Source organism: Lissotriton helveticus, chromosome 4_1, assembly GCF_964261635.1.
Source record: "Lissotriton helveticus chromosome 4_1, aLisHel1.1, whole genome shotgun sequence".
NCBI classification, from domain to species: domain Eukaryota; kingdom Metazoa; phylum Chordata; class Amphibia; order Caudata; family Salamandridae; genus Lissotriton; species Lissotriton helveticus.
This window is the reverse complement of record NC_136063.1, coordinates 2,124,377,837-2,124,522,015: the sequence shown is the minus strand read 5'-3', so window position 1 is coordinate 2,124,522,015 and position 144,179 is coordinate 2,124,377,837. Positions and strand designations below refer to the sequence as shown.

Genomic DNA, 144,179 nt, shown 5'->3' with positions numbered 1-144,179 from the left:
GAGGAACCTGGGGGCATATTATCAAGACAGGAGATCACATTATCGCCGCTTTATCGGCAGAAAACTGCCGCTAAAACGGCGATAATGGGCTTGATAATATGCTCTATGGAGTTCCAATTGAAGCCCATGTTAGATGTGAAGGACATCTAACATGGGCTTCAATTGGAATTCCATAGAGCATATTATTAAGCCCATTATCGCCGTTTTAGCGGCAGTTTTCTGCCACTAAAACTGCGATAATGTTATCGCCTGTCTTGATAATATGCCCCTTGGATCGCCGTTCTACAATGCGCTGACAGGTTTAAAAAAATGCAAATCCAGTTCAGCCTGTACTCCTCTTTGCTTTCTGTCGCAGATTAAAGTGCATTTTTTGTGTTCAGCAGTGCAGAACTAAAAATTAGACTCCATCTAAGAGCTGCCATCAGCCTGGAGAAGGACAACATATTAACAGATACTTTTTTTAGCAACTTTATAAGACTCAGCAGTCCGAACTTGTAATGATCACATGCATATCGTTCCAAAGCTGGTCGCCTCATGACTGTTCGGGATCATGAAACTCAAGCAAAAACAGGCCATTTAAGGGGAGATTCCTAAAGTTAGCTTAGTGGCTTAACCCAAATTGATGCCCCTTCCCCTCAGTACGTAATGAGCGTCACCTGAGTGTCCCATATCCCACAGATATTCATTGGCCTTGTGCTCAATGGTGTACCCCTTGAAGGTCTGGGGAGGGCCTCTGGGGTGTTGCCTCCTTTTGCCCCAGTAACGCAGTGGGGGGAGAGGCTTGCGTTACGCCCCTGAGTTAGCTTGCAAATACTTCCAAACGTGAGGTACAGGATCATTAAGCTCATCTTAAGTAGCCCTAGTAACCAGTGTAACGTTCTGAGAAAGGTAACAACTTTAAGCCCAAGATAAGTTGTCCTGGCGCATTCTGCACGTGTCATAGATGATGTTGGAACTGATGCTGGAGGATGCTAACCTGATGATGTTCCCCCGAAACCGGTCCCAGGATGCTTGTTTCTGGTCCAGGAAGAACCTAGCCTGGCCGTTCGTGCTGGACTGTTTCATGGAGGGGCAAGGTCAAGACTGATTTGCATATGGCTGGTTCTAACCTGGAATGTCATAGGAAGCAAAAAACAATGGATTTAGCCAGATCTGTGACTGGGGGTGAATGTTTGATTAATTCAGCATTCCGTCCATTGTCTGTTCTTTTTTAACCTGATGAGGGTTAGTCCAGAGGGAAGATTATTAGTGCATGACATCTGTTAGAAATGAGGCTTGTGTGGTGGCGGAATGAATATTTCATCATAGTGCTTCGTTGGGAATGGAAACGTCTAGACCAGGACCAAAATCTTATTTTCTATTAGCTTTAGTTCCACAAATTGTTTTTTTTAACTCTCTAATTCAGTAAAGCTCTGGAAACAGGGCAGCATTGGTCCATCTAGGCAGTGATGTGTCAGAGCTCTGATGCAAACATTGGTGCAGAGAAGAGAAAAGGAAGACATTGCCTTCACATACAAATGGAAAATACTCCAAATTGTTATTGGACTTTGTTCATCTCTTGCAGCCCTCCTGCAAATAACTAAACCCTTATTATTGTAAATGTAAATTGTAAATGTAAATTGATACTTGTATAGCACACTACTCACCCGCAAGGGTCTCAAGGCGCTTGTACGAATACCGCTGTGGAACCCATCCTGGCTTTCCCTGTGAGGTGTCCACTCCTGGGCACCCCCAAGGTGGAGGCCAGGCATCCTTAGCATTGTGGGGGCCGTTGTGGAGATTAAGCAAGCTATTGCCCAGAGTTGCAGAGTGGGACTCCATGATTGGAATAGGCACCGAGGCGAGAATTATCAGGTCCGTGGAATTTTGAGCCCAATACCCGCCGAGGCGGGGAATTGAACCCTGGTCCCGGGCTAGACCTCTGCATCAGGGTCTGCCGCTCTAACCATTGAGCCACACTTCACTTTATTGAAAGCATCACAACATTTCAAACAGGGACACAGGATGACATTGCTTCAAGACCACATAGACCATATGACACACTTATTTATGAAAAAAAACAAATTGCAAAAATGTCAAATAATCAACATCATAAATCCAGACTGCTTATTTATTTTTCATTCATTTCATCCACTGCATAAATATTTCTGTGCGTACTACCATAACTGGACATTAACATATGTATTCATATATGTGTTGATACACATTTCCCATATACTTAGGCATTCATCCATTCATGTGTGTGTATTTATGGCTATGTCAATTGTATCTGTGACTGTTTGGATGTCTTGTGTATGCTGTGAATTTATATATCTATATATCTATAGATAAATAAAGCATTGTGTTTCAATAGGAAAAGCATTTTTTTGTGTTGCTAAGAACTTTGGTGCCGTTTGACAAATCTTCACAAAACTTTCCAAAAAAGTGCTCTTTCTTGCCTAGTTTGTGCATGGAAAGTTGCAGGGTGTCTGTCTAGGGGAGACCAAGAGAAAAGGGCGGTCCCAAAACACGTTTTCCCAATTAATTTTCCCATAGAAACTTTAGACACAGCAACTGGCTAAACCACTGAACCATTTACATCAAATTGGCAGAAAGCTAGATCTTGGTAGAAAAACAATGCTTTTTGTGTTTTGGTTTAAATCCATTCAGTAGTTTTTCAGCAATTAATGCTCATAAACATTGTACATCTAGAGACGCGGAGCCTCTGGAGATCCCAACGGATCTCAAGCTGAGATCCGATTGGCTGCCACCACCTCAACCAGGAAGAGGTGGCAGCCATCATAGGACAATTTATTTTTAAAGGGGACAGGGTAGAAATACCCTGACACCCTGATGGTGGGGTCCAAGAAGACCACTTCTCGGGCCAAAAAGTGTTGATTTTTTTTTTACTGCAACTCCTTAGTGGATCAGCTAATCAACGGCAACAACAACAAAAAAAAGCACGGCTCCCGCTCTTGTTTTTGATGGCTCCCCCCCATGTTGGCCAGGGCCCCGGTGTGAGGGCCATCTTTCTTGCATTGGTATGCCCCCACTTTTTGCTGAACTGCTGATGTGCTTTGACTGAGTGTGCCCTGAGCTCCTGCCAACCAGGTGCCCAGGGCCTCTGTTCCTTCCCTAAAACTGTGTGACCCTAAAACCCAATTGGCATCTCTGGCCACCTGTCAGCCCCTAGTAGATGGTACCCTAGGTACCCAGGGCATGGTGACCAGAGAAGAACCCTAAGGGTTGCAGCGCTTATTGTGCCACCCTTAGGAGCCCTGTACACTGACACCCGCACACTGCCTTTGCAGGCTGAGTGTCTAAGTACAGTACTAAACAAAGAGTCGACATGGCACCCATCCCTGTGTTCCATGCCCACAAGACCCACTGCCCTGGCATACCTCAGTCACCCCTCGAGCTGGGTGCCCTAAGCCAGTGATGTGGGCAAAGGTGCACGAGCCCTGTGCCCCTACAGTACCCAGGGCCATTCCTGGGCACTGTAAGTGCAATGATGCCACTAAGAGTATGGTGCTGGGATGTCACCCTTACGTACTCCACAGCACCATAATGGCCACAGTGAAGACTGACAAGTTTGATATCAAACTTCTCAGCACATTAAACCCACACTGATGCCAGTGTGGGATTTAATGTAAAATGCACGAGAGGGCATCTTAGAGATGCCCCCTGAAAACCTACCCTACAATCCACGTCTGGTCTGAGAGGCTGACTAGGCTGCCACACAGCAGACATATTGCTGGACCCCTGGGTGGAGAGCCCCCCGCTTCCTGGGCCAGCAACAATGTACATCCTGGGCGAGGTGCTAGGTCTCCTCCCCCAGGATGGGCAGGGGGAAGCTTCAAAGGCCTGCCGCCTTTGTGAGCTTCTCCAGACCACTTGCTGTACTCAGCAACTGGCCCCCACCAGCTCTGACCCCCACTCTGGCGGGTAGACTGGGAGGAAACCCTACGTCAGGAAGGGGGGTGTGCCAGCCTGTGCTCCCTTAGGTGGGAGAGGCGAGGTGAAGCACGACCCCGGGCTCCAGACATCTTGAAGATGGGGAGCCCTGTCCAATCCCAGATAGGCCCCTGCCCCCCTCCCACAGGAGAGGAGCAGATTAGGGGGTGTACCCACCCCAGGACAGGGACCAATCCTTGCCCTACCTGTAACAGCCCTAAATTCAGTATTTAGGGGCACCCTGAACCTTCCTTCCTCAGATCCCAATAAGAATACAAGAAAGAAGGTCAAGAAGAAGAAGACCCGCCGTGCAGCTGCTAACAACAGGACGACACCAACTGACTTGGCCCCAGCCCTACCGGCCTGTCCACCCTGGAACCTGCCTCTGCTAAATCCCGGTGACTCCTGAAGACAGCAACCTTAGACAACCCGGAGGACCTGCCTGCCTTGACTCTCTCAAAGACTGAGATTCCCCTGAGCAGAGGCTCTGCTCCAACAACCATACCCCTGGTGCCAACCAGGAACCGCAAATCCAGCCCACTCTGCACCCGCCGAGCCCGGCCTGTGCCCGAACGACCCAAGACCACGAGGACGTTCCCACGGCAACTGGGACCCGAAGTCTAGCGCCCAAAGACCCTCCTCGATGACCCAGACGACGCCTGCAACCTCAGAACCATGGACCCCTCCCACAGTGACCAGCCGAGGGTAAGATTTCCTGATATCCAAAGACACCCCTGCACCCAGCGCCCCACGGCCTCCTGTGCCCTCCTTCAGGGTACTCCCCTCTTCTCCGAGAACCCAACTTACCTCTCGAAGTGGTGGTCGCACCTGAAGAATCTCCGTCCCGAGCCTGCAGCCTTTGTTCACCGTGTAACTTTCCCGTTGGTTAACATTGAGCGCCCGACGGCTCAAAAGCACCCTGCACCCAGCTGCCCGAGCACCGCTGGAATTGCAACTACTACCCTACTCTACTTCCCCACTTGCCCTGAGTAAGTGACCAGGAGCTCAGCTCCCACAGCCGCGTGGCCTGCCTCCTTGCAGCCACCAACCAAGGGCCCCCAACCCTCCATTGCATTGCATTGGGCCTCCTCTTTCTGCACCCTGCTGTCCCTGTGCCGCTGAGGATGTAACAACTGTACCTTTCCGACCCTGGGAGACCCCTGAGTCTATGCCCAGAACCTTAACCTCACCAGTCGAGTACTCACCTGAAAGCCAATAACTCACTTTCCTTCCATAGGCTAACACTGACTCGTTTTCACTGAAATTTCTTCTGCCGATTTTAGAAACTTTAAAATATTCTTCTAAAATCAGCCGAATAACGATTTCCAAAATACTCACCTGGGATCAGGAGAGAAACCAGTGCTGCACTTTCTAGTTCAGTATTGAACCGCAAAAGTAATCTTAACTGTACTTACCAGTTACCTGCATTTTCTCCCATAGGAAACCATTGACTGATTTGCTCTGAAATTTCTTGTGTCGATTTTTGCAAATTACAAATATTCCTTAAAAATCTTACCAATTACTGAAACGTAAATACTTACCTGTCTTAGGTAGAGGTCCCAGTGCTGGACCTAGGAGCCCAGTACTGGATTACAAAAGTAACGAGAACCTACTTTACCTGTTACTTGAATTTCTTTCCGTAGGATAACATTGCGGTCAACTTTGAAAATACATTTATATCCTTTAAAAATTACAACTGTAACCGAAACGCTTTTACTTAACTGTTTACAGCTTAGGTCCCGGGACTGAATCCAGGATCCAGTCCTGTGGTTAGCAAAGTAATCCTGAAAGTAATCAATTGTATTTTTTATAGAAAAACTCATTGAGCTCAATGTTAAATTGTGTTTAGAATTGTGTTGCCTATTGCACCCCTTGTAACTATTGTACTTACCAAGTCTATTGCCTCTCTGCAAAGTAATTACCAAAGTCCCTCATATTTAGAAAAGTATATTTTGATACCTGTTGGTTCTAAAATAAATCAACTACATCTTTTTTGTTACACAAACAATTGGCCTAGAGTTCAATTCTTGAGTGTGTACAACAAATGCTTTACACTGTCCTCTGATGCTGCCCTACTGCTCGACCAAGCTACCACTTTAGAGAGTAAGGTCAGATCTGACTTTAACCTCTGTTATACCTCTGGAGATTGGGGACTCTATACACACTGTACTGTACTTTGGTCCGGTATATATAGAGACACTTTCTTACATTGGTGGATCAGCGGTGGGATACAAACTTGCATTTGTTGGACTACTTGGTTACTATCTGATCACACAACAGAACTCATAAATTACCTTTATAATTCTGAAATTGGGTTTTCCAAAATACTAAAAGTCTGGTAGGGCCTTGCTTAAGTCCCATTAGAATTTTAGAAAAATACAACTCACTATAGTTAGGGTTGAGATGACACCATGGACCTGGTTGTTGAGGAGCTCGACCTCGCACGTTACTTACACTTGTCCTTCAAAAAATTGAGGTCCTTATGCAAAATTAAAAAGATAGTCATGGGCCTGCATCCAACCAAACAAGGGCTCCAGGAGCTCCTGGCTGAGTATGCAAAAGGCCACCCCTCTGAACAGGGTGACACCCATCCAGAGGAAGAAGAAGAGGAGGAGGAGGGGGAGGATAGTAATCCTCCCCCCAGCTCTAGGGAAGCGATTGTCCCCATACCCTTAGCTCCAAGAGTCAGCTTCTGGGAGCCTAGGAACCACACAGGTGGTCTAGGCCCTAGAGAACCCATTGGGGAGAGTCCCAATGAAGAGGACAACTTCCTAGCAAAGTTGACCAAGAGATTAGATCTAGAGTCCAGACTCCTGGCTCTGGAAAAAGAAAGGAAAGAGATGGGCTTGGCCCCTATCCCTGGTGGCAGCAATACCAATAACAAGTATAGAGAGCAATCTCATGATCCTAAAATCCCCAAAGGGATTGTCCCTAAATTTGAGGAAGGTGATGATATCACCAAGTGGTGCACAGCCTTTGAGAGGGCCTGTGATATGAGACGATTAAAGAAACCTCTCTGGTGCACTCCTGTGGCAACTGTTCTCTGGTAACTACAGAGACAGGCTTCGGACCCTCTCTGGGCCAGATGCAGGGTCCTATGACCTCATGAAGAAAACTCTGAGGGATTTGGGCTCACTACTGAGGAGTACAGAATTAGATTCAGGGGGGCTCACAAACCCCAGACCCAATCCTGGATAGACTTTGTAGACTACTCAGTAAAGACACTGGATGGTTGGTTAACTGGATACAATGTGCATGATTTTTCTGGACTTTACAATTTGTTTATGAAGGAACACATTTTGAGTAATTGTACAAATGAAAAGTTGCATCAGCATTTGGTAGACCTAGGTCTACTTTCTCCCCAAGAATTGGGAAAGAAGGCAGACCATTGGGTCAAGACTAGGGTGGCAAGGACAACCACCGGGGGTGACCAAAAGAAGGTGGTTACAAAACCTCCCCAGGGGAAAGGTGGTGAGAATCCCCAAGATAAAAAGTCTGAGTCTTCGAAAGGGCCCCAAAAACCTGTACAGGAGGGTGGGTCCCAAACTACTCCCTATGTGCCTCAGCCCTATAGGGGGAAGAACTTTGATCCTAACAAGGCCTATTGTAACAACTGTAAGAAGTTGCGACATTTAACTGTAGACAAAAAGTGCCCCTACAACAAAGCCCTTAAGGCACCCAGTACAGCTAGTCCAGGGACCGCAAGTCTACAGATGGGATCAGAGGAGTGCCCAGAGCAAATCTGGGAATACACTCAAGATAGTCTAGTCTCCTTGGGGGAAGTGGAGTTTGCCAATGTAGATGGGTTACCACCCAACTTGAAAAAGTATCTGCAATACCCCTCTGTTAATGGACCTAGAGTAGAAGCCCTGAGGGATACAGGTGCCAGTGTCACTATGGTGAAAGATATACTGGTTTCCCCAGAGCAATACTTGATTGGGAAAACTTACCCAGTCACCAATGCTGTCAGTGTTACCACTAATCGTCCTATGGCTATGGTGACACTAGGTTGGGGGGAGGTAACTGGCCCGAAACTAGTGGTGGTCTCTCCACAGTTACCAGCTGACTGTCTGCTTGGAAATGACCTGGAAACTTCAGCCTGGGCTGAGGTTGAGCAAGTAACTTATGCAGCCATGATGGGTATCCCTAGACTGGTGTGTGTGCAAACCAGAGCAGAGAGCAAAAAGAAGGGTGCACAAGTAGGTTTGGAGCCTGAAAATATGGCCCAACCCACCAAGAGGAAGAACCAGAAGACTGGGGGACCAGCTTCTACACAGCAAAACCCCCAGTCCCCCTCTCCTTAGGGAAAGGACTTGGAAACCCTAGAGGGAACTGAGCCCATGGAGCTTGAGCCTTACCAGGTTGAACTCTTGGGCCCAGGGGGACCCACCCAGGAAGAGCTGTGCCAGGGTCAGCAAGACAGTCCCACTCTTGAAAGCCTGTTGCAGCAAACTGTTTCAGAAGCACAGGGAGATCTCAGTGGTACCCACAGAGCTTATTGGGAAGAGGGATTACTGTATGCTGAGGCAAGAAACCTTGGAGCCGCCAGGAGAGTGGTAGTGCCACAGAAGTACAGGGAGTTCCTCCTAACATTGGCTAATGACATCCCCCAACTGGACATCTGGGGCAAAACAAAACTTGGGAAAGGCTAGTCAGTCACTGCTACTGGCCCCAGATGCATCAAAAGTTGAAGGAGTTTGTGAGCTCCAGTGTTACCTGTCAGGCCAGTGGCAAGACAGGTGGCCACCCAAAGGCCTCCCTGAAACCACTGCCAGTGGTGGGGGTCCCCTTTGAAAGGGTAGGGGTAGATATTGTGGGTCCACTTGAACCTCCCACAGCCTCTGGGAACAAATTAATTCTAGTAGTAGTGGATCATGCTCCTAGGCACCCTGAAGCAATTCTCCTTAGGGTTACTACAGCTCCTGCGTGTCTTCACCAGGGTAGGGTTTCCTAAGGAGGTGGTTTCAGACAGAGGTTCCAACTTCATGTCTACTTACCTGAAACATATGTGGAAGGAGTGTGGTGTGCAGTACAGGTTTACTACCCCATACCACCCACAAAACAATGGCCTTGTTGAGAGATTCAACAAGACATTGAAAGGTATGACCATGGGACTCCCTGAAAAACTCAAAAGGAGATGGGATGTCCTGTTGCCATGCCTGCTTTTCGCTTGTAGGGAAGTGCCACAGAAGGGAGTATGGTTTTCCCCCTTTGAACGTATGTTTGGCCCTCCTGTAAGGGGACCACTTTGTCTTGTGAAAGAGGATTGGGAGAGGCCTCTCCAATAACCCAAGCAAGACATTGGGGACTATGTGCTTGGCCTAAAGCCCGGAATGGCTGATTATATGGAAAAGGCATCCAAGAATCTTGAGGCCAGCCAGGAGCTTCAGATGCACGTGTATGACCAAAAAGCTGCACTGGTTGAATTTCAACCTGGGCAAAAAGGTGTGGGTTTTGGAGCCAGTGGCACCAAGGGCTCAGGACACCCAAAAGGGTTATCCATGTGAACCGCCTTAAGCTCTACCATGACATGGCTGACACCACCATGCTGATGGTGACTGATGAGGAACAGGAAGCAGAGAGTGAACCTCTCCCTGATATCCTCTCTTGCAGCCCAAAAGATGGGTCAGTGGATGGAGTAGTCTTTTCAGACACCCTCTCTGCCCCAAGCAGACTGACTGCGAGCAAGTTTTGCAACAGTATGCTAGTTTCTTTTCCCTGACCCCTGGTCTGACCAACTGGTGTACCCATGATGTGGACACTGGTGACAGTAAGCCTGTCAAAAACAACATTTATCGACAATCAGACCAAGTCAAGGAAAGCATCAGAGCTGAAGTCAGTAAAATGCTGGAGTTAGGGGTTATTGAACCCTTTGAGAGCCCCTGGGCTAGCCCAGTCATTCTGGTCCCCAAACCTCATCCACAGGGTAAAAAGAGAGAGATGTGGTTGTGTGTGGACTATAGAGGGCTCAACTATGTCACCAAGATAGATGCTCACCCCTTTCCAAAAGCAGATGAGTTGACAGACAAATTGGGGGCAGCCACATTTCTCAGTACTTTTTACTTAACTGCAGGGTACTGGCTGATTGGCATGGCCACAGGAGCAAAAGAGAAAACAGCATTCTCCACCCCTGATGGGCACTATCAGTTTACTGTAATGCCTTTTGGGTTAAAGAATGCCCCTGCCACCTTCCAGAGGTTGGTGAATCAAGTCCTGACTGGGTTGGAGTCATTTAGTGCAGCTTATCTTGATGATATTGCTGTCTTTAGCTCCACCTGGCAGGAGCACCTGATCCACCTTGGGAAGTTCTTACAAGCCCTGCAATCTGCAGGGCTAACTATCAAGGCATCCAAATGCCAGGGCAGGGCACTGTGGTGTACTTGGGCTACCTGGTTGGTGGAAGCCAGGTACAACCCTAACAGCCCAAGATCCAGAGTATCATGAACTGGGCAGCTCCAACAACCCAGACCCAAGTCAGGGCATTCCTTGGCTTGACTGGGTACTACAGGAGGTTTGTGAATGGATATGGGTCCATTGTGACTCCCCTCACAGAACTCACCTCCAAGAAAATGCCCAAGAAAGTAAACTGGACTGTTAGCTGCCAAAAGGCTTTTGACACCCTAAAAGAAACAATGTGTTCAGCACCAATTCTAAAAGCACCAGACCATTCCAAGTAGTTCATAGTGCAGACTGGTGCCTCTGAGCTAGGGATAGGAGCAGTCCTATCCCAGATCAATAAGGAAGGCCAAGAACAACCTGTTGCTTTTATAAGCAGGAGGCTACTCCTCAGAGAGAGGCGTTGGAGTGCCATTGAGAGGGAGGCCTTTGCTGTGGTTTGGTTCCTGAAGAAGTTGAGACCCTACTTGTTTGGGACTCACTTCCTGGTTCAAACTGACCACAGACCTCTCAGATGGCTAATGCAAATGAAAGGGGAAAGTCCAAAACTACTAAGATGGTCCATCTCCCTACAGGGAATGGACTTTGAAGTGGAACACCGACCAGGGACTGCCCATGCCAATGCAGATGGACTTTCCAGGTTCTTCCACTTAGACAATGAAGACTCCCTAGGGGAAGGTTAGTCTCATCCCCTTTTGTTTGGGGGGGTTGTGTGAGAAAGCGCATCTTTCTTGCATTGGTATGCCCTCACTTTCTGCTGAACTGCTGATGTGCTGTGACTGAGTGTGCCCTGAGCTACGCCAACCAGGTGCCCAGGGGCTGTGTTCCTTCCCTAAAACTGTGTTGAACCTAAAACCCAATTGGCATCTCTGGCCACCTGTCAGCCCCTAGTAGATGGTACCCTAGGTACCCAGGGCACGATGACCTGAGAAGACCCTTAAGGTCTGCAGCACTTATTGTGCCACCCTTAGGGGCCCTGTGCCCTGACACCCACAAACTGCCTTTGCAGGATGAGTGTCTAAGTACAGTACTAAAGAAAGAGTCGACATGGCACACATCCCTGTGTGCCATGCCCACAAGACCCACTGCCCTGTCATACCTCAGTCACCCCTCTAGCTGGGTGCCAGTGTTGTGGGCACAGGTGCACGAGCCCTGTGCCCCTACAGTACCCAGGGTCATTCCTGGGCACTGTAAGTGCAGTGATGCCACTAAGAGTATATGGTGCTGGGAGTTCGTCCTTACGAATTCCACAGCACCATAATGGCTACACTGAAGACTGACAAGTTTGATATCAAACTTCTCAGCACATTAAACCCGCACTGATGCCAGTGTGGGATTTAATGTAAAATGCACGAGAGGGCATCTTAGAGCTGCCCTCTGAAAACCTACCCTACAATCCACGTCTAGTCTGAGAGGTTGCCTAGGCTGCCACACAGCAGACATGTTGCTGGACCCCTGGGTGGAGAGCCCCCCGCTCTCCTGGGCCGGCAACAATGCACATTCTGGGCGAGGTGCTAGGTCTCCCTTCCCAGGATGGGCAGGGGGAAACTTCAAAGGCCTGCCACCTTTGTGAGCTTCTCCAGACCACTTGCTGTACTCAGCAACTGACCCCCACCAGCTCTGACCCCCACTCTGGCGGGAAGACTGGTGGGAAATCCTACGTCAGGAAGGGGGGTACTAGCCTGTGCCAACCCCACCCCTCAGGTGGGAGAGGTGAGGTGAAGCACGACCCTGGGCTCCGGCCATCTTGAAGATGGGGAGCCCTGCCCAATCCCAGCTAGGCCCCTGCCTGCCTCCCACAGGAGAGGAGCAGATTAGGGGGTGCACCCACCCCAGGACAGGGACCTATTGGTCCCTTCCCTTGCCCTAGGCTGTAACACCCCTAAATTCAGTATTTAGGGGCACCCTGAACCTTCCTTCCTCAGATCCCGATGAGAGAATAAGAAAGAAGATCAAGAAGAAGAAGACCCGCCATGCAGCGACTATCAACAAGGCGACACCAACCGGCCTGTCGACCCTGGAACCTGCCTCTGCTAAATCCCGGCGACTCCTGCAGACAGCAACCTTGGACAACCTGGACAACCTGGAGGACCTGCCCATCTTGACCCCCTCAAAGACTGGGACTCCCCTGAGCAGAGGATCTGCTCCAACAACCATACCCCTGGTGCCAGCCAGGAAGGTGGAGAAGTGTGGCTCACTGGTTAGAGGAGGCAGACCTGGAAGCAGAGGTCAGCCCGGGACCAGGGTTCAATTCCCGGCTCGGCAGGGTCTTAAGTCCTAAAATGTCCATGGACTCGACAATTCTCGCTCCGGTGCCCACTCGATTCACGGGTTCACACTCTGTGACTCTGGGCAATAGCTTGCTTAATCTCCTCAACGGCCCCTCGCGGCGGGATGCCTGGCTTTCACCTTGCGGATACCCTGCCGGGGTTATCTCACAGGGGAATACCAGGACGGGTTCCCTAAGCAAGCGCTTAGAAACCGCTTGGTGATTTGCGCTATATAAATTCCTGTACATTTACATTTACATTTTACAATCGCAAATCCAGCCCACTCTGCACCCACTGAGTCAGGCCTAAGCCCGAGTGACCCAAGACTACAAGGACGTCCCCCCAGCGACTGGGACCCGAAGTCCAGCGCCAAAGAACCTCCTCGACGACCCAGACGACGCCTGCAGCCTCAGAACCAGAGTCCTCTCTCACCGCGACCAGCCGAGGGTAAGATTTCCCAACACCCAAAGACACCCCTGCACCCGGCACCCCACGGCCCCCTGTGCCCTCCTTTGGGGTACTCACCTCTTCTCCAAGAACCTTACCTCTCGAAGTGATGGTTGCACCTGAAGAATCTCCGTCCCCGAGCCTGCAGCCTTTGTTCACCTTGTAACTTTCCCATTGGATAACATTGAGCGCCCAATGGCTCAAAAGCACCCTGCACCCAGCCGCCAGAGAGCCGCTGGAAGTGCAACTACTACCCTATTCCACTTCCCCACTTGCCCTGAGTAAGTGACCAGGAGCTCAGCTCCCACAGCCGCGTGGCCTGCCTGCTTGCAGCCACCAACCAAGGGCCCCCTACCCTCCATTGGATTGCATTGGGCCTACTATCTCTGCACCCAGCTGCCCCTGTGCCGCTGAGGGTGTAACAACTGTACCTTTCCGACCCTGGGAGACTCCTGAGTCTGTGCCCAGAACCTTAACCTCACCAGTAGAGTAAAAACCACCGCAATGGAGCGCACACCGCTAGCCCCTCCTCCGGATCGCCCCTCGGGATTCTGGTACTTGTAGTTCAGTAGTGGATCACCCAGGTGGGTGCAAGTCGGTACTTGTTGGACTGATGAATCTCTAGACCCGATACATGTCCAACAAGTACCGACTTGCACCCACCTGGGTGATCCACTATTGAACTACAAGTACCAGAGTCCCGAGGGGCGATCCGGAGGAGGGGCTAGCGGTGTGCGCTCCATTGCGGTGGTTTCTACTCACCAGTAGAGTACTCACCTGAAAGCCGATAACTCACTTCCCTTCCATAAGCTAACATTGACTGGTTTTCATTGAAATTTCTTCCAAGTGTTGATTTGTGAAACTTTAAAATATTCTTCTAAAATCAGCCTTATAACGATTTCCGAAATACTCACCTGGGATCAGGAGAGAAGCCAGTGCTGCACTTTCTAGTTCAGTATTGAACCGCAAAAGTAGTCTTAACTATACTTACCAGTTACCTGCATTTTCTCCAGTAGGAAACCATTGACTGATTTTCTCTGACATTTCTTCTAAGTGTTCAGGGTCCAAGTGCCATGCACCTCCCACAATTCTTTCAGTTACTAATGGTGTTATAAAAACAGATTAGCACCGAGAAATCCTTGAGCTGAAAAACTATAAGACTGAGGTCACCACTCCGCCAAATCAGGATAGCTGCATTACAAAAATGGTGTCCTGGGAGCTATCAAGGGCTATATGAATGTTCACCTTTCCTAGTGTGCTGACTATCAAAAAAAGGTGACTTCAGTGGGATCGCCTCTGAGGCCGCCTTACGACTGATACAGTTGGGACATATAAAATATGTAATATTCCAGACCCTGTCAGTGATAGGGCCCTCAGGTTGTCTTTTTATGCTTACCCCTAGTTTGCCATATGCCAAATGCTTTAGAAGACAATGTTTCAGGTTTGGATGTAGTCTCTTACCCTCTGTGACAGCTGCTTCAGGACAGACCTCTCCCACAGATTCAGAGCCTAAAATCAATTGCGGTGTCTGCCCACCTTTGTTGTTACGCAACCCAAATCCGTCCAGGTGGAGTCACCTTCCTTCGGCTGCAATAGAGGGCGAGGTCACAATCCCTTCTCTCTTACTTGCCCAAATGTTGCTCGAGTTCGAATTCCCTCGTAAAAACAGAAGACAAGAGGCTTTTGGTAAAACAGGAAGAGTTTGTTTAATTAAACAGTTCGGCTGGGAGAACAGTTACAGGCACTAAGTCTGAGGACTGCCTCCCTTTACATTGGGTCAGCGCACATCTTTTATACAAAATTAGCAATAAAAGTTTCTGGTGTACCATATATGGTGTGGAAGATTGGATGCTGCCTTAGAGTCATAAATTAATGGTCAAATGATTACTACAGGTGGGGCTTGACCTTGCGTGGCCACAGTGTGGCCACTGGTGTATGTGTCCAGATGTCCAGCATGGGGAGCGCGTTATCACTACGTGAGCTAGGTCCTGCTTGGCTATGTGTTCGTATCTCATATGGCATCTGACTTTATGGTGTTTTCAGAATTGTGCATACCAATTCACAGTGACATACCCCTTCTGGCAATGTAAGCTTTATTGGGAGCAATCTCCCCTGACCATTGTAACGTCGCTGTGCCTATCTGCGGGATCGATCAGGAGTTTCCTGCCTGAGTGTTTCCCTGCCAGCTACGCACCCTTCCACCTGTAACCCATCAATCAGTAATCCCGGGACTAGAGGGCAGGGCCACCATCTCTAGATACTTGTGTGTCGAGGTAGATGTAGAGTTCAGAACGGGTAATTCTATTATTAAGGATGATAGTTCATTTCCATATTAACACTGGAACTGTATGGAAGCGAAATGTATTAGCTTTGTCAATCCTTGATTTTATTTAACAATGGTTTATTTGAGCTTCATATTGCGACTGAGAGAGACGCCGGAGATTGAGCAAACTTTTGTGTCAACTCACAATTCACAGTGACAGAGCAGCACAGATCTATCTGAATGCTTTATGTTATGATCTCTCCTTGAGAATACCATACTCTGAGTCCTGTTATTTGCTGCTATGATGTAATACTAGTTCCTTTTCCACTGCTGCTATGTAAACAACAAAATCATTCATTTCCTTTGTGCTCCTATGCCTCACCCAGGATGAAGACCAAATGAAGGCAGATGATTTTTCATCTCATCCAATGAAGCGCAGGGAAGGCAGGTGACTTTACACCGTTTCCACCTTTTCTCAATTCTCTGAGGCCTCTGCAGGCCCACGAGGGATGGGGGAACATGAGTGTACACCTCATTCAATGGCATGTGGGTGTCTCTCATTTACAATGTGGTGGCAGGTAAATAAGGCAATCATTTTGTATGGATAATAATGTATTTGGGAATATGCTAACTGTGCAGTACCCAGGAAGAAATGAACATTAACCGATGAAGATATTTATTTATCATGCTCCCCTGAGTAACCTTTTAGAAGGGACAGTGAGTGTTCCAGTGACCCTACTGGAAACTCCCCCACAAGGGACTGCAATCACAGTGGGTCACCTTCCAAAATGAGGATGGAACTGAGGTCTGCACATTGACTCACATTGTGGTAAGAACACGTACACTTTTCAGTGCCCTTGATTGCCAACATTGGGCAGCTGGCAAAGCGCTACTCCACTCTTGAGCCTAATGGACTTTGTACCTTTTAAAACCCTATTTAAGGGTAAAGTTGTTTTAAGTCACAATTCTGAAAATGACACTTGTAACAAGTTGAAGAAACACTGTGGGTATGCACTCCATCCCTTGATGAGGAACCATGCTTTAAAAACTACTGTGTAAAGTGCGTGCGAACAGTATATCATGGATCGCCCCAACCACAATAAATACATCTGTATTAAGTAACCGAGCTCTGTCCTTGCGCTCTTTTACTGTTGCACTGCGATAGGTGGGAACAACTCCCTCCACTGTATCAAATCCAACCCTGCTGCTTGAAGCTTGCCTCGTACCCTCAGAGGACTGCCTTGCTCCCTGAGGCCTTCGTTTCTGCTTGATCCCAGGCTACCTGGGTGACTCCAAGGGTCAGTTGGCTGACTTCCTGTTCTGAGCTACAGAGGCCTCTCTGCAACTGCCCAGTTGACCTGCTGCACTAGACCTGCTTGTACCTTCGACTGGACCTGCCTGAGTCGTGCTGGCCTTTGATGGAATTAATTTCTGATCCCCAAGAGGTGCCTCCCCAGGTTCTGGATACTTGGCTAGCACCAGTTGAGCTCGTTCTGGAAAGAAAGGGAGACATTCTCAAGTTTTGGGCTCTTTGCCACCTTAAATGTGTTTGTTTGTGCCGAGACTCTGAAGCCTTTCAACGTAAAGCTCCAGTAAACTGACTGTTTCCCCTACAGTTGGCAATGACCAGCAATGTGAGATGTGCACTTTGTGGTACAGCAGCGACAGCCTGTGGTGGCCGCAAAAGCGAAGCTCCAACAAAGACTGTTCACGGCGCCCAACCTGCTTTTGGTGCTAGAGCGGCACCCATACACAACTCCTCCCGGTCTCCTCCACCGCTAACTGGAAACTTCACGCCGGACTTTCAGAAATTAACTTTTTCAGCAGGGCTAACCTGGTCTCTGTATCTGGACCCTGGTCCATTGTGGTCGGCCTGAACTTGCGACTTTCCCCCTGTCTAGCAGGACCAGATGACCGTTGGTGGCGCTTTGTGGTTTTAGGCGCTATACTTACATGACACTTTGAAATTGGATATCTCCAGTTATACTGATTGGATTTCTTTTTGCTTTGCTCTCATTTTATTTATTACATTTGCTATATTTTTATAAATTGGTGTTGGATTTTTCTTGTGTTTTGATTTCACTTTATTACTGTTTGTTACTCGTACTTTCCTTGCAGTACAGTTTGACTGATTAACAATATTCTTGCCTCTGTAATGAATTTAAGCTATAAGTAAACATTTATGGTTTCTAACTTATTACTCAATCAGGAAGGCTTATTTAGTTGATTAAGTTACTTTATTTATTGTCAATCTTAATTTATTTTTCGGCAAATGTTATCATACCTCTCAACTCCAGCCTTAGTGCATTATCTTAGATTACCTGTAAAATAGTGATAAAATTAGTGCATTGCCTTATTAAGTTTAGTTTTCAAAACAGCTTTCCTAAAGGTCTACAAGCTGCTTCATACTCAAAAATGGTAGCATTAAAAAGCCATACCCCCTTTTTTTTTTTAAATAAATCACGCATCCGTTCCCAACAACTCATCTCAGAGGTTGACAAAAACATCTATAGGAAATAAAAACCCAAATAAACTCATTACATCCCTTCAGCTTATACAGATTACCATGCCACGTCTTATAAGTGACATCTTGAAGTTTGACACCATAACCCCCATGTTGAGGATACTCCATTGACTTCCAAGCCACAATAGAACATTTTCAAAAGATGACATTTCGTTGGCATTTGTTCAAATTAACAACATATCAAGGAGTTTGTTTATTTTAGGGACAACATGTTAGTGGGATTGTATTTACCTCTCTGCATTATAATACAGAGTAGTATTAGAACTATTTAAACTACAGATTGAATGTTTACGGAGTTGATATAGGTGTACATCAACCAATTCTAAGAGGATTAACAAAAAATTATTTGATAATTGACACAAGTGCTGACATTAAAATGAATGCATAAATTCACAAAAACATAAGATAAAGACATAGGGCCTAATTTATTTCCTGGCAGACAGTCGTTGTTCCACCATGGTGATGGAGGAAATTACTCCGTCACTCTGGTGGAAGGGACCACCAACCACCTTGACCTCCAAGCTGACGTTCATTTATGCATCATTGCCAGGAACTTCTGTGTCAGGAGTTCATCTCAGTAAATTTTGCTTTCCTGTTTTGTGCAGGACTCCACCAACATGATGAAACCCTGCACCAAACAGTTTTCTTGGTATATTTTCAAAAAGCATATCCTGAACTGGGAAAAAAGACAATGCTTCTCTCACCATGGGAGTCCTCTTCGATGGCGGGGAGGGCATTTAGCGTTTTCACTGCCCCTTATCGCAAGTGTTTTTCTGGCGATGACAAGCAGTGAAAACTGCCCTCTAATTCTGCGCAGCTAAATCAGGTGGGTGAAATTACAGGTCTGCCTCCGATGGCCCTTACTCCACAGGGTCGTTGGAAGGGTTTAATCACAGTGGAGATGGAGTAGTCTCCGCATTGATTTAACCTATCTCCATCTGAAACCGGCAGGCGGAAAATTATCTTGGTGGTAAACAATATTACAAGGCCTAACTATAACGTCATTTTAAACTTTAAACTTTGTCTTTTTGCAGTGAATTTCTAGAGTTTTTTTAACCTAAAGTTGTATGTTGTGATCATATGATACACACAGTTAAATAGAGGGTCCAAGGGAAAGTTATTTATAGACCAAGTAGTATACTATCCCCAATCTACAGTATACAAAAACCAAAACGACTACTACTGGTCTGGCAAAAGAAGTGATAAACGGCAAGATCAGAAACTATAACTATGACTGCTGAACCTGTGCTAGGTTGGAAAGGAATCCCATCAGCCCACCAAAATGGCGGAACTTCATCATCTGGGATTTGAAAAGACCAGTACTTGATAGCACAGCTCACCTTATGGAATCGAGAGCTGTCCTACAACAAACCACCAGTGATGGATCAAGCCATGATTGTTGGATATGTGGTGCTGAAATTTTTTTTTGCAGTGATACTAAATGTAAAAGGAAAATCAAAAGTGCAATTTAAAATTGGCTACCATGATAACAAAGATAACTCTATTAGGTGCTTATCACAGTGTCAAAACTAAAAACAGAGTGTAGATAGTTTGTCAAAATAACTATCATCAGCTGGTTTAGACAGGTCGACATGTTTTAGCCATTCATGGTGATGGAACCTATGGCTTTCTTCGGGACCGGAGATCACACTACTACAAAAAACAAGAACCAACAAGTGTGGTGAAAAAAATTAAATTGATAATAATGATACATCCTACCATACTTTATGATTCCATTGTGTAGGACGAATATTCATAAAAATCTACGCTCGTGGAGTGTGCGTAGTTTGCGCTACTACGCGCAATGCAAATTGCATGTAGCACATGTAGCACAGTGCATAAGCGTGTAGTGTAGCAGGCATTTTTTGCTTGCTCACGGTCCTCCACGTCAAGTTGGTGACCGCGAGCGAGCAAAATCAACATCCCGGTGAGACTTTTTCCTCGTTCGCGATCAGCAACATCAAGTTGCCGATCGCAAGCGGGGAAAATAAACCTCCCGGCGAGATTCTCAACACGGGAGGTCAGGTTTCTCATTGCTAGTGTTCGCGTATGCTCACGACCGCTCGCGATGAGAAACTAACAGTCCGCGTTGAGAAAGCTGCCGCTCAAGTACAAATCTACTTGAGCGGCAGAAAACGACTGCTTGTACTGTGCAAGATGCCGTTTGCAATGATTGCACAGTGCAGACAGCATCCGGCACTGTGCAATCAGTGCGAACAGCATTTTTCCTACCACCCTATGCAGTTCGCTTGGCTACGCGTAGCTCGCGTAGTGCAAAGTGCACTTCGCGTGGCTACGCGTAGCCCTACTACGCAAACTACGCCCAGGATTAGGCCAGATCCTTTATCTTTCTTCAAATCCTTTCTTCCTAAAATATTGCACCTACCTGAAGGAACTTCGCTTAATATTCAGAGCACTTATAGACTTGGTCGCCAACGCGCAGATACCTCCTCTTCTCAGAGACCAAGAGGGGTCATCATGTATTTCCTCAAATACACGGATCTTCTCATGGTGCTTTCAGTAGCTAAGTCAATTCAACGTATCTCATGGTCCGGTTCTACATTATTTTTTTCTCAAGATTATGCTAAATCTCCGGCAAATAGACGCAAATAATTTTTGAACATGAGACCTGCTCTACGTGCTTTGGGTGCTAGATATGGCCTCTTTCACCCCTGCCTTTTCAAGGTTAACTATAACAACAAAACGACGACTTATGATGAAAAAGTTTCATCAAATCTTGCAAAGCAGACTCTATGCACCTTTTTGGAGCTTCATCTTCTCAAGTTGTTTGATTGGTTCTTTCATTTACTATAACAATGTCTCTTTTTGATTTTATTGTTTTTAGGTTTTAACATCTGGTGCTTCAATTTACACTCTTTGTTTGTTTCTTGCCATTCATTTAGTGTGCTTATTCTGTGTTGTTGTTATTATAGTTTGCATGTCCTGTTTCCTCGTTATGATAAATGTTCTTTTTTTTCCCTCTCCTCTTCTTTACAGGTTCTTTGATGTTCGTATTTACTATGTACCCTCACCTTATTTGAATTGCTATGGTTTGTTCTGGTCTTTGTTCCGTTGAGTCTGGACGTGCCATTTGTTCTACCTGGCTTCACCCCCCCCCACTCCTTTGTGATGTCTTTTGAATTAGGTATGTTGTATCTTTTTCATTGTCATTCTTTTTTTTCTCTTCTTCTTCTTCCATCCATGTTTTCTTTCTTTGTCTTACTTCTTTTTCTTCTACTTCTTTTTTTCTCTTCTTCCCTCTTCTGGTTCACTGCTATGCCCTCACCTGCATACTTATTTTGCTCAGTTTTCCTTTTATATTGTTTTTCTTGCTTTCACGGTTTTCTATATGGTCATTCCTTTCTTTTCTTTTTTCTCTTTCCTTTTTTCTTTATGCTCTATTTCACTTTTCAATTTAAGTCTCTCCTTTTCTTCTCTTCTTTGTTTCTTGCCTCATTCTCATTTTTACATCTATTGTCCTTAATTTCTCTCTATCACTATATCTTATGTTTTTAAGATTGGATTGTTACATATCTTATCCACTGCTCTTCGAAGGTCACTGCAGACCTTCATCTTCTTGTTATTTTATTGTTGTTTTTAGGTCCTTGAAAATTATATCATGGAATTTCAGAGGTATGAATTCTCCCATCAAACGGCAACGTGTTTTAACGCATTTCTCCAAATTGGGAGCAGATATTGCTTTCTTGCGGGAATCCCATTTGAATGCTACAGAATCGTTGAAGTTGAAGAAGGGATGGGTTGGAATTTTTTTTTTCTCTCCAGGTTACGGCAAATGCAATGTAGATATAACTCTATGTCATAAATCATTAAATATTAACTTGCTTTCTCAACAATCTGATGCAGAGGGAAGATGGTTGTATACTGAATTGCAAGTTGGCGGTGTTCCGGTCTCTTTATTTAATGCTTATGCTCCCACTAATGAAGATCCCATGTTTTGGACTTCTTTGTCTCAGCAAATTTCCTCCTGTATTGATGATAATTTTATCCTCGCTGGTGATTGCAACCAAGTGATGGATCCTTTTAAAGATCGAAACTCACTGGTTTCTTTTAAACTACATAAAACCCATAAACTACTAATCAGACCATTCAACAATATAAACTCAAGATGCTTGGAGAATTTGTAATCCCACCACTAGAGAATTTACATTTTTCTCCCCAGCCCACCAAACGCAATCTAGATCAGATTATTTCTTTGTTTTGCATAACATATCCCAAACATTAAAAAGAGCTGATATTGGCTCTATCTTAATTTCTGATCATGCTCCCATTTCCATTCAATTGGATATAGTTTCAAGGTCTAATTTACCTAGAAGATGGTTATTTAATAACTCACTTCTTCTAGATCTGAAATTTCATTCCACTTTTGTCTTCTTCTTTAATGAATATTTTTCTTTAAACCAAACTAATACTCTTCACTTTTCCGTAATCTGGGATGCATTCAAGGCAGCTGCATGAGACTTCATCAATGGTTTTGTCTCCAGATAGCGTAAAAATTCTTGCAAAACAACCAATGATCTTTTGGCTGGATAAAGAGATTGGAACACTCCTATTATTCCTCGGGATGTATGATATTACAACGCATGCATTTACATCGCATGCCTTTACAATGTAAGTATTACAACGCAGTCCATTACAACGCATAGTGCTTTGGGGTGCTGGATAGTGAATAGTTTAATTTACTATTCCAACTCCAGTCCCCGTGGACACTAGGGAAGGTTATTGGATAGTAAATTAACCTATTCCCTATCCTAGAGCGCCCCCCAGAGCAATGCGGTGTAATAGTTTGCGTTGTAATGGTTGCGTTGTAAAGGCTCTGCGATGTAAAAGTTGCGTTGTAAGTGTTGTTCACCTATTCCTCGAAGTCCAAAAATTGTCTCTCACAACTTATTAAGGCAAAGTTTCAATTCAGTATGGAATCAACGGATAACACCTTACTATATTTGTTGAAGTGCGGTACAACGTTTTATGGTGGTCAGAATAAGGCTTACTTACAAATTAAACATAGTAAATTTGATATTGATGCCATTTTAGATGAACACAACACACTGCGAACTAAAGAGTCAGAGATACTTAATGAATTTCTTCTCTTCTATAAATCACAATTTTCTCCTGAAATCACACCTTCAGAATCTGATATTACGCAATTTCTCTCAGGCATTCATTAACGTTTAACACTCAACTTGATTTTACCCCTCTAGAATCTGATACATATTACAACAAGAACTTCTCAATGGAGGAGGAGCCTAACCAGCAACCATGATGGCTGCCTGATCTCTCGGCTCCGCCGACCCTCTTGCTTTTTTCCCGTTTTCCGCCTAATCCTGTGTTTATCCTGCTACTATCAAGTATCGGCGGAAACGGGAAGGGGCCCCGGACCTATCGGTGTGTTTTGTTGCTGGATCCCGGCGGTGCAACGATTGAAGCGTCTCCGTCCCTGCCTCGCACTGCGCGGCTGCCGCCAGGTCTTTGTTCTCGACTGGGATCGGCCTCGCTCGCTACCACAGTCGCCGTGGCCGGTGGACCATCCACGGTGACGCAAGCTTCGTCCTGCTCCCTGTGGCGCGCTTATTTGCTTTAGGGGCTCTCACATCGCCGCTACGGGGAATACATTGTATCGTGTTTCTCCCTTGGCCGCGACTCTATTTGCTACTTTGTCTCCCTGCGAGTCGGCTGGGCGCCATCTTACGGACTGTTCTCCCTTCCTGGTACAGCGGACCCTGGGCTGCCACCACAACTACGGCTGTCCTCCCACGCCAACGCTCATATTCCGTCCCCATGCAGTGTGCCTCTTTTGAGCCTCAAGACTGGCGGCGCCATTACTCGGATCTGTGTGGTGCCCGGCTGGCTGCGGATGGTAATGGTGGATGGCTTGACGGGCAGTGCTGCCCTTGTTTGCCCCGCGTGCGGAGGACGGTTGATTTCTCTCATCACGGTGAACCAGTACTGCTCAGTGACGTGATGTGCGCCTTGGCTACTCTGGGAGAAGCTCTACATTCGGCTGCTCGTGTGCTGGGAGACCGGCTGGCTTTGATTTCCCCTGTGGCACCATTGCTTGAGTGTGGACGCCGCCGGGAGCAGGACACTGTTGACGCTACCCTCTGTTGTCCCTCCATTCCGGCTCTCACTGGCAAATTGAAGGTGCGAGACCCTATCGTGGTCATGATGCCGGCTGTACTATCCTTGGAGCAGGCTGCAGTTTCGGGACGTGTGGTGCGGCTGGAGCAGCGTAGCTGGGCGCCATGTTTTCCTTCTCCTCCCGAGGTCCCTGGCGTGTCTCGATTTCTCATCCTGATGCGACTCCTATTGACTGGGCCTACCGATCCCGGGGGATCGCAGATGTGCGCTATTCTTGTTTGTGCCGCGGACTCCTACATTGCTGGGTCTCTGATGGCCTTGATTGATCCTCCCTCCATTCATGTCGGGTTATTTGGTTCGCCTGTCTCCTTCAAGATGTCTACCGTGAGGCCGGACTGTGTTGCTGCTTCGCATCGCAGGGGGCAGGGCTGAGAGCGCCCCTTATTCTGTCGGGACTGTTTCACTTGCATCGCTGGGACACTAATGGACTGCCGGGGCAATTGAAGATGGGTATTGTACTGGTCGCGGGGTCGGGGGTCGGGCGGCAGGAATGCAACATTATGGTGTTTTGGGGAAATTCGATGGCCCTCCTCCGGCCTTTTGTGGATTAGGTTTTTTCCTTCTTTTCTTCTCTTCTTTCTGTTCTAAATTTCGGGTTCGGTTTCTGGGCGACAGGCGCGCAGCTGGGGGGGGTAGGCCGTAGCCTCCGCATACGTGCAGGGTGGGGGGGTGGGGGTAGGGGTTTGCTTTAGTTTCAGTTTCTATGGCCCTGTTTTCTCTTGTCTTCTCCTTTTCCTTTTCTTTCCCCTCCTTAGGGTTGTTAGGTGCTTTGGGGTAATATCACCTCCTTTCTCCGTGTTCGATTCTGGTTTTTTATGGTTTTGGTGTTCCGAGTACGTGGGGCGGGCGATGGCCAACATGTACTGTGTTATTGTGCTATTATCCTGATGGTCACTATCCTTTGTTGCTTTTTATTTTACTCCTTGTTTTGCTAATGACTCGTTGGTTACCTGCCATAGTTTTCGATGGATTGAATGCACCTGATCCTTCTTTACCACTAAAATTTAAAATTAACCTCATTTCTCCTCGTCCTGGTGGTCCCGCTTTCCTTTAGCCGCGTCTTGGACAATTGCTGTTTATATCTTCTTGGGGACTGCTGCATTGAACTATCCGTACTTTTTGTGCTATTGACTGCTATCGAGGCCGGCCCGTGTGGTTGTGGGCCCGTATCTGTTTGCTGGTTATGCACAATAAAGGTTTAAAAAAAAAAAAAAAAAAAGAACTTCTCAATGCTTTACAAACACTCAAGAAAGACAAAGCCCCAGGACCAGATGGGTTCACAGTTTAATTTTTCACCCACTTCGCTCCCATCCTTCTCCCCAAGTTACTTAGGGCCACATGCATCATTGTAGAATTTTGCATTTCCTAAATTGCGAAAATTAAGGAATCGCAATTTAGGAATTGCAAAATCCTATGCATCAACAAATCCTAAAATGTTTTGGGATTTCTTAATTTTCTGTATTTGCGATTCCTTAATTGAGAATCGCAATTAAGGAATGGCATTACATTGATTCCTATGGGCCTAGAGGCCCATAGGAATCAATGCCGTTTTGCATTTTTTTTTTGCGATTCGCAATTTGTTGATGCATTTCAAGGGTGCTGAGGGGGGTCCGAAGGACCCCCCGTGCACCCTTGAAATGTTTTTTTAAGTGCAAGTTTCACACACACATGTCCAAAGGACATGTGTGTGTGTAACATGACACTTTAAAAAATGCTTTTTGAGCATTTTTGAAAGATTTCGCAAATTAACACGAGGGTCAACCTCGTGTTAATTTTCACCTCCTATTTCAGAATTCGCAATTTTGAAAACATTCATGCATTGCATTTAAGGAATCGCACAAACGCGATTCCTTAAATGCAATCGCATTTTTAGGAAATGCAAAAAATTGCGGTTTTAGAACAATTGTTTCATGCATACCAAAAAGAGATTTTGGAATCGCAAACGACCGAATTTTCCGATTCGCACCTTTTGCGACTCCAAAATCGTTTGATGCATGTGGCCGCATATCTCTTAAACTTTTTCACACAATCAGGAGAATCTTCGAGGTCCTTTTTAGAAGCTGTAATATTTCTAATACCCAAAGAAAAGAAAGATTTGAAATATTGTAAGAATTATAGGCCCATTTCTCTTGTAAATATTAATTATAAAATCTTCTCTAAAGCCCTGGCTATTGTACTTGAATCCTTCCTACCTCAATTATTGGGCGCAGAAAATCTGGTTTTGTTAAAGGCCGCCTCATCTCTGACAATACTCGATTATTTTTTGATAATGTATCAAAAGCCACACACTTACCCTATTCATTAGCTGGGGTGGCATTGGATGCCGAGAAGGCGTTCGATCGAGTTAATTGGTTGTATCTCTTTCACACATTGAAATGGTTCAGATTTGGCTCCAACATTCTCTCCCTGATTTCTATCCTATATTCTAATCCACGAGCAGCCGTTTTTGTTAATTGTACTTCATCTCCCTATTTTGACCTAAAAAGAGGGGTCTGACCGGGCTGCCCCTTGTCTCCGTTCCTTTTTAACTTAGCCCTGGAACCTTTGATGTCCAGAATTTGTTAAAACGATGACATAAAGGGATTTGAAACTAAGGACATACAATTTAAGTTAGCAGCATAAGCTGATGATATATTATTGTTATTTCTCTCTGAACCACAATCTTCTGTCCCCATAGCTGCCAAGGTTTCAGATTGCTATGTGTGACATTTTCATAATTTCGGTGTAATTGTGAGTGACATTTCAACAACTATGAGTGACACTTTCTTATGTGCAAAATCAAGCAATGAGGACGAGGTAAATATATAAATATCACTAGTTAGGCCCATTTGAGCAACAAGAAACTCTAAAAATCTCTATAACGTGCTGTAAAGCAGCAAAAATGGAAGTGTGCTAACATATTTTAGCAGTCATCTTAAGCAGGACTTTAGCTTTACTCCCAAAAGTCACCATATTACGCGGTAAAAGAACTCAGATGCCATAATATAAATCAGTTAGCTAGAGCCACTGTAGCTGACCTCACTTCCCAGCCTGCAGAGGCACAATTAATTTCAGTGTAACCGAGGACACAAACACTGAGCTACAGGTACATGCAGATGCACGCTCAGCTTTAAATTAAATATATTGAGAATGAGTCCTAAGTAAATATGTCCCCTGGCCACCATGAGTCTCTGACAGCCGGTCCTACTGTCATCTCAGCAGAGTGCTGCACAGAGGACTGTACAGAAGTGATTAATCATATCACTAGTGTGAGTTACAGCTGGACTTTTATTACGTGCTTGTCCTTTCAGTGCACCTAAACACAAGCGCAACTCAGAGAGCAGTAAGAGGGCCTTCTTTCAGCATAAGAGCATGAAGCAGCAAGTACACCAACTGACTTCACTTTCCTCTGCGTTTGTTCATCTCTCAAGGGCCCAGGACAACGAGACTCCGTGGCATTGCAGGCTTCAGATATCAGCGGTGGGGGGGGGGGGGGGCACTGGGGCACGGGCCTGAGGGGATCAATTTCTGAAGGTCGGAGTGAGGAAAATCAGAAAAATGGTCAGGCGATTTAGTCGATGTTTCTTAAGTAATTTTGCCCGGCGTTAAACGCCTCTAATACCATACGAAGTTTATCAAATAAAGAGGCAGGCGCTGGAGACAGGAAGACAGGAAACAAGTTTTATTCCGACGGAGCAGAACACATCAGATCGGACAACAAGGGATGCCCCCGGGTAAGCTGAGCGCGCTACAAGTTTCATATAATAATAATAATAATAATAAGGTATCGTCTCGAGGTGCTCTCTAACAGCCTCTCTGAGGCCTGGCCTTTTATACACTGGTTTACGACATGTGACCGCTCTTTATTACAATAAAGACATTGTGAAGTAATGAAAAAGACATCCCCGGTACCCCCCAGTTCCGGCTCATTCCAACACGTGGCTACAGTAGAGGTCCTCACCCCCCATACAATAGGAGGGGGCTATCACGCAGCTCAGTGTTCCGCCGATTCCTTTGGAATGTGTGCGCCTGATCGAATCTCAGGGGGTGGGGAGGTCATGATCAATAGTAGCTCCTTTGAAGAGGGGTGAGTGCATACAGTAGTGGGCAATAAACTGTATCCTCAGGCTAAGGGATGACCAGCGGTCCGTGCAGACAATCGGGCTCAGAGGAAGGGGTCATCAAAGGAGAGATATTCATGAAAGGAAGGATCGGTGTGGACAATCGAGCGTAGAGGAAGGGTTTATCAAAAGAGGGGTATTCATGGAAGGAAAGGAGGTGTTGGTCAGGCGCGGGGTGTGATTCCCAGAGACAGAGTCATGCGGAAGGGGAGGGTTCATGACTTGTGCATGTGAGAGCGGGGGCAGCCAGGGTGCATGGGGGATGCTTGCAGGGTCAGGGAAGTGCGCTGACGAGCGATCGTGAACAGGGAGACCATGGTACCTAAAATGGCTGTCGTGTATGTTCATACGTGAGTCTGAGGAATGGGCAAGATGGCGCAGATGATGTTCAGTTCACGAACTAAAATTCCACAGTCCTCCCTTTTAACATGTCTCGCCAGCTTGTCAATTCGGATCTATCCCCATAAGACAACGTATTTCTATCTCATAGAGGGGACTCATGTGCTCAGTTCTAAAGTCTAAAGTCTTAGGGCACATACAGTTAGAAATGAGTGAACACAAAGGTGGCAAACATTGAATACCTAAGCAACACCCACACAGTACCACGACTGGTATCAGTATAAATGTAAACAACCTCCATCCCCAGTCCTTCAAAGTGTCCCAAAACCAGCTTCCAAGCGACCATCCTTCTTGCTCCTGGTGAACCTCTGAGGATAGTCTGTGGAGGTGTTCGATTGCTTTGTAGACTGAAGGCGAGTTATCTGGCACGTAGGTGCAACAGCTGGAGCCGATGATGCGGCATGCTCCTCCACGGTCGGCCAGAACCACATCTAGAACAAGGCGGTTTTGAAGAGCCACCAGGCGGACTGCCTGAAGCTCAGCCGTGTTGTTAGCGAGGATGCCAGCCGTGATGTTAATGGTTGTTTCTACTGCCTGAGTCAGGTGTCGGATAGCGCGGCTATTTGCCATTGGGCCCCACAGAGGAACAAGTCCCTTCACCGCATCCAGGAACTGTGCTCCGGTGGAGTCGGCTTGTCCAATGTCTCCGGCGCGCTTTTGCCGGTGATGGTAGGCTGGGGCCACATACGTGGGGGGAAGAATGAAGGCGATGTAGCACGTACCCCTCCAACCTTTCGGGAGCCAAGTGTAAGCTTTGGTGCCACAAACAAAGTACATATTCGGAGAAGCAACAAAGGAGGGGGGATCAACTGAGACCAATGTTCTGGTGATGTGGCAGGAACTGTGACCCACCAGCTGTGTTCCCTGGCCTTCGAGGCACACGAGACCTGTGACATTGATGACAGACAGGGCCACAGTCAGAGTGGCAGCCGTTCGCTTCCGCAGGTAGGAGAAGGTGGGTCTAGCTGGATTGTGGAGCACTTGCATTTCAACTCGTTCTTTGGCAGGGATGTTCATATGGAAGGCGGAACCTGAGGTCACAGGACAAAAGGGGGCAGACGTCCTTCCTGTTTTGTTCAGCCAGAACCCATAGTAGAAGTGTGACACTGTTTGACCAGAAGCGGCGTTGTCCTTGTGGCTTTCCTGCAAGAGGATCAACCAGGCGAGGCAGGAGCCGTGAACTGAGAAAGGAGAAGGGATGAAGGGGATGGAGTGTCCAGTGGCATGCGGGAGCAACCCGCAGATCCAGCAGTTCGTGGCATTTGCAGCAAGGTTGTGCTGGTGCAATAGTTGCACGAAGGAATTGTTCCAGAACTCCTTACGCCTTTCTCGGAGCTGAGGCGAAAGGGAGATCAGGTGGTGCTCTTTCATGGTGGTTGGCTGTGCAGTGGTCGGCAATATCTGATGAGCGGGTGTGCTTTCCTCCAAGATCCAGAAGGAAGTCATGAGGAGGAGGCAAAGGAGGAAGACAATGAAGAAGGCGATTGTCTTTGATTTGTGCAAATTGTCAGCCTTTGGGTTCCTGTAGTGGGTATTTCCGGTTGCTTCCATCATCTTCTTATCTGGCGCTTCCATCATCTTCAAGGTGCTCGGTAATGGGCAGAACCACAGACTTTGTTTAGCTTCTCTCCGGGTAACCCTTGGTTGTTTTAGGCCACCGTTCTGAGATTTTAACTTAGTCCGTGGTCTACTTAGCCGAAGCTCCCTCCTTTTTGACGCAGGAAATACCCTTCCCGGGATGGCACAGTGGGATCAGAGAATTTTGCAAGTTCAAGTGCCTCGGTATCAGGATAGCAGTTCAGTGATGGCCGGTCTTTGTTCAGGAGCTCTTCTTGGGTGTCGACGTTTTCTGTCGTGGCCAGGGTCGAGGAGACCTTCTTGCAGTGGTGTGCGTGCAGCCAGTGCCTTTTCCCCTCTACTCGAAGAGCCGTCGGAGTGGTGATCAGTACTTGCCAGGGGCCCGTCCACCGGGGTTCCAGACTCTTTGCCCGTTGAAAATTCCGGACTAAAGCATAGTCTCCCGGTTGGATATCGTGACCGGGACCCCTGGAAGCATCGGGGATGGCCTGCTGCACCTGTTGATGAATGACAGACAACGTTTTAGTTAATTTGTATAAATAATCTGACAGCAGGACGTCGGGGACGTCGTGAATGGAGGTCGGTTTGGGGGCAGTCCAGAGGTTCATTGGTCGCCCAAACACAACCTCGTAGGGGGTCAAGTGGTGCTTAGTGGGAGTGGAGCGCATCGATAGCAATGCCAGTGGGAGGGCATCTGGCCACTTAAGTCCTGTGGTGGCCACTATTTTTGACAGTTTCAGTTTCAGTGTAGCATTGTGTCGCTCAACTAGGCCAGCGGATTGGGGGTGGAAGACCGCATGAAACCTCTGCTTTACCCCCAGCCCCTTCAAGATTAGTTGGATAACTTCAGCTTTGAAGTGGGGGCCATTGTCGCTCCATAAAATTCGACAAAGGCCGTAGCGAGGGAAAAACTCTTTCAGTAGTACTTTGGCAGTAGTCATGGCAGTGTTATCACGGGTTGGATAGGCTTCCACCCATTTGCTGAAGGCGCATACAATGACTAATACGTACTTCAAGCCTTGGCATCTCTCCAGCTGGATGTAATCCATCTGCAGGACCTCAAAGGGGTGGTCGGGGATCCCAAACCCTCCCCGGGGTACCACAGTTCCTTTCCCGGGGTTGTGTTGTAGGCAGATAAGGCACTGCTGGACCAGGCGTTTGGCTGAGTCGGGGATTTTGTTGTTGTGCCAGACTTTGGAAATGAGTTCAATCATGGGGGCAGAACCTATGTGTGCAGGGGAGTGTGCCATAGTCAGTATGGGAATCAAGTATGAGTCAGGCAGCAACCATTTGTTTGTGTCTTTTGTCCGCCAGCAGCCTTCATCGTCCTTTAGACCCACCCGTGCCCACTCAGTCAGTTCGTGAGGTGTGCTGGCCGACTGGATGTCCCTAATCGTTTCCCTAGCGTCAGTCCATTTTTCTGCTTGTGACCTGGTCACATACATGCGTGTCGTCGTCCTATTCTCAGCTGTGGTTCGGGCAGTGATGTCGGCCAGTGCGTTTCCCTGTCCAACTAAGTCCGTCACCTTCTTGTGTGCCTGGCATTTGATCACTGCTAATCGTTTGGGGAGGAGAACTGCTTCAATCAGGGCGGAGACTAGATCTCCGTGAAGGATGGGCGTGCCGTGGGACGTCAGGAATCCCCTTTTCCTCCACAAGAGCCCAAAATGATGAACCACCCCAAAGGCCTACTGGCTGTCCGTGTAAATGTTCGCCGTGGTTCCTGCTGCTATGATACATGCTCGTGTGAGGGCAATTAGCTCTGCCGCCTGTGCGGATCGTTGCGTGATGCAGGCTGTTTCAACTACTGTTCGGGCTGTCGTCACCGCATAGGCAGCTGAAGTGGTGCCGTCTGGGAGTTTGATACAAGAGCCGTCTACCCATAGTTCTCCATCAGGGTCTGTAAAAGCAATGTCTCGGAGGTCAATTCTACTCCTGGTCTGTTCGTCCGTGAGGGTCACACAGTCGTGTATAGGGGGCACATCGGGGTCATTTTCAGGCAAGGGCAACAGTGTAGCAGGATTCAAAGTCGTGCATCTCTTCAGAGTGATGTGGGGTGCAAGTAGAGTCAATTCGTACCCCGTCAGTCGTGCACTAGTCAGGTGTTGAGTCTTGGTCTGGTTCAAAAGGGTGTCCACTGCGTGGGGTACTAACACCGTGAGAGAGTTCGAAAGTACAATTCCCTCACTCTGACGGATAGAGACAGCAGCGGCGGCTACTGCTCGAAGGCAGGCAGGTAAAGCTCTGGCGACTGGGTCAAGAGTGGCAGAGAAGTAGGCACAAGGGCGTTGTTTGGAGCCGATGGGCTGAGTTAGAACAGACAATGCGCATCCCTCCCTTTCGTGAGTGAAGAGGGAGAAGGGCTTGGAGTAATCTGGTGTTCCTAGGACGGGTGCCGAGCAAAGGGCATCCCGCAACTCCTTAAAGGACGCTTGGCATTCGGGGGTCCAAGGGAGGGGGAAGGGAACATCTTTGGCCAACAGGGAAAGTAGGGGTTTTATAATGAGACTGAAATTTGGTAACCATTGTCGGCAAAAAGAGGTAAGGCCCACCAATGAACGGACTTGCTTCTGTGTTTTTGGGATGGGGGTGTCTAGGATGGTTTGGATTCGGTCCGGCGTAAGTTTCCTCCCTTCTTTGGACAGGAGATGGCCTAGGTATGTCACTTGAGGCTGGCAGAACTGCAGTTTCTTTTTGGAGACTTTGTGGCCATTCTCCGCAAGAAAGTGCAAGAGTTGGATAGTGGCCGTGATTGCAAGTGGAGTGGTGTCGGCCGCCAAAAGGATATCATCGACATATTGGATCAACACCACTCCATCTGGTAGCTGGACGGCGTCCAGCTGTCTTTTGAGGGCCTGGCTGTAAATGCTGGGACTTTCAGTGTAGCCCTGGGGAGCTCTACAAAATTGGTACGAACGGTTTTTTAAGGTGAAGCCGAAGAGATAACGGCTGTCTGGATGGATGGGGATAGAGAAAAATGCATTCTTGAGATCAATAACGGTGAAGGTGGTGGCAGTGGACGGGATGAGGGTCAGAATGGTGGTGATGTCTGAGACTACGGGGTACTGTGGCACCACCACTTTGTTGACTTCTCGCAGGTCGATGATGAAGCGGTACGCTTTCTCATCTCCCTCACCTTGCTTCTTAACAATGGGTAGGATAGGGCTGTTGCAGACATTACTAACCACTTCCTCTACCACTCCTGCATCTACCAGGGACTGAATAATCGCTACCAATGCCTTCTCGCCTTCGGCGATATCCGGTACTGTGGGAGTTTCGGGAGTATTGCGTCTGGTTGAACAGTTATGTGCACAGGGTCGATCATCATTCGTCCTACATCCGAGTCGTTTCTGGCCCATAGGTACAGGGGTAGGGTGTCGAGCAAGGATAGGTCAGCATCAGTTATAGAGTACATATGTCGTGCGGGGCGGGATCTGGACATGCTCGGGTTGTCGTACAGGATGACTCGGACTCCATCTGGGGAACACCTAATAGTAGCTCGGAAATGTTTTAGTAAATCAATACCCATAATGGCGTCAGGGGAGTTGGAGGAGAGCAGAAATGTTGTGTCAGTGGGGTTGTTTCCTAGGTCAAAGGAGATAGGTACAGACAGGGGATTAGTGGAGGGCGTTCCATCGAAACCTATCGATGTAATGTGTGAGCCAGACAAGGGTGCCCTTGGAATCAGTCGCTTTGATAATACACTACGTGTCGCTCCAGTGTCTACCAAGAATGGAGACTTTGTACCCAGGACCTTAGCGGTGACGTAAGGACCTTGCTGGTCAACACAGAGCTCGACTGGATCCCTCCCTTGCCCCTGGCAGTCCTATGCGAAGTCGGGAGTGTTCTCACTGTCAGATAGTTGGTACTGGTTCTGTCGGGGACGGTCAAATGTGTTCGATCTTCCTGGTCTGTCGCTGTTGGTGTCGTTTGTGTACCCCCGCCCCTGCCCTCTAGTCCTGGGGCCATTCGTCATGTCCCTCGTTTCTTTATTTTTAATTAGTTCCAGAAGAACCGGACATTGAGACTTCCAATGCCCGAATCCTTTGCAAAATGCACACTGATTATCTTCTATGTCCCTACGTCCAGAGTAGGGAGTGGGTGTGCGGTCCTTTGGGGGTGGATTTCTAGGGGCGATTGATTGGTAGCTCCCCCTGTGTAGTTCTTTCCCGACTGCCACCCCTTGTATCTGGGCTATCATCACCCTTTCTTTCAAATCTTTCTTCTTTCTCTCGGTTGCCCTATCATTCTCATTCTTTTGGTGTTCGTAGTACTAAGCCATTTGGAGGATAGCGGCGGGTTTGGAGGCCCCCCAACTACTCTCGCTCGTTTGTAACTTTTGGGAAACCTCTCGTGACAGACCCTTTACGTAGTTTTGCACAAATAGGTGTTGTCCGGTTGCGGTGGTCATGTCTTGGCCACTGTAGTCGGAGAACACCGTTTCAAAACGGGAGAAGTATTCTGATACGTCTTCCTGGGGTTTCTGACGGCAAGCCGTGACTATTGACCAATCTACCTTTTTCTCTGGGATCAAGGTTTTTAGCTTCTGAACTATTTTGTCCGGAAGTTCCAGTATGTCTTTTATCGGTTTCCTTCCGGGCTCTCGTCGTCTATCTAGCTCACTGAGTTGATTCCAGGTATGTCCGAACAGATCTGTGTGATCGGCTTTCCTGATTTGCTTCCACACGTCAGCCGGCAGACATAACCCAAAAAACAAATCAATGTCTGCTAGAGTCATTATTGTTGAGCCCAAGGCTGTGCCTAATTCGGTGTAAAATGCTGTTGGGTTCTTCCTTAAATCAGGCAGGGTTTGCCTAAAGGTTAAAATATCTTGTCGATCCCATGGTTGGTAAACCCAATTGTACACAACCCTCCCTTTTGCATCTGCGTGGTTGATATCGTCGTTTGTTCCCTGACCTCTTGGGGGAACCCAGTAGGGGGCGGCTTCTCTGATAGGCATCATAGTGTTGGCTACTTCTAATGGGGACTCAGCCGTTTCAGGGACTGTGATCTTAACCTCCGGTTTCTGTTCCGTGAGGTGGCGGAAGACTTCAAGCGTTTGCATGAAGAGGTCCGTCACATCGCGCTCAGTCCCATCTCCAACATCGACCTTTCTTTATAGAGCCGTCAGCTTAGCAGGACCCTTATTTTGATACCTATCCTCATATGCGTTCAGGGTGTGGTAGCTGAACCGTAAAATGAAATGCCGTCTGTGGCTACCGGCATGTGAATTGTGCATATCCATCGTATATTCTTCGTTCTCCTTCCGTTCTACCAGTGTCTTTGCTATCTTGTCAATCCCATCCCGCTCGTCTTTGCTCAACCTATTTGGTCTGGCTGTTGGCTGCTTGCTAGTCTCGAGTTCATCTGATGTTGTTACCAATGTGGCCGGTGCGAAGGCCGTAAGAGCCGGGGCACTAGCGCTAGGGTCACCCTCGCCCGCACTCAGAACTGGTAGGTGCTGTGCTAGAGGCTGGCAGGGGGCATAAGGAGGGGGCATGTAGATAATCGGAGGACCTAGCAGTAACTCGTCGTTTGCCCGTTGTTTGGAGGGCATCTCCTGGTAGAGCGTAGAGGGGGTCCTAACAGGGCATTGGCCTGCCGACCCTGATTCTTGCGTTTGTCTAACTTCCTCTCTCCTTCTTATTTCTTCATCTAGTTCCTTAGCGGCCAGGTGGGCTGCCTTTCGTAACTCTTTCCCTATTTTTGCTTCTTCTCTTTTCCTTCGTTGCTCTGCTTCTTTGCGCCACATGCCGATACTATCGAGCATGGTGGGCGTTGCCTTATTTGTTCTAACAGCTGCTTCTAACGTTTTTATTTTATGATCATCAAAGGAACCTATCAGTGGCCACTGACTTTCGGGGTCCTTTTTTGTATATTTATGCCATAACTTACTATAAGCTATAGCGACTAGTCCTTGCTTAGTGAACATGTCCTTATTAGGGGTGCCTTCGAATGGAGCTGGATGGTTCATCTCTAATAAGCGGTCCGGGTTGTACCAACTACCAATCAGTGGGGAGAAGACAGGCATGAAAGATTACAACGGGGGACAAAGGTCCGCACTACCTATCTTTCACTATTTGCAAAGACTAGACAGAATATTGCTATTCTACGTTATTTGCAAGCAGAGAACCTCAAAAGAACTATACTCCAAACAATCTATGTTCGGACAATCAATCAGTGGGGAGAAAAATAGGTACGGCAGATTACAATGGGGGACAAAAGTCCGCGTTACCTACCCTTCACTATCCGCAAAGGGAGATAGAATATTCCTATTCCTCCCCGTTTGCAGGCAGCGAATATCTCAAAGAGCGACAAAGCAAATACTAGTATTTCAATCAATCAAACAATTAATCAATTTGCAATTCGTCGTGTGTCACGACCTTACCCGGACCGCATGGACAGTTTCTCGTCTTCCGCTTCCAGCGCCCGATCGTCCTCTACTCTCTGTTGCTACCGGGGCACTCCTGATGGTTCCCAGTCAGGACCGTAGATCACTCGGGAGAGGTCTGCTCGGAACCAGTGAAGTTCGGATGATCGGCTGTCAGACGAGGGTCTATCGGACAGGAGCTCTCCCGATCGTTGCAGTCGTTCACTCTGTCGTCGGGACCTCTCCCACTGGATCCACGTGTCGCTGATGGGCCCCACGTTGGGCGCCAATTGAGGAAAATCAGAAAAATGGTCAGGCGATTTAGTCGATGTTTCTTAAGTAATTTTGACTGGCGTTAAACGCCTCTAATACCATACGAAGTTTATCAAATAAAGAGGCAGGCGCTGGAGACAGGAAGACAGGAAACAAGTTTTATTCCGACGGAGCAGAACACATCAGATCGGACAACAAGGTATCGTCTCGAGGTGCTCTCTAACAGCCTCTCTGAGGCCTGGCCTTTTATACACTGGTTTACGACATGTGACCGCTCTTTATTACAATAAAGACTTTGTGAAGTAATGAAAAAGACATCCCCGGTACCCCCTAGTTCCGGCTCATTCCAACACGTGGCTACAGTAGAGGTCCTCACCCCCCATACAATAGGAGGGGGCTATCACGCAGCTGAGTGTTCCGCCGATTCCTTTGGAATGTGTGCGCCTGATCGAATCTCAGGGGGTGGGGAGGTCATGATCAATAGTAGCTCCTTTGAAGAGGGGCGAGTGCATACAGTAGTGGGCAATAAACTGTATCCTCAGGCTAAGGGATGACCAGCGGTCCGTGCAGACAATCGGGCTCAGAGGAAGGGTCGGTGTGGACAATCGAGCGTAGAGGAAGGGTTTATCAAAAGAGGGGTATTCATGGAAGGAAAGGAGGTGTTGGTCAGACGCGGGGTGTGATTCCCAGAGACAGAGTCATGCGGAAGGGGAGGGTTCATAACTTGTGCATGTGAGAGCGGGGGCAGCCAGGGTGCATGGGGGATGCTTGCAGGGTCAGGGAGTGCGCTGACGAGCGATCGTGAACAGGGAGACCATGGTACCTAAAATGGCTGTTGTGTATGTTCATACGTGAGTCTGAGGAATGGGCAAGATGGCGCAGATGATGTTCAGTTCACGAACTAAAATTCCACTGGAGTGCCTAAACTTAAGCGCAACTCAGAGTGTATTCAGCGGAGCTTCTTTCAGGCTAGGGACATAAAGCAGCAAGTACAGCAACTGACAGCAGTGCCGTGTCTCGCTCTCCTTGAGAAATTAATCCCCTCAGCCCCGGGCCCCAGTGCCCCTCCCACCGCTGATATCTGAAGCCTGCAATGCCACGAAGCCTTGGTGGCCTGGGCCCTTGAGATAAACAAATGCAGAGGAAGGCTATATTCTCAGCCTGTTCGTTTGGTCGACGCTTACCACCAGCCGGCAGTAAGTGGTTAACATCGTATCATGATGTGTTAGCTGAGCGCAGTGACGCTCTAAAATTAAATATTTTAAAGTCCGATATTACAGACCTGAGTGTCAGTAAAGGAGAGCCAAGCTACGGCGAGTCTCGGTCGCAGAGAAGCATTTGCATGATGAAAGTGGCAACAGTGCGAGGAACGGTGGGCTGCCTGTGCCACAAGAAAATGTAAGCATAACTGCCGCCCGCTAATCGCGCCATGCCAAAGGAAACAATGTTGCAGTCACGTGACGCAATGTCACGTGACTGCCGGGCTGCGGAGCCGTGCACTGCTGACTAGCCTGTCACACATACACTGAGCTGCCAGATGAGTGCTAATAGCACCGATCACATCTCCTGCTTACGTTGTCACAAACTTCAAGAACCTCTATAAATGAGTGACTTTGCATTCTCGTGCGCTGATGCGGATCACCACCCGAAAATGCGATAGACTAACGCTTCTTGCGTGATGCTTGGCAGGGCTATGTCCCTGCTTTTTTACAAGAAGTGGAACTTTTTGCCTCCGTCTCTGGTTATAAGCTCAATCAAGATAAGTGTGAAATATTGCCTCTAACCAAATATACGTTTAAGGAGGATTTCAGTTCTTCTAACTTTACTTGGAATTGACATCATATTAGATATTTGGGTCTTTACTTTACCCCTTTCATTTCAACAAAACTGTCTCTTTGCATGGAGAAGTGTTTACATAAAATCTCCACTCTAACCACTAAATGACATGGAACCCTTTATATCTCTCATGGTGGGGTCGTCTAGATACCATTAAAATGATGCTGGCACAGTTAGTTTTATACAATATTTCCAATATTCCTCTTCCCATTTCCTTACATTTTTTGCAAAGATTAATTCTATATTATCATCTTTTCTGTGGAATTAAAAAAACATCTTGCATGTCTCTGCTGCGATTAACAAAGCCAAAAGTAGAGGGTGGAGTTAATTATTCTGATTTCCCTACTTACTACAAATCTTTCCTACTTCACCAGGCCTCAAGATGGCTCTCTGACTTCCCACTGGACTGTCCTTTGTGGGAGGTTCTTGAACACTCCTTTCTTTCTCCTTTCTCTTTTAAAGAATTTCTTTCTTTTACCCGTAAACCACCATCTATTTCTACCCTTGTTCTCAAACACACCTGAAAACTTCTGTTTTTTTATCCAAACACCTCCCCTACTGATCCAGCTTCCTTCCTTAACTCTACTTTATTGTACAACAAATCTATTTTGATGTGTGGAAAACTTTTCAGTTGGAAATCTTGGAGAAACAAAGGCTTGATTTGGATGCACCAACTTTTTTCTCAAAAGAAGGTCTTATCTTTCTCTGAAGCTAGTCGACTTTTCCACTCACCCCTTCCTTCCATTCTAAATATAATTTAATCTCACAAGCCCTTTCAAGTGCATATACCCAAGTTATATCTCATCAGAAGCCTCTCACGGTTAACAGCTTATGGGCTTTCTTACTTTCCTGTCCTAAAGCATCCACTATTTACACTCATATACGATACTCACAATCCATTAGCGAGAAGACCAAGGTGAAACTTTTTTGGGAAGAAGATCTTGAGGTTGAGTGGTCCCCTCTCTGTGGAACAAAATATGGTCCAAAATTAGGGAATCTTTTAGGGCGGCTAATGTTACACAAAAGTTATTTTTTACCTATAATAGGCTTTTGCTACACCCAGTCGTATTACATAAACAACATACTGTAATACCAGACACCTGCTGGTCCTGCTCCTTCCCACTCGCTGATTTGAACCATCTACTTTTAACTTGCCTACATGTACATACCTTCTGAACAACTGTCTGGGCTCAAATAATTCAATCTTCAAGTCCTATTTCCCTTTCTCTATCACACATTTATTTCTGGGTAGTCTTATCACCTATCTGAGAGGATCATATTTCCAACACAAAGATTGTGGACTTATTGTTGGCAGTTGCCTTTCAACAGATCACAACAAATTGGAAAGATTTTGCGAACTTATCCTTCCAAGCTTGGTGGTATGCAGTATGTTATCAACATAGATTGGATACAGCATTTGTTCATCCTGTTCATTTAGCCATGAAGAGCTTAAATTTATGGTCACCTGTTACATTGTTCATTGACTCCAGTGCTAAATGCTCTTTTTCTCTAAATCCTGCTCAACAAGAAGTTGATCAGCCTCCATGATATTCCATATCTTAAAGACAATGATATTTTATAATATATTGGTATATTTCTGCTACAGTTACGCTGCTCTATGGTTATTATATGCAATGCACTGTTTTATTGGTTATATTGTTGTTTTATTGCTTTATCATTCCAGCATAGACATATTTGCATGATATTTTTATTTTATAGGTTCTCCTTTTCTTTTTCTTTTCCTGTTTTTCTTTGCATCATTCATAATATATTGTGTTGTATTGCTTGTTTTCCTAAACAAACTTCCTTTTTGAACTTAAAATTGTGATACCAAGACTTGATGACAAAAAACAGATATGAGGAAAAAACCAACTGTGTTTTCTGTTACAGATGTGGTAGCAGTTATCATTTGGCAAACTCCAAAGCTTGTCCTACAGCGGACAAAGTGCGCTCCAGGTGCAACAAGAAGTGGCATTTTGCTAAAGTGTGTAGGTCAGCTTCTAAGAGAGTCAATGCCATACAAGAGTGTGAGGAGTACGAGACCTCTTTGGATGATTATGAACAAACTGTGAACACTATTTTAAGCTTAAGTAGTAGTCAAGAAATTAGAAAATTTCCTTCTTGCGATATTATTGTTGAGGGGGTAACTGTTCATGTCCATGTGGACTCATGCTCTTGGTACACTATTTTGCCTCACAAGTTAGTTAAGACCAATTGGCTTAATACAAACTTTTTCCTCCTGATATCACTCCTGGTGGTTATACTGGGCACAAAACTAGGCACAAAATACAATCACTAGGATACTTTTGGGCCAACAGCGTGTTTCTGGAACGCAATATGTTTAGGGAAGTCTATGTCACCAAGGTAGGCCAATCGCTCCTAGGATGGCCACATCGAGAAAAACTGGGAATCAAGTTAGAGTCCAAGGCTAATCCCCCTGTGTACTCGGTTAACAAAGCTGTAAACTCCAGTGACTTAGGCAAAGTTTCAGACAACTGCACAAATTAAAGAGCAAATTTCCTGTTTTGTTTAGCAACAAGTTAGCGAAAGATCAAGGTTTCAAATATTGCATCAAGTTGCATGATAATGTGATACCAGCATGCCACAAAGTACGGAATATTCATTGTCTTATAGGAACAAGCTGAAGGATATGTAACAAGACTGGTGTGTTAAGAAAATCATTGAACTTGTGGAGTCATCACCTTGGGTTTCTCCAGTTGCTATTTCTAAATCTGGCGGGGATTTGCGTCAATGCATAGAGATACCCAGTCTTAATAACGCTATTTGGGTAGATGCTCATCCCCTCCCAAACATATATGAAATGGTATCAACGTTGGCTGGTGCACGTATTTTCTCATGTCTTGATCTGGCTAGTGCTTATTACCAAGTGGCACTGCATGATGAGCTTAAAGATCTCACAGCATTCATCACTTCAAAAGGGTCATTCAGGTTTTGCAGGATGCCCTTTGGGTTGGCCAGTCCAGCATCTGTGTTTCAAAGGTTAATGAAGGAGACATTGAACAGCCTCAATGGTGCCGTAGATTTTCAAGACGGTATTCTGGTCTTTGGTAAGGATGAGTGTGAACATGATTGCAATTTAGAAGCTGTTCTAAATGCATTAGTAACTAAAGGTTTAACTCTATGCTCAGAAAAGTGTAAATTCAAGAAACATGAAGTAGACTATTTGGGGCATTGCATTAGCGGTGATGGTATTAGGGCTAACCAATCTCATGTTGAAAATATCAGCAAATCTCCCATCCCTAAGTCTAAGGAACAGTTAGTTGTATTTCTGGGTTTTGTCAAATTTTACGCTGAATTTATCCCCAATAATGCGACATTAATAGAACCATTTAGAGGTCTATTAAAGAAAAATGTGAAGTTTGAACGGACAGAAGACACATCTACTACCTTTACCATGATAAAGAGATGATTGTTAACACTCCTTGTCTTAAAACATTCCTGGTGGGCAAGCATTGCATTAATATGGTGCATAAAGTTGCTGTGGTTTAGGTGCAGTTTTCATTAAAATCGAATTTGAGAAAGAATGGATCGTAGCATATGCCTCAAGGACCCTATGGAGCCAGAGGGACATTATTCATTTATTGACAGAGAACGTCTGGCCTGCATTTGGGTGGCAGAACACTTTAGACCATTTTTATGGGGAACACAATTTAGTATTAAAACAAATCATAAACCCTTGGTGCACATGTTAACACCAGGGGGTGGATGTACAATATACTCCAGACCAGCGAGACTGTCTTCCGAACTGCAAAATGTTCAATACACTTTAGAGTATATTCCAGGTAAGACCAATGTCCATGCTGATGGTATCTCTAGAGTATCTCTTCCTTTTCAAGAGTCTGATGAAGTTGATGCTGATGAGTGTAAAGTGGCTTATGTGGTACATGACGTAAATCTTATGAGTGCTGAGTGTGCTATAATTTAAGAGGAGCTGTGGAATAAGGAAATGGAAAAAGATCAAGAACTGCAATGTGTGAAGGGGTTTATTTTGAATGGTTGGCCAGAAGAGAGGAAGCTTATGGGTAACCTGGTGAGTTACTTCAAAGTGCGTGAAGAGTGGCAATAGAAAATTATATCATTGTAAGAGGAGACAGGTTTATACCACCTTTTGGGTTAATGAAATCATTTTTTGATATTGCCTATGAAGGACATTTTGGTATTTCTACCACCAGGAGATGTTTTAAGAATAATTTTTGGTGGCCAGGTATTGATGCATGCGTTGAACATCAGGTGAGAGCATGTGGACTGTGCATTAACAGTGATAAGTATGCGAAAGCTTTGATAGCCTATTCCCATCTAGTTGACTTACCTGGTTCACCTTGGTGTAAGTTGGTAATTGATACTATTGGACCATTTTCTGTATTGCCTAGTCAAGAGTCATATTGGTTTGTATTAATTGATTATTTCTCAAAGTGGCCAGAAATTAAAATGGTCAAGGAGGTCACATTGGTGGTGATTATTCAGTTTTTGGTGACATATTCTTTAGAGAAGGAATTCCCCAAGAATTGGTTACTGATAACAGACCGCAATTGAATAGCATCCTTCACAACACGGTCAAACATCTCAATCTGACAATTGGTTTCAGAGTTTAAAACTGCAATTCTTCTACGAAGAATTCCACATCACTTCAAATAATCATCCATTTGAATACTAACAAATTATCCATTAAAAGAAGTCTTAGTCGGAAGGGAGCATTACAATCCATGTTATTGACTTATAGGACATCTCCTAATGCTATTACTTTGGTAAGTCCGTTTGAATTGTTGAGGGGTCGCAAACCTATTACTACATTAGTTCCATGGTGGTTGAAAAGCAAGAACAAATCACATGGTGAAGTGGCTGAAATAGATTCATCGTAAAATGGACATGTATAAAAATAAGATGAAGGAGAACTTGCAAAGAACAAGATGTGTGGCCAAGAGATGCAGTATTCAAGTAGGCAATTTGGTACAGCTAAAGAAGGGTGTCCCTGTATGGAAAGGGTTGTCCTGTTGGTCTGACCCTGTGCGCGTTATTTGGGTTTTTAGAAATGTAGTACGCGTGGAAGGGGTAATGTATGGAATTTCAACAGAGTGTCAATCTTCAGATGTAAACCACTTATCAATGACAATCTTCTTTGAATGTATTCTTGAATGTAGGTGAAAATCTCTGCAACAAACCCTTATCTAATGAACTTGGCAAGAATGTTCCTGACTGTCTATCCAGAAGTGTGAGAGATCCCAGAATACCTGCCAAATTTCAAGACTTTGTTCATGCATAGTTGAATGTAGGTAAAAAAAAAAGTGTGTGTGTGTTACATACACAAGAGTGTGCCTTTACTTATATTTCTGCATGCTCGTGTTTTTCTTCTGTGTTGTTATTTGAAGTAGACATGAGCATGTTTCCACGCTTGTGTCTGTTTCAAATGGCTCTCTGAGGATTCAAATGGGAGTCGGGTGGGGGCATCTTTTAAATGTGAGGGCTGTGTACATAGGTGTAGAGAGATAGCCGCTGGGTCATTCTGTATTAGACCTGTAACTGATGACATTGGAATAAACTGGCGGATCTTAACTTTTTCCTGCGCCCTCATTTGGATCTGTACTTTTGGAATATTTTACTTATTCCACACATGGGATTCTGTAATCCCTGTGTAAATGAATATCTCTAATTTCTTTATAATTGGCAAGGAGTGACACACTCAGTTGCCAATTATAAAAAAAGTAATCAGAACATGACTATGTTTTTACAGTTTAGTTCTGACATCACAGTGCCTGCTGCCAGAGCCAGCAGCCAATGTGAAAGGCATGTCAGGTCACGAAGCATTATTAAAACTGCTGTTTAAAGCAATGAAAAAGACATGTTGTTTTTCTTTCTTACTCTCTATTTTAATAGCTGACAAGCAGAGAGAATATTTTTTCTGTCCTCAGATAGGGAAAGCTAGAATTGTCTGCATGTTCTACACATTCCAATCTACTGCAGTTTTTTTTTTAAAAGCTGACTTGTATTGAACTGTTTTTGATATCTGTTTGCAATAAATACATAACAGGTTTTTTGATGTGTTTAATTTTGCACTAGTGGTTTTATTTGTATTCTTAATATTTGCAAGCCTGCTTGATCTTCATATGAAAGAGCTACGCACCTAGGTTTTAAGTGGTTTGTGGGAAAGGTGATGGTGTGACCATGTATTATATGGGATAACGTGCCCCCCAGCGTATATGATAAGGATATTGCTTGTCACCTCAGAGTTCCATAACCTTATAAAGGTTAGACATGGTCAGCCATGTAATGGCAGTGTAACATTTCAGTTGATGTTGCAGCCAGCCAATCAGTCTTCTGGGTACTGCAGGACTGGTTTGTACCGAATGCGGCTGATGGTAAAAAAGCCCTATTGACCAATCAGATTGCTCTATTTCTTAGTTTACTGTGCTTTGGGAGTACTGCAGGACTCCTGTGGAACCTTCCGTCCCGATATCACCGACCTTTGAAGCTTAAGGTTTAAAAAATGGCTGAACAGAATTACACCAAATCACAAAAAGCATGCTTTCTGAGTAAAGATAAGGCCTAGACATAATTCATATTAAGAAGGCTGGGTTGCTGACATGGTTTACTGAGTTGGCACGCCCTTACTCTTCCATTGGTTGGATTGGCCTTGAGAGTGAAACTTCATTGGTGCTGTTTTTGTCAACACAAAGCTGACAAGCCAGCTAGTGGACATCTTGAAACTAAGCAATCCTTGTGGGTAGGTTGCCACCCTGCCCAGGGCAGTATTGAAAGCTCTGCCTACTAAAAAGCCATTTTTTCCACAACTATTTAGCCCCCACGAAGTGGGAGCTTACAGAACCAGGGGGCAGACACAAGTCAGAGTTGGCTCCGTCTACCGGCCCACCGGTTATTTGGTCAGCCACTCACCAACTGGTCATCTGGCCGGCCAGCCACCAGCTGGTTATCTGGTTGGCTCAGGCTGACCAGGTGACCAGAGAGACTCAGGGGGAACTCCTTCCTTGACCCACTGGCTGGCTTCTTGCCTCCAGGCAACTCTGCTGGCACCCTCACTGGTCATCTAGTCACCCTGCCCTGCTGGCTACCCGGTGGCACAGGAGGAGGGAAGCACTTGTGCCTCATTGCACATGGTGGAGACAGGCCCCCACGGGCCCACATCTCATATCTCCCACTGAGCTGGCGGCAGAGAATGACCCAGGGGAACAAGGGTGTCCACGAACACAGACAAAAACTTTGCTCAGACGATGACTTTCAATAGATCACAGCAAGGTAGCTGCTCTGCTACTTACAAAACTCTCACCTAGAATCAGGTCATCTACAAATGATTTAGCACCAGGTGCCCTATGAATATGTGTTGCACTAAGGGAGATGGAGGCGGCCCCCTTCTGTCCACACTCCAGTTCCAGAGTCAGCGGCTCTATGACCCGGTCCAAAGGTAGGCTTTCTCAGACTAACCGAGGCTCCATGGCACTGTGGTTTCATTATGGTTTAGTGGGATTCTGACTTGGAGGTGTCCCGTAGATTCACGTCAGGTCCTCAGCTAAGCACATACACCAAATATCTGAATCCGCGGTTCCTCTCATACTGTGCAGGATTACTATTGCATCAACACATCATCAGTAGCGTAAAACTCATCTGTCTCACAACTGTCTAAACCCGGCTCACCTTCCCTGTAACTGGGTGAACAATCCAACGCTTGGTGAATTCTGCTTCACAATGATAGGACTAGCTGACATCAAAAAGCGATGTTGCTATGAACACTTGGCCACCACAAGCTAATTATCCCTGTGGTAACATTTCTAAAACCTACTGCTGAGACCCCGCTTTCACAGTCTGTATTCATACTCAAAATTGAGATCAAGCAAACTTTTGCTTTTCTACTCTGCTGGAGGTTTCTGTCCTTCTTGAGCGTGCCTTAAGACACCTCCGTTTTCGTTTAACATGTGTACTGCCCCAGCCAAATGCCCCACCTGCTACTTTCCCTGAAGAGGGTTGCACACAGCAGACACCAGGCACATGGAGCCAGAAGCAAGAGCCACATCTGGGTCGCCCCACTCCTCACCAGGAAACTTCTTAAACATTGCCCGATATTCCTTATAGCGGAACTTTTCTTTTGCATATCTTTTCATATGTGTTATATTGAGCCTTTCATTTTCCTTATCTTTCTTTGATATGTTACCTTGGGCTAAGACATTTTGCTTCTCATCTTGAACAGTGCTCATAGGCTAATAACCATTTTCAATAGGTGGTTTGTGGTGATTGGCTGGTCTTGAATGTATGCCACTGGGATGTTCTGAGATATCAATCACAATTTCTTCCATAAAGTCCATACCAACTTTGTGTTGTTGCAGATTTTTGTAATATTCTTTCACTTCTGATATTCTGTCGTTCAGATCAATTAGTGATTTTAGGCTCTCGATTTCTGTTAATAAAGTATTTATGGCTTTCTTTTATTGTTTCCTTTGATATTTAAAGTTCATCATTAGAGTCGATTTCAATAAAGATGGATGTTTGCTGCACATTTTGCAAGTTTTTTGCTTTTTTCTCTTGTATCCTTTCATTTCTCAGCAATTTGTTTTATTGTCAAAATTCAGACACATGAGCTCATATTTATTTCTTCTACTTTCATACACTTTTTCCAATTGACTTAGCAACAATATTTCTTCTTTTGACCCTAGTTTTGACGGTTCGCTGTTTACTAGAGCTGCAAGTCTAGCATCATTTTGTACTTTTGGGAGTGCATGTCTTGCATGTGGTGACATTCTAATTTTTGTTCCAAATCTCAGATCACAAAAGCTATAAAGAAATGCTAGATCTCCTTTCTGTACTCTACAATTGCATTATGCATAGTAGCATGCGATGTTATGGAACTCAGGTTCCTTGTCACATATCAAGCAATACTTGTTTTTAGGTAGAATCTTTTGTGTATATTGGAGACATGTTTTTTTTAAATTCTATGAAGGTTCCCATTATATCTCCACTCAAAAAACAGTTGTATTTTTCATTGGGATATTTGCAGTTTGTGACTTTTTTGGTTAAATCACTTCTTTTTTCATTGGGTTTACAATTGACCTCATAAACATCTGGCAGTTTTTCAAGTCTTAATGTGACTGTGTCCCTTTTAGCTAATTAGGCCACATATTCAATGCTTTTACTGAGGTTGAAAGTTTCCTCATAGGTCCATTAGTATGGAGAGTGAACAGGGCAACAAACTGTGATTCAATTTGTTGTTGATCACTGTTTTGTTAGAGGTAGGTGTAGAGTTCACAAAATCAGCAAGGAGGTTAAAGCTTTGTAGAAAAGACGGCACCTCCTTTTACCAGGGTTTTTATTATTCAGGAACTACCCCATCTGGAAGTGGGAATGTTAGCTTTGCCATTTCTCATTAACATACTCACAGCAAGGATAGATACTTAGCTTGCCTATCTCGATAGACTTCTCCTCAAAGAGTATAGTGGTATAGCAATACTTACCAGTGGAGACAAGAGCCACTACGAATGAGAAAAATATAAGAGAGTCATAGTTACTCCCAACAATTACCTGCACTTCATTGAATTTCTTCACTTTAACATTCAAAGCACTGGGCCAAAATAACATTGGTCAACACCTTCCTCTGCACTCACTATGCTTTCTTTTAATTAAACAGTCAGACTCTCCTGGTTCACTCCAGTTCTAAGTCAGCTAGGTTCCAGCAGACGACCCATGCCCCTGCGAGGGCCACAGAGAGAGGCAATCACCACAACTGGGGCGATCCACAGAAAGTGCCTGGCTTACTTCAAGAGTTGCCGCTGCTCCAGAGGGGGTGCTGCTTCATCTAGCCATGGTGCGCCAGAGGCAATTGTCTGTCCCTTCCGAAGGGCCCTTGCTTATCTCTTAGCAATGGCTGATCCATGTTTGACTGCTGTTCCCATGGAACCCTTCTCCCCTTCTGCCGTCAAAGTTCTCCTGCACCGAATATCGGACCCTGCGACAGCTCACTCGGGCCCTCCATATGCACAGCTGTGGCACTCCTACTCAACACAGCGTAGCCTCACAGCTCTCAGCTCTAGCAACTGGCAGATAAGGGCCCTGTGCTCCAGAACCATACATTTTCCAGGCAAGGTGATTTGACAGGCAAGTTGTTACAAACTACTTAGTGTATTCTCACTTCCATGGCCACGGTTCTGATATCTATTTCAAGTAACACCTTTTCTGCGGTCAGATGAGCATCGGCATCAGGCACCTTAGCCTGATCTGGTTCATTCCCCTGCACCAGTTCTACTTACCAAAAGTAGCAAACGAAGCACTTGCATTTGATGCCCAGCTCCACATCAGTAAGCCGGGCTTCTTACTAATTTTAAGTTTGAGAATAGGTTGAGATTGTTTCAACCGCAAGACCTCTAATCATTTGCCTCACCATATAAAACTAGGTTTCCTAAGCAGCAGCTATCCTGAGGGAAACTTTGAAGGGAACTAGCTACTACGTGGAATGATTAGTCTTTCGCCCCTATACCCAAGTCAAATGACCATTGTGCACGTAAGGACCAATATAGACCTCCGCCAAAGTTTCCTCTGGCTTTGCCCTATCCAGGCATAATTCACCATCTTTCTAATCCTATCACACACCCTTTTTCTATACCTTCCCGACAGATCATGGGAGATGGGGTGGTTGTGCTCCCGCCATTGAGGCAACAGCCGGATCCCACCTGAGCTGCTGTTCACCTTCCCTCAACTTCATTGCACCAGAGTGTTTAAATTGGCCTTTTGACTCACACACATGTAAGACTCCTTGGTCAGTGTTTCTAGACGAGCCAGGTGGGCAACCAATATCATTGCAGACCCCTGGTTCCCAGCATAGACCTCCCCAGTCAGTAGTGCAACACAGTAGGGTACATTGATTACAGTCTGCCCCCGTTGACCATGGCACTGCAGGGGGCCCATCCCACTCCTCCTTTCCACATCCAGCACACACTGAGAAACACCAGAGCAGTTGTCAGGGGAGGACATGGACACAGTCAATCTCTCTTAGCCTCGCAGACTCGGCAAAGCTATTGCCATGGGATCTGCAACTCTTCTGCTGGAGTGGAGAGCCACCTGCCTCAATGAAACCTTCCCAGCCAACCTGTGACTGATCACGTAGCACTACCCCTTAGGAAATGCACCTTGTGAGGGGGCCAGGTGCACAAAAGAGATACATACTTGCAGGCAACTGACCTTCCTGCTGTGTGAAAACCTCTGGGCCGACTGTATGGACCCCACCTATTTACCTTCCGCAGTTTTATGCCCCCTAGAACTCTTTCTTCAATTCTCCTTTCAACTTTCCCTCATGTGAGTTGTTGGCTATCGATCTCACACCTGTATTTAGACATAGATGGAGTTTACCACCCACATTTGAGTTCCTCTTCTGTATGTCACATTTCCAGGGCAGGAATACTGCGCAGAACTCTTCACTCTTCACTTGTCGTTAATAAAGGTATTCTGGTTAGGTTGTTTTTCTCTGCTTAATAGTTTACTTAAATTTAGAGGGTCCCCACTACTGATCTGAGGTTATAGTTGGATGCCAAAGCATGGGGAGGAGTCGGATGGTCACACAGCATTGAAGCTCTGATGGATGCTGCCCAAATATACCACTGAGATGAGATCCACCTACATCTGAGCTGTGTGGAACCCAGTGTAGCATTTGCTATCTGGTGGGGGGTGATCCAGTGATATCGGGAGATGTAATGTCGGAGCGGCATTCTGCCTGCCTCCCTCTGGGGCCTCCAATGGCGCTGCAGCGTCTGTGCCTGAAGCGCAGACACCATCCAGATCCGCTGGCTTGCCTAATAACTATCTGAGCACGGGCGGCATCTGTTCTCCTTTGGGCGGACCATTTTGGACTCTGCTGTGCTCCCGCACCGCCGGCCACCAGCTCCTGTTTGACTGCGAGTCATGGCCTGTTCTAATCCCACACCCAGCTGCTGCTGTGCTGGGACGAATTGGACAGATCTCTATTTATAAATGGATGGCGCCTCTATTGCCTACCACGGCGGTGGTCAGGCCCTTGTGGGACCAGATTGGCTGAAAGCGGAGGGGGCACTACTAGAACTGAGTTCCTGCAACATACAAAGTAACAATCAGCCCGGATTCTCCCTGGAGCCCCCATGCCAACAGGGGCTTTGGGTGAGCCTGGGTAGCTGGACGCCAGGTCATGTTGTTGCCTCCCAGCACAACCCACCACCTAAATCTCCTCCATCCTCCTCTCCCGGGGCCCTGTGGTTTGCCTCTTGTCTTCTTGGGTCGTCGAGATGCAGCGCATTGCTTGACACAGCGAACAGCAGGTATTCATTGCCCCCTGTCCTTTTGGCCAGAATTGAACTTCACACAGCACCCGAGTCCTTACTCACTTTAATGGTACAGGACTGGGCCTATATGCTGTGGTCTACTATTCACTCTACCTGAGCTTTATGCACCCTCACCATACATGCTGAGCACACTGATGTGCAGATACAGGCCTTGGTGTTGCACATCTTCCGCTGATGCGTAGCCTCAAGATTCTGAGCCAGGCCTGGCACCCTCACCTGTTCTCCTGCAACACTATACCCTTCTGAATCAAAAGCAACAAATGTCCCTGCCCTTCCATCTGGTGGCATTCCCCTTTTGGGCCTAATAATCAACTTTCTGACACCCCCGCCATCCACCCACAGACCATACAAATCCACATTACCCTCTGCACCATTTGAAGGGTGCTGTTCATTGCTGGTATCTCAATTTTTGTACCCTTCTAGAGGCGGCTGTGGGGAGAGGCTTCTTGGTGGTCTTCAACCGCAGCCTCTGGGAAGGTTCTTGCCAATGCCATGTCGACACTATCATTCATTCCCCCTCCCCTTGTGAGGCCTCCCCATTTACCCTCCTGGCATCTTTTTCAGCTCTGAGGTATATCCACACATAGCCTGTCACTGCAGGCTCTTCTGTGACAATTGCTGTCCTGCACTTCTTCCGAATCGAAAAGCTCTCCTCACCTCCACTTCGCAGGCTATGGTTCGTGGAGCCCCAAAGCAGAGACGTCTCAATTTCGAGAACCTAAAACCCTCAGAAGCCATGTAGTCTACACTTATGGAAGAAGGTGGAATCACGGGTGGCTCTGGCCCAGAGCAACTGACTGCCACTAAAACAATCATGGATTAACTTAAAGTAGGCTTTCGGGCCATTGATGGCCGATTTCATACACCAGCCAGGAGACTGGACACTAAGGCCTTGATTGCCATGAAAATCAGATGGAAGTTGCTGAGGGAACAGTAACGGACCTGAAGGATGGTGCTGCATAATCTATGAAGCGATTGGAGAGAATGGAAAAAGTACTAAAATCTGTGGCCATGAAGAAGCAAGATTTAGAGACGAGGGGCAAGTGCAATAGTCTATGCATACTGGGGGTGGCGGATTCTACCAATACTAGCTGCCTCAATCTGTTTGTCAAAGAGCAACTGGAGGATCTGCATTGCAGGCCACACTTTACTTCCACATTAGTTGTAGAACGGGCGCTGAGGCAGCACCCCCTTTCAATAGGTGGGCAATTATATGCCTTCGGAGTCAGCCAAGCCAAGAAGCAGTGCCAAGATTATACTGGATAGTTCGCCAGTATTTATTACGAGGTAGCCGCAAGCTGTATCCGTTCTACATGGACTGCTTCCTCAGCAACCCCTTTTACCTCCAACCGGGTTAGACCTAATGTCGCACTTCTGGTCTGAATAATTTCTACGTATCTCTACTTCTTCTCTTTTGTCCACTCTTCAGCTCGAGTCTTCTTTCTCCTTGCTGTAAATTTATGTTCATCTCTGGGCCCCCCTTTCCCTTGTTCTTCTTTTTTTCCCTCCTTCACTTATCCTTATCCTTCCTTTTGGTGAAGCGAGTAGTAAAGGGAGTGATATTGGAGTGATCAGAGATGCTGCTATGGTTCAAGAAAAAGAAAAAAAGGAGAAGGGAGGGGGTTGGAAAGTATTGAGGAGTCCAGAGTCCTCTGAGAATCTGAGAGTCAGAGCTAGATGGGAGATAACGGTGCTTAAAAGCGCATCCACAGAAAATAGCACCTGAGTAAAAAACAAGACATTCATAACTGACACGTTGTGGCGCTGTATTGAGCTGAAAGGGGACGTATAGACTTTATGGAACAGCTATAACACAGCTGGAAACTTGGAATAATTGAGGCCACTCAGTTTGAAATCCTGATCTACAGCTTCCGCACGCTCCGCTCAGTTGATCTCTGACAGCCGAGATGCTTGCCACAATCACTGTTCCATATTGCTCCCCTTTGTTGCTGCGGGTGAGAACTCTAGCAGCTGTGTTCTACAATAACTGAAGTTACCTAAGGTGCTGGGCCCCCAGATCAAAGTACAGGCCATTACAATAACCTAATCTGGCCAACATCAACACTGATAAAACCAGTTTTTGAGAATTTGCTGGGATGAAAGGCAAGATCTTTGTAATTTTTCTTAAAATGAAAAAAGTGGAAGATGTCAGAGTGTTGATCTGCTTAGCAAAGATGAGCCTGTTGTCTATTATTATCCCAAGAATTTTAACTTTTTCAAATGGCATGTGCAAATCACCTACATTTGTTGGTCACCACCTAGGAGACCATAAAGAGGGATCGTTACCAAAGAGGACCACCTCAGTTTTATTAGAATTCAGTTTTAGACTGTTAGAGCTCATCCATGTACTTAGGGCTGACATGCAATGATGCAATTGTTTACTAATGGTGTGTGGTTGTTTCATGACTGTTACGACAATTTGCATATCATCAGCATAGGAGGTTATGGCAAAGCCGAAAGATTTTATGACTGGGGCTAAAGTGGCTATCTAAACAATTAAAAGAGTAGGGCTAATTGAGGAGCCTTGTGGCGCTCCACAAGGGAGCTGAAAAGGGTTAGATTTAAACGATTCCATAGCTACCATAGCTACAAATTGCGTCCTATCTTCCAGAAAATATTTAAGCAGATGGAGTGCTGATCCCTGCACACCTTTTGCTGCTAGCCTATCCACCAAAATGGTATGGTGGACAGTATCAAAGTCAGCCGACAAATCTAATAGAATAAGGGCAGCCTTCCCACCATTGTCTAGAGCTAACCTGATTTCCTCTACAGATTTGATCAGGGCCAACTCAGTGCTGTGACCGGTTCTAAAGCCAAGTTGTGTATTGTCAAAGCAGCTATGTAAGTCGATCTAATCCATCAACTGTTTGTTCATGGCCCTCTCTATAAGTTTGGCTGGAAAAGGTAGGCACGATATAGGGCGATAGTTATCAATATCCTCTGGGTCTGAATTTTTTTTTTTTTAGGATAGTCAGAATTGATGCCATTTTCCACAGCTTAGGGAAAACTCCTGTACTAAGGTTAGGGTTGAACATTTGTGCCAGATTATCTGCAATGATATCTTGCGCCACTTTTACCACCGTCACTGGGCAGGGGTTGATCGGCAAGCCTGATTTAGATTTTTCAATTAGATCCACCACTTGTGCCTTATTCATGTCAGCAAATTTGTCAATGCGGGGCTCCCCAGCGAATCTATCTGCTGCAAGCTCCTTGTCAGCAATGGACAATTTCTCCTTAGTTCTACAACTGCCTTCTACATTAAAAATGTTTTCCACTTTAAGCACAAAGTGCCTAGCAATCTGATCACACAGGGAGTGAGTTGGCACTGTTTCAGGAATGCGTAGTGAATGCGGGCTGATGGCTGTGCCTTTTCTTCCCCTTATTTCCATACTGCATCGATGTTGGCGCACCCCCCTCAGACTTAACCCCTTCGCAGCAGGGGTACTTCCCCCGCTGTGCTGGGGGGAGGGTGGGTGCGCACAGCGCCCCGGTGCTCGTGACAAACTCAGCTCGTCACACAGCACGGTGGCCGTGTGCTCATGACGAGCTGACCTCGTCACGGCCACACCCGTTTCTGTGGAACGCTCAGCACAGCCGGGGAATTAGCCCCACGTGCAAGCATTGCGGCCGTTATGACAAGCTCAGCTTGTCATGAGCACACGGTCACCGTGCCTCATGACGAGCTGAGCTCGTCATGAGCACCCATGTGGTTAATGTAGTCCTACTGTTTGCATTCTCAGACTTTACTCATCGAACTGTTAGGATCTCACTCACCAATCTGCATAATGATCCTATCTAGCATGGGTGTCTGTCATAGCGTTGCCACCCCCTAGTGGTACACACAAATATGTTTACTGCTCCGTTGTTTTTTGCAATTAGGGTTATTTTTATAGGTCAGTACTGGGCCTTGCTGTGCCTGGTGTGGGAGGGAGGTGGTGTGGGTTATTGCGAAAGTGAGATTCACTGCTTGTTGTTTTCCTCGTTGCTATTTTGGTCACTGCCCATCCTTACTTCCCAGTTCCTATTGACATATTCCATGGTCCATACACACCCTCTTGAGTCAAACCATCTCCCTATTATGCTCCTGTCCTGGAACATTTGGGTCTCAATGACCGTTGCAAAGGCAAACAAGCTTTGCAATATCTAGCTCGTCATGGCACAAAAATTGCTTTCCTCCAGGAAATGCAACTCCTTCCCGGGAGAATACACATGTACCCATTCACTTGGGGCTTGCATTATTTATTTTCTAACTGTAGTACTTACTCTTCAGGGGTTTGAACTCTTGTTCATAAAAATGTGCCATTTCGCCATATCAACACTGTCATAGATGATGATGGCCATTATGTTGTGGTTGCTGCTTGTCACTCTGTGCTAATGGCCAACATTTAAACCCATAATGTAGATTCTCTGGAGTTATTTCTGTTGCTATCCACTCAAGATTGAACTTATGGACTTCGACCACATTACTGTGGTTGCAAATTTTAACCTCCTAAAGAACCCTACCGTTGATACTATCACACCAGCACCAACCACCAAACCGAGATCACTCCACATACTCAATGATAATTGTGATACACACATTGTGAAACGCTAGCCACCTGAAAGGTACCTTCAACCTCTGGTTCACCCATTATTCTGCCCCTCCTAACACATGATCCTGCATCGACTATTGCCTTCTATCTGCCACTCTGTGTCCATGGTTTCTCTCCACATAACACCTATCTCGCATTATCTGATCATTCTCTTGCTCTGGTCGTGATGAGATTCCCTTTTGGTGGCTGTCAGGACAGACAGTGGCACTTCCCTACCTTGGTGTTGCAAGAGAAACTGTTTCTTTCCAACCTGTGTACAGCGGTTTTGGAATATTTTTGACTTAATGAGGGCTCAGTGGCTTCCCACGCTACCCTTTGGGAGGTGTTCAAGGCCTACATCAGGGGCATTTGCATCTCTAAGTGTTCAGGGGTACTCAGGGACGTCTGTGGAGGACTCCAGCACCTCAAGAAGGAACTGCCTAACCTGGATTTTCAGACAACGGATGTATGTCAGTACAACGCGATCTTTTAGATCGCGGTACATGACAACGCTGACATTACAACGCAAGTCGTTACAACGACTTGCGTTGTAGGGCGTGGATTGTGGAATATTATAATTTTATATTCCAACACCAGTCCACGTAACAGTAGGGAAGGTGTTGGAATATAAAATTGCAATATTCCTTATACAACAGCGCCATCCAGCGCAATTCGTAGTAACGAATTGCGTTGTAATGGCATTGTTGTAAAGGCAACGCGGTGTTTTCGCCGCGTTTTAAACGATGTTCCCCTCAGACAACCCATAGCATTGACAAAGCTTGTCATCAAGCTAGAGCCTCCCTTCTGACTGAGTACCGAGAACTGGATGAGCGCAAGGTCATCTACCTGGGTAAATGTGCTTGAGCGCACAGATATGGTGAGGGCGAATGTCCTGGGCACACTCTAGCCCGACTTCTCCACCCGCAAAGAGGCAATGCCTACATCTGCCTGCTGAGTGTGGACAGGGGCACAAGGGTCACCTCTAACGGGGGTATATAGGCTACAGTGCTCCAATATAATATTCACCAGTACACTACTTGTCTATTAGGGATATCATGGCCCAAACTGTTTACCTTGATGAGATGGCTATGGTTTGGCTTTGGAAGCCACAACGTCAATTCCTTAGTGCACCTTTATCCTGTAAGGAAATTATACAAGCCATCGACTCCTTGGACGACTCCAAGGCCCATGGCCTTGATGGCTATATGGGTGAGTTCTTTAAATATTTTAAACATATAATTGTGCTGCGTCTGCTTGCAGTTTATGAGGAATCCCTCCATGCACTTTGCCACCCTCCATGCGTCAGGCTGTAATAACCCTTCTTCCTAAACCTGGTATGGGCCATTTACTCAGTGGCTCTTATATTACTTTGTTGCCTCTAAATTTGCATAATAAAATACTGGCAAAAGCCCTCTCCAACCATCTTTCATTACTTATGGAACATATCATTTTCCCTGCCCAATCGAGATTTGTTCCCAACCGCTCCACATTGCTGAATCTGCGTGCATGTTTTTCCGTAGTCCATAGAATTCTCCCAGAGGTCCCCCAGCAATAGCTCTATTGGACGCCGAGAAGGTGTTCAACTCCTTGGAGTGGCCTTTTGTCCATGCTGTGCTTTGCAAACTGGGCATTTCCTTGAATTTTCTTCCTTGATAACACTGCCATATGAATGCATGGTGCAAGGCCTAATGCCCAGGGTTTGGAGCAACCATATGCAAGCACTTGAAGGACGGCCATCTGGTCGTGCCGTAACTCCTTTTACGATTTTGCTTAGCCTTGGAGGGGACAGTCACTCTAAGGTGTGGATTCTCGTAGCCCGAGCTGGCACAATCTGTGGGCGGGTTCCTCGCAGAGCTCTGGCCGGGTCAGACTTTTGGAACCCAGACAAGCATTGAAGACCTCGCCGGGCCCGCAGGACCCTGTCCCAGGCACTTTGCATAACTGCGGGCTGGAGTAGGGACCCAATGGCCGGGGGCTTTGACCCCAGGGCCAGCTGGAGTTCTGACTCTGGACCTGGTCAGAACGTCTGAATACAGACAAGCAGGGAAGGCCTCCTTGATCCTGCAGGTCCTCAGCCCATGCTACAAGACACATGGGGGCCATGGAACGGAGTCCAGGTCAGGAGGCTTTTAACCTTGGGTCAGATGGAGCTCTGACCTGGTGCCCAGTCAGAGCTTTGAATACCGGGCAAGAAGGGTAGCCTTCACTGGACTGGTGGACCCTGTGTTGGGCACTTTGTGGCACAGCCTGGGGATTCTGCCCCTAGGCCCACCGGAACTGTGTCCCAGGGCTTGGCCAGAGCTTCTGAACTCGGACTAGCAGGGACCTTTAGGGGCCACGCTTGGGCCTGTTAGGGCTCTAACCAGGTCCCAGTCAAAGCTTTTAAACCTGAAAAATCAGGCAATACCGGCACAAAATGGACCCCAAAGCTAGGGGCTTCCATCCCGTGCCCATTGGGGCTCGGACCGAGGGACCTGTCAGAGTTTCTTGTTCCGATCAAGCAGGGGAGGCCTCCCTGGGCTTTTGGGCTTTGCTATACGGCGCCCAGAATCCAGGTCCCCAGGGTCCTTCCCCAGGCCCCATCAGAGCACTACCCAGTCTTGTAATCCATGCACACTGAGTGACAGAAGAGGGGCATTCAAGAGATTGTATCTGGCCTCCTTGAGCCCTGACTGAGCTTCAGGCTTCAAATGAGCACTCATTGGGACTTTCAGGGCAGCTTGGAATTCTGAATACTGAGGACCCTACTCGGGGTCCTACAAAAGGCCTCCGCACTCGTGGTAGAGGCCCCGCACTTGTGGTGGAGGCTCGCACTCATGGCGGGACCTCCACAATGGGAAACTGCACTGGAGAGGTTGCACCACGAGTGTGGGCGGCTACCACGACTACTGAGTTCCATGAGTGCATAGGCTCTCTGTGAAGCAGGCCCTGAGTAACCCTGGGCGGGTAACTCCGCTCTGCCTGCGGAGTTTGCGGAGATTTGCCTATTCCGCACTCCGTTGCGAACGCGGAGGTAGGCAAAACTCCACTTCTGTGGCAGAGGGAAGTTAGCCGCTCCCTCTTAAATTCTTTAAATGTTAACAAAGAAGCCACTTACCTGTGTGTCTGCCACCTCCCCTGCCTGGCCGATCTCCTTCCTGCTCCTCGCATCCTGTAAATAAAATCAACACTACATTTTACATGTAAGTGGCTTCTTTTTTAATTTTGAAAGAATTTGGGAGGGGGGAGGGAGCGTAGCGTATTTCCCCTGAGTTTTTGTCAAACTCAATAGAAATACACGTAGAGGCACTACGCCTGCTATGCCCAGGGTTAGCCCTGAGTCACGTGAAGGAAAGTACATGTTTTGTTTATTTGTTTTAAGTGCAAAATGTCACCAGTGATGCTGGCATGGCACATTTTGCATCACACATGTAGGCAGGGTAAAGGACCCCTAATTTAAATTACACCCAGATCTAGCTTTTTTTGCAAGATTTGTGCATTTCTGTTTTTTAGAAACCACTTCTTAAAATGTCTACGAGTACCTGCATGGGGATAATGTGTTTTGGGACCTTCATTTTTTCTCAGCTGCGGCTTGACAGATCACTCCGAAACTTGCCAGGAAGGAGATGTGGGGAGGAACTTTTTTACTAACGTTTTGTGAAAATTGCTCAAACTGCACCAAAGTTATGAGCAAAACTAAAACGCTATTCCAATGTCAACTCTAACTTATCTATAACTATATGTTATTTATTATATATTATACATATATGTTTCATGCTACACATTTACTTTTGCTATACAAGAGATTCTAAAAGGAGCAAAAGGAACAATTATTTTTCATTGAATTTTCAAACATGAAATGTTAGCCACCCCAAACTCATACCGTGTGCACTGGCCGCTATATTCTAAACCCATCGCTATGTGTGCACCTAGCTAATACTACTTGATTTCTCCATCCTAACTATATTTCTTACACAATCCTCACCTTTACACTATATCAAGATGTGTGATGTGTGCTTCCTACACGTTGGCAGAGGTGTTTGAAAGAACTGGTAAGGAGAGTTACAAAGAACAGTTGATAGTGTCTTCTTGCCCCTACACCAAAGTCAACCATATATAGAAAGTATATTTTCTTCCTTTTAGTGTTTAGAAAAGGTCTTGAATGCAACTTCTTCTTTTTTGTTACCTTCTGCTGTCTAACACCTTATGGCTAAGTTGAATGCAGTGAGTCAGTATGTTTAAAAACACAGGCTACCCTTACTGCCTTCATTTTCCCTGTGTTTGTGTGTAGGTTAAGCCACTCATTGTTGTAAAATCAATGTTTAAATCTATGGACATGTATAAAGCAATTTTGCGTTACTGGAGTATTCTTCAGCAGTGCTTTACTGCCTCCAGAGTGGTCAGCCTCTTGTTTGGCTTCTCCAAGACAATGGTAAGGTTTGTGGATTGAGATCTATCATTTGGAACAGATTTCAGGGTGTTTGTGGTCCTTAATCTTGGGATAAATGAGTCGTCCATGTCACCATCATCATCCCCTGTGTCCGCCTATAATATTATGATGAGGATGAATATATGATTATACCACGCTTTCAATTACCACGCATGGCTTTACCACGCAAATTTTACATCACAAGTGGCTTTACCACGCTGGAATTTACAACGAAGGATTATTCCACGTGTAGAAACGTCTTACCTGCACGTCTTTCACCAGCAGCCCTTACTTCCATCCACCATGGAAACAAGCGTCAAAACACGTCTACCAAAATAAAAAAAGGACTGCTATTTTGACGTACACGGCACGTCTTTGGGGGAGGCTCTTTCCTTTTACTTCATAAATAATGTGCGTTTTTTTTAATTTAAGTAAACCGCTTGTTATTTTTGGGGGGAGACCCCCCAGCCCCCCCCGAGGCCCCCCAGCCGCCCCCCCAAGCCCACGCAGAAACGCTGGAAAGAATACCACGTCTCTCCCCAACCCACGCAGAACGTACTTGCGTGGTAAAGACGGTCGTGGAAGGCACCTGCGTTGAAAAAACGTTTGCGTGGTAAGTGTACCGTGGTAAACGTTATGCGTGGTGATGCCTTCGTAGTAAATGATGTTTCCCGATGAGGATATACCTATGTTCTAGTTGTTGAATTACATAGCCATTGATCTGAATACATACAGGCACTGAGGGGTGGTAGGTGATGCCCAAATTATGGATGGGGTAGGTGAACCTGGCAACGGTGGTCATGGAGATTCTGGAGGGCCAGAAGACAGTCCCTCCTCTGTGTCTATGCCAGTGACTTCCGCAATAAGTGTGACACCTACAGACGGATGTGGTTGTTTGTTTATTCATTCCCATACCATTCTTTGGCACTTAAATATGGGCTGAGATGCTCCTTCATCCTCACAACTGCTGCAACAAGTCAGGTTTTAAATGACTTCTTATTTTGCTTGTGGTCATCCATGGTGGCAAGACTTCTTCTGTTTCCACACTCTCATGTCAGTTTTCTGGCATGACTTGTTGCACTCAAAGCTTCATGTTTCTGGCTGCTTTGCTCCCTCAGGTTTCCTGTAAATGGCATTGATCACAGCAGCGGTGCTCCCTCAGCCATTGTATGTGCCACTTCTGAAAGTTGTTTTTTTATATTATCCGTGCAGCAATTTTTCTACCATGAAATTATGACACAGAGCAAATACTAGCAAACTTGTATGACACCTGGGAGATCTCACGCTGCTTCTCATCAAGCATAGGCTGTGTAATGGAGGCTAATTTCAATTAACGCACATATGGGATTTTTGGTCATACACTAATATCACATCGTGCAACTGTGTGTTTTTAGTGCATGCAAAAAAGTTTGGTATTTACCTCTGTACAAAGGCCTATGGGCATAGTGTACAAACATCTCAGAATGACGAGGGGGAAAATGTGTGCCATGTAGTAATAATTTTTGTATTGCAGACATTTCTGAGGTAAAAACAATCCCCTAAAAGTAAAATAAACCTGTTGCTGCAGTTCATTTATACCGAAAGACAGTATGTTCATATGGTAACATTAGTAACTTGCTTCTGTAATAAAAGGCTGTGGATGTAGCCATTTTACATCAGCATGGCAGAAAAACCTAATAATGTAATAGGGTTGACCATAACAGTTAAGGTGTATGTTGGACCAAGCTCTTTCTGCAGGGTTATCCCCAAACGTTCGCCTTCCTCCGCCTATATTTCTAGCTTTCTTGATGTTGGCTTTAGGACTCAGGGCACTTTACCACTGCTAATCAGTGCTAAAGTGCATGTGCTCTTTCCTCTAAACAAGGCATGCTTAGTTTACACTTGTTTGACATATTTGATTTACTTATAAGTCCCTTGTACAGTGGTATACCATATACCCAGAGCATGGAAATTAAATGCTGCTAGTGGGCCTGCAGCACTGTTTGTGCCACCCACAGAAGTAGCCTTTCAAATCTCCTTGGAATTTAAAACTACTTGCCAAAACTCCCCTTTTAGGTCCCCCCCAAAGGTAGGCCCTAGGTAGCCCTATGGGCAGGGTGCTGTGAAAGTAAAAGGTAGGACATGTGCCTTAATGTATAGCATGTACTGGTAGTGACAAACAGCCAATTTGTTTTTACTGCCGTGAGGCCTACTTCTCTCATAGGCTAGCATTGGAAATTCCCTTAAATACTTTTAAGTGGTAATTCCTTTTCAGAAAAGAATGACGTTGCCATGTTTGGTATGTTTAGAATAGTGGTGAAAAACATACTTACTGGTGTAGTTGAATTTTACATACCTATTTTAGAAATGCCACTTTTAGAAAGTGGGCCTTTCTCTGTGCTTATGACTCTTCGTGCTTTATAGCCTGACTCCAATACACATCTGGGCTGGGGGACCGCTGCACTGTGTGCATACTTTCCAGACAGAACAACAGAAGAAGGGCTGGGTGTGAAAGGGGATACATCTGCATTCATCTGCATATTGATAGTCTTCCTTGGCTGGGAGAGGTGGTCCACACCTAACATTTATATAGGGTGTGTCCTGCCCTCACACAAGGGGCTGATTACCCCCCACTGATCGCCTGGAGCCAGGGATGGGCTTCAAGGAATTGTTGCACACTTCTAAGGTTTCCTTTAAAGTTACCCTTTCATCAGAGACATTTTTGAGTATAAGTACTGGGGATATGACCCCATGTTTTTAGACACTGCATGGGACTTGTAACTAGACACTGTTGGCAGTACAATCTTCACATTGCCAGGAGGACTGCTGTGATGCCAGGAGGAACTTCCATTTGGACTACTTACGCTGGCCTGCTGGAGGGACTGGCATTCTGAAAATTGACTTTATGTGCTGGCCTGCCTGTTGCTCCCTTTGTGCCCCAAGTGTTCTTCAAGGGCTTGTTTGTTTGTCCTCAGTTTTTCCAGAGTCTCAGGACCAGAAGAAATTCTGCCTTGTCATTTCCTTGCCAATGAACTCTGAGTTGGCAATTTCAAGTGCCTAAATACAGCAAGTGTTGAGCGCTTTCGCTCTCTTTGGCAAGAAGCACGTGTGGCGTGTTTGCTATGCCCCAAATTTGAAGTGTGGACATTTTAGTCACCGCCAACATGTGGTGAGCACCTAATTTTCTCAGACAGCGCGGGGTGAGCACTAACATTTTCTCAGGTGGCGTGTGCTGAGCCCTTGTTACTGCCCAAGTGGCGCCCGGCCTCAGCGCTCCCGGAGCGAGGAGGCCAGCTGGAAACACCAGTTTGACGCCTCTTGCGGAGCTGACCGAAGAGAAGTCCTGTGCAGACTGCCCCCTCAACGCGTTGTTCAGCAACCACAGGAAGGCCATGCATGAGGACTGTCACGAGGCCCACCCCTGGGGCAGCACCTTAAGGGACCAGCCCAGTGAGGCTAGGATTTGAAGAGGTAGGGTTGTCCCTGAGACCTGCTGCTATTTAAGCGGGTGTTTCTAGTTCTGTTCAGGAGGTCTCCTTTGGCCTGAAGAGTCCTGTATTCACCCCGTTCTGAAGCCCACCAAACGCTGAACAGCACAGCAGGAATTCTTAGTGGCGTTCAGTGCTTCTCCCCTACCCTCGAAGAGTTCTGACGGTGAGTGGGGCTGGGAAGCCATAAATCCGTTCATCGCTTCTACGTTCTTTGGCAGAAGGGGCACCCTATCTTATCTGTCTTTTGGGGGCACTGGTGGTGACCTGTGAATCCCTGAGAAAGCCTCAGGCTTATCAGACCTTGGGCCATTGTACTATCTTCATATTATGGGGTCGACCTCTGTGGAGGACCCCAAGAGGAGCAGGAGATTGCCCCCGAGACAGGCATCAATTCAGGTAATTACCTTGTGGGTGATCGCGATGCCCCGATTTGTTTTGCATGGAGTCATTCTTAACATGTCTTGGTGAGACCTCACAGAAATTGCTGTTTAACATTTAGTAGGTGCATAGGGGCTTCTGTGCCCTACGTTTTGTTTCTGATTGTAATCGATGTACAAGGGCTCACTGAAACGACTGCATAACATGTAATAGGAGAACAGGTGCATTGTGCCTATATGTCCACTGCAATTTTATGTGATTTACCCTAAACATTCTGCATTACTTTCCAGTATTTAAGATTCATGCTATTGTGGTCTTGTTGGAGGTAAAATATAATCATCTATTTTTACATAATCCTGTGTGGAGTATCTTTTGTGGTGTATTCATTGTGTTGCTGTGTGAGTATGTTGCACAAATGGTTTACACATTGCCTCTGATGATAAGCCTGCCTCTTCTGCGCCGAGCTACAATCGGGAGAGCACAAGTTATCTTGGTGTGTAACTGACTTGTCCTGACTAGAGTGGTGGGTTCTTCCTGGCTTATGTGCATACCATAATGTGCATACCGTAGCCACCCAGACACCCCATTTCTAACAGTGAGTCAGAAATTAGGTCACTAGTTTTATTTTTTGGGATGGAGAAATCAGCAGCACATCTGCTAGTTCACTAATGCATATACAGAGTCTGTTTTATTTTAAGAATTATTTCTCTGGGGAAGAGCTCCTCTCCAGAGAATGTATGCTAAAAATGAAAATGCCAGGGAGACTAAGGCAATTTAACCAAATCCACCACGGAGAATGCTTGCACTACATACATTTTAAGAAATTGTTCATTGCGATGGATAGATAGACCTTTAAAGAAAATAAACAGAAATGTTATATTGAAATATGAACAGATGATCCTGGAGCCAGAGCACAATTTAGGACTACAGAAACTATGTAGCAGAATCATGTTATGGAAATGTCTCCCAGTTAAGGACTATTTTTATACCGGTGACCTAGCTTTGTCTGCATTATTTTAGTTATTTTGTCTCTGAGTAATCCTAGCACCGAGAAACACGCAAAGAGATAAGGAGCTGGTATATGTATACGTTTATAGCAAATTATGATTATAGAAATAATGATGTCATACTTCTTGTTTTGTTTCCTAACAGGTCTTTGCCCTTATAAAAAACGGTTATGTTGTATTTCCGGTATTGTTCTGAACAAATAGTTAGCCTTACATATTTTGTGATGGTGATGTGATAGGGTTTAATAAACTATGAGTGACTGAATATTTAATAAAAACATTTCAATTATACAGCCACTTTAGGGCAGGTGTTATAAGAAAATGAAAAGTTGTCGAGACTCATTCAACTGTACGTTGAATTTCATTGTGAAAAATATGTTTTACGTGGATCTGCCTTGCATTGTAAATATTGTACTTAACCTTTTAGAATTTTGTCTGGTTGTTTATATGTTGTTCTCTTGAAAAACTGTCTAAATAATTCAAGGAGAAATAGTTTGTTTCACTCAAAGACTGGTGTGAATGGGTTAGTTAAATTTCAATCATTGTGCAGACTTGGAGACAATATTATTTTCAGAGGTTTGGTCGGCTTCTGTAAAAATAATAAACAGTGGTATCTGGAGAAGTTAAATCCATGAAAGTGTTGGTAGCTCCATAGATGGCTAAATTAAAAAAATACAGGGTACCAATTTCAGAACCAAAGCTCTGTTTACAGCGTCATAATTGTAGGTACCAACTCAGAAAGAAAGTTTTCAAATCTGTATATTTCCCCTGACACTTAAGTATTTTGTTTTACTTTTATGGGATTCAGGAAAATCCCAAAATATATACACACACATCTAAATCTATAAATATAGTACTTTTATGGGTAGGCGTAACCATAACCAGTGTATTTTCAATTTGGGAAATTCCACTAATCCAATTAAAAGACTAAAGAAGTAGTATTTGCAAAGCTAAAATGTGAATTCAGCATATCTTAGTAAGAGTTACGTGCATTAAAATGTTTGAGGATAGTGCCTAAAGAGTTTATTCTAACGGTTGACTCTTACAGGTACATTGTCCACGTGTGATTTAGCAGGTCAGAGCACTGGAAAATCAATATACTATAGCCTTATAGCCTGCCATAGCAGGCTATACCGGTTATTAAAGGCCTGCTCTCACGTTAAAGGCCCAAGCTTAAGGCGAGGGACTGTAATAGCCGGTATAGCCCTGCTACAAAGGGCTATAAGGCTATTAGAACATTCTGCCACTAGAGGGCAGAATGTTCTAACAAATAAAACAAAGGGCTCTCGAGTCTCGAAGGGATTTAAATGCCCTCGTGCTCCAAGAGGCCTTTGTAAAACATTGGAATGTTGCTCTGGGGGGCTTTACCGGCCCGTAGAAGCACGGAACATTCCATTGTCTACAATGGGGCTCTCAAAATTCCAATGTTCTAATAATATTTTGAAACCATCTCCAACTTGTATGTCATAATTATAGAAAGAATTGATGCTCAAGCTGTATTTGAGCCGAATACAATGATGCTGGTTTTGAGTTCCTTCATAACAACCGCCTTTCCCTTAAATCATGCACATATCTACTCAAAATCATGTCACTGACTTGATGGACTTCTGTCTGTCAACGTTCTCTTCCACCTAGTTACTCTGGGAATTAAATCCCATTGATCAGAGACAAAATTGATTACGCTGTTAGTATTCCAGGCTGTGGATTTTCAACTATTTACTTGTCCTGATTTATAGACTCTAGTTTTGGCTCTAAATGACACACCATCCCCATTAAAAGTCATTTGTCCTGTATTATTAATTACCCAAAATGCATTATGATTCTTGCCTAAGTGTTTTAGAAAATTCAGAATTCACTGTATGCATGTGAAATTTGTTGGTTTATTGGACCTTTTTTTGATTACAGAGTACTGTTTAACAATGTTTGGGTTACTTATTGGTGACCGCCATTTCACAAGCCTTATGAGTCTGAAGCAACAGCACAGGGGGAGGCTGGGAGGAATGTAAGGATTTTGATGAGAAAGAACAGATCTTGAGTAATCGATGCATTAACTCTCATCCCTCTTCCTTTTTAACATCTTTGCAAAGATGAGATACACCAAATCAGATCTCTGACTGCTAACACGATGGCCAATACAAAGGTTAATGTATTACCCTTTAAACGTACACAAGGGCGGGGCGTGGCTGAGCCGGCGGCAAGATGGCCGCCTGCTAGTGAAGCTCGTCCGATCAGGCCGGCCCAACGGTGATTTCCCCCGCTATATGCGATGTTCCTGATCTCAACTTTAGTGGAATGGACAGCGGAGGTGGCGGTGCCCTAAATGAGACGCCTGATTCTGCCCCATCCAGTGCCGGAACGCTGCCGTGCGGGCCCTTCGAGCGCCCAGGCAGCCCGCCCTGCACCAGACCGGCGTGAGACTGCCGAGGCCATATCTAACCCCAGCGGCGACGTTGGGTGAGTCGATGGTGCCCGGTGAGTGCCCCCCCCCCCCCCTTGCAGAAGGTCCCGCGGGTTGCGCTCGGGCCGGGTGCCCTGCCCTGGGAGGATCGTTGCTTAGCGACCGGCGGCCATGGGGACAGGGCCCGCCGGCCGCTCTGGGCCGGGGCCCCGGTCTGGGTGGTGGTGCGCGGCCCGATGGGGGGTGTGCGCCTGACAGGAGAACGCCGCAGCGTAGTGCCTCCAGCTACTGGAACTACGTACATCTGTGGGCCTCTTCATTGAATTGCGCACGTTCTATTTGTGGACACAGAACAAAGGCCTTGATCACCTCCGCAACATCACGCTGCCAGCTCTGCAGGAGACTCGGGTGGATTGGTGCCCCAGGGCCTCCCAAAGCTCGTGATTGGCCCGTGAGTCTGCCCCCTCCCCCACTGGGCACACATTGACTTCTGGATAATTGGAAGCGTTTTGATGTTGCCCCCCCCCCCCCCCCATGGCCCCTTCCTATCGTCTCCCTGGTGTCCCGTGAGTGTGAGACCCAGCACCCCTGGGAGCCCATAGAACACTAGCCGCTTCGGACAGACCAACATCACGCATTTGCCTCGCCATTCCCATAACAGATGTTCCTTTCCTAAAACATGGGACGCAAGGACCCCAAACAAAGTACCCTCCCCTTTGGCAAAGCGAATGAGGGCGCTGAGCCTCTCCCTCCAACGTCGGTGAACAAGGCACCTATGGCGGAAGCACCGGAACCCTCTGAGAGCTCGGTGGCGTCCATGCTGCTCGAAATGAGGGCTGGCTTCAAAGTACTGGACTCACGATGTGACTCCTTGGACCAGTCTCTCATTTCATAGGGTGCCAAGGTTTAGGCCCATGATCGCCGGCTAGACGTTGCAGAGGCACGTGTGTCAGACCTGGAGGATGGAACGGCCCAGTCACTGAAGGAGCTAGAACAGGCGGAGCGCCTACTAAAATCGGTCCCCATTAGGAATGAGGACTTGGAAGCACGTGGGCGCTGCAACAACGTTCGTATTATGGGGGTCCGGAGACGACGTCCACTGGCCGGATGGACCTTTTTGTCGAAAAGCTCCTCACCGACCTGTTTGGCAGTAAGGCCTTTACTCCCGGCCTTGTGGTGGAGACCACCGGGCTCTTGGGCCCAGACCGAACCCTGGACTACCCCCTAGACTTATCATAGCAAGACTCCTAAATTTTCGGGACCACAGCACAGCGTTGAGGCTGCCAAGAGAACGTGGAGTAATCAAATGGCAGGGATCAAGGCTGTCCTTCTAACCAGACTTTACCCCAATGGTACAGGAGGCACGGCGGAAATTTCAGGGAGTTAAGGCTGCACTGCGTAATCTGGGACTTAGGTATGGGATGCTATACCCAGCGAGACTGAAAGTTGTCTTCGGCGGAAGGTCCAGAATATTCAACAATCCTGCAGAGGCCCAAGAATTTTGCCGCACAAACAAGACCCAGAACACTCAGCCTTCGGCAGGGGGCGCTCTTCCTTCCCCGCCACACAGCGGATCGGATGCTAGTGCAGAGCTATTTTCTACCTCTGGAACTGGATGAAGGTTTACATGTTATAGATTGTTTAGTTGCTTCATTCACGGGAAATCGTACTGTTTAAATATTGTAACTGGATATGTCATTTGTCCGGCCTGATTGCGGGCTGCCATCCCCCCTGGGTGTATCTTTTGTACTTGGTTTTCTGCATTACGGTGGGGCCTCATTTGGTCCTCAATTGAATGCCTGATGGTCCCGTTTGCCCTTCCGGTGAAATAGTTTCTCGGGGAATGGCCACCTTCTGGTCAGAAGGCGGCGGAGTGGGGAGTGCGGGGCGGGGGGGGGTATTTGCACACTGGAAATTTTGCGGTTTTCACTTGTTTAACGCATTGTTGTTGAGCATACATTCCTATCTGACCACGATTCCATGATGTTTACATGTCAAGGCTAGGTAATATGCAGGGACCCTCGGATATCACCCTCATGTCATGGAATGTTAGAGGGCTTAATAACACCTGCAAAAGGAGACAAGTGATCCATTAACTTATTCGACACAAGGTCGACATTGCATTCTTGCAAGAAACGCACCTCCCCACTACAGACTCTGCCCAGTTTGGCACCAGCTGGGACGCACACAAGTTCTTTGCCAACTATAGTACCTATGCTGGGGGCACAGCCGTACTGGTTCACAGAAGACTCCCCTTCACGTTCATAGACACAACTCTTTACCCTGAGAGCAGATACGTGATAATCACGGGCAGCCTTTTTGGCCGCAAAGTCACCCTAGTAAATGTTTACGCACCCAACGTAGATGCCCCAGATTTTTCCCAAGGCCTGAACGCCTGGATCATTCAGCACGAGCCGCACACATTGATCTTGGGAGGGGACTTCAATCTGTTAATGCACCCTACACTAGACAGGAAATCCAAAGCATCAGACACTAAGCCCCGAGCTAGGTGCGCCTTGAAGGTCCTCAGTGACCAGCACACATTGATTGATATTTGGCAACAACGCAATCCCAATCTTACCAAATATACTCATTACTCCGGCCCGCACGGAACCTGGTTGAGACTAGACTATTGGCTGGTCTCTCCTGAAGTGTCAGACTGGTTTGGATCACATACTACACTCCCTTCCACTTACTCAGACCACTTCCCAGTTGTCTTGCACTTGCTGATCCCTCGACCTGAGGGATATGAGAGGCAATGGTGCTTCCCTAGCAGAGCTCTCCTGGATGACCTGTTTAAGTCTGAGGTCCGGGAAGCGATCGAAGACTATTTTGAACTCAAACCAGCTCAGTTGACACCATGGCAGTACTGTGGGAGGGACTTAAGGCTGTTATTAGAGGTGTATGTATCTCCAAACAGGCCGGTGTCCTTAAGGACCTTCGACAGACAATGACCCGCATAGAGCGAGACATAGCCGCATTAGATATCCAACTAGCGACCTTCCCTGACGCAGCGTCACGACTAAGAGGCTAGCTCTACTGAATGAATATAGGGACACAGCGGAGCGCGAAATTCCATACATGGGAAAATACCACACTGCAAGGAGGTATGGGGAGGTCGAGCGGCCTGACCGGGTTCTAGCACAGATGTTGTGACCCCCTTACAGCATTACTGAACTGCACTCTGCCACCGGCACCAATCTCACCTCCACTGTTGCCATTAGAGATGAGTTTTTGGAATATTATACCAGGCTATACACCTCTAGGGCTGACCCCGATGGGTCGGCCCAAACCACCTACCTCGACGAAATTTCCCTGGTGTCTTTGGAGAAATATATGTTAGACTTCATGGCGGAACCCATTTCTGTTGACAATGCCATACTAGCCATCGACACTCTGAGGGGCTCTTCTGCCCCAGGGTTAGATGGCTTCACCGGAGACTTCTATAAGGAGTATAAGGACATCTTGGCCTCCCAGTTAATTGAGGGCTATGCAGAAGCGCTGGAGAAACAATCTCTCCCCCCTACAATGCGTGAGGCCACGATCATCCTGCTTCTGAAGCCAGGTAAAGACCCTAAACAATGCGGTTCTTATCGGCCGCTGTCTCTATTGAATTCGGACTATAAAATTCTGGCTAAAGTGCTTGCAAGCAAGCTCTCACAGCTAATGGAATTTATTATTTCGCCGGTACAGTCAGGCTTTGTCCCTAGGCGCTCGACCTCCCTGAACCTCCGGACGCTTTTAACGGTGTTGCATAGGATAGAGTCTACGATACCAGCGGCGGCGGTATTGCTTGACGCTGAGAAGGCATTTGACTCCTTAGAGTGGCCATTCTTGGTGGAAGTGATGCAGCGTATGGGCCTACCCTTTGGCTTCATTGCCACGGTCTCCATGTTGTACAGCGGCCGTCTGCTCAGCTCCGTCTCAACAGCACATTAGCCACTCCATTCCGACTCCATCACAGGGTTGCCCCCTGTCCCCCCTCTTTTTCATCTTGGCTATGGACCCATTAATCAGACACTTTCAAGAGTGCCACTTACATAGGGGGATACAGTTCCGCATGGGCCCGCTATTAGCCTCACAATACGCGGATGATACCATCCTGTATGCTCGGGAGCCTCAACAGGACCTGGCACCCTGATTCGGGAAATTATCCTCTTCGGCAGATTCTCGGGTCTAGGCATTAATTGGCATAATTCCATCATATTTCCGCTAACGGAAGGCACGACCAGGTGGGATTGAGAATATCCGCTGGAAGGGTGTCAGGACTCGGTGGAATATCTTGGCATTCACATCCACCTGGACACCGCCCACATCATACGCCTCAACTACTGACAGACCTTCCATAAACTGGAAGAGCAGGTTGACAGGTGGCTGCGATTTCCCTTGTCTCTTGCTGGTAGGGTAGCCAAATTAAAAATGGTAGTGCTACCTAAATTTTTGTATTTCTTCAATAATATTCATGTGCCCCTATCCAATGGATTTTTCGTACTCTGCGGTCATTGATGATCCGCCTGATATGGGGCGGTAGGCGGCCTCGCGTTCGTTGGTCCACACTAACTCTGCCGTACGACAGAGGGGGTTTCAACGTACCTGACTTCCAACTGTATTATTTAGTGGCACAATGCCGCTATGCGCATGCTTAGTTCCAACCTGACGCTCGCATCCCCTTTTTAAAACCGGAGGCGGATATAGTTCTCCCAGCGAAACAGGTCAAGGTGCTGCCTGGGTGATTCCCGCGCTTCAGACACGATATCCAGACAGTGTCCATCACCGCTTGGGCGTGGAGCAAGCTGATAAAGCGTACGGGTGCCACACTTTTATATTCCTCCGCTCTGCCGTTGCCAAATGTGATATGGTTCCCGCTTACAGGGGAAGGTCTAATACAGTGCACACTGCTCTCACTAGACATAGTTAAGATTGGAGATCTGTTCCCGGAGGGTCATGTCTTCTCCATGGATGATGATAACAGATTCACCGATTGTGCATTCATGACCCGTTTTTAATGAGTCGTATAAAATCTGCGCTACGTGCAGCGTTTCCCTCGTACCCACTTGAGCCAGACTCGTTTCTCCCCGACTCTGATACTTGAGAGCACTAGCGGCGCGCACCTGATATCTAAAATGTACAAAGCCTGCGCCCAACTGGTCCAGGCAGATGACATAAGATCAGACAAGACTGGGAGGAAGACACGGGTGGGACGATTTCGGACGACCAATGGGAGACATGTTGCAGGGTCACAGGGGACATCTCGCTTAATAGTAGGCATAAGTTGTTACATTTTAAATTCCTCCGTCGCACCTATTTCACACCCGCCATGGCCCATAGGACTGATGCCACTAGACCACATAGCTGCCTTAAATGCGCTTCCCCACATGCCGGCTCCCTGCATCTGGCGTGGTCATGCCCCCGTTTGCAGCCTTTTTGGGCAGCGGTGCACGAGACGCTGGGGAAAATAATTGGGCTTCCACTTACCCCTCTTCCCGAAATTGCTCTCTTAGGGTATACCGTCCAGATTCCCCAAAAAGTAAGGAAGCTCGCATCACTGGGTTTACTATTGGCGAAGAGAGAGGTGTCCATACACTGGGGGAAGAGAACGGCCCCCAAACTGCAAGACTGGCTGAATAGCTTGGTATATTGGAACACCAACACTGAAACGTACGCCAGTCTTATGCCGTCAACGTCACGCCCCAAAGAAATATGGGGACCATTGAGGTCATATTTGCAAACTGCCGCTCAGTCAGCCAATGCACAGGTGAACAGCGGCATAGTGGCGGAGGGTGTGGGCTGAGTAAGGGGCCCTATCGATATCGAAACTCACAACATAGCGTGGGAACCCAAGGTGCTTGTCTGAGGCTCGGAGCGGTTGAAATTATTGGCCAATCCTGTAAGCTTGCATGTTCTCATGGGTACTTGAATGAAAGGGTTTTGGGGATGGTACATATGGGGGTGGGCTGTGGGGTATCTCTGCAATGATGGTTATCATATATAGTGTTATACCGATCAGAGGTCAGGAATGTATGGCTCTCATTGTAATGGAACTGTATGCAATGCAATGCTATGTGTAATTATCTTATATCTGGAAAATAAAGTGTTAAAAAAAAAACGTACACAAGGGCATATTTATTAAAGAGTTGCATTGCCCTTGCATCACACAAGGAGGTGCAAGGGAGTAGCAACTACTAAGTCATATTTACCAAGCCACACAAGGCCACCTTGTATAGCTTGATAAATCAAGAGTAATGCAATGCGGCACAAATCACTGCGTTGCATTACTAAGCCCCAGGTAGGGGTTACATGGGTGGCACGTGGGTGTTCCCACACATCCACCCATGGATTTTGGTGCATTCCCAGAGTTACAATTTCTGGTAGACCTGGGAATGCGTCAAATTGCTACGGCTCCCCATGTGATGCGTAACAAGGAGAAATATATTTATTAACTGTTTTTTCCTCTTTCTATGTGTGCTACATTCTGCAGCACAGATAGAAGGAGGAAAATGCCTCTGAGGAGTGTTTTTGTGCAGGAAGGTGTCATGGGCTGTCTGAGGCGAGGACAAATGTAAGCGACAACAAATGCGCTGTCTCAGGCGATGACTAAAAAGTCCTCTAGCGCACTCGTTTGTAACAAGGTTAGCACTTTCCTAAACTCTCCAAGAGTGAATAGTGAGCGTAACAGTGGTTCAGCAGATTCACCAGCCCTTGTTAAAGTAGCCACCCTGGCAAGTGAACTGTACATCAAGAAAGTTTATGTTTGTCAACAGTTATATAATACTATCTGAACTCTGGGTCAACCTGTGCGTCTTACCATTATCATTAGTAGAGGTCCATCCTGCTCCTGTGCGATCACCTCTGCCGGAGGACCAGTATGGAAGAGGTTCATCTGCCAGAACATTCTTCATCAGCGGAGTAGTCTCAAACTTCCTCCGCAATCACAATAATTCCCTTTACCATCCAATCGCAAAGGAGATCACTTGCATGAGCATAAAGGTTCTAAGCTCCAACAAGACTTGTAGGTGACCGAGGACTATACAAAATACCTTAAAAAGATGCGGTATAACTGGGCTGTATTGCGAGTTGCCTTCAGAGATCGTCATAATTGTCAAACGTATAAGAAAGGAAAAGCTGTTTTATGGAAATACTGTTTTCTTATTTTTAAAAATAAATGTAAGCCTTACAACTTGGGATCCCAATGGACGCCATCATGGTAGCGCCCATTGTGAGTGATTAAGTTAAGAACATGTGTCTTACAGCAGCAATGACTTTTTACTAGAGACCTTAAGCCCACAATGCTCAAAGTTTGCAATGTTTGAGAAATTTGAAAACATACCTCTTTTGCTACATGCAGAAAATGAAGCGACATTTCATCTGATAATGCTGCACTCTTACTCTATAGGATCACTAACTCTTAATACAAACCATGTCAGTGGTTTTTATCTGAGTTAAAAACATTTACAATTATACTTATAGAGAAGTGCATGCATCATATAATGACCTTGATTATAAGTGGGCGATTAAATTGCGATACATGCGCAAACATCTGTTTCTGCAGGGATCACAAGTGTTGCAGTGTTTTTCGCATCGTTTAATTGCCATTTGGGATAGAAATCGCACCCTTTTTTAAATTTTGTAAGGCCAAGCCTGCCAAAATTCAGCAAGGGCAAAAAGCCCAATATTTACTGGGAAATGTGGATTTCATACGAAGGGAAGGGTTTGTAGTGAGTGAAAAGAAATATATACAGTGGTATAGATGAGTCAGTCTAACTCCAACATGAAACATGCTCTGTTAGGTTTCTGTACCATTGGTCTCCAAGAGACCCATTCTTGTAATCAATATTGACATTTCAGATGATTAATGGTTTATGTGTCACTGTCTATTTAGGGTGAGAAGAACGCCTGTCAGTCTATATCCTACAATAATAATCATATAGAAACCAAATTCATTTCCAGCCTGGTGAGGAAAATGAGTCACATCACCAAGAAACAAAACATGTGGGTGGAAATATTTTAGTGTAATCCAAAAACTGAAGGACAAGTACTTCATTAATTGCCCATGAAAATGGAGTTTACATGCCAACTAAGCCATACCTGGCCAGCACCATCCCAGGGTAATCAACTATTGCAGTCAAGTTGCATATTTATTTATTTTATTTTAGCGATTTGTATAGCGCCTGGTGACCCAAGGGCATCCCCGCGCTGTAAGGAGATTGTTTATCCTGTACGGAGAGGCAGGGAGGAGGAACAGTTATTTCGGGGATAGGTGCGTTTTCAGTTTTTTGCGAAAGGTCAGGTAGCTGGCTTCCAGTCTGAGGGTGCGTGGGAGGGAATTCCATCTCACGGCCGCTTGCACTGAGAATCGTCGGCCTCCGGTGCGGGTCCTTTTGAATTTGGGGACGTTGGCCAGGTGCTCACTGTCTGAACGGAGGGATATGGATGCTTTGTAGGGGGTGACCAGGCTGCTGAGGATAGTAGGGCCAGATCCGTTGATAAGTTTGTGTGTTGTACACATGGCTTTGAATTCCACCCTTTGGCGAACAGGGAGCCAGTGCAAGGCCTTGAGGGCTGGTTTTGCTGACACTCTCGAAGGAAGGTTCGTGAGCAGACGGGCCGCAGCGTTCTGTGTCCGCTGTAGTCTAGTCAGGGTGGCCTCTGGAGCGCCCAGGTAGACCATATTGCTGTAGTCAAGACGGGACAATACTAGCCCCTGGATAAGAAGTTTCCTAGAGGCAGGTGGTAGTAATGGGAGGATCTTACGGGTGGTGCGCATGAGCCCAAAACAGGTGCCAGCAGTTTTGGCCGCTTGCGTCTTCATGGTCAGCTCCGGTTCGAGCCATACTCCAAGGGTTTTGATTTCACGCTTCGGGGAGGGGATTTCTCCGAATACGTCGGGCCAGACTGTTGGGGGGATGGTTGCCCATTGTTTTCCCAGGAGCATCACTTCGGTCTTAGACCCATTTAATTTTAGTGATGAATCACTCATCCAGCTGTGTATTTGGGTAAGGCAGTTCGCCAGTTTCTCCGGGTGGTCGACTAGTTGGGATAGAGAGACGACCAGTTGAGTGTCATCAGCGTAGCTTACCATTTTTATGTTAAATGGTGTCACCACGTCTTCCAGGGGAGCCATATATGCGTTAAAAAGCGTCGGGCTCAGGGAAGATCCCTGAGGGACCCCGCTTGTGAGGGGGAGGGTGGCTGAGTGGTAGATGCCGTCCCATACCTGGAACGTGCGTCCGGTGAGGAAGGATTCTGTCCAACTAAGTGCCGTCCCGGTGATCCCTGCTGCCGCGAGCCGATGGAGGAGGACACGGTGGTTGACTGTGTCGAAGGCTGCGCTGAGATCCAGGAGGATCACTGCCACTGACCCTCCTGAATCCAGTATGCGCCTTGCCTCCTCGATCACGGCGAGGAACGATGACGGCGACGGAACGATGACAGGGGCCACGGTTTTGAGGAATCTGATGGGAGCCGCATCAAGTGGTGAACCACTTCTCATTTTGGTCATGGTTCGCTCGACTTCCAGACATGTTACTGGCCTGAATGTCTCAAGTTGAGGACGAGGATGACTTTCGGTTTGACTGGGGGGTGTCGGATTGTCATATATGAGGTAGATGTAATAAATGAAAGAAAAACTGTCTGTCACACAAAACCAGAAGGAGACAAAGTTTTGGAAACGAAAACACTATATTGAAAAACTTATCAACATAGCAGGGCCCAGGGCAGAAAACAGTCACTGTCCACCGTCACTGGTTAAACAAAATCAATGCACAATGTAGAAAGAGATGAAAGGGTGCATAGTTCATAAATGGTTGCGGAGGCACACTAAACTAACAGTCAATCTGTTAGACCACCATTTTGAGTGGACCAGACAAAAAAAGAGAGGTAATGACAGGGACTTGGGTTTGCCAAATGTGCAGATTACTTGGTTTGCCCAGAGAGAATTAAAGTTTCTTCAGTTGCTGGCTTTGGTCAAATCCAATGTGGATTCCCAAGCTCCTCTCCTCATGACTGTCCACTGTGGTGGCAACGACCTAGGCCCATTGACTGGGGTAGGGCTGGAAATGCTAATGAAAGAAACCTTTTCAGAATTTATGTTGATTTTGCATTACACTGTCTTGGTGTACTCTAAACTATGCCAAAGACAGAAATGGAACTGGTCAAATCAATTCTGTCCACAGATTGACAAAGCCAGGAAACATGTTAATGAAACTGTTTCTGCATTCCTCAGAGACCATCGTATGGGCTGTATCTATAACAACAATCTGCATTTTGACACACATAGAATTTATAGAAATTATGGAGTGCACTTTACAGATGAAGGCAACAGGGTGTTTCTAAGTAACCTGAAACTCTGCATCCAGTCTTATGTGTAGCAGCCATATACACACAACCAACACAACAGCTCTTGTCAGAGCCACCCTAGTAGATGAAGTATTGTGAAGTTTTTATCTAAAGGGTTTTTTTTCCTTTAGTTTTTGGGGATCTTCGCGACAACATCGCGATCCCTGTGGCTACATCGCGAAAATGGAAAACAAAAGCAGGCATTCAATGGCCACTAGCACATTCAAAAATAATATGAAAAAAAAATCCATTCTGAACATTGCCTTATACACATTACTATATACATACTTCTTTCAAAGAATATTTAAACTCATATTTTTGTACTAAGTTTCTTTAAAAACCATCTTTCCAACCTATTTTGCATTTTCACGGTTATTTGGGGTATCGCAACGACGTCATTACCCGCAATGATCGCGCCTTTCCCACAAAGTGAAAAAACATATATGCACTCACATTACAGTATTCTACACACTAGAGGTTTATTACTGTACACTTCAAACTCATGTTTATCTACTGTATTTCTAGAACAACAGTCTCTAAAACCTATTTTCGTTTTTCACGGTGGGGCCAGCGATAGCAATGACATTGGTCATCACGATCCCCGCGGGTAAAAGCAGAAATTCAATAGCCACCACCACATAAAAAAAATATCTCTATATAATTAATTCTAACCATCACAGTAGATAACTCACTATATAAATAACTCTGTAAAAACATTTATCAATATTTCGAAACAACGCATACTAATCATTCATTGATATAAGTTTGAAATATTTTCACTAATATTCGTGACGACGCTGATATTCTCGATGTCCCCCAAGGGGGGGCGCGCTGGCAGTCTTGTCCTTGTCGCAAATAACGCATGCAATTAAAAAAATCTATTTTGGACATATTACTTCTGTCACTAACACTTCCATTTCCAAACCATGGGGTCAGAGTATCTCCACTCTGACCCCTTATGTGGGCTTTCTCAAAGGTTTTCAGCCCCCGGAACCATTCCAGAGCAATAAAATGGCGACCGCAACTTTCTGTTGAGGTTCTGTCCAGCCAATCAGAGGATACATGTTGGCACCTGCATTCGCAATGAATCGCAAAACCTTTGCAAAATATCTGCGGCCAGTGATATCACTATAATTTTAAACATACATTTCTTAAAAACTACTGAACAGATTTACACCAAATAAGCAAAGGGTACTTGAACCGACATCTACCTCTCTGCCAAATTTGGTGTAAGTCCATTCAGTGGTTTGGGCTGTAGAGGTGGCTAAAGGTTCCTATAGGAGTTAACATTACAAATGCAATCTTATTTCACGCCCCAAATTCTCAGTCCCCACTGCATGGATCACCCAGAAACTTTCCCAATCAATAGTACCCACCGTGACACGTTTTTGGCAAAATTTCATGCAGATTTGTCAAACAATGCCAAAGTTGTAGCCAAGTCAAAAAATGTTTTTTTTAATGGAAACTAGACATAAAATCGTATTTCTGTGGCACATTTGGGTGTCTGAGTGTTCTTCATTTAAAAGTGAAGGATCGCTTTGTAATATATTTATATAAATGTATGTATATATATATATATATATATATATTTTTTTTTTTTTTGATTGTACTTGATTTCAATATTTATTATTTGTCATCTAATGTGCCATGTAGATGTGAACCATTCGTGATGATCACTGAGGAATTATAAGTGAACGCCACGACTTTAGGGCACAAATAATACAGGCGCCACGAAATTTACACAAACAGCATAGGATGCTGTCACTTGGTAAAAAAATGTAATTGCAGACATGATTGGATTGTATTGTGATTTACACTGAATTAATACTTTGATATATATGAAAGTTCCAAATACATTGTTTTTAAATAATTTGCCATCATGATATTAGCTACTACAAGATGGCCGCCGTAAAAGTAATGAATTAATTACAAGATGTGCCTTTCTTTATGTTGATTTATAATTTTGTTTGAAACACGTGACATATGGTAATCACGACTTCATTTAAATAATGGTGAAAATAAACGCCAGTTTACACTGACGAAGGCGGCAAAAGCCGAAACGCGTTTGTAAACTGAGTTTGCGGAGGTTCTGTTAATAAATTATCTGGCGAACCTACGCCATATTGGCTTTGAGTGCTCTCATTTTTGAAATCCCGAGGATCGGGGGTTTCTTTGCGTTGTTGAAATATTTAACGCACACCACCGTGCGACAGAGGCACCCGTGGACGAGTGGAGCGGCGGTTGGTGGAACCTGCGTGCCATAAAATTGGATTACCGACTGGCCCCGCCGGAGAAGCGTGCAATGTACACGGCTTTGGAAAATTGAGCGATATATTGAGACACAACTCCGGGAAGGACGACCGATCGTGAGGGAACTCGGCGATTGGGAATATCTGGAACGGGTGAGTGGACGGCGCTGATATTTCCTCTTTATAATCCGGCAGACCACGCACAGCCTGAGCGAAAGACAGAGCCACATACAGAACAATTTAACCTCCTGCAATAGGAAATGTTCACAGACAGTGAAAGGGAGAAAGCGGCAGACACACTGTTCATACCCCAAACGGGGGCAAGAAAAAAAGATATTCCTTCGCAGAAAGCGACAGCACCCGATACACTCACAAAACTGTTTTCCACACTTGAAAAAACATATGAGCGAGAGATTCGCAAGTGGTGGGAGGCCACCAGTCTACAAAAATATTTGGAGGTTGGACGTGTCCCAAGGGGACTGAGGATCCTTTTAGTCCCATCATATGAAAAACCTAATAACGATTTATTAAGAGAATGGTCAGAATTTCTGAAAGATGTCATGCAAGGGATGCTGAAACTACTGATAAAACACGCATGGAACGATAGGGCAAAACTACAGGAGGAAATCAAGGAAATTGAAGATAAGATTAGTGGCGACAAAGATACAAAGAAGTGCGAGGAGTTGCGCGATGCAATGAGAAAAAGGCTGATCGAGTATGAAAATACGATCAAACTGAGGAAACAATCCAAGTTTATCCGTGATGAAAAAGATTATGCCAATGGCAGAATATTGACATTTGCACGGAAGTACGATGCTCCTAGGCAAACATTACAACAAGAGAAACTAAAGAAGAGAACTCCTGCTAGTACTGAGGAGTCTGAAATTTCTGAGGACGAATCGACTAGGGCAAGTAATACAGGAGATGCTACAGGTGTAGAAGGTGGTGACGACCACTCAGCTGCAAAAGCAGCCACTCCAGGGTCGGATCCTTTTTTCGAGGAATACGAGGTAATCAGAGGACTCAGACAGCGACCCGCGGCAACCACACACCCACCTACAACCCCAAAAGGAAAACGAGGAGGGGCAGGCGGGGGCGCCCAAGGAAGATCCACCCCGGTAGTAACAAGGAGCACCCGAGGGAAGAGCTGGAAGAAATGATGGGGAGAATTCCGAAAGAAAATACTATAGTAAATCTATCGGATAGAGAACTAACCCCAAAGGAAGAAGAACTACTAAGACTTGGATTAACCTTTTGCCCGACTCCGGCATTTGATTACACACAGACTCGAATAGATCTATTCAGATTTATTAGGAAATTGAAATTGCAGAAGATACACACTCTTAACCCGAAAGTGGATGATGGAATCAGAATTGAGGAGACTGATCCTCTAGCAATGATAACAGGCAAAGACCTACAGGCAATTGCGGTGGCACAGACTTTGATTGGAACGAGCCTCTCGCAAGATTGGGATATTCAACCCACACAGACTTTAGAGGCTTGTGGTATAACACAACAGGGTTGTAAAAGTGGAATGATTATAAAATCCAGAATCAACCCGAGGACACCACATGATGGAATTGATACGTTCCAGGAAATAGTTATTGAAGAATTAAAATGCCTACAAGCGGAGAACTTTAATTGTAAAAGGAAAAATCTGAACAAGGAAGAGTGGGCGATTATCCAAAATCTGAAACAAGATGAAAATATTATCATAAAACCCAGTGATAAAGGGGGAAATATTGTCATCCTGAAACGTTGCCAGTATGAAGATGAGGCCTTCTCTCAACTGAACAACAGGGAACATTATGTTGAGATAAAGAGGATTAAGTATACAGAGAGTATTAAAGCCTTCAATGATCTGATTGAGAAATGGAAGGACAAAGGAATTTTGGACTTCAATGATTGGAAGAACCTGAAATGTGATTTCCCTCAAATTGCAACGTTTTATCACCTACCAAAGGTACATAAGAGTAAAATATGGCCACCTGGGAGACCCATCGTTTCTGCCAAAGACAGCTTATTGGAGAAAACTTCGAGCTATATTGATAGCTTCATTGCCCCATTTGTGAAAGATCTTAGTTCGTATCTTAAAGATACGAAGGACTTTTTGAGAATTATACAGGATGTTAAGTGGGAAGAGGATATGATCCTAATAACATTGGACATTGCCAGCTTATATACGTCTATTAGGCATGAAGATGGTCTCATGGCAATGAAGAGCTTCCTCGATCTCAGACCGATAAAGTACAGAAGCCACAACGCTATGCTGTTGGAATTTACAGACTTCTGTCTAAGAAATAACATCTTTTTGTTTGCAGGGAAATTGTACCTACAACTGCAGGGGACCGCGATGGGCACGTGCTTCGCCCCCAGCTACGCGAATTTATTCGTGGGCTGGTGGGAGAAGCACGTGGCCTGGGCCGGGGAAAATGACAAGTGGATGAACAACATTGTTCTGTGGACCCGCTACATCGACGATTTGTTTTTGGTGTGGCGGGGACCACAGAACGAGGCTGAGAAATATATTGCTGAACTTAATAAAAATAGTTTGAATCTCAGTTTCACAAGCAACGTGAGCAGGAGTGAGGTTTTCTACCTGGACCTTCGGGTCTATGTGGAAAATGATACAATACAAACCGCTGTATATAGAAAACCAACGGCGGGCAATACCATTTTGCACTCACGCAGCTATCATCCCCGCAGTGTTATAAACAACATCCCGCTGGGAGAGTTTTTGCGAATAAAACGCAACTGCTCAACCACACAGGAGTTTGAAAAAGCTAAGGAACAGTCTAAAAGGAGATTCTCACAGAGAGGATATGGGAGAGGGATTCTGGAGCAAGCGGAAGTAAGAAGCAACCTAGTGGAGAGAAAAGATCTACTAACTGATAAGTTGAGCACCCCAGATTCCAAGATTAGACTAATCACAGATTACTTGGAAAAATCTCCAGAAGTTTTTAACATAATGCGAAAAAATTGGAAGATTTTGAAATCTGATTCCGTAATTGGAGAATCGATATCTGACTATCCTCTCATAACATACAGAAAGGGAAATTCCTTTAAAGACCATCTAGTGAACAGCCATTATGAAAAGAAAAGAAAGACGAAATCTACCGTCTCAGGCTTCTTTCCTTGTATGAAGTGCAAGGCCTGTAGAAATTCTCAAAAGGTCAAGGAATACTCAATTCCAGGCAAAAAAAAGAAGGGCAGAATAACCAAATTAGTAAACTGTAATTCTGACTATACGGTCTACTGTCTGATATGTCCCTGTGGGAAGAAATACATAGGGAGTACTGTGAAACAAACTAAACTCAGGGTCCTTGAACATATGAGGGCAATTACCTCAAAGGATCCGAGCTACCCAGTAGCTCGACATTTTGAGCAGACACATAACAGTAACAGTAATCTTTTGACTTATTTCATCTTGGACCAACTAGTCAGGACAGAAAGAGGAGGTAACTGGGTTAAAAAATTAAGAACCTTAGAATCAAGATTCATCATCCAGTTACAGACCATTGACCCCGGGAGGGATGAATAATGAGGAAGAGATGTGGACTCACATCTAAATAATCCCGTCCAGTGTTTTATTCTGTCTTCTTATGAACCTGCAAAAATAGACATTTTTATTGTTTTCTTTTGATCAGATATGCCTGTTCCGCTACCCTGGATACCTATCATGGCGAATTACATTGACAATTTAAAATAATGGTGTTTGAATGTAACAATGTATAGCGTTATGCCCATTCAGGGATTGATTGTACTTGATTTCAATATTTATTATTTGTCATCTAATGTGCCATGTAGATGTGAACCATTCGTGATGATCACTGAGGAATTATAAGTGAACGCCACGACTTTAGGGCACAAATAATACAGGCGCCACGAAATTTACACAAACAGCATAGGATGCTGTCACTTGGTAAAAAAATTTAATTGCAGACATGATTGGATTGTATTGTGATTTACACTGAATTAATACTTTGATATATATGAAAGTTCCAAATACATTGTTTTTAAATAATTTGCCATCATGATATTAGCTACTACAAGATGGCCGCCGTAAAAGTAATGAATTAATTACAAGATGTGCCTTTCTTTATGTTGATTTATAATTTTGTTTGAAACACGTGACATATGGTAATCACGACTTCATTTAAATAATGGTGAAAATAAACGCCAGTTTACACTGACGAAGGCGGCAACGCCGAAACGCGTTTGTAAACTGAGTTTGCGGAGGTTCTGTTAATAAATTATCTGGCGAACCTACGCCATATTGGCTTTGAGTGCTCTCATTTTTGAAATCCCGAGGATCGGGGGTTTCTTTGCGTTGTTGAAATATATATATATATATACGTATGTATGTGTGTGTGTATATATATGTATATATATATAAATAAATATATATATATATACACATCAAACAACAAAGTTTGCCTGCTATGAGAGGCCATCCACAGGTAAGTGTTCATTAAGCTTTTTATTTCGATGGACGAGGACAGGCAAAGCAGCGTGATGCCACACAGTGAATTAAAAGTCCATCCGACGCGTTTCGTGCCTAGAAGGCACTTCTTCTTAGGATCTGGGCTTTGCATCAGCTCAATGCTTACGGCGGTGTTACAGCTCCACATTTATCATGTCCATACCCCGCCCGGAGTGGGCGTGGCCACACGAATGGCCTGTTGGTCTTTGTGGTGCCATCAGTAAAACTACAGTGAGACGCCAAGCATTTCGCTTTTCTTAAACATAACTTCCCAAGTGGGTTGTGATGGCAATTCCGTCGCTTTGCAAGCCGTTAATATCTTCCATCAGCCTGTACCTGTCCCTGATGTCGGAACGCCCGTTGACGTCTCGACAGGACTGCACCAAGGCACAGCGGGGCTCTTCTCGCGGCTCAGGCGGTGCCGCTTCACATCAAACAACAACGTTTGCCTGCCATGAGAGGCCATCCACAGGTAAGTGTTCATTAAGCTTTTTATTTCGATGGACGAGGACAGGCAAAGCAGCGTGATGCCACACAGTGAATTAAAAGTCTATCCGACCCGTTTTGTGCCTAGAAGGCACTTCTTCTTAGGACCAAGGCACAGCGGGGCTCTTCTCGCGGCTCAGGCGGTGCCGCTTCACATCAAACAACAAAGTTTGCCTGCTATGAGAGGCCATCCACAGACCAACAGGCCATTCGGGTGGCCACGCCCACTCCGGGCGGGGTATGGACATGATAAATGTGGAGCTGTAACACCGCCGTAAGCATTGAGCAGATATATATATATATATATATATATATATATATATATATATATATATATATATATATTACCTACTGGCGGTCGCCAGTAGGTATATATAGTTAGGATTTTTTCTCTATTGGATTTTTGAAAATTCTATGTCTAATAACTTTGGCGTTTGTGGACGGAATTGGCTGAAAGTTTCTGAGCAGCCCCTGAAAATTTTGGGGGGGTTCGTCAAGGGGGGGCCGAGAAAAAAGGGGGGTCCCAAAACACGTTTTTCCCATGTTAATTTCCATAGGGCGGTTGGCCTCACTTTTAGCCCGAACGGCTGAATGGATTTGTACGAAACTTGGCAAAATTGTCGGGACTGGTAGCCCGATGTGCCTTTTGTAGGTCTCAATATATGTGCTCCAGTGGATTTTGAGAAATTAACGTTTAAAAAAAGATATATATCTGTAACAGCGGACCGGGCAGCGCTCCAGTTCGCGTACTTTTCGCGCAACGGAGCTTTGTGAAGCGAAGCTGATTGGTTCTCCGGCGTCTGTAAACATTCCAAACAGTCCGTAGCGGCCGCCATCTTGTCTCTCGGTAGGATCGAGAGACAAGAGGAGGCCAAAGCGAAGGGGCAAATGACCATAAGGGGGCATAGTAGATTGTCGCTGACCTCCTAGGTTTGATGTGGAGGTTTTAAAAGGGCCCCGCGGGGCAAAAAAAAATAAAATAATAATAATCGAACGGCTGAATGGATTTGCACGAAACTTGGCAAAATTGTAGGGACTGGTAGCCCGATGTGCCTTTGCTAGGTCTCAATATATGTGCTCCAGTGGATTTTGAGAAATTAACGTTCAAAAAAAGATATATATCTGTAACAGCGCTCCGCTTCGCGTACTTTTCGCGTTACGGAGGTTTGCGAAGCTGATTGGTTCTTCGGCGTCTGTAAACATTCCAAACAGTCCGTAGCGGCCGCCATCTTGTCTCTCGGTAGGATCGAGAGACAAGAGGAGGCCAAAGCGAAGGGGCAAATGACCATAAGGGGGCATAGTAGATCGTCCCTGACCCCCTAGGTTTGATGTGGAGGCTTTGAAAGGGTCTCGCAGGGCAAAAAAAAAATATACCGTTTTTTTAGTTTTTTTGCGTGGAGTGCGCCCGGTTCGCGAACCGGGAAGCGTTCTGGGGAGCGTACTTTCTTGAAAATTAGTGAAAAAAGTTAGAGTAAAATAATAATTGTGAGTGATCAGATGTAGGGTAGCTCTGAGAAGAGCTTTTGGGTTTATGGTACATTTAGGTACTTATAAGTAGGTACCAATGCACAGTCTTAAATTCAGAGTGAAAATTCTGTTGCCCTCATCTGAGAAGTGAACTCCATCTCCTCTGTAGATATCTTGCATGTAGTAACGCAAGTTATTGTTGTACAGGGAGCCCATTCCATGGTCTCTCATGTAAGCTGAAACAGATTTGTTTACATGCTTCCTCGATTTCTCAATTTGTGGACAAAATTGGTTCGACCACCTCCATTTTTGTCTTCGGCATATATTTGAATATACCAAGGCAGTCTGAGGAAAAAGTGCCATCAATTGCTCAAAGGTGTCCTTTAAAAGCATTTCCAGACCTACCCCAGTCAAAGTGCCTAAATCATTACCTCCACAGTGCACAATTAACAGGTCAGGTTTTGGCAAATGCATAAAGGTTTTCACCAATGGTATCAATTGGTGACATTTTAATCCTCTGTGGCCAAACCACTTAATTTCCACATCTTGTAAATTGAGGTTAGGTAAATTCCTGTTTTCAGCGTACCTTTGAGCCCAATAGATATAACTATGTCCAACAATCCAGACAGAAAACATGGCGAGAGAAGGTTCTCCTGCAGTCAGATGAAGTGTGGCAATAAAATGGCAGTTGAAAAAATGAGAGTGTAAAATGAAAAAACTGAGGAGTTTCTGTGTTAATGAAGCAGTAAGAGTGATTGGTGGATTTTGATTGCTGAAAACAGAAAGTTAGTGTGCATGGATGAGTTCGTTGAAAGATGTATTTTGAGTGGCGAAGAAAAAATCATTAAATGAAAGAATGCTCTGGATATGCAGGTGCACTGAGAGTTCAGAGTTCAATTGCAACATTGTTGTGTGAACTTGGAAACACCAGAGGTCTTGCAAGAGGTGGTTGCTATGCAGAAAAAGCAGAGAGGGGGCAGAGGGGGGAAGGGTTTTGCTTTGAAAAAAAGTGAGGGAAGAGTTTTGATTGGGTGACATGAGAGATATGTGTGAGGAATTACAGCATTTCTGTGCTTTTGATAGCTGCAGACTCTGGAGTGCATACCTTTTGCTCTGCTGAAGACAAATTGGTGTGTTTCTGAGACTGTTTTGAAACTCAAAGTATTTGCTAAGGTGAGAAAAGATTTCTTTAATTTAGATAGAAAATAGTGTGCTTTAAGGAGAAAATTATGAAGAAAGTTGTGTTTTTCAAATGTTGCTTTGTCTCAAGTGTTTTACAAATAGATTTTGTTTCTTTGAGAAATTGTAATTGGAGAAAATGTGAAGTATTAGTACTGACAGGGCTTTTATGTGCATAGGAGCTGTGGAGTGTTTTCAAATTATGACTTGTAAATCGTTTTTGAGAAAAAGCAATGGTTTTAATATTGATGAGAAGGACATAATGGTGTCTGCTTCTTTATAAGGTAATTGAGAGTCTCTGATGTTATTTTTCCCATTTCAATGTAAGAAGTTTGTCTGTGGAGCAAATTGCTTGTAAATATGCTCCCACCTGTGCATGGCAAATTTAGATTTTGAATGTTTGCGTTACATAGGCATGTTAAAGGTGACTGAAACATGCTGCAAAGGCAATCAAAAAACGCTTTTATGTGTCTTAAGGACATTTTAAGTCATTTCCCCATGTGCAGTGTTTTCAAATTATGAGTTGAAAATCGTTTTTGAGGTAAAGGAATGTTTTCAAAATTTATGTGCGCCATATGCCCCCAAATTTCTTTTTCAGGGGTGCAGCAGGGTGTTCTTGAGACACCCCTGCACCCTCGGAAAAATTCGTAATTTGCGATGAGGTAATTGCTAATCGCAAATTGCACCTTCATTCCTATGGGCCTCCTGCTGCATGGAAATGAATGGGTAATTTGTAATTAGCAAATAGGTCATCGCAAACTAGGAATGGTAAAGAATCGCTATTTATTCCTTAAAGTTCGCTATTTAGGAAATGCAAAAAACTTTGATGATACATATGGCGGTTCATCTCTAACAAGATAAGAAGCATAGGGATAGATTTATGATGACTGGCGCATCACCAGGGATGTGTTAGTCATTCTGTGCCGCTGTTCCGTCACCTATGGTGTGCTGCATTTACAATGCGGCGCATCATGGGGCAAAAACAGCACAGATGCGTGACGTATCTGTGCCGTAAAGGTGGCGCATTGCTGGAGTTGTATCGCAAGTGTGATGAAGCTCCAGCAAGGCTCAGGGGTGCCCCTGTCGCAGGGTTTCTGTTCTCACACAGAACTGTGGACAGAGGATTGGAACCTCGGCGAATTAGGGTGTCCCAAAACTCACCTTAGTAATCAAAACCCCTTAGCAAGCTAGGTACAGTGTCACATTGGATATAACAAACTCTCAATGTTTAGACAATCCAGAATATGAACTTATAGTACCTCAGGATACGTGGAACTCATGAACAGTCGGTCGTTATATATTTCTTAGAAACCAGAACATGGAGTTAAGAAGAACACATGTGTATTTGAAATGTTTATTTACTAATGCCGTCTTCTCAGGCGTAGTATCTTAGATTATACAAGTACACATATTATCAGTAGCAAAATTACCAGCATAGTTAGTAGTACATAAAAAGCGAATGGTGACAGTATGTTAACATGCTGTAAATGAATAAGAGTTAGCAACACTTATAAGCAGCCGCGGGCCGTGGAGGGAGTTACGGTGGGGCAGGGAGGCGGGGAGGGGGAGGGGCAGGGTGGAGAGGGCTCCACCCTGCCCCTCCCCCTCCCCGCCTCCCTGCCCCACCGTAACTCCCTCCACGGCCCTCGGCTGCTTATATCTCACCCTCCCTAATACACATAATATATTATTTGCTAAGAAGGTCTCTTTGTGTTGGTTTAGGGCGTGCCGATACTTTAGTGTCTTAGATTTGAAGGAATCACATCAGCATACACCAGCTCTCTCTTCATGTGAACCGCATCAAGTGTTGTGTATGTGTGTTCGGCAAAGCAATATAAAACCCGCCTCATGCCCAGAATTGGCAGAAGCTGCACTTAGGTTATGAGTATGAAGTCGTGGAGATCAGACCTCATAACAATTCTGTATCGTGTTGTTCTTGAAACTTCAGCACTCGCTGTACAGATATAGTTTAACAAGTAAAGCAGATAGTAGAGCAATAACATATTATTGTCATGTAAATCACGATGAACTATTAGGTTGAAAGCTAAAGCAACAACTAAGTGTCGTGTGCAGAAGTTGCAAAAAAGGAAAAAATGGCGTTTAAACCGGTAATGAGTCCATGCTAACTTAACACGGTGTAAAGATATCCAGGACCTAGATGACACCTCCCCATGATCCGGAAACGAACTGAATAAGATAATAGAAGTGCCATCTCATGAGAGCAGATTGCAAGTTTATATGTGGACGGTCCGCAAGGTAAAACATTAAAAACTAGGACAATTTAATGCTAAAGAAAAATAAAACAGCCAAGTACTTTATCGAGTCTTAAGCCAATAGGCAAGCTAAATAATAAAAACTTGACAAATAAGTCAATGAATTGTCAATGAAATGCTAGTACTCAGCATATCAAACATGAAAAAGGTCTATGACATAACTGTGTATGCAAAATAAGCTGCAACAGCCTCCAATAGGAAGTCACCGTCTTCATCCGAAAAGAGTTCAGCCATCCAATTTAAAAGCGGAAAAGAACATACGTGCTCTCCCAGCACCAGATCCTCTATCAACATCAGAGGACAGCTCGGTGGGTTTTCAAGAAAGCTCTGTTCCAAGAAAGACTGTGTTGCCACCAGTAAAATCCAGGGACCAATTAGTCCATGCATCAATGCCACAGCCATAATCCTTTCGCCAGGACAAACCAACTCGTGAGTAATGATAGGAGTCATCAGCTGATTAAAGTCGACGTCAGGAGAAACCGGTCCGCAGAGACACAAATCAATGGCCCAATCGAAATCACAGGTCAGGCAGTGAAATACAGGCTGGACACAGGTGAAGTAGGAGAATCGAAAAGATAATCCATATGCCGTGCTTAATATCGCCAACGGTATTGTGCCATAATATTCTAGCATGCGATTGCGGAACAGTGTCAGCAGCTGCAGGGCGGGAGCTTGCACAGGAGGGACATCCATATTTAAAAATGTAAAAAAGCACAAGAGCGTCCGCTGGTAATGCAAGTAAAAATGGGAATCCACGAAGCAGAGTGGAAAAAATAGAATGAAAGAAAGCAGGGATGACTCCAAAGATTTTCTCAAATGAAGTCACGAGACCACTGGTAACAACTTTAAAAAAGTGCGCCAGGCCCTTTGTGGAGGACGCGTTAGAGATAGTCCGAACCATCTTGCTGAAATGGAAAGGCGAATCTGTATTTAAAAGGGTCTGCACCTCTGTACGGGTGTTCGCTATGTGAAGCACGAAAGTTTCACGGGCCGAAGTCAAGGCCACCTCTCTCTGAGACAAAAGAGCTCTTATTCTTGTCATGCCGTTGAAATGTGCTTCCAAGGTTGGTATTTGTGGCCAGATTGAAAACTCCCTATGTTCATGTGTGGGAGGAAATAGAACATTTCTGCAGCAAATAACCCGTTCATTTACTGTTACGATAAAATGAATACTTTTAATTAACCCAGAACAATCTTCATTATTGAGCATCAAATAACTACCATTTTCCAAGAACTTGAACGTGGGGATGATAGCAGGAACTGGTGTGCCTTGCAACACGCAAGCCATATTTGGTCGGTGTTTGTTGCATGAGCCGTGTAACTGTATGTGCCTACACATTAGTGAATGATCTGGCGTCTCAGTGCATTCCTCTCCATTCAGATAAACTTCTTGATCATCTTTGAAAATCTGTATGTGTATGGAAGCGACCAGACCTCATGAAGAAAACCACTACCTAAAGGTTAATAACGACCTATTGGTATATATTTCATACAATTTGAAAACTTATATAAAGCAAAAGGCAGCGTTATTAAACCGTGGATAAGGCACGTTGCCAAAGCAGTCAACCTTTTGGATTTATACTGGAAATGTTAAAGGAAGAATTACGGAGTAGGGCCTGTAAATCTTTAATGGACAACGAGTAAAATTACTCCAACCATCATATTCCTCTAACTCCGGGATAGTAGGGGTGTTTAATTTTTTAGAAGTAGCCAATCCAAAGCATTTGGTCTGGGAAATTGTTTCATTCACAAACAACATATGATTTGGGATGAGACATGCACGGTGGAAAGCCTCAGTGCCTTGTACCTGCCAGGTTCGTGAACCCCAAACTGATGTAGATCCTGGATATTTTTACTCTGTGTTAAGTTAGCATGGGCTCATTACTGGTTTAAACGCCATTTTTACTTTTTTGTAACTTCTGCACACGACACTTAGTTGTTGCTTTAGCTTTCAGCCTACCTGCGTCAAGATCTATGCCTGCTTCAAGCAGGCGCAGGGTTTTGATGTAGCTTTGTCCTATCTGATTGTAAATGCGGCACACCGTGGGTGGCAGAGCAGCGGTGCAGGTTAACTGGTGCATCCCTGGGGATGTGCTAGTTAATATAAATCTGCCCCTTTACATTTAATTATGTGCAGGGGACACAGAGTAGGTGAGGTTTATCCAAGGTTAAGAAGAGATGAGTCCTGTTCAGTGAAAAATTGGAGATAGGCTTCAGTATATTATATACTTAAGTAGTGTGTTAAGTTTTTGATGACTGTTATTAATTTACTGTTGGGTAATAGTGGTTAATAAATTTTTTTATTATATTTTACCACAGATTCAACTGCAGATTATTTCAAGATTTTAGGATGCCAAGCAAAGAAAGAGTGAGAAAGGCTGCAAAACGTCAAAGACAGCAGGACCATGGAATAATGCAGCAGTCCTCTAACAAAAAGATTTGTCAAGTCACCAAGAAAGCACCGGGTAAGAGTCCAAAAACAGTCATAAGAAATATGTCTAGTAAAAAAAATATTACTACAGAAAATGTTTCAGTCCAGAAAAGGAGAAACAATTCAAATGGTAAGGAAAGGCCAATGAGAAATGTTACTGCTAGAGTAAGAGATAACTCTATGCATGAAAGTAGAAGGAAACAACAGTTTAGGGACATTCGTAAACGAATGTTCCGCAACAGGATAATTGGGAATTTGTTAAAAAATATTAAGAAAGGTCAACAGAAAGTGGTTTTTTATAAGAGAAAAAAAATAGTTGAGAAAGTTATTGATCAGGCATTTGAAATTAAACGTAAGTTATTTATTTTGACAATCAATAGAATTAGGAAGCTAAACAAGGCAATTTATGATTTCAAAAGAAATGTTGTATTATGCTAAGAGTCCAGCAATTATGCTTAAACAATTATGCGCTGCTCTTTTGCATGGTTCTGAAATAGATGTGAAGAATATATGTGAAGAAATTGAGTTTTGTTACTTTGGAAGTAAAGAGGAGAATGTTGAAATTGACCAAGAAGAAGAGAGTAATGTGGAAGATAGTGTACAGGTTTCCAGTACTAATAATTTCCAGAGGGAAATTGCGACGTTTGAGGTGAAATCAAGTGAGAGGCCAAATTTCACTTGTGTGTGTTGTCGACGCACTTATTATAAGAATCAGACTAAGTTAGTGGATTTATATGGAAAAAGTGAAAGGGAAAATAATAGTGAATGGAAGGATTTTACAACATACTTGATGGTAGAAAATTGTTTTGATTTGGGATTGGATCAACGTGTGTGTACTTATTGTTGTAACAAATTAAATCAAAACCAGATGCCTGCTAGAGCAGTTCATAATAATCTGGAATTGGTTGAGATTCCTTCTGAATTGAAGGATTTAAATACTTATGAATCTATTTTGATTCAAAGTATCCATCCCTTTCAGGCTATTGTAAGAATGGAGCCAAAGACAGGGAAATTGCCTCAATCAGATTTACAGAGAGGATTAAAGGGAAGAGTTGTTTATTTGCCTCTAGATTTGAAGAAAAACATTAACACAATTGGAGTAGAAAAAGTGGAAGAGGAACCTCTTGTTATCTTAGTTAATGGGGTTCCGACAAAGAATAAGAAAATATGGCAAGATTTAGTAGATGTTAGGAAAGTCAAAAGGGCAACATTGTATTTGAATAAATATAATAAATACTATAAAAATGTATATGTTGCAGAAGAGGAAGTAAGTGAGGAAGAGGATAGCGATTTGTGTGCTGGTCAAATTGAGAAAGTAGAACCCTGTACTAGTGAAGAAATATATGAACATTATAGTGTTCATCCTTTGCATTCCAAGGAAGTCATGGGGAATGCTATTGAGTTGTTTCAAATGAAACAAGCGAAAGGGAGTCCCATTAGTGTTTGGGAGGAAAGTTTGGAAGCTCGGTGTTTCCCACAGCTTTTTCCAACAGGTCAGGGAGGAAGATATGATGAGCGACCTCATCAAATTCCTGCTTCTGAATACCGGACTTTGCGATTGTATGCAGGAGATCCTAGGTTTCGACAATGCATTCCTTATTTGTTTCATCTCCTGTTTGAAAGCGATCTGTCTGGACTGTCATATGCAGTGAACCACATCTTGAAAAGTGGTATACACATGCAAAACATCTCGGCAAGTGACTTTATGGATAAAGTCAATGTCCAAGACAGTATTTTGGATTCTCACCTGATTAATCTCATGGCGTGTCAGCGTGGTACTAATGAGTACTGGTACCGTCGTCATGGTGATTTAAAATGTAGGCTGAGGAACTTAGGAACTCCCACATGGTTCCTCACTTTGAGCTGTGCTGAGTATGGCTGGGAAGACTTACTTGAATTTCTACGAGAGGCAAATGCTAACGTAGAAAACATCGAATTCAAGACACCCGGAGAACTGTGCTCTTTGGATCCAGTCAATGTATGTAGGTACTTCAATCATAGATTTGAAGGTATGATGTCTTTCATCATGAATAAGAAGAATCCACCTCTTGGAGAGGTGTTGGATTTCTTCTGGAGGAAGGAGTACCAAGCAAGAGGTGCTCCTCATATACATATGTTGCTGTGGATCAAGGATGCACCTAAATTTGGAACGGATGCAGAAGACTCAGTGATGAGTTTCATAGAACAGTATTCTACGTGTGCTGTTCCAAATGCAAAGGAGAAAAAAAGCCTAAGAGAAAAAGTTCTACGTTTCCAAAGCCATCGATGTGGAAAGTACTGTCGTCGTAAATTCCGGAACAAAGACAAGTTCTACACCAAATGTCGTTTCGGCTTTCCACGACCGGTGATTTCTAAAGGAAGAGTGAACAGTTTGATGTCTTCGCTGCGACATATTGTGATGAAGAAATCACCTAAAAACACATACAATTTGAAGAGGAACGACGAGTCTAAATACATCAACGACTACAACCCGGTGATTTTGTCCATGTGGAATGCTAACATGGATATACAGTTTGTGGCTGATAACTGTATGGCTGTGGCTCGGTATGTGACATCTTACATCACCAAAAAAGAGAAGACAGAATTGAAGGATATGTGGGAGGACATTTCCCATGAAAAGAGCCTCAGCAAGAAGTTGTACAGTTTCAGTCTGAAGATGTTGTCGCATCGAGAAATCGGAGCTTACGAATGTTCTGACCGGTTGTCTTCAGCAAGTCTCTATGCCAAGTCCAGGAGTATCGTTTGGGCGAGTGTTGGTCTTGCTGCAACGCGTAATCGAGTTCTGAAACCTGTGCGGGAAATTGAGTATTTGGCGGAAAAGGAGCCAAACAGTACCGACATTTTGAAGAGCAACATGTTGGATACATATTATCCAAATCGAAGCAGTCACCTCGAGAATGTTTGTCTGTATGAGGTTCTGCAAAATTACATATTCAAGAGGAACATCAAAGAAGATACTGAGAAAGGAGTGTATGCTGTAATAGGAAGTGAGGGATGTCTGGTCAAGCAAAGAAAATGCCACTTGATAAACCATCGAAAATTGAGTGGCGAATCTCCTGAAAAAAAGGAGTTTTTCTATTTAGCACTTTTGCAACTTTTTAAGCCTTGGCGTGCAGAAGAGGAACTGCTTGGAGATTTCCTTTGTTACGAAGACTCATTCAATGCTGCCAAGGAGACCATAGAATGTCCTGCTTTTCCCAAATATGTAGAAATGTTGAATGTGGAAATTGAGCAGGAAGCAACGATTGCAGCCGAGATTGCCAGAGACAGTTCTCAGGACAGTCAGAGTTCTGCTTCATTGAGTCAGGATCCACTAGGAGGACCTCTTATCGAAAATGAAGCTGCCACTGCTATGAATGAAGTGGAAAGAGCCATGGCACATGCTCAGGAGGATGCGGTTAACTTAGAAGAGTTGGAAAGACAACTCAACGTTGAGCAGAGGAAAATATATGACGAACTTACCATGCAAATTGATCATGGATTAAGTCATGACAAGAAAGAGTGCTCATGTACGTCGTTGAAGCCTGTCCGACTGTACGTGAGTGGAGAAGCGGGAACTGGAAAAAGTTTCCTTATTAAAGCAATTTCATGTTATTTGCAGGAAAGGACAGAGTCATCGCTGTCTTGTGTTGTCACCGCTCCAACTGGACTGGCAGCACATAACATTAAAGGGATTACTTTACATCGTTTACTGATGCTGCCAGTGGAGCATGACAACAAATTAGAATATCACAAGCTATCTGGAGATGCTTGTTTTGAAGTTTCAAGAGTCTTGAGGAAAATGAAACTTCTTATCATTGACGAAGTAAGCATGGTTTCCAATGTCATGCTTGCCTTTGTGCATTTGAGAATGCAAGAAGTTCTCAAAACAGAGTATGATGTGTTATTTGGTGGCAAACACATCATTGTTTTCGGAGATCTTCTGCAGCTGACACCAGTGAAAGGGCAACCTGTGTTCAAAATGCTCACGCATGAAGATACCAGGAAGTGCTTAGGGAGCATTGGCAACGTCAATATATGGTTAAACTTCAATTATGCTGAACTGCATGAAAATATGCGTCAGGCAAAGGATGAAGTTTACAAGACTATTCTACAAGATGTTAGAATTGGAAAAGTGACCGAGCATGGGAAAGAAGCTTTACATGCACGATTACTGACAAATTTATATCCAGACGAAGATGTTGTGCCTGAGAATATTTTTCAGAAAGTTACTGAGAAAAAATCTGGAATATGTTTGATGCCAACTCTTGCAGAATGTGCCAAATTCAACAACAAAATGTTGCATTTAGAAAAGCAAGAGATTGTGAAACTGGAAGCTATTGACAGAGTAGAGCATATGGGATCAACAATTATTTTGTCTGAGAATCTGAAAACAAAATTGGATTCATTAGAGAAGAGTATATCTAAAACTGCGGGTTTTGAAAAGACTCTGAATGTGTGCTTGAACTGCCGTATAATTTTAAGAAGGAATTTACATGTTGAAAGAGGTCTGGTAAATGGATCAATGGGTAATGTTGTTGATTTTGTGAAATACAGAAATAGAGATGGAATTGAATTTTTAAAAATTAAATTTGATGGCATTGAGGAAGTACAGCTAATTGCTCGTTGTTCTGCTAGATTTTTGCTTGTAAAAGACTTATATGTTCGTCGTAAGCAGTTTCCTGTTTGCTTGGCATATGCGGTGACAATCCATAAATCGCAAGGTTTAAGTGTAGACTGTGCATTGGTGAATATTGGCAGTTCTGTGTTCAAGGAGGGTATGGCATATGTGGCATTGTCACGAGTTAGGACTTTATCGGGATTGTACTTGATTGAGTGTGATGTCACAAACATTTGTGCAGATCTAGATTGTGTTAAGGAATACAATAGGTTGAGAAGAGAGTATGCGCCACATTTGCCTCAGTATCCTTTGTTTGAGAAACGTGTGGTAGGCCGGAAACGAAGAAATGTGACCAATACTGGGGAGGTTGTAGCAAAAAGACGAAAAGTCGATGAACCTGAAATTATAAGCAGAAACAAAAAGGATTCTGTTGAAGATGTTGTTGGTTTTCAATTTGAAAACAGTTCTGGTGTCAACTGCTATGCTAATGTAGTGGTTAATGTTTTGTTTTCTCTAGAAAATGTAAAAGAAGAGATTGTGGTCAATTCTGATCAAAGATTTTGCAGTTTGTTAAATTCTGTGTTAGAGAAATGTAGCACTGATAGAACAAACATAGAAAGTGTGTCTGAAATTCGAAATCTGTTAGACAGATGTTCAGGCCAAACACAATTCTCTCAAAATAGTCAGCAAGATTGTCAGGAGTTTTTAATGTATATGCTTGATGTATTGCATGATGAAGGTGTAGATGTAGATCACCTGTTTGGGCTTTCTTATCAATGGCAGCATGACTGCGAGAACTGTAGGGTATCAAGTACTACTAGTGTAGACTCAGAAAGATTTATATATTTAACTTTGCCAGACAGTAAATCAGTCTCTTTTAATAAGCTAGTAAAAGCAGCTGATCACAACATGGAGTGTAGCCAATGTAAATCTGAAATGATGTCCACATTATTTATACGAACATATGGCCAGTATGTCATTTTAATGTTCCAACGATGTAGGCCTGATGGAACAAAATTGACAACTTTAATTAAAAATTTTGTGGCTTCACAGTTGTCAATATCAGGAAGGACTTTTGTAACTGTAGCAATTATATATCATGATGGTCCTTCAATAACATCAGGACATTATACAGCTTATTTAAAGTGTAGAAATGGCTGGTCATTCTGCAATGATTCTATTTTAATTTTCAACAAAAAAATTGCCATATGACCTTAAAAACTCTTACCTGGTGTTTTTAAAACCAAACTTTTAGGGAAAGAATCTCGGGATGTGCTCTGAGGAATTTCAAGAAGTTCTCATGGCTCCTACACTATTTGGCCTTGAGGATAAGTGTAGTACAGAGACATAACTTCTTACCATAACACTGGACGTCATGGAGAAATACGTGCACTTTGAATGAGTTCAGAAAAACTATTTCTTTTTATAAGCTAATTGAAGCAGCCAATCAAAACATGGAGTAGAGGGAATGTAAGTCTGCAATGCTGTCTACTGTTTTACATTGCTTTGTGATTAAAAGTGATGTAGAGAATTAAATAATTGTACTAGTCATAAAGGTAGTGTAAGTCTGCTTCATAGTAAGCAGTATCAGTGTGATAGGAAATGTAGAACATGATTGAGCAAGAAGGGGAAGATATTACTAGTCCAGGATTGTGTAAATGATCTTCAACATTTTAATTCTGAAAGTTGCGGAAATGCGAAAAGACGGGATTGGCTTACAAGAAATCCAAGAGTTATAAATGGGTCTGACAAGATTTGGCCTTGTGGAAACTTGTGGTAGAGAGCAAGAAGTCATTTATTGTATGTAACATGTTTTTGAAAACGATGGAGGTTTTCTTTCAGAAAGTGGCGGGTTGAAAGTAATAACAGCACAACAGAGTGTAAGCTGTTCATAGGACATCCTTGGCCGTCATGGAAAGTAAGTTAACTTTAAGGAGTTCTGAATTCTGATTTGTTATGTTGTATGGGTTTTTTAAACACAATCATTTTGATTGTGTTTTTTTTCCCCCGCTGTTATATGATGAATACCTTCAAGTCACTGTTTTTAGTGAAATTTGATACATTCTGAGAACAGCAAAAATAAACCATTTAACATGTATAATTAATTCTGTTCTGTTTGCATTTATGATGTACATGTAGAACTGTGTAGGAGGCATGGAGAAGGTGAGGCTTCTGTAAGTGTCAAAGTTGTTGCATACAGTGAACACATTCACACATCGGTCCACTCTTCCTTGGATGTGGTGGAGGTGGTGGGGAAGCACCAGCTGAAGCTACTAAAGAAGCCATTGCTCACTGGTAACAAAGGGTCTTTCTCTCACAATGATGAAAGTCAGAGTGAGGAAAGAAAGAGGGATTTTCATCATTTGGGAAAAACAATAGTTCTCAACCAATGAAAAGTGTTCATTTTAGATTATATGAACTAGTCTTACATCATTAGGAAACCAAAAGTGAAATGAACCAATCAAAAGTGTTATTACCAAGTCACATGACCTGCTGTGTTTACGTTACACGCTTTGCAGGGCCTCCCGGTTTGCTTCCAGAAACCTGTGCTTTGCGACTCGGTAAGCGTACCAGTTCGCTAACGTAGTACGTCATATGACGTATCACGCGACAACGCGAAACGGCATGCGGACGGGAGGCGTCACGATGTTGTTTTCTAACGCAGCAGTTGCGGTAAAGAAACGTTTACCGGCTCGCGGTCTATTTCGCGGCATCAAGGTCAGCTAACGGGAAGCTTCCCGATTCGCGAAGTGGGAACGAAGAAAAATTAAAAAAAAAAAAAAAAGTTATTAATAAACATATAAAATATATTTTGGGATTTAAAGAAGAATACATTTTACAGCTACAGATATTTGCTATTAAAAAACCATTGAAATTCACTGAAAAAACCATAGGTTATAGATTATATATAGTTAGGAATTAGCATTTACAAAACCTTGAAAATTCACTGAAAAAACCATAGGTTATAGACCATATATAGTTAGGAATTAGCATTTAAAAAACCTTATTTTACTCACACAAAACCATTGAAATTCCATATATAGTTAGTTGCACTAACTATATATCGCTCACCCGCAATCCACTGCTGATGATGTCACATATTACATCATTCATGACATGGTCAGTGACATCACTGATGACATCACTGATGACATCTCAAATGACATCACTGATGACATCACTGATGACATCTCATTTGACATCATTCTTGTGCTAATACGATAAACCTCTTCAGACTCTAATATAACCTTAGATACACTCAGTGTATACAGAAACTCACACACTGTCACTCATCCATGGAGTTACTCACACACCTAGTCAGTCATGCAAAGAAACAATCTCACCTCCAGTTCCTCAACTATACAGTTATACACACCTTACTTATTCAAGCATATACTAACACATATTTACTCTCTTATACAATCCCTGATACAAGTTCACAATGATCCATACAGCTACTCACACATTCAGTGGCTCTCATGCACAGTTATTTATATATGCCAACTCTCACATGTACTGTGTTTTACATATGTACTTACTTTGACATGTAGCACTGAGATATCCATTCACTCACCAATGCACTCATGCACACAGTCAACCACCCATACAGCTGTTTCCACATGCACTTTTGAACCCATACATCTAGTGAATCAACTGCTCACACATCTATGCACAGAGTCATACACCTCCCAGGCACCCACACACACACTCAGTCTCCCATACAAATACTTGAGCAACCAATCAATAACCCATATACTTACTCATATAGCTACTGATCAACACATGCAGCAGTTTACAGAACAACAAACATAATGATGCACAAATTAAGACAGTTTAGTCACTAACCCGTGCACTCAGTGAGACACATTTAATCACTCACTCATACAGTCAGTCATGCACCTACTAAATCCTTCGTCCAGACACTTATACATCCACTCATTCTTCAATATGTAAGACATATTTAAACTTTACAGAAACAAAAAATCACTGGATGTTGTTATCAGTGATGTCATCAGTGATGTCATTTGAGATGTCATCAGTGATGTCATCAGTGATGTCACTGACCATGTCATGAATGATGTAATATGTGACATCATCAGCAGTGGATTGCGGGTGCGCGATATATAGTTAGTGCAACTAACTATATATGGAATTTCAATGGTTTTGTGTGAGTAAAATAAGGTTTTTTAAATGCTAATTCCTAACTATATATGGTCTATAACCTATGGTTTTTTCAGTGAATATATATATATATATATATGTATATGTTGATGTCTGATCAATGTGTGTAGTTAGCTAAAAACAACGAAGGGCCATATTATGAAAGCCCTAGGAAAAATGTCTATTTTTCAGTCTTTGGCATTCCTGTATTTACAGTTACCAGCATGCCAGTAATCTGTGGGTAGCTTAAATAATGCGGATTACAATGGATTGGGCAATTTCACGCAGCAATCTGTTTCTACACTAAATCCTGCAGGTTTTTCCCTGCTCTTTCACATCCAGTTTTCAGCAGCTGAAATCTCCATGCGAAACACTTCAATTTGTAATCTCAGTGGGGCTGGTACATTAAGTTACTGATTCGGTCGACATTACCTGGGGCACTAGTAATGAGAGCCTGTTTGGAAATTTGAACTGAAATGAAAACAAGAAATGCTCTGCTAGTTAATGGATCTGTCAGCTCACAGTTAAAGTCAGATACACATGCGGCTTCATAAAATATGGCTAAATTCCACTGTTATCACATAATGCACAGGTCAAGGCAACCAGCGTCTCCATTCAGACCACCACTGAAATCAATGAATAATTACAGGAAGATCAATAAAGCACTTTTTAACTTTGAAGGCAGTGCAAAGCTAGAAACGTCTATTTTGCTAATGAGAGAAAAGTCCTTTAATTGTCCTTCATACAAGAAGTGTTTAACGTAATCTGGAGGGATTCATTTCAGTTTACTGTAATATGAGCATTTGACTCTTTGCTCTCTAGCTGCTTCAGAGGCTTGTTAAGCAGCTGTGATCAAAACCTAAACATTCTTGTGCATCAGATAAGGAAAAATTACTTTTTGGTTATGTGGCCACTTTAGATTTTAAAAAACCTGTACGTAGCATAAAGATGTATGGAGAATATCCTAGTGTTCACGCCAAAATGTACGATTACCAATGTACTGGCCAATCCATTGCTTCCAAGTTTAAATAAGTATGAGATAAAATGGCATAATAAGAAACTTCTGTGTGGGTGAATATTAAGCATTACCCACTTCCTATCAGGACCATAGAAAAATATCAAGCTTCAACAGATCTTGGTTTATTTACAGGTAGATGGTGCTGTCCCTGTTCCTGGGATAGTCCACATTTTATTTTCTACAGAAATGAAGTGCCACAGCAGGCTGGGCTTCTGTAGAGACCCTGAACCCTTCTTGCCTGTGGGGGTGGTGGACGCAGATTTAAGAGTGAATCATAGCATTTTAAGAAAGTGGTTTGCAGAATCCCAGCACATCCTACTCCTTCCTGTCCCCTAACCCATTTCCTGGTTTCCCATACTGAATTATGACCAAAACAAGTCCACACGGGTGGTATCTCAGGTTTGCAAGAAGACAGAACATTGCCTTGTCTGTTTTTCTATCTTTCTTGCCCAGCTCTGCCCAAACCCACCCTGTAGGAAACCCTCCTTTATGGGATCAACTACTTCCAATCCACATGAGCCTTGTACCTGAAAACAGTTGCTTGCTGTAGCTATGTTCTAACCCACAGCTATCAAAAAAGAAGCCTGGAATCAGACACAACACTTTTTATTTAAACTGTCCTTAGAAGGATGCCAAACTTTCCTTGGCTAAAGGTAGTATCAAGCTGGAAAACCTTTTTATGAGCTGTTCTTTCATCAGTGGTGAGCAGTCTTTAAGAGCTGCCTACCTAGCAGGAGTGTGGCTGGATGTAATGATGCCTTTTGTTTTAGTGATGCCTTTGATCTGTGAATGTTTCACACCTTTTCCAAGAAAGGAGGAGGTGGCAAAGATACTCTGTAATATATAGATATGATTTGATATAGTATACATATATGTTGCATGCTACACATTTACTTTTGCTATACAAGAGATTCTAAAAGGAGCGAAAGGAAAAAATATCTATCATTGAATTTTCAAACCTATTGTTATTTTGTAACGTGAAATATTAGCCAACGTGAAATATAGTGCACTGACTGCAATATTCTAAACCCGTCCCTATCCCCAAACACACTCTGTGCACATAGCCACTACTACTTGATTTCTCCAACCCAACTATATTTCTTCTATAATGCACAAGTTTATACTACATCAAGATGTGTGATATGTGCTTCTTACACTTTGGCAAAGGCATTTGAAATACCTGGTAAGGGGAGCTACAAAGAACAGTTGATAGTGTCTTCTTGCCCCTACATGAAAGCCAACCATTAATAGAAAGGATGTTTTCTTTCTTGTAGAGTTTATCAAAGGTCTTGAATGCAGCTCCTGCTTTTTTGTTACCTTCTTCTGTCTAACAGCTAATGGCTAAGTTAAATGCAGTGACTCAGTAAGTTTAAAAAATACACAGGCTATTCTTGCTGTCTTCATTCTTTCCTGTGTTTGCGTGTAGGTTTTGCTGCTCATTGCTTTCAAATCATTGTTTAAATCTATGCACATGTATCAAACGATTTTGCGTTACTGGTGTATTCTTCAGCAGTGATGCTTCACTGCCTCCAGAGTGGTCAACCTCTTGTTTGGCTGCTCCAAGACAATGGTAAGTGTTGTGGATTGAGGCCTATCATTTGGAACAGATTGTAGGGTGTTAAGTTTGTGGTGCTTCACCATGGGATAAATGAGTTGTTCATGTCACCACGATCATTCCCTGTGTCCTCCTCTGGTATTATGATAAGGATATACCCATGTTCCATCTTTTAAATTACATTGCCATTGATCTGAATACAAACTGGGACTGGGGTATGGTAGGTGATTCTGGAGGGCCAGAAGACGGTCCTTCCTTGGTGTTTATGCCTGCGACTTTTGTGATATGTGTGACACCTACAGATGGATGTGATTGTCTGTTTATGTATTCCTCTACCATGCTATGACACTTAACTATGGGCTGAGATGCTCCTCCATCCTCACAAATTTAAGGCCCCGATTACGACTTTTTGCAGAGCGGTGGCATGGCGGTGCAAATCCGTCTGATTGCGACTTTTCAGTAGTCTGGCAGACGGGCCGCGTGGCAGTCCCATGGCAGTGCCTCTTTTAAAAGGCCGCGGTGCCTTAAAAAACGGCACCACAACGGGACCGCACACAAAGGTTCCTGCATGGCATGGACTTGTAAGTCCATGTTGTGCAGGAACCGATGGGCATGCACATAGGTGGGCACATGTTATATATGGCCTCCTTGGTTTCATCTCCTCCAAGGTTTACATGGTGGAAAAACCTCCAGGTAAACCCTTGAGGTGAGGAAACTTGTAATATGCTTGGCGGGACCGCGGCCTCTGATTGCCGCTCCAACGCCAGATAATGGCAGCTCCCTGGCAGAGCTGGCGGTCCCAGGGCTGTCCAACCACTCAGCTCTTAATAGGGCGGGCGGACCCTGGTGCGGCAATAGCTGGATCCGCCCCTGCTGCACCACCACGAGTCCGGCGGTCCCGGACTGCCAGACTAGTAATAGGGCATTAAGTGCTGCAACAAGTCAAGTTTTATATGACTTTCTTCGTTTGCTTGGTGTCAGCCATGGTGGTGAGCCTTCTGCTGTGGCCACACTCTCATGTTAGTTTTCTCCATGATATCTTGTTCTCATAGCTTCATGTTTCTGCATGCTTTACTCCCGCGAGTGTCCTGTAAATGGCGTTGATCATAGCAGCAATGCTCCCTCGTCGATTGTATGTGCCACATCTAAAAGTCATTGTTCATACTCCTATAAGGGGTGGTGCAGCACTTTTTCTACCATGAAATGATGACACAGCAATGCTAAACTTGGATGACACCTGGGAGATCTCACACTCCTTCACAGCAAGCGTGGACTGTGTAATGGATGCTCATTTCAATTAACACACATATGGGAATTTTGATCAAACTAAAATATAACCTAGTGGAACTGTGTGTTTCTATTGCACGCAAAAAATGTTTGGCATTTACTTACATACAAGGGGCTACTGCATAGTGCACAAACAACTCTGAAAGATGAGGGAAAACTGTTTCCCCTGTAGTGATGATTTTTGTGCTGAAGCCATTTCTGAGATAAATGCAATCCTCTAAATTCAGAATAACCCTGTTACTGTAGTTCTTTTATACCGAAAGACCCGTGTGTTTATATGGTAACATTAATAATCTGTATGTTTAACAAAAGGCTGTAGATGTCGCCACGTTACACCTGCATCCCCAACAAGCCTAATAATTTAACAGTGTTGACTTTAACAGCTGAGGTGAGACAGAAATTAGGTCACAAATTTCATTTTTTGGGATGGTGAATATCAGAAATTAATAGCACATCTGCTAGCCTACTAATAAATATATCGACTCTGCTTTATTTAAAGAATTATTTTTATGTGGAAGAGTTCCTCTCCATAGAATTTATGCTAAAAATGAAAATGTCAGTGACACTAAGGCTATTTAACCAAATTCAACATGGACAATGCTTACACCAAATACATTTGAAGGAATTGTTCATTGAGATGGATAGATAGACCTTTAAAGTAAATAAACAGAAATGTTAAACTATGGTTTATTAAAAATACGAACAAATGGATTTGGAGGCAGTGCACAAATTAGTACTACTGAAACTATAGAGTTGTAAACAAAATATGCAGCTGAATCATGTTATGGAATGCCTCCCCAAATAAGGATTTTTTTTATACTGGTTGACCTAGCATTTTATGCATTATTTTATTTATCTATAGTTTTGTCCGTGAGCAACCCTAGCACTTTATCATGGCCGACAAACGTATATCATGATTATTGAAAGAATGATGTTATACTTCTTGTTTGTTTCTTAACAGTCTTTGCCCTCATGGAAATAGGTTCTATTGTATTTCCAGGATTGTATAAGCATTGAAGTGTATTCAAATGTGTTTCATTTGTTCAAAAGAAATGTATGATAGCCTTACATATTTTGTGATGGTGATGTGCTAGATTTTAATAAACAATGATTGACTTAACATTTAATAAAAACATTTCAGGTTTTTAATATTAGACAGCCACTTTAGGACAGTTGTTACAAGGAAACGAAAAGATGGCGAGATTCAGTCAACTGTAAATGAAATTTCGTTGTGAAAAAGAGGTTTTACTTGGGCCTGCTGTGCATTGTAAATATCATACTTAACCTTTTAAAATATTGTCTGGCTGTTTACATGTTGTTCTCTGTGAAGTTTTGTCTAAATAAAGCAGGGAGACATTTGTTTGTTTCACCCAAAGAATGATGAGACTGGGTACAATAAATTTCAGTCTTTGCGCAGGCTTGGAAAAAATACTATCCTCAGATTTTTGTCCAGCTTCTGTAGAAATAAACTACAAATCTTGATACAGGTCATTTTTACTCCACCAATCACATCTGCTTGGGAAACAATGAAGTTCAGTAACGTTTTGGGACTAAATCATTATGTGTTAATTATATTTTACATGAGGCTAAATGAGAGGTTTATTCTGGCCCAATTGCATTCTTACAGTGATATATGAAGACATTTGGATTTAAAACATTTAATCCATGAAAGTGTTAGTAGCTCCATATATAAGGCTAAATAAAAAAAAAATACAGGGTACCAATTGCAGAAGCAAAGCTCTGATGCTAGCTTTTCATGTTCCTTACAGAGTTATATTTGTAGGTACTAACTCAGAAAGTAAGTTCTCAAATCTGTGCATCTACTCTGACACTTAAGTAGTTTGTTTTACTTTTTTTGGGATTCAAAAATATCCCAAAGGATGTACACATCTGAATCTATAAATATAGTACTTTTATGCCAAGGCGTAACTATAACCAGTGTATTTTCGGTTTGGGAAATTACACAACTCCAATTGAACGATTAAAGAGGTAGTATTTACAAAAATAAACATGATTTCTGCATATTTTAGTAAGAGTTAGGTGCATTGAAATGTTTGGGGATTGGTACACATGTGATTTACAAAGCCAGGGCACTGGAAAACCAATCTACTAATATTTCGAAACCATCTCCAACTTGTGTTTGTTGATGCTCCAGCTGCTTTTGAGCCACATACAATGACGCTGGTTTTGCATGCCTTCATAACAACTGCTCTGCCCTGAAATCATGCACATACCAACTCAAAATCATGTCACTGACTCCTACATCGCGGCCAAGACCTGGAACGAGCTTCCGATCGACATCTGATGCGCCGCCTCACTGAACATCTTCAAGAAGAAGCTGGCTCTTTGACAGAACAGAGCTGCTTACCCACCACCTCCCCCGCGCCTTGAGACCCTCACGGGTGAGTAGCGCACTTACAATTCCCTGTTTGATTGATTGATGGATTGATTGAAGAACTTCTGTCTGTCAAATTTCTCTTCTATCTAGTTACACTGGGAATTAAATCTCATTGATGAGAGACAACATTGATTAGGCTGTTAACATTCCAGGCTGTGAATTTTCAGCTATTTACTAGTCCTGATTTAGGAACTCTAGTTTTGTCTTCAAATGACACACCATCCCATTAAAAGCCATTTGTCCTACCTTATGAATTACCCAAAATGCATTATGAATCTTCCCTAAGTGCTTTAGGAATTTCAGAATTCGCTGTATGAATGTGAAATTTGTTGGCTTTTTGAATCTTTTTTTGATTACCGAGTGCTATTTTACAATGTTTGGGTTACTTACAAGTTGTAAGAGTCTGAAGCGAGAGCACAGGGGGAGGCTGAGAGGAATGTAAGGACTTTGATGAGAAAGAGCAGATCTTGAGTAATCGCTGCATTAACTCTTCCTTTTTAACAACTTTGCAAACATGAGAAACACCAAATAAGATCTCTGACTGCCAACACAATGGACAATACAAAGGATAAAGTATTACCCTTTAAAAGTACTCAGGGGCATAATATTGAAGAGTTGAGTTGCCCTTGCACCACGCAAGGAGGCGCAAGGGCGACGCAATTACTAAGTTAGATTTATGAAGCCACGCAAGGACACCTTGCATGGCCCCATGTGGCTGGACAAATCTATGGTAACGCAATGCAGCGCAAATCGCTGCATTGCATTACTCTGCCTCGGGGAGACATTACATGGTGGAACATGGGTGTCTTCACACATCCACCGATGGATTTTGACGCATGCCCATTACTGGAAGAGCTGGGTGTGAGTCAAATGCTACACCTCCCCAGGTGAGGTGTAACGAGGAGAAATATATTGATTTTACCTCTTTATTTCCTCATTTTATCTGTGCTGCATCTTGCAGCACAGATAGAAAGAGGAAAATGCCTCTGAGGATTGTTTTTCTGCAGGAAGGTGTCATGCGCTGTTTCAGGTGAGGACTAATGTTGCAAGCCACAGCACATGCGCTGTCTCAGGTGATGACTAAAAAGCCCTCTAGCCCATTCATCTGTAACAAGGTTTCCACTTTCCTAAGCTATCCAAGAGTCAATAGTGAGCGAAGCAGTGGTTCAGCTGATTCACTAGCCCATGTTAATGTAGCCACCCTGGCAAGTAAACTGTACGTCAAGAACATCTATGTTTGTCAACAGTTATATAATACTATCAGAACTCTGAGTCTCACCATTATCACTAGTAGAGGTCCATCCTGCTCCTGTGGGATCACCTCTGTAGGAGGAGCAGTATAGAAGAGGAACATCTGCCAGAACATTATTCATCAGCGGAGTAGTCTCAAACTTCACAATAATTCCCTTGACCATCCAATCGCAAATGAGATCACTTGCATGAGCATAAAGGTTCTAAGCTCCAACAAGACTTGTAGGTGGCCGAGGACTATACAAAATACCTTAAAAAGGGTGCAAAGACAGAATATTGAGTACAAAATATCGAGTTGCACAAATATCGAGTCATTAATATCGTGGCTCAGGAATATCGACAGCAAGAATATCGTGGTAAAGAATATCGACTAAAGGTAAGAAATATCGTTTTAAAAAATATCGAAGTGTTTAATATTGTTTGCAAATCTTTAGTCGTTAAAAATATCGTTTTTATTATTGTTATGTATTTAGTATATATATTTTATATGTATGTGATATATGTTTCTTTGTGTAAGGTGTGTTTATATTTTTAATTTATGTGCTATATTTTTAGTAGTTATTATTTTTTTATTTGAATTTAGTATTTTTAGTATCGTTGTGGGTTGTGGGTTTATAGTGGAATAGGGTGGGAAGTAATTTATTTATATTAAATTTATTAAAACAATTAAATGTTATGTTTGCATTGTTTAGTTCTGTAGTGGGTTGTGGGTTTATAGGGGAATAGGGTGGAGCATAATTTAATCATATTTAATTTATTGATTCATTTGTATCTATTAATATTTGTTTAATTGAGATGTTATAGTGTTAAATGTGTAAATTAATTTATTAATAATTAATTAATAACTGGTTGATAATTAATTTTAATTAATTAATTGGTAAATAATTATGGTAATTGTGTCATTAGCTTTAGGTGTGTGTTGCGGTGTTTATAGGTGTAAGTGGTGGGAAGAAATGTATTTTTAATTCATGAATTAATAATTGGTTGTTAATTAATTTTAATGAATTCATTTTGGTAATTATGTAATTAACTAAATTTGTGTGTGGTAGTTTTTTATAGATGTAAAGGGTGGGATGGGTGGGAAGAAAATTATTTTTAATTGCTGAATTAATAATTAGCCGTTAATTAATTTTAATGAATTAATTGGTAATTAATTATGTTAATTGTGTAATTAATTTTATGTGTGTGTTGTGGTGTTTATAGGAAGTAATTTGTGTTTAATAAATGGATATATAGTTGTTAATTAATGTTAATTATTTGATATTTATTTTGGGTAAATGTTTATTTTTTTGTGTTTTGTTTTTACTTTTCAAGGGGTAAAGGATGGGTATTAAAAACAATGTTGTTATTTAATTATTGTTTGTTAATAGTAATAGTTTTCTTAAAGAAAATAATATATAATTGTGTGTTATTATTTTATAGTTTAATTTAGGTGTGTGTTGTGAATATTTGAGTGTTAAAGCTTGTGTAATCAATTCATGTTTATTTTTATATTAATAAGATGTTTTCTAATTGATTATTAATTATGTTAATTGTGCAAATAAGTGTAATTAAAAAAAAAATTCTAAAAAATATTTTTTTGAGCTAAAAAACATAGCAGACATGTTAATCAAGGTACATAAAGCAGGCAACTCTCTAATCTCATATGATAAATAGACAATAAGTAGAACAAAATACATAATCCATTTATACACAGCAAATATTATACACCAGATGTACAGAAAAGGAAAGATAAAACCTATAGAATTTTGAGTCTCGTATTTAAAATGTACACTAAGAAAAAGCGCATATTAATATCCCATTTTACATGGTATGTAATACCAGCATTCTAAATAGCAGCTCAGTGATAACATGTGCTCCCTACCTTGATGACCTATGTGATTACAGTCCTTCCTTTGAGAAGTGGTGTTTGATAATGAGTTTGATTCTGCACCCTAAGCTCTCTCCAAGGGACTGCCCACCTTTTAACTGTTGCAGTACCATACAGAGGTTAATGACTGCTAATAATAAAACTTATACAAAAGATCACATAAATAAATTACATAGTATCATTTGTATGCATAATTACAGCATAGCCCTCCCATGTCATCCCAAACCTCTGCACCGCCCCTATCCTCTTCGTGTAGGCCTCTTCAAATTTGTAGGTCCTTTCCAGCTTAAGTAGCCACTGAGCCAATGTAGGAATTTTCTGACCTCTCCACTTCTGTAATATTAAAGATCTGGCTAGGAAAACTATAGATTGCGTATATAATGGGAGCTGGCCAACTACATAGGAGAAACCAAATAACGCCAACATTGCGCATGGAAGGATATCTATTGACAGACATTTACTAATAAACCTAAACACCCACTCCCAAAAGTAAAAATATATGTGTCCAATCCCCCGCCTCTGGAAAATTACATCTAAAACAGTCATTAGGTGTCGCAAGAAACCATTTATGAAGTCTGGAGGGAGTGTAATAGGCCACCCCTCTGGAAAGGAAGGACATTCTTTGAAAATTGGCCGCCCTCAAAGCTCAGTGGCCAAGCTCACAGACTCGTAGCCATTCCTGGCTACTGAAGCAGCAATTGGTTTCCTGTGCAATTTTTGGGAGCATTGTTTCGATGAGGTTCTTATTCGTCTCCTGGCGTAATAACCTATACCAATTACCAATACCAGTTAGATTTATCTTCAAGGCTATTTTTAAAATTAGTCTAGCTCTCTCCCTGATTCCTCTATAATTAGTCAGGAGAAAGCATGTAATCTACCTGAAGCTTAGGCAAAGGTCACAGCTCTGAGCTTGAAATTGTTTTGCGAAAACATCCCACGTCATCAGATTAGCACTGTTGTATAAGTCACCTAGTTTACAAAACCTAGCATATTGTAGGGCTGAGACCCCTTTTGCAAGAGCTTAAGGCCCCATAACTCACAGTCGTACAGAGAGGAATATGCATGGCATGATGGAATATTATAGTTTTTATTGAACCATTGCATGGGGCTTAAGAATGTATTCACAACTTTGTATCTTGTCTTTTTTGGTAACTTTGCCTTGCGCAGGAATGATGGTAGCTTAAATGCACTCTCTATTAACATAAGTTCGAGTAAAAATTATCAAAATTCAAAATGGGGGCCATTAGCTGAGTTGTTAAGCTAAGAAACACAGCTTGACAATAAGTAGCTAAATGAGGTAATGCAAAACCCCCCGTTCTACATCCAAGTGTAAAATAGATGGCTTATTCTGAGGTTTTTTCTTAGCCCAGATAAACTCCCAAATCACCTTGTCCACTTCATTAAAATACGAGATTGGAATCTTTAAGGGAAGATTTAAAAATACAAATATCAACAAAGGGAGGATCGACATCTTTATCAAAGAGACTTGTCCTATTATCGACAAGGGTAAGAGTGCCCATCTTTCTAGCAGACTTTTTATTTTATCAAAAGTTCTACCATAGTTCAAATGAAAAAGTTGAAGGAAGTCCACTGTCACGTACAGTCCCAGATATCTAATTGGTTTGAGAGGCAGAAATGTTAACCCTTATAGCAGCTCTATTGCTGGTGCATTAAATAGCTGAAGCTCTGTTTTAGACTGATCAACCCTGTAGCCCCCCAGTTCTGTAAACGCCTGGATTTGTCCCAGCATTCTCTTCATGTTTGATTCTCTGGGTTCACATTACATGTAATTACCTTCAGCAGTTGTGCCATTCTTCAATCAAATTATACCATATTCAAAAAAGTCTGCTATATTCTCTCATCTGTCTATTTTCCAGCTGTACCAGCTCTTTTACTAAAATCACATATAACCCCTTGATGACAGAGAACCTGCCAATTTCAACTTGGTCTCCGAATTTAACCATGTTGCCAATCAACCCATTATCCCAAGTTTGTCCGCTACCTATACGCTAATTTTTTTTAATTCTGCACCCTCTTTCCCCCACCCCAGCCCACCCCAGACTGTCTGTGGAGTGGGGTATCCCTTTCCTCACATCTACAGCCTCCCCCCAACAACAAGGTACCTTGACTTGGCACCCAGGAGCACGTCCCCCCTTCAGCCCTATAAACAAAACCATTTAGGTAATTAAGCCCCGGGGTATTTATAATTTAAAGTGCTTCAAGAAAATAGTATTGGTGCAGTAGCCAATGCCACCTTGGAAAGGCCCTAGTGCAGTCTATTCCTCCACTGCTACATACTTCTATCAACAAGCACAGTACATCTAGTATCAACTCATGATAACATTTGTTCCTGATGCATCTTCCCCCCTTAAGAAAAACAAAAATAGCGATATCTGAGATAAATAGAATTAGAAATAAAGTAGGCCTAGTATCTCAGATATCTAGAATTTCTAGGATTTCTGGTATATCTTAAACTGCAATAAGGTTCGAGCTTTAAATCCTATTGCTATACATAACCCTACTAACCTAAACACAAATTGAAGGTGGAGCTGCCCTAGCTCTTTACCCCCATTGATAGAAGTAATATCATTCCTCCTACCTAGAGGGGGAGATAAAGTAAAGTGCAAAAGTGCAGTAGTGCAATTAACATTTTTGAAGTGTTTTGTTATTGGTGTGGTGTTCTAAGGTATGACATACAAATAATGTAAAAGAATTTTTTTGTATGTTAATATTTGCTACTTTTAAATAATTATTGGTTTTAAATGTATTTATTAATTTATTTTATATATTATTTGTAGGTTTTTGTTATATGTAATTAATATTATAATATGCGTTCTTTTCAAATGTTGAATATATAAAAATGTATATTTTCTAAATATTGTTTTTTATTTTTATGATTTTTAAATTTTTTGTAATATATTTATTTAAACTCTTTAAGTATCACTAGTCATTTTTACCCCTCTGCTATCCAACACTTTCCCTACTGTTGCAGTCTTTGGAGTGGGAATAGTAGTTTTTACCCCTCCGCTATCCAACACTTACCCTACTTTTGCACTCACTTGGGTGGGAATAGTAATTTTGCTCCCTCCGTAATCCAACATTGTCTCTACTATAGCACTCCTTGGATTAGGAATGGTAATTTTTGCCCCTCTGCTATCCAACACTTTCCCTACTGTTGCACTTACTGGAGTGGGAAGAGTAATTTTTATCCCTCCGCTATCCAACACTTTTCCTCCTGTTGAACTTACTGGAGTTGGAATAGTACATTTAATTATTCTGCTATCCAACACTTTCCCTACTGTTGCACTCACTGGAGTGGGAATACAATGTTTTACCCCTCCGCTATCCAACACTTTCTCTACTGTTGCATTCTTTGGAGTGGGAATAGTAGTTTTTACCCCTCCGCTATCCAACACTTACTCTACTTTTGCACTGACTTGGGTGGGAATAGTAATTTTGCTCCCTTCGTTATGCAACATTTTCTCTACTATTGCACTCTTTGGATTAGGAATGGTAATTTTTGCCCCTCTGCTATCCAACACTTTCCATACTGTTGCACTTACTGGAGTGGGAATAGTAATTTTTAACCCTCCGCTATCCAACACTTTTCCTCCTGTTGAACTTACTGGAGTTGGAATAGTAAATGTAATTATTCTGCTATCCAACACTTTCCCTCCTGTTGCACTTGTTGTATTGGGAAATGTTAGTTTATATTTTGTTTCAATACTTTAATGTTATAACTTATTATAGAATGTTTTTTATTTATAATTGATATATAAATATATAGATATAGATATATATATCTATCTTATTTTTATATAATATTACATTTTAAAAATTAAATAAATAAAGATAATAGTTAATACGTTATTTTTAAGTGTATATATGTATATGTATAAATTATTATGTTTGTGTGTTTATATTTTTTAACTAAGTTTATTTGTTACATTTAGTTAAAATGTATATGAAATTTTATTTATTTTGTTAAAAATAATCCTAGTATTTAATATATTTAACATATATTATTTTATTTTATATATGGATAATATTTACATCTATATTTTTAACTGGGCTGCATTGCGAGTTCCCTATAGAGTCCGTCATAATTGTCAAACGTACAAGAAAATGAAAAGCTGTTTTATGGAAATAGTGTTTCCTTCACTTTATTGATATAATTTTAAAAAATAAATTGTAGGCCTTCCTACTTGGGATCCCAATGGACGCAATCATGGAAGCGCCCATTATGAGTGATTAAGTGAAGAACATGTGTCAAACAGCAGCAACTAGTTTCTTACCAGAGACCTTGGGCCCACAATGTGCAAAGTTTGGAATGTTCGAGAAATTTGAACAATTCCTCTTTTACTATGTGCTTGAAATTAAGAGACATTTCATCTGATAATATTGCACTGTTACTCTATTGGATCACTAACTGATAATACAAACCATGTCAATGTTTTTTATCTGAGTTAAAAACATTTGCAATTATACTTACATAGAATTGTATGCTTCATATAATGCCCTTGATTATAAGTGGGCGATTTAATGGCAATCTATGTGCAAACATCTGTTTCTGCAGGGATTACAAGTGTTGTAATGTTTCTTGCACCCTTTGATTACCATTTGGTCCAGAGAGTGCTCTCTTTGTTACATTTTGTAACGCCAAAGCTGCCAAAATCCAGCAAGGGGAAAAAGTCCAATATGTACTGGGAAATTTGGATTTTGGTGCAGCAAGCACTATAATTCACCTATTATCCCCCCAAAACTCAGAATAGCATCTGATACACAGTGCACTAACAGGATAACTAGTCACAAACAATGACTCTATAAGACCTTGGAGCTCATAGGCATGGAAAATATTTCTATGAGAGTGAGCCACAAAGGGAAAGACTTGGAAGAATAATGGAGTCAACGTTTGAAACTATTGTCTAATGAATTTAAGGATCGGACTTGCCCCAGATACCTCGAGGTGGTATGGCTGATGACTCCTTAAGGAGAGAAAAGCATAAGTGTGAGGCCATTACCTCGAGTGAGACCGGGTGACTTGCCTGTCTACCCCAATCATTGGGGCATATAAATAGCCTTTGAGACATGAACATCCCTGGTTTGGGCTTGGTACAAGAGTGGCAGGTGAGGGGATGGAGGAGAGGGATTATTCTTGTAGTTTATTCAAACCTTCTGGCCAGTTGAATGTAGGCAAGGGGAGATGTACATTTTATAAAATCAATCAAATAAATCTAAGCTTCCTCTAGGAAGTCACAGACTTTATTCCAGCTATAGAGTGGATTATACAGAGATTGTCACAAGGTATATCCTATGTCAAAGTAGAAACAGAGAACCGTAACATAATTGACAAAATACTGAAGATGTATTTCTTGTTGCAGATACAGACTGCCTCTGCAGTGCAGCTGGAGCCCAGCAGTAAGAACAGGCAGAAGCAAAATATTCAGTGTCTGTTTCTCTCTAATCCGGTCCAAACTCCCATGACCAGCATAAATATTCTTTGCATGGTTGCTAGTGAGATCAGGGGCCTGTGAATATTAGCATTGCCTTTGTTGTATCTAGGTTACCATGTTAGTGCTACCCTGTTTCATATGAAGTTTTCTATCAGTTTGTAAATAAATTTCAATGCAAATGCAGGCACTGAACAAATGTGAAGGTGCTGACACCACGGTGCATGGTTTGTAGTGAGTGAAAATAAAAATATACAGTGGTAGAGATCAATCAGTCTAACTCCAACATAAAATAGGCTCTGTTAGGTTTCTGTACCATTGGTTTTGAAGAATCCATTCTTGTAAACAATGTTGAAATTTCAAGTGACTAATGGTTTATGTGTCACTGTCTCATTGGGGTTAGTAGAACGCCTGTCAGTCTATATCCTACAAGAATAATCATATGGAAACCAAATTAATTTCCAGCCAGGTAAGGAAAATGATTCGCATTACCAAGAAACAAAACACGTGGGTGTATATATTTTAGTGCAACCTAAAAATTGACGGACAGGTACTTCATTAATTGCCAAGTGAAAATGGAGTTTCCAGGCCAACTAAGCCATACCTGGCCAGCACAATCCCAGGGTAATCAACTATTGAAGTCAAGTTGCATATATGAGGTAGATGTAAAAAAAATGGAAAAACTGTCTGTCACACAGCACCAGAAGGAAGCCAAGTTTTGGAAACGAAAACACTATATTGAAGAACTTGCTAGTTACAAAAGTAACCTTCTTGACTGAATCAACATAGCAGGGCCCAGGGCAGAAAACAGTAATTGTCCACTGTCAGTGGTTAAACAATATCAATGCACAATGTAGAAAGTGATAAAAGGGGGCATAGTTCATAAATGGTTGTGGAGGCACAGTAGACTAACAGTCAATATATTAGACACCATCTTGTGCGGACCAGACAGTTAAGTGAAATAGGAGGTGCCGGACGACAGCCACAGACTCCAAAGGGCTGTGAGGACTCATCAAAGCTAGCCAGTTTCCAGGAAAAACAGGGTTATGCGATCCGGGAGCAGGAACAAGTCTGGAGAGCTAAATATCTTGAAAAAATAGGGAAATGCAATTTCAAAATAGATGAAATGCGTTACAACACACAATAGTCAATGGTATTTACAACTAAGAATGTAAAAAAGGGAGACAACATAGGGCCTGGGTTTAGAGTTTGAAGGTTCAGTACTCCTAAACCCGGCTCAAAGTGTGTGTGTGTGTGTGTGTGTGTGTGTGTATATATATATAAATAAGTATATATATATATATATTCACGAGCAATTGTCCCAAGTGGGGGAGCTGCTGAAAGCCGGTGCTGGCGGCGAGGATTGGGACACACTCGCAGTATTTTGCTAAAGCAAGATTTCTTCATCAAGAAGAACCGTGAACAGGGACTCTTGGCAGTCCGAAACGCGTAGGTGGGAAACCTATAAGAAAATAAAATAAACAGCGTAATCAAAAGAGTGGTGTGCGGCGTCTTCTTGATGAAGAAATCTTGCTTTAGCAATATATATATATATATATAAAATGAAGTGAAATATCATCCTAACTATAATGTCCCTGTACATTTTTTCAGTGAATATATGTGTATATATATATATATAAATATATATATATATATATATATATATATATATATATATATATATATATATATATATATATATATATATATATTTTATTTTTTTGGGCAAACCGTCATTGATTTTCATGACGAGTCGGCTTTAAATGGCGTTTTGTATTTTTAGCACGGGTGAACACTGACGAAGCCTTTTGGCGAAACGCGTCTGTTGTGGGGGTAGGGGCCTGAATTAAACAACTTTGGAAACTGATGGTATGGTGTGCTGGTATTCTGTCTAGCTAGACTGGAGTGGACTGTTTTTGGGATATATATATATATATATATATATATATATATATATATATATATATATATATATATATAAACGCAATCTTCATACCATCAAGTTCTTGTAATGAAGACACGGACCCAAGGCTGCAGTAAGGGAGATTTTATTCAACCTCTCAGGCGACGCGTTTCGAGCAACTCGTGCCCTTGATCACACCATATATACATATATTCACTGAAAAAAACAAAAGTTACAGGGACATTATAGTTAAGATGATGTTTCACTCGTACAAAACCAGAGAAACTCAGCAATTATAGTTAGCTCAGCTAACTATAACTCGTGCCCCCACAATGCACTGCACTGCTTATCACCTTACATATTACATCACTCATGACATGATCAGTGACATCACTGATGACATCTCAATGACATCACTGATTAAATCATCCGGTGACTGTGAGTGTTTCTAAAAAGTTTATGAGTGTTAAATAGATATACACTAAGCTATATTGATGAATCAGTGGGTGTATGACGGCCTGTATAGATGATTTATTGGGTGCATGACTGACTGTATAAGTGAGTGATTATACGAGTCACAGTGAATGTAAGGGTGAGTAACTAGTTTGAGTGAATGTCTGTATCACTCTGTCAGTTGATGTGTAAGTGGCTGCATGGGTTGGTGAGTACCTGTATGGGTGTATGAGTGTCTGTGTGGGTGGGTAAGGGGGTTTGTGACTCTCTGCATGGATGAGTGATTGGGAGAATTACTGGCTGTAAGGGTTCCTGAGTGCACCTGAGAGGGCCTGTATGGGTGAGTGAATGTCTGTATGGCTGTGTTGGTGAGTGAATGGATGTGACAGTGGTATATGGGTGAGTAACTGCATATGTGAAAGGCAGTATAGGTGAGTGTTGGAGTTTATAAGTGACTGTATGTGTGTGAGTGATTGTGAGAGTGACTCTATAAGTGAGTGCGCACTTGTGTCAGTGACTGTATAGGTGAGTAAGTATATGATAGTAAGTGAATGAATAAGTGAGATGGTGTGTATATAACTGTATAGGTAAGTAAGTGACTGTATCATTGACTCTATTGGTGAGCGAGTAGGTGTCAATCATTCAATCAATCAATCAGGGATTTGTGACGTGCGCTACTCACCCGTTAGGGTCTCAAGGTGCTGGGGGGGGGGGGGTTCAGCTCAGAGGCAGCCAAAGTGACAGATCTTGAGACTCTTCCTGAAGGTGTGCAGAGTGGGGTGAGCGTCTGATGTTGATTGGGAGCTCGTTCCAGGTCTTTGCCGCGATGTAGGAGAAGGCTCTGTGTTTTCAGTCATCGGGGAATGTGCCAGATTTGAAGGTGGCGTTGGTGGTGTTCCTAGCTCGGGTGCTGTGGCGGCGGCTCTGTGGTAGATGTGCAGTGGGCAAGGGTCCCTGGGGGCTCCTGAGTGAATGCTTTTCATGGTTGTGGCGGTGTCTTCGGTGATGACCTTGCTCCAGGCGGAGATGGTAGGCTGGCTGTCGTTGCTGGAAGAAGGAGTGGCTTTGGTGTCTGGTGTCTGTTTGTTGATGTTGTCATAGAGGGACTTAATTTTCAGATGGTAGTAGGAGCCAAGTTTGTTGCAGAGGTCCTGGGAGGGTGTGACATGGCTTTGCTGGGGGGTTTGGTGAATTTGTGAATGATGCTGAAGAGTTCCTTTAAGTTGCTGGAGTTGGCGAGGATTTTGTTCTGGATGAAGGTCCTTTTGGTGGATCTGATGAATTGGTGGTATTCAGTCATGTTGTTCTTGTAGGTGGTCCGATCTTACAAGGTTTTGCTGTTTCTCCATAACTTCTCAAGATGTCTGCAGGTGCGTCTGGATTCTCGGAGGTCAGTGGTGAACTAGGTGGCTTTCATCAAGCGCTGTCTGTTGGGGTTGCAGAGGGGGCAAGCTTGTCTGCGCAGTTGGTGATCCATCTGTGTAGTGTGTTGGCTGTAGAGGTGACATCGGTCAAGGTAGGAGGAGGATCATGGTTGGGGGTGGAGCTGAGGTGCTCCTCTTTGACCTTGCTCCAGTTTCTTCTCGAAGGGCGTGGTGGAGGTTTGTGAGAGGTGACTTTGTTGAAAGAGAAGTGTATGAAGGGGTGGTCCATCCAAGGGGGTTGCGTGGTGTGGATGTTGTTACTTCCTGCGAAAATGGGGTCAAGGGTGTGTCCTGCCTTGTGGGTGAGGGTGGTGACAAGCTGTTTCAGTCCTATGTTGGCGAGGGTGTCCAGGAGGGTTGAGGAGTAGGATTCGCTGAGGTTATCGAGTTGGAAGTTAAGGTCACTGAGCATCATGTAGTCCATGGAGGCAATGGCGTGGGGCGCAATGAGGTTGGTGATGGTTGTGATGAACTCGGTTTGTGGTCCGGGAGGTCTGTAGGTAAGGATGCTGGTCTGGATCTGGAAATGGAGGTGTTTTGTGGGGGATGAGGAGTCGTTCGTGCTGGAGATAGTGAGTCGGGAATAACTGGCAGAATATTGACGTAGAAAATATCCACATCAAAAATATCGGAGGTGGAATATCGGCATCAAAAATATCGAAGTCCTTTCTACATTAAGGTAAGTACAAAAATATTGAAAAATAATATTGTTGTAAAAAATATCGTAAAAAATATCGTTTTTTATAAAATATTTAAAAATAATATAAAATTAAATCAATAATACATATAATTAAAATAAACATAGTAAAACATATATTTAAAATTATAAGTAATACATATAGGGGTCGATTCCAATCCGGTAAAATGCGCTCCGAATCGTCGTACGGAGCGTTTTTTCCCCGTACGAATCGTACCCGTAAACGTCCCATACGTACGACGAAGTACGATCCGTACCAGGAGCCGAACTCCGTACGAGTCGTACAGGACTCCGTACGACTCAAATCTCCGTACGAGTCTCACTCGGAACCCGCTGTACACGACATCACTACTGTTCGCGGCTGGTTTTTACGACCCAGCAAGTACGATTCGTGTCGGGTACGCACCGTACGACCCTTTTCCTACGGGAGCCGAAAACAGTCGTAAACGCAGAGTTCGCGCCGAAACAGGTACGGAACGCCCCCCCCGGGTACGGCACGTACCCCGCATGATCGCAGGGGTACGCGCCGTACCCCTGTGATCATGCGGGGTACGTGCCGTACACCCAGCGTACATGGGGTACGCACCGTACCCCATGTACGGTGGGTGTACAGCACGTACCCCATGTACACTGGGTGTACGGCACGTACCCCGCATGATCACAGGGGTACGGCGCGTACCCCTGCGATCATGGGGGGTACCCGCCGTACGGTGTGTAGGTGATCGTGCGCGTTTCCGTACGAATCGACGTGTACCGTACGAATCGCGACCGGGTCGGACGATCGGGATCGGAATCGTCCGGTCGTACGGCGTCCGTACGAGTCGTACGGAAACGGCTCCGGATACGAATCGTACGGACGGGGATTTTACCGGATCGGAATCGACCCCATAATGTAAAAAAAGAATCATATACATATAAAATATAATGTATATACTTACGTAATAATATTTACAATTAATTACTCTAATAACTTATACTTTGTTAAAAAATAATGTATAAATTATAAATACAAACATACACATACTTTAATAATATAAATAAAAATATCAAAACTATATATAACAAATTAAAAAATTTTTTTTTTAAATAAATAAGACACTAACTAAACTAAACAATAAATAAATAACTAAACTAAAACAATAAATATTGGATAGCGTAGGGGTAAAAATTACTATTCCAACTCCAGAGGGTGAAACAGTAGGGAAAGTGTTGGATAGCGTAGAGGTTAAAATTACTATTCCAACTCCAGAGGGTGCAACAGTAGGGAAAGTGTCGGCTGGAGTATGGGTTAAAATTACTATTCCAACTACAAAGGGTGCAACAGTAGGGAAAGTGTCGGCTAGCGTAGGGGTAAAAATTACTATTCCAACTCCAGAGGGTGCAACAGTAGGGAAAGTGTCGGATAGCGTAGGGGTTAAAATTACTAATCCAACTCCAGAGGGTGCAACAGTAGGGAAAGTGTTGTATAGCGTAGGGGTTAAAACTACTATTCCAACTCCAGAGGGTGCAACAGTAGAGAAAGTGTTGGATAGCGTAGGGGTAAAAATTACTATTCCAACTCCAGAGGGTGCAACAGTAGGGAAAGTGTTGAATAGCATAGGGGTCAAAACAATTTACTAATAATTAAAATAATCCTTAAAAAATAATTATTATTAAATTACAACAAAGTAATTAACAATACCAATAAATAATTATTTAAAAATAATTTCCAATTAAAAATTAATTAACAATTAAAATAAATACAATTAAATAATAAGTATTAAAAACATTTAGCAATTAATAATTAACAATAGATTATTGATAAATACCAATAAATTATTTATAAGAATAATATTTACCAATTAATAATTCATAAACAATAATTAAAACAAATGAACTAATTTGTAAAAATGTATTACTAATTAATAATTGATTAACAATAATTTAATTATCGGGGAGGAGCCAAGCTCGCGACCGTGATGGCCGCGTTGTAGCTCGGCTCCGTCAACCTTCCTGCTTGAACTATCTATCCTGCGCCTTATCCTGCCCCGAGAAGTCTTATTTGATGGAATATGGAATTATGACGTTTTGCTGGCACTTACCGTCTGCTCCGGATGATCCTAGGTGCCGCGGATCTTGAGCTGTGCCCTTGTTCGCTTCGGAGCCTCCGGGGCGGGCGGGCCTGGGACTCGTCTGCGGCGCCCGGGCGGGGCGGAGCGCCGGAGCCAACCCCTTGGTGGAGGAGTGGGGTCGGCCGGAGCGGCCACTGTGCGGTTGGACCGGTGGCGACTGACCGGGCCTGGTCTGGCTGTCCGGGGACCTGGTGGTGGAGCGCTGCCTTCCGCGGACGGGGGTTGACCGCATGGGCGACTCGTCTCCCCTTTGTTCTCCTGTCCGGCCATCTTGAAACCCTCCGCCCGGTCTTGGCGGGCGGCGCCTGTGGGTCGGTGGCGCCGGCTGCCTCAATATTCTGGTGACCCGCCTTTCTGCCCTGGAGGTTCCATTGCTTGTCGCCGGCTGGATTTCATCGAGCCCCGCCGGTGGCCGGATTGGGGTCGGAGATTGCTGAGGCCTCGCCGGGCTCAAAAGATGGCGGCCTGCGCCCTGTATCTACGCCCAGTTGGAGATGGCGACATCGGCTGGCCGCACGGCACGTTTGCTGAATACCGTAAAGGTGAGCCTACAGTTGGCGACGTCTTTGCCGCCTTGTGTTCCTGGCCTGCTTCCATGACTGTACCTGTCGCTGGGCCGGATGGTGGTCTTGGTACCGGGCTCGTTGGGCCGTCCCCTGCGTGTGCGGTTCCACCGCTTCAGTGTGCTGCGGGGTCCTTCCTGGAAATTGAAGACACCGGGGCCACCGCTTGTTTGGACGTACAGATGCCTACTGCCTTGTATCGTCAGGAGTTCTTCCCTGTGGTGGATGTACTGGAGGGCCTTCAGCCGAGATCCGTCCGGGTCTGTCTAGCCGGGTCTCCCGGTGTTTTTTTGCCTCGACCTGCCGAGCGGAGATCCTGTAACTGTTTCACCGGGGCGACTTTTTCCCCTTGGTCGGCGGAGCTACGCCTGAGTTGCTTGCTGCTGTTGCTGTCCTTTCTTGCTCATCCGGTCCGAAGCCGTTATGCCTTGTGTGGTGTATCAACGATTGGAATCCCTGCTTTTCACCTCTGGCCCCTCATGTTCTGCTTCTTTGTGCACTCTGTGCCTATGGCACTAGACAGACGAGGACAGGGGTGAGTTACACTTGTACCGCCGGACTATTACTTCGTGGCATGGCCGATGACCACCTTGCAGCTGTACGTGTATGATCGATTCCTCTTCATATTCCTGGTGCCTGTTTTTTGAAATGACTTCATCTTCTCGTGGGATCTAAAATGTGTTCGAACGGGGGGTTGGGAGCTGATAGTTTTGATTATGTGTCTCCTCTCCCACTAGAGATTTTTCTTTTTTTTCCCTTCCTTTCCCCTTCCTCTCTTTTTGCCTATGTGGTTTCTTCCTTACTTTTTGACTCTTCTATATTTCGGGTTTCCTGTTAGGGCGACAGGCACGCTGCTGGGGGGGTAGGCCATAGCCTTCTGCAGGGGTGCAGGGTGGGGTCTGTATTTTTGTTTTTTCTTTGTTCTTGGTTCTATGGCTCTTATGTATCCTATTTTCTGTACGCTGCGTCTACATGTAGGCCTCTTGGGGTGTTTTTGCCAGCGTGGGCCTCATGATCTCCCTGCCACCGAAGTTCATTGTGCATCCACTACTCCTATTTCCTTCGGTTCCATAGGCTGGCCTTTTCTTTTGTATGCTTTGCTTGCCAAGGGGCGCATGATGTGGTGCCGCGTTCTCTTTTCCCTGTTTTTTCTACCCTTTTTCTTGATGTCCTTTTCCCCCCTTTTTTTCCCCTTCTTTCTCCCTTTCTTTGGGTTGATGTAGCGGATGGCTCTTTGTATTGCAATCCTGACTTCCTTTTTATGTATTGCTGCGTATTTTCGTAGTAACGGGTGGGCGTTGGGCAGTGGTTGGACTTGCTTGCAGATGTGGGACTTACGTTTTGCTCTTGCTAAAATATAGCTGTTCTTTTTGAAATTCGCTGTGTATTGTTTTACTGCTTGCTGACAGCCCGCCACGGACTTTTGGACCCTAATAACTGCACTATTCCTGCTATTCACCCTATTGTATTATAAAATTAACCTTCACTTTTCCTACTCATGGTGGTTTCCTTGTGGCTTTCTGCCTCGCCTTATTGCATCTGTTATATCGGAGACCCGCTGGAGCTTCTTTCCTGGCCTATGTGCTAATACAGTGTGGTGGCCGGCCCGATGGGTTGTAGGTCCATATTTGTAAGCTACATCTGCCCAATAAAGGTTTAAAAAAAAATATATAATAATAATAATTTAATTATCAATATTCAACACTAAAACAATCTTTACTTAATTACAATTAAATTACTTCCCGCCCTATTACCCTATAACCTCACAGCACACTTCAATAATAAATTAATATTCTTAATATAATTTCCAATTAATCAATTAATACAAATTAATTACCAATTAATAAAAATCAATTACCATTTATTAATTAATTAACATAAAAATATTTATCAATACCAATAAATAAAAATTACATCTTTACTTAATTACAATTAAATTACTTCCCACCGTATTCCCACCGTATTCCCCTATAAACCCACAACCCGCTATGGTACTAAAAAGCAATATTTATTTAAAAATATTTAATAATTCCTAAAAAATATTTATTTAATTTACTATAATTAAATTACTTCCCACCCTATTCTCCTATAAACCCACAACCCGCTATGGTACTAAAACGCATAATTTACTTGCATAAATTATTACTAACTTCAAAAATGTAAGACATATAATTTAAAACTAGTTCAATAATTAAAATAATTATGAAAATAAACATATAAAATAAAATACGTAACACTAATATCAATATTAGTAAAATTGATATTTTTGCTATCGATATTACTAACTGCGAAATAACAGAAACAATATTTCTTACCTTCAGGTCGATATTCTTGTTGTCGATATTCTTGATTTTGATATTCTGTCCCTCCGAAATTTAGGACTCAATATTTTTGCCTGTCGAAATAAAAAACTCAATATGTTTACCGTGAGTCGGAGGGAGTTCAATGGCGAGTCCTTCTCCTGGTTGGTTGGGGCGGTCTTTCCTCTGGATATTGTATCTTTCAGAGATGACGGTGGCAATGTTGGGGCAGAAGTGTAGCTGTTCCAGGTTCCATTGAAGAAGGCAATGTCTGGCGAGAGGGTGTTGAAGAGGTCCCAGATCTCTACTGTGTGTCTGTGCAGGGAGTGTGCGTTGAGGAGGATGTACCTTAGGGCTTTGGGTGTGCTGGTATCCGGTGGGAGGGCGGTGGCGGTGTGGGTGCGGAGTTTGGTGAGGGTTTGTCAGCAGTGTCAGTAGGAGAACTGGCCATTGGTGGTGTTCGGCATAGACAGCTGGCAGTTGTTGTTCCTCCCGGGGTTCAGTGCGTGGACGGCAGCTGAATCATAGTGGTGGGTGGTCGGAGAACCAGGGACTCTGGCACTGGTCGTGTCGCGGGAAGGGTCACAGACAGGCACAGACGGAAGGCGCGCCATCAGCGCGCCCACTGCACGCTGCAGCACATCACCCACCATTAAATAGGGAACTGGGAAGGGAATCGCAGCTGGGAGGTGGGAGCGCGAACCAGCAGGGAGGAGGGGCCGAGGGGTCAGCAGCGGCGGGAAAAGGGCAGGAAAAAACGGGTACAATAGAAGGGAAACAGAGGACACAACAGACAGCGAAAAAACAGGCACAATAACAGTAACAATAGAAAAGACAGACAAAACAGGCACAATTACAGTAAAAACAGGAAAGTCAGCCAAAAAGACAGTCAAAACAAAGAAGGCTGGCTGAGTGGACCAGCAAAATAGCAAGGCTCTCCCACTGGACCACCAGGGATGAGGCGCAGGCAGGAGCCTGAGGGAGGAGGAGGGCCGCAAACACCTACCTGGTAAGAGAGGTTTAGGGGGCACCGGCTGTGGTGCAACATACGGAGCTGCTGAGGTGGAGAGCAGACTTCCCTGACCAGGAGCTCAACCGCTCGAGCAGCAGCCGCCATTAAATAGGCAAAGGGGAGGGAAACATAGCTGGGAGGCGGGAGCGGGAACCGGCAGGGGGAGGGGCCGTGGGGCAGCAGCAGCGGGAAAAGAGCAACGAAAGGGCCCAATGGAAAGGAAAAAGAGGACAAGACAGATAGCGAAAAAAACAGGCACAAAAAGACAAAAGATAGTCAAGAGGCATAATTACAGTAAAAACAGAAGAGACAGACAAAAAGACAGTCAAAACAGAGAAGGCTGGCCACGGTAAATATTTTCACAGTCATCTCAAGTCAAGCAAGTCAAGCCCTATTCTATCATAGTGTCCTTTGAATTTCAAGTCGGCCACTTTGGGCTATAAATCCCAAGTCACTCCATTGCTGAAGTTGTCAAACATTCCAAAAACAAAAACAAAAAAACAAAAAAAAAGGGAAATCACATGACTCCTACGAGGATCTATTCACTTTTAGCTGAGCCCTTTCAAGGAAAGGGTAATTTGAGAGATATGACACAGGATGATAATAGCGGAAGAAAAGTCGGGACATCTCTAAGGGACAACCATTAGTCTCATAACTTCCATTAACATACTTGACCAGCAAACCATTACCTGAAGCTCAGGTCCAATGTCCAATAGACACTCTGAGCGTCCCAAAGGGGTAACCATATATCTCAATTATCCCCAACTAAATCCTCAACCAACATGCTGTTATCATAAGCTCTGGTCTACAGGAAATGATATAATTCTTGCTCAACTTCAGACCCAGTTCCACCGTCCATAAGCGTGAAATCCATTTAGATTGTCTGCCTTAATAAAAGCTCCCTATCACCACCTCTTTTATCTGCCTTAACAAAATCAATACCAGAGTGTCTGAAGGGAGAGTCCTTTTTTCTGTCACATGTATGCGACAATAATGGGTATGACGCATCCTTGTTCCTAACCGCTCTCAAATGCTCTGCAATTCTAGCTTTTAATTCCCTCATAGTGCTGCCAAAATATACCTTCTCAGAGACACAGATGATAGCATAGACAACAAATGTCGTACAACAATTAATAAAGCTGTTGATCCTACATTCACACCTGGTATTTAAACTTGTTGTCTTGTTCATACCTAAACGGCCCATGCTACGAGTGTTGCACGTAAAAAAAGCCTTTAGGTTTAGGGGGCAAACAATTCTGTGTGCTCATTAATCTTCCGGGCTCTCCTATAGGTGACTCTCGGATACTTGATGATATGTGGCCCCAAGCCGGGGACACATTGCAACAAGCTCCAATGTTTCCTAAGCACACACCAAATCTGATGGCTAGAGGAGTTAAAGGAGGTTATCAAGGCTAGAGGTGTACATTTCTCATCTCCAGTCTTGGTCTTGAGAAGGTCCCTTCTATTGATGTTAGTTACCTTCCTCCTGGCATTATGCAGTACCTTTCTGTCATATCCCCGTAAGGTGAGCCTATCTGTAAGATTGTCCTAATTCCTCCCACATTCAATGACCTCGCTACAATTCTGCTTTATTCATAACATCGCCCCAAAGGGGATTGCTTTAATCATGCTCTTTGGGTGCTCACTGTCTGCCTGCAAAATACTATTGCAAGCTGGAGGCTTGCAAAATAAAGAGCTCTGAATCCTGTTGTCTTTAAAGTACAAGTGGACATCCATGAATGCTATCCTGGTTTTACTACTATTCATTGTGAACCTCACATTCAGATCATTAGCATTCAAATATCTGAAGTATTCCTCCAATTTGGCTAGAGTCCCTGCCCATATTACAATAATGCTATCTATAAATTGCGCCCGGAAGTGGACATATTATGTCCACTCTGAGGCCCCACGGCCCCAGCCCAGGTGTGTCTCCTCTCAAACCAACCTTTAAAAAGGTTGGTGTGAGAGGGGGCAAATCTGCACCCCATGGCAGTACCCTGCAACTGTTGATACCATTCATCTTCTTATAAAAAATAGCTGTTAGAAAGGATAATCAAAAAAAATAATGGAGAGCGTTTACCCCTTTTTTTGAGAAAATAATCTTCATGTTGTCTCATGTGCTATATTGACTTTGAATATAAATGCATAATATATGCTGTGGAAGTGGGGACTCTTTGCCAATAGTTACTGTTGTAGCTAAAAACACATTACTTTAAGTCAATATGCTCCTCTAACTTTGTATTTGTATCATCTGCGTTTTGACATACAGATGAAGGCAACAGGGTGTTTCTAAGTCTTATGTGTAGCAACCATATACACAAAACCAACACAACGGCTCTTGTCAGCGGCACCACAGTACCCACAATATTGTGAAGTTTTTATCTAAAGGGTTACATTGTGAAAATGGAAAACAAAGGCAGACAATGGCCACCAACACATCCAAAAATAATATGTAAAAGAATCCATTCTGAACAATGCTCTACACACATTAATATATACATACTTCTTTCAAAGCATGTTTAAACTCATATTATTTTTGTACTAGGTTTCCTAAATAATCATCTTTCCAACCTATTTTCCGCTTTCGCGGTTATTCAGGGTATCGCAACGGCGTCGTTAACCATGATGATCGCGCCTTTCCCATAAAGTGAAAACACATATCACACACATTACAGTATTCTAGAAACTTAGGGGGTCATTAGGATGTCGGGCGGACTGAGTCCGCCCGCCATCCCATCGGTGTTTGGGACCGCCCGCCATAAGTGCGGGGGTCCCATGGGGAGATAAGGAAGCGCCCAACACTGTGGCGGACGCATCCTGCATGTTTAGCATTGTGGCGGGCGGTGCTCTCAGCACCGTCCGCCACAATGCTAAAATTGCACATACGCATTTGCATTAACAAAGCGGCAGACACCGCACGGTGCCTGCCGCTTTGTTAATGCAAATGCAGGGGGGTACCACAGGTACCCTCCGTGTGCACTCCCCACCTGTCCTTTACTCCGGGGGCCAGCAGGGGGCCGCCAAAGTGAAGCCCGCATGCCTTTCCAGAAAGGCATCTGTTTTGGGCAATGCTAATATGGCTGGCGGTTTCTAATAGACACCGCCACCATATTAAACCTTTTCCGACCAGGGCAGAAGGCGACCGGGGCGGAAAAGTGGCGGACGGTCTTTCCATCAGCCGCGGGGAATTTAGGTGCAGATGGCGAGCGGATTGCCACCACCAATGACATTGGTTTATATATATATATATATATATATATATATATATATATATATATATATGGATGCTCCAAAGTTGCCCCCAGGACAAAGACGCACTCTGCATTTGTGTCTCGAGTATTCGTCACGGTCAAAGCTGGAACAGCATGCCGATCGGCGTTTAACAGCAGACTGAAAGTTCGATGCCTGACGCGTTTCTGTGCTTCAATGCACGTCTTCAGAGGCAAGACAGTCTCTAGTGCGATGCTGACACACCCCCCATTTTTAAATTCATGCCCTCCAATGGGTTTCTCAGGATACTCACGCTGCATTATGGGGCTTGTGGTGTTGCCAGAGTTTTATCGTCCTATTGATGCACTCAATACAACTGTTGCCAAAATTGTTTCAAGCCCTTGAATGGGCCTCAGCATGTAGGTCCAGCTTAATATCCCACACAAATGTCTCATTTGGAGCTTCATAGCATGCGGAGCTCCTGACCCCCCGCTTCCGAGGTGGTGCGTCTTCAGCGGCTGGGCTTGCCGCTTAAAATGGATGCTCCAAAGTTGCCCCCAGGACAAAGACGCACTCTGCATTTGTGTCTCGAGTATTCGTCACGGTCAAAGCTGGAACAGCATGCCGATCGGCGTTTAACAGCAGACTGAAAGTTCGATGCCTGACGCGTTTCTGTGCTTCAATGCACGTCTTCAGAGGCAAGACAGTCTCTAGTGCGATGCTGACACACCCCCCATTTTTAAATTCATGCCCTCCAATGGGTTTCTCAGGATACTCACGCTGCATTATGGGGCTTGTGGTGTTGCCAGAGTTTTATCGTCCTATTGATGCACTCAATACAACTGTTGCCAAAATTGTTTCAAGCCCTTGGATGGGCCTCAGCATGTAGGTCCAGCTTAATATCCCACACAAATGTCTCATTTGGAGCTTCATAGCATGCGGAGCTCCTGACCCCCCGCTTCCGAGGTGGTGCGTCTTCAGCGGCTGGGCTTGCCGCTTAAAATGGATGCTCCAAAGTTGCCCCCAGGACAAAGACGCACTCTGCATTTGTGTCTCGAGTATTCGTCACGGTCAAAGCTGGAACAGCATGCCGATCGGCGTTTAACAGCAGACTGAAAGTTCGATGCCTGACGCGTTTCTGTGCTTCAATGCACGTCTTCAGAGGCAAGACAGTCTCTAGTGCGATGCTGACACACCCCCCATTTTTAAATTCATGCCCTCCAATGGGTTTCTCAGGATACTCACGCTGCATTATGGGGCTTGTGGTGTTGCCAGAGTTTTATCGTCCTATTGATGCACTCAATACAACTGTTGCCAAAATTGTTTCAAGCCCTTGGATGGGCGAGAGTTTTCTGCTTAATTCAGAGACTCTGTCCATCACCACCCCTTGTTGTAAATTATTTTGTCCACCCTAAGCGTGGAAGGGTATGCTCAGACATGAGTCCCTTGCTCACTGCACCATCAGGATTCAAGCAAGCCGGGCCGAAGAGGCTGAAATGCCAGAAACCGGTCCCCGGTAGCTTGTTTCCTTTCCAGTGTAAGAATTGGCTTTGTAGTTTGGTTTGCCCTGTTCCCATCATGCACTGGGACAGGAACAGACTAATTTGCATACAGCCAGGTTCTGAAACTGGGATGATGCAGTGAGCTAAAAAACGGTGTTGGATCTAGCCCTGATCTCTTGACTGGGTGAGAGTTTTCTGCTTAATTCAGAGACTCTGTCCATCACCACCCCTTGTTGTAAATTATGAGGCCCATCCAAGGGCTTGAAACAATTTTGGCAACAGTTGCATTGAGTGCATCAATAGGACGATAAAATTCTGGCAACACCACAAGCCCCATAATGCAGCGTGAGTATCCTGAGAAACCCATTGGAGGGCATGAATTTAAAAATGGGGGGTGTGTCAGCATCGCACTAGAGACTGTCTTGCCTCTGAAGACGTGCATTGAAGCACAGAAACGCGTCAGGCATCGAACTTTCAGTCTGCTGTTAAACGCCGATCGGCATGCTGTTCCAGCTTTGACCGTGACGAATACTCGAGACACAAATGCAGAGTGCGTCTTTGTCCTGGGGGCAACTTTGGAGCATCCATATATATATATATATATATATATATATGTAAAAAAGAAGGAGAGAACTCTGGGTAGTTCTCAAGTTTAGGTGGAAGGCAGCTCCTGTTAGAGCACTCTCAACACCAGCGACACTCTAGATCTGCTCACCTCAAATGTCTGTTTTTCTTTCAAAGCTTTTAAGCATCAATATGTGCTAAAAATAACTGTATAGAAGAATTGTAATTGGCATTGTTCTGCAATTAAGGGCCATATTATGGAAGCCCTGGAAGAATGTCTATTTTTCTGTTTTCGTCATCCCTATATTTACAGTGACCAGCATGCCAGTAATTCGTGGGTAGCTAAAATAACCCGGATTACAAGCTTTTGGGCAATCTCATGCAGCAATGTGTTTCTACACTGAATCATGCAGGTTTCTCTCTGCTGCTTCACACCGAGTTTTCTGCAGCTGAAATTTCCATGCGTAACACTTCAATTTGTAATCTCAAACGGGCTGGTTAATTTAGTTACTGATTCGTTCGACATTACCTGGGGCACTAGTAATGAGAGCCTGTTTGGAAATCTTCAAAAACTGAAATGAAAACAAGACATGCTCTGCTAGTTAATGAATCTGTCAGGTCACAGTCAAAGTCAGATACACATGCTTGTGGTTCTGGAAATCTGGACCCTGTTGTTATCCCGATATCGACGTCCAATACCCGTGTCACAAAATATCAACGTACCATGACGAATTTGGTATCAACAGACCGATAATGATTAGGACATCATTCCTATGCATTTGCATCATAATCGAAGGTTGCTAACACCCCTAAATCATAGTTTCCGTCCCGACCCTTTAGACTCCATTTTGTAAACGACATCCATCTTACGTCTTGCCCTCATGATAAGTCAATTAAAGGTCGAGCTTGATCTAAAAGGACACGTCCACCTTCCCTGACTTCCCCCTGACCTGTCCCAACTGACTCCATTGCCTTTAGCCAAACCTGTTTGGGCAGGTCCTCGCCCAGTGGCCCAAAATGATAACATCAATGCATAACATTCCCCAACCTATTCACTACATACAGACCATGCTTTCTACAAACATACACCTGTCCACGTTCCCTGTTTTATGGCCAGTTTTATGACTAGGAGGTGCCTTTCTTTATTGGTGTTTCATCGATATCTGATGGGAGTTCCGGGCCTAACCGGGTAATCTATCACGAACTGGACATCTAAAATGTGGGCTTGCTTACATGACTTCGCTCTTTGTATTATTGTAGAAATATGTGTATAGCCATATCATAAACTCAAGAATTCTTGCTCGCAGCCATTATTTTTGTATATAAGGAGAAGGCTGGTTCTGTAAAAACGAACAGTCTCCCGAGAATATACTCCCCGTGTGGTGTACTTCTGGGACACGTGTTACTTGGTAGCTGCCAATAAAACTTGATCTCTGACTGTGACTAGAAGACTCCGTGTTTCTGTGGTCCGGAACAAGGGAGAACTCAGAGGTCTTCGGGTGTTATCCCCTGGCACCAACGGGTTCCTAAAAACCCGTTACCTCAGTTGGTGCCCAACTCGGGCGGTATCAAGCGGCAACGGTCCAAGCCAGATGTTCGTGAGGAGCTTCGTGTGAAAATTCCGGAGGACGGCCAGCCACTTCAGCGACCCCTGTATGTCGACGTGGTTCCGAAGGTCTTTGCTGCGAGGTTCCCCGCGTCCCGACGGCTACGAAGGACTGCTGCCCTGACTATCGCCTTCTTTTGGACCCAGTGATCCATGGTAGAGCGAAACAATAGACGAGTCTTCTAGCGACGTCACAGATCTTCAAATACTTCAGTTAAGTATGAGTGGAGCGTCTCCCAGTCCTTAGTTTGTCCTTAGTTTTTGGTATCCTTGAGATACGCTTTGATTTGGTACTTGCAAGCCCTAAAGCCGAAGGACTCGTGTTTTCACGAGAAAATATCGTAACAGATAATCCTTTGAAGTTTGAAGCTAGACTAGTGAGCGAAGATGCCTGGTTTTAGCAGACTTGGAAACTTGTTTTATCTTGGTTGTAGTAAGGACTCCCGATTAGAGGATTCTTGTCCGGTTCCTCCAATTGGAACTCCAACGTATGAGCTCTATGTAAAGCATGGCGTAGGTCCTATCGCATATAATGAAGTATGGATAAAATACACCCGCAAGGATGGTGTTTTAAAATGGCCCCAATATGGTAGTTTTGACTCAGAAATTTTAGATAATTTAGAGGTCAAATTGTTCAAGAAGAAAGCCCGGCCGGTGATGTTTGACTCTTTCCGCTTATGGCGTAAAGAGGCCAAACAAAAGGAAATTAAATTAGAAAAGAAAAATAAGAGAGAAAGAGGTATTTCGGTAATGCAAGCCGCGATAAAATTTAAAGACAACGAAGAAGATCAAATGAGTGAGCAGTTGCACAGGCAACGTAAAATGGCAATAGATAAATGCTATCCTGTTTTACCATCTCTTCAGCAAGAGACAGTAAAGGAGTGCGAAAAAGATCCATTAATGGCGCATTTGCTAAGTTCGCCACCACCATATGCGCAAAATGCCACAGCACCTCCGCAACCTTTAGTTGCACCTCTGGTAGCTGTTATGCCGGCTCCTTTACAACACTCACTAGCCGCTCTTCAGCTGGCTTCTATTTCTCTGGTGCAGCCTCCTCAAGGCTCACCGATCACATCTACTTGTCCTCCTGTTTCTCCTACAACTTCGCCTAGCGCACCTTCTATTACTTTTGATACTCGTTCTACGAATGCTTCTGTTTCTGCTTTGCGTGACTCTGTTCTGCCACCAGTTATTCCTCCACTTTCACCTTCTGTCTGGCATAAAATGGCCAGCATTGTTACTAACATTCCTTCACCACTGTTTCGGTCGCCTAAAACGACCCCTAATACGGGACAAAGACAATTACGAAGCCAAATGCCTGATTATCAGGAGAGGGAATCATTGAATAAGTTAGCACGGAATTGGGCTATGGATACAGCGAGATATGATGTAGAGTCTGTCATGAACGTCTTCCGTCAATGGGATGAACCAACGCAAAGATACGTTTTTGAACAGATGTGTGTTTTTCTGTGTGAGGATTTGGAAGATAATGGTCAAGAAAGCAACACTCGAGAATTGTGTAACGTACGATTTAAATTTGGGGAAGGTATGATCGTATGTCCCGATGTCGAAAAAGCAGTTGAGATATTATTATCGTATCGAAGTACGGGTGGTAATTCTGGGTCATCATCGGAATGTGGTACATCTAGTAGGAAAAGAGCGAGACAGTACCCCATGAGAGAGGTTCCTCCGGTTTGGAGGGAAGGTGATGCGAATGCAAATCCACCAATTCTGCCTTATTTCCAGCGTGTATGGGTACATGTCCCCTGGAAAAGATCAGAGGTTTTAGCACTCAAGCAGACACTACCTGATCCTCGTAAAAACCCGACTGGGTATTATAAGGAGTTATCGCAAACTGCAAGCTCATGTATAATGAATTTAGCGGATATAGACATGCTGTTTGGGAACGTTGTTCCACACCCTTTATGGAGTAAAATTCGTCATACGAACCATGACCAGGAACTGGGTGACTCATGGGCAAACATTACCGCTACAGATGCTAGACAAATTGGTGGTTTTAAACCTGAGCCGTTAATAGCTGAACTTCCCGGTAGGATTATCGCGTACATGAAAACAATAATGCCTGAAGTACGCGTAAACTGGGATAAGCTATCTGCGTGTAAGCAGAAGAAAGATGAGAATGTGTCTGACTTTTTCACGAGATTTGAGGAGACTTTCACTGATCATAGTGGTCAAGATATGGCTACCGAGGGTGGTCAAAGATTGTTTGTAGACAAATTCGTACATAACGTACTTCCTGAACTATGTAATAAACTAAAAGATTCAGAGAGTGCTTGGGCTGTCTCTACGTCAGCGCAGATTTTAGCCACAGCCCAGTACTATGAAAATAGGCGCAAAGAGGAGCTAGATAAGGCAGACAAAAAGACGAAAGATTTAAAACCTAAAGTTCTTCTCCAGCAGGCCTATCCGCCTCGTATGGCTAGTCAGCCCAATTATCAGCAACAACAGCAGTATTCGAGAAACACGCAAGGAAACGAGTTTTCCCATCAACGTCTTCCGTATGGCCCGAATCAATGTGCGTATTGCAAGGAAGAGGGTCACTTCAAAAGTAATTGTCCGGCTCTTGCGCGACGGTTAAACGGCGTTTCGGGTGTAAGGGGAAGAGGTGTTCAACATGCCCCTAGAGGTAGGGGTCGTGGAAATTTCTCCCAGAACACAGTTTCTTTTCCGCCTCAGAATTCCATGAACAGCTTTGACCAACAGAATAATGCATTGTCTAGGTCAGCTCAGTACTATACTGACGACTATTACACCGAACACGATACTGAGGGTAACGATTGCTAGGACAGCCATGGACAAAGAGAGGGAGTCGTTTCAGTTCCAGTAGATCAGAATGGACCTTATGTCGAGGTAATTGCCTCAGGAGTGTCAGAGCCATTTCTGCTGGATACTGGTGCTACAAAAAGTTCTATTATGCACTCGAAACTTCCTGGCGCACCTTTGTCTGGCGAAATGAATGTCTCAGTAGGTTTCTCTGGCGCCCCTGTTAGAAACCCGATCTCTAGTCCTAGATCACTTTCTGATGGCCCATGCGAATTAGAAGCACCCCTCATTTTGACAACAGGTTGCGGTGAAAATTTGTTAGGTTTGGATTTACTAAAGAGGTTGTATGCAACTCTATACTGTTCCCCCTTGGGAGTACAACTTACTTTAGGTAAGAAAGTCATTTCTCCGATGTATTTGTCAAAGGAAGATATTCCAGCTGAATTGTCATCACTCCCTGATATACTTTGGGCTAATGGTTCTAATGATGTCGGTCGTTTGGAGATAGCACCGTATGTCATAACTTTGAAAGCCAACGTTAGGTTGCCACGTATTCCTCAATACAAAATATCTAGCGAATGCGAAAAGGCGTTGTTGACGATCATTTATGATCTGATCGATAAAGATGTTATCGAGGAAACAACAGGAAATGTTTGTAACAGTCCAGTTTTGCCCGTCTTAAAACGCACTGATCCTTCACAACCGCCTGTATACAGATTTGTGATTGACCTCAGAGAAGTGAATAAGGTAGTTATCCCACAGTTTCCCGTTGTCCCCGACATTACTGCATTATTGACCATGGTTCCAGCTTCAGCAGCTTGGTTCTCGGTGATTGACCTGAAGAACGCTTTCTTCAGCATCCCGATTGCTGAGGAGAGTAGAGACCTTTTCGGCTTCAATTTAGGAGGACGAAGCTTCCGCTTCAAGTGCGCTCCTCAAGGCTACTGCGAAAGCCCATCAATATTCAGCCAGGCCCTGAAAACACAACTGGACACTATTGTTCTGCCAGATGGGTCAACTCTGATTCAGTATGTAGACGATCTGCTGATCGCTGGAGACACTGAAGAAATTTGCAAACATGCCACATTGTCATTATTGCGTCACTTATGTGACATGAAGCACAAAGTCTCTCTTTCCAAACTACAATTTTGCCGACAAGAAGTGACCTACTTAGGTCACATCTTGTCGAAGGAGGGAAGGAGACTGACACCAGAAAGAATACAGGCAATTGCAGATCTGAGTGCCCCAAGGACACAGAGAGAGGTTCGAGCCTTCTTGGGCATTACATCGTACTGTAGACAATGGATACCGAATTTCTCACTACTAGCTAAACCCTTGCTGGCACTACTCTGCAAAGACACACCCAATCCTATGCCCTGGTCTGAAGATTGTCAGACGAGTTTCCACGAGTTGCGTGATGCATTGTGTTCGGCTCCTGTGTTGGGAAACCCCAACTACAGTAAGCCTTTCACATTATACGTCCATGAGAAGGAAGGTTGTGCATTATCAGTCCTAACACAACACTTTGGGGACAAACAGCGCCCATGCGCGTATTTTTCGGCAACTCTAGACCCTGTGGCTAAAGCCCTACCAAGTTGTCTGAGGGCTACCGCCGCAGCAGCTGTCTGCATTCGACAGTCTGCTGGATTAGTCATGAATAATACTCTGATCGTTATGGTTCCGCATGCAGTAGACATTTTGCTAAACAGGACAAAGACACAACATCTCACTAGCGCTCGACTATCCAGTTACGAACTTACACTGTTAGCAAGTCACATCCACATAAAGAGGTGTGATACACTCAACCCCGCTACGCTACTACCCATCCCGACAGAAACAGACAAAATTGATAAACATGACTGCTGCTTTAGGACAGAAGAAGAGACAAAAGGGAGAGTAGACTTACAGGACACTCCCCTTCCCGAATGCAATGATACTTTATGGGTTGATGGTTCATGTTTCAAATTGCCGAATGGTGATACGACTACAGCATATGCCGTAACTACATTACACACCATTATAGAGACAGCGCGCATTTCCCACAATTCTGAACAAGCTGCAGAGCTGATTGCGCTTACTAGAGCATGTGTGTTGGTGAAAGGAAAGCGAGTGAATGTGTACACTGACAGCCAATACGCCCTGGTGTGGCTCACAGTTTTGGGAGATTGTGGCGTGAACGTGGGTTCCTTACGTCACATGGTGTAAAGATACAACATGGTCAGCTAGTTAATAAACTCCTTGAGTTACTGACCTTGCCACTACAAGTTGCCATCATGAAATGCAGTGCACACAAAAAGATTCAGGATGATGTTGGCCGCGGGAATGCATTTGCAGACGAGGTCGCGAAAGAGACTGCAAGGAACACGATGAATCGAATGTATGTTGTAGGTCCCGCTAGATGGGTTACTGATGTGGGAATGTGTGAGGACACCATTGAAAGCGTGAAATCTATACAAGCCGAGGCGACTGAGAAAGAGGTGGATGAATGGAGAGAAAGTACAGGTAGATTAGATTCGAATGGTTGTTGGGTCGAATTGTCGGAACACCAGCGATGGCTATTACCTAACGCATATGTACTTGCAGTAGTAACAATGGCTCATGGAATTGCACACATCAGTTCGAGAGGAATATGTAAACTATTGGCCCCAGTATGGCAGAATAGTAATATCCCAAAATATGCAGAGAATGTGGTCAGAAACTGTATGGTATGTTTAAAGTACAATCCCGGTAGGGGAACCCCAACTCCAGCTGGTCATTTTGCGCCTCCAACGTATCCGTTCGAGGTTCTGCAGCTCGATTTCATCCATATGGAGAGGTGCAACAATCTGAAATATGTGCTCGTTGTTGTTTGCGCCTTTTCAAGGTGGGTGGAAGCGTACCCCCTTAAGGACAATACCGCCTTGTCAACTGCCAAAGCCCTTGTCAAAGAGTTCTTCCCGAGGTTTGGTATGCCTAGAATTGTCTGGAGTGATAATGGAAGTGAATTTGTAGGACGCGTGATGAAGAGAGTGTGCGAGTGTCTAGGCATATAACAGAAGTTCCACGCTGCAAATCACCCCCAATCAGCTGGATTAGTAGAGTGCTACAATGGCACATTAAAGCTGAAATTAGCCAAGATCCTAGCCAGTACAGGTCTTAAATGGCCTGACGCCCTGCCTCTAGCACTCCTGTCGACCAGAATGACTGTCCATTCCAGATTAGGACTTAGCCCCCACGAGATAGTGTTTGGCCGCCCAGCCAACGTCTGGGGCGTGCCAAGACCAAAGAAACTCAGTGAAATAGAACACCCCGTACTGCTTGACTACTTGTGCGAATTGACAACTAAATTGCGTGTTTTACACCAACAGGTTCACAGTTCCTCTCCGCCAGCCTCTGACGATCCAGGTCACACCATCGTACCCGGCACGTGGGTTTTGGTGCGGAACTTCCAGCGCACCAACAACGAACAACCGAGGTGGACCGGACCGCACCTGGTACTTCTTTCCACGAGATCTGCCGTTCGGGTGGAAGGCAAAAAGAACTGGGTACATGGGACCCATTGTAAACGGGTCCCTCTGCCCCTTCCATACGACCGGTGGGTCAACGAAGGACTTGCCGACTCAGAGACAGAATCCGTACCTCGCTTCATCCCTTTCAGCGATGCACGTTTGAAAGAGACTGGTTCCGAAAAGGAGAGTGATCATATTTTGCAAGGACTTGTGCCACCGTCTATGCAGTTAGACACTACCGAACCTGAGACATTGTTTGAAGACCACACCGTACCTGGGAAACGACGGTACAACCTAAGATCTAGCCCAAGAGACTAATAAAAAAAAACGCAAACTAATGTGATTACTTTTCCCCTACGAACTATTTTTGATTTTTCAGCTCTCTCACTCTCAGGAAACTTGCTCATTTTTCATTTTCGAACCGCCATCCGGTTCCGCTGCTAGGGTCGCGGTTGAAGTCTGGGGAGTGCAACTGGGGAAGTTTTAGGTCAACGGTTCTGGTTGGTCCGAGGGAGTTACCCTGGACTGAACGGAGCGCACTCCCTGGCAGAATCAACCTACCACCGCGGGCAGCAAGTAGAGGATGGAGTTTCCAAGGGTAGAGAGACCTGCCAAACTTACGAACCTTGAAAGACAATTGTGTACCATACTGTCCAGAAGAAGATTTTTAATAATATGTGTTTTAATGCTGTGTAGCATAGTGATGTTCTTGACTGGTTATGCTCTATTCGTATTTCAAGTTTCCTTGTTTTCGAATGACACTCGACCAACGCCTCCTCCCACTCTCTCCCCGCACTCCTTTCACCCTCTACCCGAACACGAGTCTGCCAGAAGACTCGAATTCGTAAACAACTCATTCATTCAACTCCTACACCAACACCAATCCATAATGAACACATCAAACTGTTGGATATGCGGACTCATGCCACACACGACTGATAAGGGTATCCCATACTTCGTCCTGCCATTCAGTTATCATGGTTCTCTGTGGGCTTTCCAGACCACGTTCTTATTCGCCCTAGAACCATACCCGACCCGTTCCACTGAGAGCGATTCCAGCAACAAGGCACTAATAGCAGGGATAAGAAATATGAGTAGGGATATCGACACCTATCTAACGATTCCCAAAGATGAACTCACTCCGTACGCCCGTTGGAACGTAACTAGATATGGGGTTTACCTGAGTAAGAGCCAGACAGCGAAGAAATCCCGCCCAGTTTGGATAGTACCCCACCGAGGTCACTTATGTTTACAAGGTATCGGTAGGGATCCCAAAGCACAATTAGGAAAGAGCATATGCACGGAAACATATGTGTTCGCTTCCCGAACCTCCCCTATACTCCTAGCAGCCAAAGGCACGTATTTCGTCTGCCACGACCAAGCCTACACATGGTTGCCCCCTGACTTCTCAGGTACATGTTTTATTTCATTTCTGCTGCCTCCCACCTACACGGCCAGAGCAGATTACCATCGGACAAGGACAGCTAGGGGTGTCGTGAGTAAAGACGACACCGCAAGTCAGGAATTCGCTGACTTTGCAAAGGGTTTACTGCCATTTTGGGGGCCTATGGTGAACAGCAGGAATATTCGTTAATTAGCAAGAATAGTTGAATCCGCCGTGATTGAAACGGCCGGAGCCCTTGGCAACTTGACAACCGAGCTTCAGTCGGATCGACTTATGACCCTTCAGAACCGAGTTGCCCTAAATATCATACTCGCCGATCGTGGTGGTGTGTGTAGAGTGATCCAATCCAGTTGTTGCATTTTCATCCCTGATAACGCACCGACAGTGTACCAGGCCATCTCTAAACTACACGAAATATCTGGTTCCCTTCACGTGGAAAAAGGAGATTGGTCCTTGCTAGGGTGGTTCTGGGGCCTGATCACTGCCTGGGGATGGAAAACACTGATCTTCATTGGGATGATCTTAGCGCTTCTGTTTATGTTCTGCCTGTGTGTACAGTGCGCTCCTGCACTCTGTGGCCTCTGTGCTACTTCATGTGTACGGAAGCCTGTGTTAAAGGACGGACTGAGCAACAGAATGATGCTACAGCATCATCTCCACGAATTCCTTTATACAGATTTAGACTCAGATTAACATGAGTTATTGCCTTACATAAGGGCAAAAGGAGGGTCTGTGGTTCTGGAAATCTGGACCCTGTTGTTATCCCGATATCGAGGTCCAATACCCGTGTCACAAATTATCAACGTACCATGACGAATTTGGTGTCAACAGACCGATAATGATTAGGACATCATTCCTATGCATTTGCATCATAATCGAAGGTTGCTAACACCCCTAAATCATAGTTTCCGTCCCGACCCTTTAGACTCCATTTTGTAAACGACATCCATCTTACGTCTTGCCCTCATGATAAGTCAATTAAAGGTCGAGCTTGATCTAAAAGGACACGTCCACCTTCCCTGACTTCCCCCTGACCTGTCCCAACTGACTCCATTGCCTTTAGCCAAACCTGTTTGGGCAGCTCCTCGCCCAGTGGCCCAAAACGATAACATCAATGCATAACATTCCCCAACCTATTCACTACATACAGACCATGCTTTCTACAAACATACACCTGTCCACGTTCCCTGTTTTATGGCCAGTTTTATGACTAGGAGGTGCCTTTCTTTATTGGTGTTTCATAGATATCTGATGAGAGTTCCGGGCCTAACCGGGTAATCTATCACGAACTGGACATCTAAAATGTGGGCTTGCTTACATGACTTCGCTCTTTGTATTATTGTAGAAATATGTGTATAGCCATATCATAAACTCAAGAATTCTTGCTCGCAGCCATTATTTTTGTATATAAGGAGAAGGCTGGTTCTTTAAAAACGAACAGTCTCCCGAGAATATACTCCCCGTGTGGTGTACTTCTGGGACATGTGTTACTTGGTAGCTGCCAATAAAACTTGATCTCTGACTGTGACTAGAAGACTCCGTGTTTCTGTGGTCCGGAACAAGGGAGAACTCAGAGGTCTTCGGGTGTTATCCCCTGGCACCAACGGGTTCCTAAAAACCCATTACCTCATGCTGCATCATAAAATATGGCTAAATTCCACTGTTATCACATAATGCACGAATCAAGTCAACCAGCGTCCCCATCCAGACCACCACTGAAATCAATGAATAATTATAGGAAGATCAAAAAAGCACATTTTAACTTTGAAGGCAGAGCAAAGCTAGAAATGTCTATTTTGCTAATGAGAGAAAAGTGCTTTAATTGTCCTTCATGCAAGAAGTGTTTAACGTAATCTGGAGGGATTCATTTCAGTTTACTGTAATATGAGCATTTGACTCTTTGCTCTCTAGCTGCTTCAGAGGCTTGTTAAACAGCTGTGATCAAAACCTAAACATTCTTGTACATCAGACAAGGAAAGATTGTCTTTTGGTCACCTAGCCACTTTAGATAAAAAAAAAAACTATACATAGAATATAGATGTAAGAAGACTACTCACACCAAAATGTACGATTACCACTGTACTGGCTAATCCATTGCTTCCAAGTTTAAATAAGTTTGAGATAAAAGGGCATAGTAAGAATTATAATTCTGTATGGGCGATTATTAAGCATTTTCTGCCCACATTTGCAGGAAGCAATGGTTGTTAGTTGCACGCTCCTGCAATTATAGGCCCCACCCAAGAGTGGCTAACTTAATAAGAGAGGCCTACTAATTTAGAGCAATTATTGACCCAAGGATAATACCAATAAAGATTTTAGAACATGTTGAATTCAGTCTAGATATGAGCACTGGCTCAGTTCCAACACATTTAAACCAATCATTGCCTAGTAGAATAAGCAGGTTCCTAGGAAGAAATGGGGCACATTCAGCAAGAAAAAAAAGTGCCTTTGATATTGGTGCAGCAAACTGTCAAATAGAAATACAACATAGGAGAAATAAGAAAATTAAACAAGATAACATTCTAAACAAATTTAGCTAAAAATATGAATTTAATACAAAAATGAAGCATTTCAGATGTAAAAAACAAGAGAAATTTAAAAAACATGTTGGGATTCATTAATAACAAGAGCAATTTCTAGAGTTAAAAAAGTTGGTGGTACTACCAAAAATGTTTTGTTAAAATAGTTACTATGTAAAATGTTGTCACAGCTCCACTCGCTTGTATTTCGTGTCCTTGTTTAAAAAATGCAAAAAGCAAAAAATGGGTCGGGAGGGATACATCTTCCAATACCTAAACAATAAGGGACTCCAAATTCCCTTATACTAGGAACAACATTCTCAACATTAATTTTAATCTACAAAAATGATTGCATACCGAATCATAAACATGATTACCAATTTTATTTGTAGTAATCCTTCATGCAAATAAATGCTTTTCTATAATCCTATCAATGACATACAAATTACACATATAGATACACAAATATCTACAACAAATATATACAACTGACAAAAAACAGTAAATAATATTGTTATGTAAAGAACCATTTCACCCAGAAGGTCACACTAAAAAAGACCAGTGCCCCCCTATTTGTTCAGGGGGTACACTAAGAAGTAGTTCTGCATGTACACAATCAGTTCAAACAAATCCAGAACATAAATTCAAAAATTGTGTTGAATCCAAATCTAATAATTAAACAAATATCCTCAGACTCCTCTTGTGAAATGTAGCATGTCGAATTTTCAGTGCGCATCTGGAAGGAGTGGTGAGCGAGTACCGTTCCCGTGCCCAATTCAAGTAGGAAACAGGTACACAGTCAAACGTTGTATTTAATGCAGGTAGTGGCCTTTATGACGGAGCGTGTCGGACGCTAGTTCTGTACTGAAGCCTCTGATGTTATTTTTGGCAGAGTCGGGATACCGTCAGAAAGGGAAGAGACGTTTTCGGTTGGGGCACCCGTGGGCTGAGGAATTTCTCTCCGGTCCCGGAGGTAAGAGAATCGCACTCCCCTGTTTGGGGTTTCTGTTGATGGAGACTGGATAATGTTTTTGAACATTGACAC

The 144,179-nt window shown here is 44.0% G+C and overlaps 1 pseudogene; it reads right to left on the bottom strand.

The window, feature by feature from the left end:
• Positions 1-45,769: 45,769 nt before the first annotated feature.
• LOC144829707 (28S ribosomal RNA) lies at positions 45,770-50,074 on the bottom strand (annotated as a pseudogene).
• Positions 50,075-144,179: the final 94,105 nt, after the last annotated feature.